The sequence below is a fragment of the Dermochelys coriacea genome, chromosome 11 (genome assembly GCF_009764565.3).
Source record: "Dermochelys coriacea isolate rDerCor1 chromosome 11, rDerCor1.pri.v4, whole genome shotgun sequence".
Taxonomy (NCBI): domain Eukaryota; kingdom Metazoa; phylum Chordata; order Testudines; family Dermochelyidae; genus Dermochelys; species Dermochelys coriacea.
Genome location: NC_050078.2, coordinates 79,742,354 through 79,851,437, shown reverse-complemented (window position 1 = coordinate 79,851,437; position 109,084 = coordinate 79,742,354). Strand labels below are relative to the sequence as shown.

General features: G+C 49.2%; 4 protein-coding genes, 4 long non-coding RNA genes and 2 other non-coding genes across 12 annotated transcripts; 5 read left to right on the top strand and 5 right to left on the bottom strand.

Moving 5' to 3' along the window:
• Window positions 1-22,729: 22,729 nt before the first annotated feature.
• On the bottom strand, window positions 22,730-24,691 carry LOC122458236. Its single transcript, XR_006278156.1, has 4 exons — window positions 24,589-24,691; window positions 23,617-23,739; window positions 23,125-23,227; window positions 22,730-22,749 (listed from the first exon to the last, which is right to left on the bottom strand). It is a non-coding gene; the product is annotated as an uncharacterized LOC122458236 (long non-coding RNA).
• A 2,589-nt stretch (window positions 24,692-27,280) lies between these two features.
• On the bottom strand, window positions 27,281-33,084 carry LOC119863736 (maestro heat-like repeat family member 5). Its single transcript, XM_043504754.1, has 3 exons — window positions 32,572-33,084; window positions 28,897-29,046; window positions 27,281-27,439 (listed from the first exon to the last, which is right to left on the bottom strand). The coding sequence occupies exons 1-3, from the start codon at window positions 32,713-32,715 to the stop codon at window positions 27,281-27,283; spliced, it is 453 nt and encodes a 150-aa protein (XP_043360689.1). The 5' UTR covers window positions 32,716-33,084.
• A 3,021-nt stretch (window positions 33,085-36,105) lies between these two features.
• On the bottom strand, window positions 36,106-36,177 carry TRNAC-GCA. Its single transcript has one exon. It is a non-coding gene; the product is annotated as a tRNA-Cys (tRNA).
• A 17,937-nt stretch (window positions 36,178-54,114) lies between these two features.
• On the top strand, window positions 54,115-64,592 carry LOC119863651. Its single transcript, XR_006278157.1, has 4 exons — window positions 54,115-54,364; window positions 55,037-55,173; window positions 59,419-59,509; window positions 64,031-64,592. It is a non-coding gene; the product is annotated as an uncharacterized LOC119863651 (long non-coding RNA).
• Window positions 57,563-68,618, bottom strand: LOC119863649 (zinc finger protein RFP-like). Of its 2 annotated transcripts, XM_043505850.1 has the most exons (7): window positions 68,097-68,618; window positions 66,680-66,775; window positions 65,685-65,912; window positions 65,403-65,425; window positions 64,590-64,705; window positions 59,442-59,483; window positions 57,563-58,219 (listed from the first exon to the last, which is right to left on the bottom strand). In XM_043505850.1, the coding sequence occupies exons 1-7, from the start codon at window positions 68,616-68,618 to the stop codon at window positions 57,705-57,707; spliced, it is 1,542 nt and encodes a 513-aa protein (XP_043361785.1). In that variant the 3' UTR covers window positions 57,563-57,704. The 2 variants fall into 2 exon arrangements, with proteins under 2 accessions (XP_043361785.1, XP_043361786.1); XM_043505851.1 differs by lacking the exon at window positions 65,685-65,912.
• Window positions 68,619-69,611: 993 nt separating this feature from the next.
• LOC119863650 lies at window positions 69,612-76,285 on the top strand. Its single transcript, XR_005295690.2, has 3 exons — window positions 69,612-69,663; window positions 70,352-70,472; window positions 75,825-76,285. It is a non-coding gene; the product is annotated as an uncharacterized LOC119863650 (long non-coding RNA).
• A 4,507-nt stretch (window positions 76,286-80,792) lies between these two features.
• TRNAS-UGA lies at window positions 80,793-80,874 on the bottom strand. The gene has a single exon. It is a non-coding gene; the product is annotated as a tRNA-Ser (tRNA).
• Window positions 80,875-92,028: 11,154 nt separating this feature from the next.
• On the top strand, window positions 92,029-101,374 carry LOC122458232 (maestro heat-like repeat family member 5). The gene is made up of 8 exons (XM_043505853.1): window positions 92,029-92,237; window positions 93,727-93,876; window positions 95,132-95,286; window positions 96,837-96,963; window positions 98,266-98,455; window positions 100,407-100,544; window positions 100,692-100,809; window positions 101,342-101,374. The coding sequence occupies exons 1-5, from the start codon at window positions 92,229-92,231 to the stop codon at window positions 98,371-98,373; spliced, it is 549 nt and encodes a 182-aa protein (XP_043361788.1). The 5' UTR covers window positions 92,029-92,228; the 3' UTR covers window positions 98,374-98,455; window positions 100,407-100,544; window positions 100,692-100,809; window positions 101,342-101,374.
• Window positions 101,375-101,509: 135 nt separating this feature from the next.
• On the top strand, window positions 101,510-108,730 carry LOC122458235. Of its 2 annotated transcripts, XR_006278155.1 has the most exons (5): window positions 101,510-101,611; window positions 104,727-104,829; window positions 105,301-105,375; window positions 106,217-106,370; window positions 107,644-108,730. It is a non-coding gene; the product is annotated as an uncharacterized LOC122458235 (long non-coding RNA). The 2 variants fall into 2 exon arrangements; XR_006278154.1 differs by lacking the exon at window positions 101,510-101,611 and having other exon boundaries at window positions 104,615-104,829.
• On the top strand, window positions 101,801-104,507 carry LOC122458233 (maestro heat-like repeat family member 5). Its single transcript, XM_043505854.1, has 4 exons — window positions 101,801-101,923; window positions 102,051-102,292; window positions 103,010-103,165; window positions 104,233-104,507. The coding sequence occupies exons 1-4, from the start codon at window positions 101,863-101,865 to the stop codon at window positions 104,233-104,235; spliced, it is 462 nt and encodes a 153-aa protein (XP_043361789.1). The 5' UTR covers window positions 101,801-101,862; the 3' UTR covers window positions 104,236-104,507.
• Window positions 108,731-109,084: the final 354 nt, after the last annotated feature.

Below are 109,084 nucleotides of genomic sequence, written 5' to 3'. Positions count from 1 at the left end.
AGAGGGTGGTGAAACACTGGAATGCGTTACCTAGGGAGGTGGTAGAATCTCCTTCCTTAGAGGTTTTTAAGGTCAGGCTTGACAAAGCCCTGGCTGGGATGATTTAACTGGGACTTGGTCCTGCTTTGAGCAGGGGGTTGGACTAGATGACCTTCTGGGGTCCCTTCCAACCCTGATATTCTATGATTCTATGATTCTAAGGAGCAGAGGGGGCAGGCTGCAGCTGCCCCCTCCCGAGACGGGTTCTCTCGGGCAGCTGCTGCATGACTCTGAATGGCCACCCTCAAACAGTGTGAGAACCGGAAGCAGGGACCCTCTGCTCAGCCCGTGGTAGGGGCACTGCCCACGCCCCTCCCCCTGCTGAGGTGCCCGCGAGGGGGCTGGAGCTCCGAGCAGACATTGCGGTGCTATGAGTCTCCCTGGACTGAGCCCGGCCCAGGGGCATGTGATCCCTGCTCCTGTGGCCTAAGCCCCCCCAGGAACCAGCAGTGATGTTCCCTCTAACTTTTCCCATCCATGTGCGGAATGTATTTTGTTATGTGCACCAATATGGAGGTGAAGTGTGGCGGGGCTGGGGCCGAGGTATATGGGGTGTGGGAGGGGGCTCAGGGCTAGGGAGACTTTGGAGTGTTGGGGATGAGGGTTCTGACTGGGGTTGCAGGCTCTGGGGTGGGGTCAGGGATGAGGGGTTTGGGGTGTGGAAGGGGGCTCAGGGCTGGAGCAGCGGATTGGAGTGCAGGGATGAGGGTCTTGGCTGTGGGTGCGGGCTGTGGAGTGGGGCTGGGGACAAGGGCTTTGGGGTTCAGGTTTCCTTGGGGCTGCAACAGGGAGAGGACTTTCTCCAGCCCCCCTCCTCAGCAGTCCCCCCCCCCCCCCAGCAGCAGCTCTGGGACTGGGGAGAGGCGCCTCTTCCTGCCAGGGCAGCTCCGGGACTGGGGAGAGAGGCATGTCTCCTCACCACACCGCTGCTCCAGGGGTGGGAGATTCACCGCATCCCTGCATGCCCAAGCTCCCCCATCACCTCACCCCACTGCCATCTTCCAGGCCCTCCTGTGACCACACTCCCGAGTGCAGGGTGCACACCAGCACGACTCTCCCAATTAAGTGTGTGGCCCTTGGTGGGGTCCTACGTGGCCGTGGAGGTGCGCACCTTAGAGGGAACATAGGCTAGTGCGATTGCCTGCCTTGGCCAGGGACATGGGGCTGGAAGTTTCCACCCAGAGGCGACACGTGGGGCAGTCATATCCCCACCCTGACATTGTACCCCCCCCCGTATCAGCAGGTTTGAGTCATCTCTACTGGGAGGGGTAGCTTGTCCCCCACTGTAACATTAGGGGCGGGGGCTGACTCCATGCTGATGACCCCTCTCCCTTCCCGACCAGTGGAGGGAGGGGAAATCTTTTATCCCCTTCTCCAGCTTCCTCCTCCAGAGAAGGGTCAGCATGGTGGCCATCACGGTGCCCTTTGAGAATAGGATCCTAGCTTTCCACGGGGTCTGATCTCAGAAGGTGGAGATATACCAGCAATACCAGGACGCATGAATGAGAAAGCCGGCAAGGGACACAGTCAGGGAAATAACCCATTTTCTTCTGTGACAGACAGTATCTGTCCATAGAAGATCCACCAGACACCGACACAGTGAGGAACAAACTCCACCCATGTCCGTATCCCCTTTTCCGCTTGTGACTCTGTACACTGTATGGGTGGCGTACCCGAGATCACTTATTCCGTAGCACTTTTAAAAACTTACATGCCTTAATCTGGAACAATTCTTGTTATGTACCCTATGTATCTCATCAGCTTATAACCAAGACTTCTAATTTTTCATAACCCTATCCCCACAGTCCTTGTCTGCCCTGGGTCTGAGCAGGGTCAGATGTCACTGGGCCAGCAGCTGGTCCATACCACACGCCCACACCATGGCTGCACCTGTGGAGCTGTCTGGTCTATTAGATTGTAATGCACTCTTGAGAGCAGGGCTGGTTGCTCACTATTGGTGTGTATGGTGCCCGGCACAACGGAGTCCGCAACTTGGTTGGGGCATTTAGACACTGTAACGATGCTGCCTCTGGTGGGACACAACTGAGAGTACCAATTCAAGACAAATTGCTTAGAGCAGGACAGTTACAGCCCAAAGCTGGGGTTCCTATGCACACCAAGGCGAACCGAACCAAAGCAGTCAACCAGAGAGGACTTCGGTTTTACCCCACTGGCTATCCAGAAGTCATACAAGCAATTTCCTTACACTCCGGTTTCCCAATATCACCACCAGTGCCACTCATAGGGGTGAATGGTTATGAAAACCTATACTCCAATAAAAAAAAAAGAAGAGATTCTCCTGATCCCAAAGGACCAAGCCCCAGACTCAGGTCAATATACAAATCAGATCTTACCCACAAACCACGCGGTTGCCAATCTTTTAGGATTTAAAATTTAAAGGTTTATTCAGAAAAGGAAAAAGATATAGATGAGAATTAAAATTGGTTAAATGGAATCAATTACATACAGTAATGACAAAGTTCTTGGTTCAGGCTTGTAGTACTGATAGAATAAATTGCAGGCATAAATCAAGTCTCTGGAGTACATCCAGAGCTGGGATGGGTCAATCAGTTCTTGGTTCAGAGCTTCAGTTTGCAGCAAGGTTCCTCCAGAGGCAAGAAGCAGGATTGAAGACCAGATGGAGGGGTTTTCAGGCCTTTTATATTCTCTGCCTGTGGAAGGACCTCTCTTTGTTCTTACTGTGGAAAATCATAGCAGCAAGATGGAGCTTGGAGTCACATAGGCAAGTTACATGTCCATGCATGACTCAGTTTGCAGGCCAACGCCATTGTTTACATAGAATCATAGAATCATAGAATATCAGAGTTGGAAGGGACCTCAGGAGATCATCTAGTCCAACCCCCTGCTCAAAGCAGGACCAATCCCCAATTTTTTTTTGCCCCAGATCCCTAAATGGCCCCCTCAAGGATTGAACTTGCAACCCTGGGTTTAGCAGGCCAATGCTCAAACCACTGAGCTATCCCTCCCCCCCTTATTGTTAGTTTGAATGTTCCAGGTAAGCTTAGATGTGGATTGGCGTCTCCCAAAGTCCATTGTCAGTTAAGTGTTTCTGGCCTGGGCACTTACTGAGAATAGTCCTTTCTCAAGAAGCTAACCAAATGCTTCACTGAGACTACTTAGAATGAAAACACATTGAGATAGAAGTACATAGCCAATATTTATAACTTCTATTACAAAAATGATACATGCATACAAATAGCATCATCCTAACAGGCAAATCATAACCTTTCCATAGACACTTTACTGGACATCTTTTGTACAATATTTGCTGCAAATATATAACAGTGGTTGCAACAATGATCTATACAGTCCCAGTTCATATTAATAATGTCACAGACACTACTGTAGAATGGACATATTGAGGAAAACAAGCCAACGTGCAGAGGTGCTGGAACAGTTTTTATAGTGGGGGTGCAGAGCTATTGAACCAAACTGTAAACCATGTATATAATGGAAAGCACATCTCTCCCACCCTTAGTTCCAGAACTTATGCCAGCATGGTATGAATGGCCACTGATTGCTGTGGGAAAAAGTTGCTCCAACGCCTGACCACACTTGTCCCAGGTGAAGGATCTCTGGGATCTCCCACTGAGCAGATGAGTCCCTGGCCCTGGTGATTTTACATGTCAGTGACCCACCCTCATTGGCTCCAGCCTTGATGCAAAGGTCGGATGAATTCTGAACAGGGTCACCCCGGCTCTGTGCCTCCTGGGATCTGTAACATTTAAACCTCTCTCAGGGTGCATCTGCACTGCAGGTGGGAGCGAGCTTTCTGTGGGTCTAGACAGACACATGGTAGGTCTGCTCGAGCTAGTACACTAAAACTAGCAGTGTACCTGGGGTAACCCAGGCAGCAGCTCGGGTTACCTGCCTGAGAACAACCCCGCCTGGACACCCTTAGGTATGTACTTGGACAGCTAGCTTGAGCCACCGCCCACGCAATCCTCTGCTACACTGCTGTTTTTATTGCACTAGTGTTAGTCACTCAGGGCAGGCTGCACCCAGCCGTGCGGCTCCTGCCAGGCCGTGCAGTGGTCAGTGTGAACCAGACTGTGCCCGTGACTTTCCCTAGACTGGGACAGCCGCCAGCCAGTGTTGCCCACAGAGCGGCCAGCACTGGCCAGGAAGGGAGCCTGACCAAGGCTCCAGGGCACAAACTCACAACCTCCCCCGCATCCTGCACTTTGATTCCTATTGACAGAGCTCCGGGCGGAGATGAAGCACCCCCTGCCCTGTGAGACTGTGAAGTGTACAGAGACTAGAGAACAGGAATTAGAAATCCTTCAGCCCATGGTTCTGAGTTAGTGATAAAGCCAGTTACAAGACACTGCTGCCTCCATTGTGATCTGTGATCCTGGGCTGAGCAGCTGCTGCTCCCCGGTGTGGTTTGTGCCAAGAAAAGACCTTCATTAAAGCCCCTTCTGTGCCCAGCCTGGTGGGGAGGAGGGTTCCTGTGGCTGGAACTAGCCCCCTAGGGCAGCCCCGGGCTCTGTTGACACCAACCCCTGAACTGGAGGCTCTAAGTGATGAGAGAGACCTGGGGGAAAGTGCTGGGTCGGGCAGGAAAATGACTGCACAAAGGGCCCTGGGAGCCTTAGATCTTGCTGCCCCTGGGAATCTGCTCACTTATTGTTCATGCACCTGAGGAATTCTCTGAGCTGTGTGAACATCATGAAGCTGTTGCCCTAACCCAGCTCTGGCCAGGATCTGCCCCTGGGGGAGCTCCAGAGAGACCCAGGGAAGGGGAGGCCTGGAGGGAGCTGCCCACAGAAAGCAAGTCTCTGCCAGAAGGGATTGGAGAAGGTACCAGGCAGGAAGTACCTGCAAAGCTTTGAGGCAGGAAGAAGGAGGTGGTTTAAACACAGTCCCTGACTGCATCACTCAGGCTCCCTGGGCTGGGACCTACAGGAAAGGGTGGGCCTGGGTCCCCCTACCACCAGGGATGACGTGGGCAGAGACTGCTGAGATCCCTGACCGGGAGAGAACAGGAATAGTGAACTTTGCCTTTGTGTTCCTGCTGTAACTTACTTTATTCTGCTCTGTTGAAGAAAGAAGGGAAGAAACCTGTACAGCAATGGAAAAGGGATCAGGAGAGGCCCTGAGACAAAGGCCCCACTAAAGGGGCCGGCAGCACTTTCAGTGGGGCCAGACTCCTTTCAGACCCGAAAGCAAAGAGAACAAAGTAAGTCACCTGGAGGACTGGAGTTATAGACAAAGATTGACAGATCTAGGTTCCATCCCTGAACCAACTAAGGGAAACTGAGTCAGGGACAGACACAGTTCTGCTGCACACTGCCAGGGTAGCTACAGCGCTAAAGTCCCTCAGTTATAGGTGCCTGTTAATACAGATGAAATTTATGGTCATTAGGCATCTAGACACTTTTGAAAATCGCATGAGGCATCTACCTGCATCTTTAGGTGGCTACCTACTTTTAAATGTGGGGCCTTAATGACATGACTGTGAGGGGTAGTTAGTTTCATTCTGCCATTCAAACAGTTTTTTATTTCTTTTTAAAAAAGAAAAGGAGTACTTATGGCACCTTAGAGACCAACAAATTTATTTGAGCATAAACTTTTGTGAGCTACAGCTCACTTCATTGGATACACTCCAGTGAGCTGTAGCTCACGAAAGCTTATGCTCAAATAAATTTGTTAGTCTCTAAGGTGCCACAAGTCCTCCTTTTCTTTTTGCGAATACAGACTAACACGGCTGCTACTCTGAAACCTGTCATTATTTCTTTTTGTGACACTTATTCAACTACAAAAACCTGGGGGAAAAGATCTGCTTGTTCCAGATTCAGCCCCTCCATTTCCAATGAGAAACCTTCTGATATAAGTGGGGGTCCCCAACCAGCCCCAGAAGCAGCGGGGAAGACCAGGCTCCACTGCCTGGAGGCTGCTGGAGGGAAACAGACAAATGACAGAATGGTTCTTTTTTTCAGGATGGAAAAGCTTCAGGATCTTGTCAGGCCTCCCCTGTGCACCGAGAGACGCACAAAGGGGCTCAGCCCCCCGGTTATTCTCCCCTCTTTGGATCAGCTTCAGGAACGGCCAGTTTATAAATTACTGGACACGCGTTGTCACCTAGAGTTTTTGCCATTTTCTCTCACTCAGAAATAAAATCACCTCAGGTTTTGTCACTTGAACTATTGAAAAGAAAATTATCTCCCATTTTGCCTCTTTTTGTCTCTATCAAATATGGAGAAAAAATCCCCCTAGATTTCCCTTTTCTCTCACATTATTGAACACTTATCTGTGACCCCCTGCCCCCAATCAGGTTCTGCCCCATTTCCCCCCAACTCTCAAATATCCCCAAATGAAACTGCTCAGTCTTGGGTTGCCAATTCTCCCGGACCGGACAGACCAGATGCCATTTTGCAGCGACGGTGTCCCCGTTTGCGTCAGTGGTGTCCGGTCCACCCAGTCCAGGAGAATTGGCAACCCTAGTTCAGCCCCAGCCCCAGCCCCCCGTCCCAGTTGCTGCCCCCTCCCAGTCCAGCTCCCCCCTCCCCCAACCAACTGCCAGTTACCTGCCCCTCCCCCGCCGCTGTCCCCTCCCAACTGCCATGCAAAGCCCAGCTCCATGTAGCCCCGGCACAGTCTGGCGAGTGGGGGGTGCAGGGGCTTGACCTCCCGGGTCCCGCTGCCAGGCTGGGTCTCCCTGCTGAACTCCCCCCGCCCCCCATGGGTGAGCCGGCCTCTTTGCTACTCCAAGGGCGCTGGCTCCCGGGAGCTAATGGGGGCCACCCCCCCCACTGTGCTCACTGCCTAGATACGTGCCCAATTCTCACACTGCCCCACAGCCCCACTCAGCGGGACAGAAACCCAAGCAATGGCAGACATGCCTCGGGCACAGAGTCAGTGACACTAATACACACACCCGAGGGGGCTGGGGTTTGAACCGTCTCTGCGCGGCCACCCCCCCACCGAGGCTGCCGTAACCTCTTTGGTGTCTGTTTGCTCACTAACACGCCCCCGCAAAGTCTCCCTGCCCCAGCTGCTAAGCCAGCCCGGTAACACGTCAGGCCCCAGGCCAGTCCCTGCAGGTGGGGCGCTTGTGGCTGGCGGGGCGCTGTGCTCCGGGGTCTGTCTCGTCTGAGGGGGCTGGTGACCCACGGAGATGGCTGGGTCTGACGCAGCCTTTCCGCTCCCAGGGCTTCTCTGAATCCTCCTCACGCAGGGTCCCGAGCTTAGCTCTCGGCTTCAGCCCTGGCTGGGCCCCAGTAAACGTCACCGCCCCCCTTATGGTCAGGGGGTTACAGCCCTCCCGCCTTGGTAATGCGGCGTGGCCCCAGGCTCCCTGCTGCCCACGTCAATGGCAGGGCCTGGGGACACAGCAAGTCCCAGGTATTGACTGAGCGTGGATGGAAAGTTCCCTTGGATTTCACCCTTTTCTCTCTGATAACCCAATATTGACCAAACCCCCACAGATTTCCCCCATTTCCCATCGAATTCCCAAATTAGATGTAAAACACCCTTCACCTTGGCCCCCTTCTCTCTTGTTTCTGGTGACTGATATAAAATCTCCTCAGATTGTGTCACTTTTTGTCTAATTCTCAAATCATGATGGAAAATCCTCTCCGGCTGGGATTTTTTTCCCTCACATGTTTTAAGTGCAGCAACTTCTCCTTTTTTGGTGGGAAGCTGTTGCCCTGAGTCATTCTCCATGTTGAGGGGCTGCACGGGGTGGGGGTCAAACCCCCCAGTGACCAACTTTCTCTTCACGTCTCAGAATCAAATTGTTTCCCCCTTTATGCTCATTAAAATTGACCTGTTGGTGGTGACCATCAGAGCCAAGAGCCTCCCCCATTCGGGATATGGGGTCTCCCAGCTGCTAGTGGGACAGTTGGCCAGACCTGATCTGGTTTTAGTCCCAGATGCATCAGGATAAGGGGTCACTCCCCCACAAGGGTGGGTGCTCTGTGTGTGACTAGGTCCCTGCTCCCCACTGTTCAGCTCCCATAGAGTGGCTGAAAATCTGCACTTAACTCCCTCCATCCTACCATTGACATGGGAGGCAGGGAGCCGTGGGCAATGCTAGGGCGGGGAGCGAGATAGAGCAGGAAGCTCCTGTGGTGAGTTGGGGGAAGCAGCACTGGTGGAAGAGCAGGTGATTGGCAGCTGTTGGTTGTGGGGGACTGGGTTGGGTTAATTATTTGATAATTTGGGAGAAATGGGGTACAGGCTGCAGAGGATTTTATATCTGTATTTAATTAGTAGTTGGGAGTTTAAAGTGAGATAGGTTTCAGAGTAGCAGCCATGTTAGTCTGTATTCACAAAAAGAAAAGGAGGACTTGTGGCACCTTAGAGACTAACAAATTTATTTGAGCATAAGCTTTTGTGAGTTACAGCTCACTTCATCGGATGACTCCTCCACCCTCTGACAAGGCTAGGAATCAGCTAAGTGGGGTTTTGTGGATCACAGTCACTGACCTTTCCGTCTCTCCAGTTCAGATAGCAGAGTCTCCAGGGAAAGACAAGAGGGAGATGTGAGATTTCACCCTGTTGTGTTTATGACGGTAAGCCCCCAGCTAATGTAACTGGTCCAGACACTGACCTTTCTTTCTTTCTTTCTTTCTTTCTTTCTTTCTTTCTTTCTTTCTTTCTTTCTTTCTTTCTTTCTTTCCATCTCAGATCGCAGAGTCTCTGGGGGGAGAAAAGAGTGGAGTGATTCATAGATTCTAAGGCCAGAAGGGACCTGTGATGGATTGGATCACAGAAACCCCCTTGGGGACTGCCGCCCGATGTGCTGAGACTACTTCTAACCCATTTTGCCTGCCAGCTTTGGACTCCAGAACTTTACCAGTTTGTGCCAGCCATGCTAGCCTGCTACAAACACAGCCCCAGGTCTGAACCACGTCCCACACAAGCTGCAGGCTTAACTGAAAACAGCTTAAGAAGTTTTCCTGTCTTTAACACTCAGAGTCCCAACTCCCAATGGGGTCCAAACCCCAAATAAATCTGTTTTACCCTGTATAAAGCTTATACAGGGTAAAGTCATAAATTGTTCGCCCTCTATAGGGCACTGATAGAGAGAGATGCACAGCTGTTTGCCCCCTCCCCTCCAGGTATTAATACATACTCTGAGTTAATTAATAAGTAAAAAGTGATTTTATTAAATACAAAAAGTAGGATTTAAGTGGTTCCAAGTAACAACAGAACAAAGTAAATTACCAAACAAAATAAAATAAAACATGCAAGTCTAAACCTAATACAGTAAAAAAGTGATTGCAGATTAAATCTCACCCTCAGAGATGTTCCAGTAAGCTTCTTTTACAGACTAGTCTTCTTCTAGTCTGGGTCCAACAATCACTCACACTCTCGTGGTTACTGTCCTTTGTTCCAGCTTCTTTCAGGTATCCTTTGAGGGTGGACAGGCTATCTCTTAAGCCAGCTGAAGACAAAACGGAGGGGTTTCCCAGGGGCTTACATAGTCTCTCTCTCTTGTGGGTGGATACCTCTCCCTCCCCCTGTGTAGAATCCTAGCTACAAGATGAAGTTTTGGAGTCACATGGGCAAGTCACATGTCCATGCATGACTCACTTCCTTACAATTGGAAGCCATTGTTTACATGATACCTTGAATGTCTTCAGGTCGACGTCTCATGTGGATTGGAGTCTTCCAAAGCGCATTGTCCATTAATTGTTTCTTGATTGGGCACTTAACTTGTAAATTTCTTTCTAAAGAAGGTGACCAAATGCCTTAATAAGGCTACTTAAAATCAAACAAGTACACAGCCAATATTCATAAGTTTGAATACAAAAATGATATATGCATACAAACAGGATTAATATATACAGTAGATAATAACCTTTGCAGAGATATGTTACATGGCATATGTAGCATAAAACATATTCCATGTTATGATATATATACAGTCATAAGCATATTTCCATAAAGCATTATGGGGTGCAACATCACAGGACCATTGTGATCATCTAGTCTGAGCTCTGGCATAACAGAGGCCAGAGACCTGCCCCACAATAATTCCCACAGCAGTTCTGACAGAAAAAATAATCATGATTTAAAAACTGCCAGTGATGGAGAATTCACCATGACCCTTGGTAAATCGTTCCAGTACTTAGTTAATAATGGTGAGATTTCGCCCTGCTGTGCTTGAGATGACCCTACTATCAGGTAATGTAGTGGGCCCAGACACTTACGCAAGTTCTCTCTCTATATCAGATCACAGGGTCTCTAGGGGGAGAAAAAGGGGAGAGGTGAGATTTCACCCTGTTATGTTTACAGTGCAGTTCCTGCTATTCATTTAATTATGCAAGTGAGGCAGAGAGACAAACAGGACACACAGACAGATCTGTCTTGAAGTTCCTTCACTCAGCATCCCTACTGCCTGGGCCCCACTATCACCTCTAGGGGCTGCTCTGCGTGTCTCCCCAAGGAGCCACTCCCACTGTTTGGGCCTCTGTCACACCCTTGTCAGGTCTGACTGTTGTGGAGGAGAGAAGATTTTTGTTTATCTAATTCCTTGTCTGCTCCCCTCTGTGCCCATCCCCTGAATGGCCCCAAATCCCCCAGCTCCTCACTGTGTGGATGGGGGAGGGGAGTGAGTGATGGAAATGGGGCATTGACCTGGGCTGGATAAGGGACAGGATCTGGCTGGCTCCATCTTAGGCTGACTCCTGACCTTGTGGCTGGTGCCTGCCCCCTGGTCCTAGTGATACCTGGGAAACAGCTCCCCGTAGGGCTGGGGCAGATGGCGGGTGCTGTAGCTCAATGATTGGGCGGAGCTGCCTTTGTCTAGCAGGCTGCTCATGTCACCATGAGCCAATAAGGGACATGGGAAAATGCAACCTAGATGGAGCTACTATAAGGTGGGTGCATAACTGGTTGGATAACCGTTCCACTGAATGCATCCGATGAAGTGAGCTGTAGCTCACGAAAGCTTATGCTCAAATAAATTTGTTAGTCTCTAAGGTGCCACAAGTCCTCCTTTTCTTTTTGCATTCCTAGAGAGTAATTATCAATGGTGCACAGTCATGCTGGACGGGCATAACGAGTGGGGTTCCACAGGGATCAGTTCTGGGTCCAGTTCCTTTCGATGTCTTCATCAACGATTTAGATCATGGCATAGAGAGTACACTTATAAAGTGTGACAGGTTTCAGAGTAGCAGCCGTGTTAGTCTGTATTTGCAAAAAGAAAAGCAGTACTTGTGGCACCTTAGAGACTAACAAATTTATTAGAGCATAAACTTTCATGAGCTACAGCTCACTTCATCGGATGCATTTATAAAGTGTGCGGATGATACGAAGCTGGGAGGGTTTGAAGTGCTTTGGAGGACAGGAGGATGAAAATTCAAAATGATCTGGACAAACTGGAGAAATGGTCTGAGGTAAATAGGATGAAATTCAACAAAGACAAATGCAAAGTACTCCACTTAGGAAGGAACAATTAGATGCACACGTACAGAATGGGAAATGACGGCCTCGGAGGGAGTACTGCGGAAGGGGATCTGGGGATCATAGTGGACCACAAGCTAAATATGAATCAACAGCATAACACTGTTACAAAAAAAGCAAACATCATTCTGGGATGTATTAGTAGGAATGTTGTAAGCAAGACTAGAGAAGTAATTTATCCATTCTATTCCACTGTGCCACATTTCAGGAAAGATGTGGACAAATTGGAAAAAGTCCAGAGAAGAGCAACAAAAAGGAGGTCTAAAAAACATGACTTATGAGGGAAGATTGAAAGAATTGGGTTTGTTTAATCTGGAAAAGAGAAGACTGAGCCAGGATATGGTAACAGTTTTCAAGTACCTTAAATGTTGTTACAAGGAGGAGGAAGAAATATTATTCTCCTTAACCTCTGATGATAGGACAAGAAGCAATGGGCTGAAATTGTAGCAAGGGAGGTTTAGTTTGGACATTAGGAAAAACTTCCTGTCAGTGTGGTTAGGCACTGGAGTAAATTGCCTAGGGAGGTTGTGGAATCTCCATCACTGGAGATTTTTAAGAGCACGTTAGACAAACACCTGTCAGGGATGTTCTAGATGGTACTTGGTCCTGCCATGAGTGCAGGGGACTAGACTTGATGACCTCTTGAGGTCCCTTCCAGTCCTATGATTCTATGCAGATGGGCCCCTCCAGGCATTGCCTCTAAAATCAGCTCTTTCACACTTGGAGCTCATCCACTTGGGCTGTCAGCCCTTGGGTACCAACACTGCTGGAAATGAGAGAAACATTGTCATAGGCTGATTCCCCATTCTGGCACTTTGAGTGCAGAAGGTGGGGCCCCGCAAGGACTCCAAAGATTAATACTGGCTACTACAGGCTGGTAATGCTGCCAGCACCCAATTGTAGAACCCCTTTGAGAGTCCAGAAAGGCACACTTGGGAAATTCCTGCCTGTGGGGTACCCTCAAGCCTTTTCACCTCCCCCCCCCTTTGAGAAAGAGTTGAGAAAGAAAAAGAAAAAAAGAAATCGGCCGTTGCCATCAGCTAACTAAAAAACATGTGCACAACCCTCTTAAGACACAGAAATCCAAGCAGGTTCTAAAAAGGATAAATTTTATTAAAAAAACAAGAAAGGAAATACATCTGGAACTCAGGCTATTGCTAGGTTTAGAATTAAGCATCAAGAATAGCTTTCTTAGGGTTCAGCTTAAAGATTACAAGCAAACAAAACAAAAGAACCTGGGGTTAGCACAGGTAATCCACAGACCAAAACAAAAAGATCCCTGATCATCTGTCTAAGATTTCCTAATCTACTTACATATCTGGGATTCAAATGAGTAGTTTCTAGGTATGATATAGATTATTTCTCATACCTGGCTCCAGTTCCTTATAGTATACTTGCAGTCTGGTTTCTCTCTAAGAGAAAAGGAGTACTTGTGGCACCCACAAGTACTACTTAGAGACTAACAAATTTATTAGAGCATAAGCTTTCGTGAGCTACAGCTCACTTCATCGGATGCATTTGGTGGAAAAAACAGAGGAGAGATTTATATACACACACACAGAGAACATGAAACAATGGGTTTATCATACACACTGTAAGGAGAGTGATCACTTAAGATAAGCCATCACCAACAGCGGGGGGGGGGGGGGGGGAAGGAGGAAAACCTTTCATGGTGACAAGCAGGTAGGCTAATTCCAGCAGTTAACAAGAATATCAGAGGAACAGTGGGGGGTGGGGTGGGGGGGAGAAATACCATGGGGAAATAGTTTTACTTTGTGTAATGACTCATCCATTCCCAGTCTCTATTCAAGCCTAAGTTAATTGTATCCAGTTTGCAAATTAATTCCAATTCAGCAGTCTCTCGTTGGAGTCTGTTTTTGAAGCTTTTTTGTTGAAGTATAGCCACTCTTAGGTCTGTGATCGAGTGACCAGAGAGATTGAAGTGTTCTCCAACTGGTTTTTGAATGTTATAATTCTTGACGTCTGATTTGTGTCCATTCATTCTTTTACGTAGAGACTCTCATAAAGAACCAACCTTCCACACAAACTTCCTCGTGGCTGGACTTTACAAAAACTAGACAAGGCATTTACAAAACACACTTTGATTCTCTACAAAAGAAAAAGGACACTAAGCTATCTAAACTACTATATGCCACAAGGGGCCACAACAATGGTTCCCGTAACCCACCCAGCAATATTGTTAATCTATCCAACTATACTCTTAGCCCAGCGGAAGAATCTGTCCTATCTCGGGGCCTCTCCTTTTGCCCCTCCACCCCCACGAACATGATACAGTTCTGTGGTGACCTAGAATCCTATTTTCGACGTCTCAGACTCAAGGAATATTTCCAACACACCTCTGACCAACATATTAACCCACAGAGACCTTTCTGCCAACACTACAAAAAGAAGGATTCTGGGTGGACTCCTCCTGAAGGTCGAAACAGCAGCCTGGATTTCTACATAGACTGCTTCCGCCGACGTGCACGAGCTGAAATTGTGGAAAAGCAGCATCGCTTACCCCATAACCTCAGCCATGCAGTACACAGTGCCATCCACAGCCTCAGAAACAACTCTGACATCATAATCAAAAAGGCTGACAAAGGAGGTGCTGTCGTCATCATGAATAGGTCGGAGTATGAACAAGAGGCTACTAGGCAGCTCTCCAACACCACTTTCTAGAAGCCATTACCCTCTGATCCCACTGAGAGTTACAAGTGAGCTGTAGCTCACGAAAGCTTATGCTCTAATAAATTTGTTAGTCTCTAAGGTGCCACAAGTACTCCTTTTCTTTTTGCAAAAGAAACTACAGCATTTGCTCAAGAAACTCCCTGAAAAAGCACAAGAACAAATCCGCACAGACACACCCCTGGAGCCCCGACCTGGGGTATTCTATCTGCTACCCAAGATCCATAAACCTGGAAATCCTGGACGCCCCATCATCTCAGGCATTGGCACCCTGACAGCAGGATTGTCTGGCTATGTAGACTCCCTCCTCAGGCCCTTCGTTACCAGCACTCCCAGCTATCTTCGAGACACCACCGATTTCCTGAGGAAACTACAGTCCATTGGTGATCTTCCTAAAAACACCATCCTAGCCACTATGGATGTAGAAGCCTCTACACCAACATTCCACACAAAGATGGACTACAAGCCGTCAGGAACAGTATCCCCGATACTGTCACGGCTAACCTGGTGGCAGAACTTTGTGACTTTGTCCTGACCCATAACTATTTCACATTTGGTGACAATGTATACCTTCAAATCAGCGGCACTGCGATGGGTACCCGCATGGCCCCACAGTATGCCAACATTTTTATGGCTGACTTAGAACAACGCTTCCTCAGCTCTCGTCCCCTAATGCCCCTACTCTACTTGCGCTACATTGATGACATCTTCATCATCTGGACCCATGGAAAAGAAGCTCTTGAGGAATTCCACCATGATTTCAACAATTTCCATCCCACCATCAACCTCAGCCTGGACCAGTCCACACAAGAGATCCACTTCCTGGACACTACGTGCTAATAAGCGATGGTCACATAAACACCACCCTATATCGGAAACCTACTGACCGCTATTCCTACTACATGCCTCTAGCTTTCATCCAGATCATACCACTCGATCCATTGTCTACAGCCAAGCGCTACGATATAACCGCATTTGCTCCAACCCCTCAGACAGAGACAAACACCTACAAGATCTCTATCATGCATTCCTACAACTACAATACCCACCTGCTGAAGTGAAGAAACAGATTGACAGAGCCAGAAGAGTACCCAGAAGTCACCGACTACAGGACAGGCCCAACAAAGAAAACAACAGAACGCCACTAGCCATCCCCTTCAGCCCCCAACTAAAACCTCTCCAACGCATCATCAAGGATCTACAACCTATCCTGAAGGACGACCCATCACTCTCACAGATCTTGGGAGACAGACCAGTCCTTGCTTACAGACAGCCCCCCAATCTGAAGCAAATACTCACCAGCAACCACACACCACACAACAGAACCACTAACCCAGGAACCTATCCTTGCAACAAAGCCCGTTGCCAACTCTGTCCACATATCTATTCAGGGGATACCATCATAGGGCCTAATCACATCAGCCACACTATCAGAGGCTCGTTCACCTGCGCATCTACCAATGTGATCTATGCCATCATGTGCCAGCAATGCCCCTCTGCCATGTACATTGGCCAAACTGGACAGTCTCTACGTAAAAGAATGAATGGACACAAATCAGACGTCAAGAATTATAACATTCAAAAACCAGTTGGAGAACACTTCAATCTCTCTGGTCACTCGATCACAGATCTAAGAGTGGCTATACTTCAACAAAAAAGCTTCAAAAACAGACTCCAACGAGAGACTGCTGAATTGGAATTAATTTGCAAACTGGATACAATTAACTTAGGCTTGAATAGAGACTGGGAATGGATGAGTCATTACACAAAGTAAAACTATTTCCCCATGGTATTTCTCCCTCCCACCCCACCCCCCACTGTTCCTCAGATATTCTTGTTAACTGCTGGAATTAGCCTACCTGCTTGTCACCATGGAAGGTTTTCCTCCTTTCCCCCCCCTGCTGTGGGTGATGGCTTATCTTAAGTGATCACTCTCCTTACAGTGTGTATGATAAACCCATTGTTTCATGTTCTGTGTGTGTGTGTATATAAATCTCTCCTCTGTTTTTTCCACCAAATGCATCCGATGAAGTGAGCTGTAGCTCACGAAAGCTTATGCTCTAATAAATTTGTTAGTCTCTAAGGTGCCACAAGTACTCCTTTTCTTTTTGCGAATACAGACTAACACGGCTGCTACTCTGAAACCTGTGGTTTCTCTCTGCAACCCTGAGAACAAAGAAAAAAGACATCCAGCAGTTTTTCCCAGTTTGAAAAGGTACAGCTTTCCTATCGGCTCCCCTGGTCTGGTGCCAACCCATTTTAAGCTTACCTCTTAGCCCTTTACAGGAAGGCAGTTAGGGTACAGTTGCTAAGTCGGATTCTATAACTAACTGAATGGCTGGAGAGTTACACAAAGGTGGTATCCCCCCCCCCCCATTTATTACACCACTGGTTCCAGGGGAAAGCAGGACACCTACAGCACAGAGGTACCAAACCCAGGGGAGGTAGCAAGTAGCCCAGGGAAACTCGTATGCAGTTGGCTGGATACTAGGCCGGAGTTCATTGACTCACTCTTGCCCAACCCAGAGCCAGCAGACTGAGCTCTAAAGACGGCTCATTTCCCCACTAATTGATTGCAGTGCTAAGTGCTCTGCATGGCTTTCCTCAGGGCTAGACCCGGAGGGGCAGCCCCATAGGATTACAGAGGGATTTTATTTTGCAAGTCTGAGCTGGTTTGTATAGCGCAAGCTCAGCATTTGACTGTCGGCCAGGGGTTGGAAGGGTCTGTTGGTTACGCTGAACCTAAATACTTAGCGAAGAGAAGATGTTATTTGCGCTGTACTGCCCCTGTGCTCTGTTCCCAGAGCCTTCTGGGGGGGAGGGAGGGGCAGAGTGCTAGTGTATGTTGGGGTGTTGCTCATAAGTGCTGACTCTCTGGGCACACCGGGGCTGAAGCACCTACAGAAAAACATTAGTGGGTGCTCAGCTCCCACCAGGATAATCAGCTGTGGCAGCCACAAATCAGCCCTTGCGCATGCAGCGGGGCCCCCTCACCCTTTCCCGGAATGGCAGGATTAGCTATTTCCAGCCAATCAGCAATAGCATGCAGCCGCCTATCAGCTGTTTGGCAGGGAGCCAGCCATGGCCAGCAGGTATCAGAGGCAGGGGGAGGCTGAGCCTCTCCATACATCCAGGTGTGTCCTGCCCGCACTCTGCCCTCAGTCCCCCTCCTGCTTCCAGCTCTCCATGGCTTGCTGCCTGGCCTCCCCATGCTCTGGGCACTGGGGGTGTGCTGCCTGACCTCCCTGCGCTCTGGCCTGGGGCCACAATGCCTGGTGCTCTGGGACCTGGGACTCTAGCCTGGAGAAGGGGCCAGCAGCCTCAGTGGGGACTGGGCTCCAGGGGGCGTGGTGGGGCGGGGTCTTGGGTGGAAGGGGCAGGGGAGCTAGCCTCCCCATGCCAGCCATTCACCCACCGACCATGGAGCCAGCAGATGAGCTGGCAGATGGAAATGGAGATCTGCTGCAGCAGTGTGTGACTGTAATTCCTCACCCGGCTCCCCCAGCAGGTAAAGATGGTCCCTTTCCAGGGCAGAGGGAGCCGGGCACCATTTAGGAAGGGCAGAGGGGGCTTCTGCTCCTCCCTGAGTTTCCTAGCACAGCCAGAAAATGAACTGCTGCTCCCCGTCCCCACTGGCACCGAAGGATCCGGGAGCCCTTAGTTGCGAGAGGAGATAGAAGTTGCTTTGCTGATAGGGCTGTCCCCCAGAGCAGCAGCTGGGAGATGTAAATTCCCCCTTGAGCAGGCTGCTGCAGCTCTGTGGCTGGGAGCGGGAGGGACAGAGCTGTATCATTCTGTCCACTCCCATCCCTTCACACACAGAGGATCTTTAATGAGTTCTCAAATGCCCCCTCCAGCTGAGCGGCTGAGAGCCTGTGCCACTTAGAAACCCCCCTGCCAGCCCCCACAGCCAGCAACAGCACAAGCAGCCCGGGGACCAGAGGGGCACTCAAAGCACTGTCTGGGGGAAAGAGCTCCTTGTCACCCAGCTGATAGGATGAGTCAGGAAGGAGCAGGATCCGGCAAGCCTTGGCCGAGAGAAGGGATCTGATGATGCTGATCTCCTTAAGTTTCTCCCACAAAGCTGGTCTGTTTTATTGTCAGTGTAAGAGTCTATTTCAGTTATATTTAGTCTATAATAGTCTAATTCAGTCATATTTTGGTGAAATAGACATTTCAGTTGTTCCCGATAGAAATCTGAGGAAGTTATTGTACAGAGCTCTGCTTCTCAATCCCAAAATAACGTTTGCTTTCTTCAGTTGGTCTATGGATCCTGGGGATATCTGGCAAGTGGGATCTAGGGCACCCAGAGGTGAAGTGACTTTCTCAGGGCTAAGCAGGGAGTCTGTGGCAGAACAGATAACTAAACCCAGCATACCCGAGCCCCAGGCCTGTGCCTTAACCACTAGGCCATCCTTCCTACAATGAGGAGGAGAAACCTCCTGGGCCATTTTCAGTGCGGGAATGGAGGTGGGTGCTAGACAGAGCCACCAGGAGGTGGGGAGCACAGAAAGATGGAGTGGAGGTGGGGCCTCGGGCACAGAGTGGGGGCCTGGCCTCGGGGGAGGAGGCAGAGCCAGGGTGTGGCACCTGCCAGCAAAACCAAAAGTCAGTGCCTATGATGGGTTGTATATCGCCTCTGAGAACTCCTCCCTCTGTCCTCTACCAATTGAAGTGGGCATCAGCGCTGTAGGACCACCCTGAGAGGGGATTTGACCAAATAGGGGAAGTGCCATAGCGGAGTGACCTGCCCGCAAGAGAATCCAGTGGTCCCTCTAAGAAGTCCCCACACTGCCCTCTACCACTTCATAGAATATCAGGGTTGGAAGGGACTTCAGGAGGTCATCTAGTCCAAACCCCTGCTCAAAGCAGGACCAATCCCCAATTTTTGCCACAGATCCCTAAATGGCCTTCTCAAGGATTGAACTCACAACCCTGGGCTTAGCAGGCCAATGCTCAAACCACTGAGCTATCACTCCCCCCGGTTGGTGAGGGTTTCACTCCTGCCTGAGAAGGGAAACGTGTACCAATCAGAACAGGTATAGCCCGAAGGTCTAGGCCATGATTTCAACAAAACACATCCTTGGAACGAGACGGCCTCTTCCACACAGTGTTGTGTTGTGACTTCCAGGGTGATGCTGCCAGCCACACAAAGATGGAGCTCCAGAGATCGCCGACTTCTGGCCTAGATCTTCAGGCACTGCCTATTCTGATTGGTACGATTCTCTTCTGGGATGGACTATGGGGTGTGTGTGAAACCCTGACCAATTCGTAGAGGACGGTGGGGGGATTTCATGGAGGGGTGATGGGCCCCTCTTGGGAGCAGGTCACCCCACCATGGCACTTACCCTATTTGGTGAAATCCCCCCTCTGGTTGGTCCTATGGGGATGAGCCCCACCCCAACTGGGAGGAGTTCTCAGAGGGGTCACATGATCCACTTCTGGATGGGTCACTCTACACCAGAACTTTCCCCAATTGCTCAAATCCATTCCTGAGGCAGATCAATGGGAGATAAAACACCCCCAGATTGGTAGAGGAATGGGAAGAGCTCTTAGAAGAGTCACATGCCACTCCTTGCTTCTGCTCACATTTGCCTCTTGACCCCAGATGTCATACATCATGAGGTGGCCTAGAGACCAGAGTCTGTGCAGCCACCCTCTTCGTCGGGGCTGTGTGGCCCAACGACCAGAGTCAGTGCAGCCGCCCTCTCCGTCGGTGCTGTGTGGCCCAGCAACCAGAGTCCATGTGGCTGCCCTCTCCGACCGGGCTGTTTTGCTGAGAGTTCAGAGACAAGATGGTTGCCTCTCCTCTTGGGGCTGTGCAGATTTGTGGCACACTGGGGAGGTGGGCTGCCACCCACGGATTGATGGTTACTAGGGCAGGGGGACCAGGGGCCTCGCTACTCAACCGGGTCCTAACTCAGGGCCTTGTCCATGGCCAATGTGTTTGCTATTGAGTCAGTGGGGATCCAACCAGAACATGCTGATGTCACTCAGCATGACAATGGCTAGTTCACCCAGGTTACTTCCTACAAGATGTCTCTAGGCCATGGGCTGGGTGTCTCAGGGCTCCCAGCATGGGAAACTCCCAGAGACTCCGATCTCCCTTGCACGTCTGCAGGCACCTGGGGACTCGGCTGGGTCTCGGCGCCTTGGGGCTCTGCAGTCAGGGGCTTCAGCTGCTTCTGGACTGGAGCCTACAGAGTGCATCCTCCATTTTCAGCAGTCTGCCTAGCCTGAGCTGAGCTGCTCCCTTTCACATGGGTGCTCCAGTTGGAGCATGTCCGGAAGGGCTGGGAAGGGGCTTGGCTTCCTCCGCCTAGACTGTGGGATTATGTGGGGTCGGTACACCCCGGCACATGCTGCTCTGCCTCTTCTGTCTCCTCATTCCCATGCAACAGCTGCTTTGCCATCTCACAAGAGATGGGATCAGTGGTGGGCTCAATTGGCTCCTGTTTGCCTCTAGATGTCTGGAAGAGGGAGAAAGGGCAGGAACACAAATTAGAAAAACAAAACCTTCAAGCAGGGTAGTTTTCCATAGTACGAAATCACCCCACTTTGCTAATGTTCATTTGCAACTTCCCTGAGAGCTGGCATTTCTTAAAGAGAGCACCCAACCCCCCGCAACCTCCACTACCCTGGGGGCGAGCAATGCTTAAAGGGAGTCTGGGAGAATTTCTCCTCTCTCTGCCTGGCTCTGATGAGTGAGGGAATCACATGCGAGAAGCTGTGTGAATGTAGGGCTCTATGCAGAGGGATGAGATGTCCTACATGGAGCCCAAAGGTGGGGTTGTCCTGGCTCTGCAGTAACTTCATTATAGGGAGAGAGTGTCAGAGATCAGCTATAGGGTGCTGCCCTGTAACAGTGTGTGGGAATGGGGCAGAAGTGGGGAAATGATGGACTCATGAAAGGAGTCAAGCCTGATGAAGCCACATGCTGGGATGCATTTTCCTGTGTTAGGCTCCAGGCAATGCATAGGCCAGGAGTTGGTTTGGTGACCCTCAGAGCAGGCATAAGCACCACAGAGGAGAACCCGCACCTCAGTCCGCTCAGTGTTGTTTCCTGGTTTGGAACTCTCCTCTGTCTGACAGTGGTGACAGACTGCCCATGGTTCAGCCTGCTCCAGCCCTACTCCCCAGCCTATTCCAATCCTGCTCTTGACTTCTGACTCCAGCTCCAACCGCTCGACCTCCACCACTCTGACCAGTAGGCCCCACTGCCACTGCTCCAACCACTGGGCCCAACCATCTGTGCTTTGGTTTCTGACACCAGCGATATGTAGGAGTTGTTCACCTCACTGCTTTCCATGTGTATGGCCCTGTATTAGTCAGCACTGGTTTTCATCTGCCATTGTGCTGCCCAGTCACATGGCTTTATTAGATCCCTTTGAACTTCTTCAAAGTCTTCTCTAGGCCTGACTAACTTACATAATTTTGTGTCATCTGCCAATATCCACCTCACTGTTCAGCCCTGGTTCCATAGAGTTAATAAGGATCTGTTGTACGTACCATAGCAGGACAAAGAGGTCTTCTGTGTTGGTCCCAGTTCCCTAGTCGAATGCAGAACCCGACGTGAGATTTACAAGCTTCTGCAACCACTTGTAATATGTATTGAGGATGTACCATGTGATGTACCACCATGTCAGATTTCAAAGGCAATTCCTGAAAAGCTGAAACAGAGGAAACGGGTTGAAAACCCCATGGTGCTGATGTGACTGGTGCCTAGGAAATGTCCACTTCAGATGGCCATTGCCCCATGCTATTAGCAACCCAAGATTCTAAGGGCAAAAGAACAATAACACAGCTACTCCGAAAATAGCCCTGGACAGAGAGGAGACCCCATTCTTGCGTAACTTCCCCCTGTGCTGGCATACATTCGTACACACACCCATACACACAGATGGTTGGGGGCACTTTTTCTTTGGATGGAACAGGAAAGTGACAGCAGCAGCGGCATTAAACCATCAAACATTTAGGCCGAGATCCACAAAGGGATTTAGGCTCCTAATGTCTACTGAAATCCTTTGTGGCCCTGTGCCTTCATTCCTGAAGAGGTCACAGGGAAAAGCGTTTCCCATGTGCACTCATGGGATTTCCTATGAGATGACAACCAATCTCGGAGTGAAGTTCCCTGGCCTGCAATCACTCCATTACAGGGAGGGCAGATGAAGAATCTTTCCCTACAGAGGGTAAACATCATCATCCTTAATAACAACAGCCTTTTTCAATTCTGTCAGGCCTTCCTTTAGAGACTTTCTGACCTTGGTGAAGACAGTTTCCCCACACAGCTCTAAGGCTACGTCTATACCAGGAGCTAGGGATGGAATTCCCCTGCTCCTGTACACATATAGTAGTACCTCGATGAAAGCTCGCGTGACCACAGTTCTTTCTTAAACGCTGTCCTTAGACAGAGAGGGACCTGTGTCCACATTCGAACCTGTGTTCAGGCTCTGTGCTGCACCCCTATACTTCCCACAGAGGCACAAACACACAAAGGTATTTCCTTACTTTCATACAGGAGGCAGATGCCATGTTCATTCACTGTTTCAGACAACAAATTGCAGTAATGGCAGATAGTCTTTCCTAGACACACAATGAATGCAATGGATCTCATTACTTTTCAAATCCTTCGCTGAAAACTGCTAAAGATACAGCCATTCCCCCAGGACACCCTTCAGAAATTAGATACATTCCTTACATCTGTTCACAAAGCACATTAGATAAAGCATCAGACGCCCAGAAGTTACTGAGAGGCTGATTTCCAAAGGAGATTGAATTCACATCATGCTGGTTTCCTCTAGGTGCAGCCAAAAAGTTCTTGTGGGCAGGGGAAGTTGGTGTGGTATCCACACACACCGTTTTAGGATTCTGGCGCTGTCGGAGGGAACAGAGCAGCAGTCTAGAAAAGGGCTTTGAAGGAAATATTTAAAAAATATCAAGTGAATTTGCTCTGCTTACCAATGAACAAGGCTGCAGAATGTCTTATTGTTGTCTGTGAGCTTTCCAGCTACTCTAGGGCCTGGAACAGGAATTTGGGGATGTGGCTCTTGTTGTTCTGCATCTAGGAAGTAAGAAGGAAGAAATGCACAATATACAAATGACATGTTCTTCCCACAGCGAATAGTCCAGGAAAGCCAAAGCATATAGCCAGGGCATGGCAACTGCCAATATGAACCCATACATTGTAGCAGCACTTCTCTGAAGTTACTGTTGTGTTCTCCAGAACCTCAGCTTTCATTTTAAAAGACAAAAGTTTGGAGTTCTGACAGTTGTGGAGAAAAATTTCAAAAATGTGAACGGATTGTAACTCCTGCAGAAATGAACCAGCAGAGAGCCTGGAATCAAGTCCTGCCACCCAAGCAAAGCGGATGGGTATTCATGGTGTGGGGTTAGGAAGGTCTCCCTCAAGGTCACCATTCACCACTCTCAAGGTACAAAGAATTCACCTACCAAGACGTTCCAGACACACTTCGAGAGCTGTGAGTAGCCATCCCAGGCCATGCTGCGGAACAGCCTCTTCAAATGAGCCCAGCTGAGAAAGACTGCGCAGCGGAAGAGCGTCAGTTTACATCACTGCAAGGGAAGGTGAGACCAAGAGGGTTCTCAATGAGAGAGGGATAGTCTGGGGGACATCGAGCCTTCCCCGTCCCTTGTTCTCCTGCTTTTCATACTAGTGGAGATTCCTGTAATTTGTTCTCTACAGGACTGTGCTCAGGAGAGGAAACTGAGAATTGGCTGGAGAGAGCCAGAGCCATCCCGTCCTTTGGATGGTTTGGGGCAGTTACCCAGGGCCCCGCACTTCATGGGGAAGCAGGACCTGGGCCGTGCCAGGGCCAAATGCAATACTCCTGGCCCCGCTACGCTTTGCCTTCTGCTCAGTCCTTCTGCACAAAGAGACTGTATGAGAGTGTGAGTCAGCTTTGGGATCCCAAAGACTCTGACCAAAGGAGCCCCCAAATCAGGCTTCCCTCTACATCCCAGTTGGCCCAACCAAAGACGGCAACATCCGGTGAATGTTGGGAAGTTAGGACCTGGAGAAGTTCTCTCAGGAGCTCCAGAGAAGAAGACAGAGCAGCTGCACCCACTTTCCAGAAGGCTGTGGGCATATATCAGCTCCCTGAACCAAAGGGGCATGGACAGATCTTTGCTCCCTTTTCTTTTGCTGCCTCTTGTTGTGAATCTTTGGATGCAGCAGCCCAAAGGCCTGAGGCCTGTCTTTGCAATAGAGACTCAGGACTCTTTCCCAGAAGAAGGCTTTTCTTCCAAATTGTGCTGTGAGGATGGATGAGGCACTAGGCTCCAGCATGGAGTGAAGCAGGGAGGAGAAGACTCTGCTTGGACAAGGGGCTCTGGCGATGAATGGAGAGGGGGCCCCAGGGGATTCTGGCTCTTTGCTCTGGAAATAATGACCATGGCACTTACCAGAGTCACAATCTCATCCTGGTCTTCAAGATGCAGCAGCAGTGGGAGCAAGCAGTGGATGATTTCCTGCTCCACGAGGGGTTTGTCTGGGTCCTGCATCCTGCCCACCATGTTGCCAAGCAGTAAAATGGCAGCTGAGCGCACACTATCCCTCTCCTGGCAATGACACACAGGGGGTGAGGATGACCGGTTAAAGCCAGGCAGTATCAGAGCATAACGTGACAGAGTCATAATCTGCCCGCTGCTCCGGTTCCCCCTGTGTGAACTGACTTGGCTGGAGGGAGCAGGGAGGCCACCAGACCAGCGCCATAGACATCTGTACAGGGCCTGAGACACTGTGCAGGACACTTACCCAGCATCACCCTAACTATGGAATTTCCTTCCCATTGGCAGAACTGCCCCTCAGTGCCAAATTAATAACTCCACCTTCACAAGGGGCAGAGAGTCCAAGTCAATGCAGTTAGGTCAATGCAGTGTCAGTGTAGACACCGTGTTGTTTAGGTCAACTGTCCCTCAGGAGACTTCCAACAATGCCCCACCCTGACCGAATAATCGAGACAAGTGCTTCTGGTGAGGACGTGCACTGCTGACACCAGGGCTGGCTCCAGCTTTTTTGCTGCCCTAAGTGGAGAAGGAAAAAAAAAAAGAAAAACCCGATTGAGCTGCCACCAAAGTGCCGCTGAAGAGGAAGAGCGGGAATGAAGGACCCGCTGCCAAATTCCACCGAAGACCCGGACGTGCTGCCCCAACTTTCTATTGGTTGCCCCAGGCACCTGTTTCCTTTGCTGGCACCTGGAGCCGGCCCTGGCTGACACAAGCAGCGAAGTGCAGACCCACACAAGGGATGGAATTGCTGTGGCGGCTGTATGCCGAGGGAAGTTGGGTCAGCTGAATTGTGTAGTGGAGTTGTGGCCTGAAGCTCAGAAGGGGTGAAGCTCACACACACACACACACACAAAGATGCACCATCCTCCCTGCAGTGGTGGGTTCACAAAGCGACATCTCAAATCTCACTTACAGCCAGAGACACATTGCCGCTCTTCTCCTCCTGGCGTCTCTGCTGGAGGTTATCCAGCAGCTGCTGCAGCATCTCCCTGGTGAGCTGTGGTTCTTCACCCAAGGCCTTCCACAACTCAATGGCACATCTGCAGATTCAGAAACAGAAGTCAGACCCTTTTGCCCTCCCCAGGGAGAGGCTTGCAATGTAGGCAGGAAAGATGTCTCTCAGAGGAGACACTGATTGGTGCGGGGAGGCTGAGGCTGGGCAAGTCCCTTCAGAGAATGTTGCATTTATTCCTTTCCCCTAATGGGTTATTGTTCCTGAAGCCAGCATCACTGCTTCCAAACAGCGACCATGAACTGACCACAGAGTGACCAACAAACTGCAGACCGCAAAATTCTGCTCTGTTACGCTAGGATCAGTCCTGAGAAACTTGCCTGACCTCATTGGAGTTACTCTGGCTATTTGGGGGTGTAACTGAGACCCAGCATTTGGCCAAGTGTCTCTAAGCACCTCAATCCTACTGCAGTGTGGTGGACACTGAATCAGACACTGAATCAGAACATGCCCTGATAGGAGAGGATTCAGGAGCTTGGAAGAGAAGATTGTACTGCCCATTGTGACAGAGATGGAAGGAAACTAGTATTGAAATCCCTCTTCTCTCTTCTCTCCACTCTTGCTGATCTAAGTGCGGCTGGTCCCCGCAGGCATCTGTAGAGGAAGACTGCAGATGGATCCAAAAGACTTCTCATTTGACTTCCAAGTTTGGTGAGGAAGGTCGGACATGCTGGTCAAGCCCTGGGAACATTGAGAACTAGATTGGACAACTCAAGAGCAAATGGCCTGGAAGCAAGGTCTTCAGGAAGCTTGACTGAAATTCTGTGCCAATGCTGCCGAGTTTCTATAGCTTGTGAGCACAGCCCCTGGAAAGCACTGTGGCTGTTCCAAGGAATTCAACCCTGAAAGGTTTACAAATCAAACACTCAAAGAAATATGAAAACCAACACTGTATTCCTCTGGTAACTGGACCGGGTAAGAAATTCAATTTTTTTCATGCTGCTCTTCAATTTGCTCTCCCATGTGACACAGATTTCTCTATGGGCAGTGCAGAACTGCATTGCAGAAGATGCCAAGGAAAGCCAGAGTTTTGATCTCTGGCTAGGGTCCAAGTTGGCTTTCACGGCCCCTAGGAACATGGGGATTGTGTTATAAACACCTCAGATTGATGACTCTGCAAAGTGATCAGCAATAACCAGCAGGACTCAGAGTTTACAACATATTGAGATGAAAAGAGGCACTCACCCCTCTCAGAGCTATTATTGCTGGCTGTCTGCAGACTCAGGCAGGCTCCACTGCATTTATACTCTGGTCATGTGTGGATGTTGAGTGAGCCTCAAAGTCATTTATTGGCCCTGTACTGGATCTGAAAGGAAGTGGGGTGACCCATAGAAATCAGGACAATGCTGGAATTCTCCAGAAAAGTGGCACGTCTCCATCCCAGGGAGGGCAGGAGGAGGGGTTGGCTCCTCAGGGTCTGGGCCTGGCCATCTCCTTTGAGGAAGCATGGACAGCTCTCTGCACAGCAGCAAACTCTCTCCAACTGTGTGAGCCCCATGGACACTTCCCAGCCTGTGGCCTGCCAGTAGGAGCAGGAAGAGAAATAAGGGACTGAGGGGATAACAGAGCAGCTCCCTATCTGTGCGATGACAGCATGTGAGCCACACAGGTTAGAACCACGTCCTGGGGGTGGGAGCGAGCCAGCAAGGCCGTTGCCCTCAGCGCTGCTTTTCTGGCTCTGGGATCACAGACGTTGTCAAACCAGATTAAGATCCCTCCCACGACGTCTCCAACCTGGAAGAATGCCAAGAAGTTGAGGGATGGATTTATCAATGAGTGGGCTCCTTCCAGGAGACCCCTCCTGGCAGCCCTGCAAGCCGCCTCTGACCTCAGTTGCCCATTTTGGCTCCTCCATAATCTGAAGAAAAAGGCTTTGACAAGTCCAGGAACCCCAGCCTTCCTGAGGTCTGAAGCTCCCCTCTTCCCTGGGCTTCAGAGATCAAGTTCCAGCCCAAGCCCAGACAAGTTTGCATTGCTGTTTTGGCCCCACAATGCCAGCCCTGGGAGCCCAAGTCCATAGGCCCAGGGGACTTTAAGACTCCTGCTGCAGAGTTTGCAACACAGGGTAGACAGACCTGAAAGGTACAAGCCACCCCCTAGGGCTCTTTCATGAGGAATTGGTCATTGCTCTTGCCTCTCTCGAACAAGGAGCAGGAGCTACAACCCTGCGTGGAGGATTCTGTTGACCTGTTCTGCTAGCAGAAGTGAGAGTGCTGCACAAATCAATCTGCTGATTGAGGGGCCATTTGTTAACTTCCCGCTGGGACCTGTTGGAAACAAGGAACTCGGCCAGAGACAGGGATGACCTAGAGGAAACCCTAGGAACAGGCAGGCTGGGGAGGAAGTTCAGGTTGAGGATTCTGTTCGTTTATTAGTCTCAGAGTTTCCAGGAAAGCCAAAGCCCAGGAGGGGAATAAGTCTGCACTTACGCGCCACATGCAGGCGGTCTTTGGAGAAGGGAAGGAATGTCACCTATTTCCAGGCCGAGCGATTAAAGGCAACGTTTAAAGGACTGTAGGGAACGTGGACCCTATTCCTTTCTCAATAAGCTGCGCCAGCTTGGGCAATTCAAAGAGCTCTCTGGGCTTCAGATTCCCCAAGTGTCAAATGGGTAGAATTCCGACCTCCCAGGAGGGCGGTGGAGCGTCATTAATCAGGGGGAGTAAATGACACTGAGAGCCTCCTACCCAGGGGATGTAGAAATGACATCTTCCAGAAACCTCCATAGGCCAGTCTAATTCATGGAGCAGGCACTCAGATTCTGTGGGGATGGGCAATAGGATGAAAGCTTGAGAGAGACAGAGAGAGAAGTGCAAGGCCAAATTCTTCCTGATACTTCAGCTGGAAAACAAGGCCTTGCGGCATGTCTGAGGAAACCATGTCTGCTCCTGGAGCCTAATGTGGAGGCTTGTCAGTAGACTAGGTAAGTGCTGCCTTGCCAGGGCTGGGGCTGTCACACACCTTCAGTGCGGCTGGGTGGTCCTCAGGGAAGTGTCAGAGCTCCAGCGGGCAGAGAACACTTTAAAAACCTGACGCTGCGGATCCCCGCGGCCAAGCGATGAATGGCAAGGGGCTGAGCCAACCTTCAAAGCACCATGCTCGTGTGTCCCAGGAACGGTTTCCTAGGAGAGGCAATTCTCCATCCCCCTCTCTGCGCAGCATCCCCCTGCCCCACTGCGGGCGTCTCTTACTCTCTCCATCTTGTCTCCGTGGAGAGATACGATGGTCCTCAGCTCCTCCTCTGCGGCTCTAAATCTCTCCAGGGTGGGTGTTGTCAGACCCTGCACGGCTGTCAGCAGCAGGGCGTGGAGCGGGGCTGAGGAAGGCTGCTCCCCGCGGGTCTGCAATGAACAGGGACAAAGCCTCTTGGGACTGAGTATTTCCCTAGGGCAGCTGCCCTGGAACCGTCTGTCCCCGGGGGAGGCTGGCAGCGCCGCGGGAGCCTGGAGACTCCGGCTGAGCCCTTTTCTTAAAAAGCCTCCACAGGTGCCAAGGTTTCCTCAGCCTTTTGTCCGCTCTCTGGCCCCTTCTCCTGAGAAGAGACGGGAGCCTCTCGGGCAGTGCTGGGACCCCAAGGGTCACCCCATTTCCTCCCTCGCTCACCCCTCCTCCCAGGAAGCCCAGCTATTGCTGAGAAAGCCTCAATGTCCTGCAAAGCCCATTTGAGTTGCTCCTTGAGTATAGCTGAGGGGTCACTGGAGAACCTGCCCCATGTCCCATCCCACCCCGAGAGCCTGAGCAGATTGGCTCAGCAACTCTGGCAGCCCACAGTATCTGCGAGGAAAGGAATGAGAATAGGGCCCAAACAGAAACGGCCTCTCCCTTCCCCACCCCGCAGCGTGTGGTGCTGCCAGAAAACAGGCAGGAATCGCCGGCAGGAGAGAAAGTAGCTTAGACTGAAGGAGCGAGTTTGCCTGGCTGAAGAGAATCTCAAACCGTGGGCCTCTGGGGCCAGACCCCTGTGGGTCAGAACTCACTGGGCACAATGTTACTCTAGGGGCCTGGTTCCAGGGTCACCTAAACCCAGAGCCTTGGGTGCTGGAGGCCTTTTTCCTGGTGTCTCAGGGCACCCCCTGAGTATTACTGCAGCTGGCTTGTGTGGCGCTGGATTCGCAGCATCTGTCCTGGATGCCAGCAGCTGAGGACGCAGTAGAGCACACCGGAGTGGCAGACTCGCATACATACTCCAGCCCCCCGGCACGTCAGAAGCTCCCAGAGTTGCAGACTTTTGTATGTGCTGCAGGGTGCTCTGTCACTAACAGCAAGAGTTACAAAGGCCTCTAGGTGCCTTTGTAACTCCAACACAGCCCAGATGTTGGCACGTGGGATCGAACCTGGGACCTCAGGAGCTTAGTGCAGGAGCCTCTACCACAGGGGCGGGCAAACTTTTTGACCTGAGGGCCACATCGAGTTTCCAAAATTGTATGGAGGGCCAGTTAGGGGAGGCTGTGTCTCCCCAAACAGCCAGATGTGGCCTGGCCCCTGACCCCTATCTGACTCCTCCCACACTTCTCGCCCCCTGACGGCCCCCCCCGGGACTCCTGCCCCATCCACCACCCCCTGTTCCCTGTCCCCTGATCGCTCCCGGATCCCCTGCCTCTGACTGCCCCCCACCACCGCACCCAACCCCTCCTCTCATTCCTGACTGCTCCCGCAGGAGCCCTGCCCCATTCAACCCCCCCCATTTCCCGCCTTCTGACCGCCCCAACCCCTATCCACACCCCCGGCCCCTGCCCATCTCCTCAAACTCCCCTGCCCTTTATCCAACCCCCCCTGCTCCCTGCCCCGTTACCGCGCTGGAGCACCAGTGGCTGGCGGCACTACAGCTGGGTCATGCAGTACAGAGCCCCAGGTCAGGCAGTGGCTCTGCAACTGCGCTGCCCCAGGAGCTCGCAGCCCCCTGCCCAGACCATCGCATCGGCAGTGCAGTGAGCTGAGGTTGCAGGGGAGGGGGAACAGCAGGGGAGGGGCTGGGGGCGAGCCTCCCGGGTCAGGAGCTCAGGGGCCGGGCAGGAGGGTCTCGCAGGCTGGATGTGGCCCATGGGCCATAGTTTGCCCACCTCTGCTCTACCGCATGAACTAAAACCCAACTGACTATTAGCTGAGGCTATAGAGCAAATCATGGACCAGGTCCTCAAGGAATCAATTTTGAAACACTTTGAGGAGAGGAATGAGATCAGGAACAGTGAGCATGGATTCACCAAGGGCAAGGCATGCCTGACTAACCTAACTGCCTTCTATGATGAGATAACTGGCTCTGTGGATGAGGGGAAAACAGTGGACGTGTTATTTCTTGACTTTAGCAAAGTTTTTGATATTGTCTCCCCCAGTATTCTTGCCAGCAAGTTAAAGAAGTATGGGCTGGATGAATGGACTATAAGGTGAATAGAAATCTGGCTAGATCATCAGGCTCAACGGGTAGTGATCAATGGCTCCATGTCTAGTTGGCAGCCGGTATCAAGCGGACTGACCCAAGGGTCGGTCCTGGGGCCGGTTTTGTTCAATATCTTCATTAATGATCTGGAGGATGGTGTGGATTGCACCCTCAGCAAGTTTGCAGAGGACACTAAACTGGGAGAAGTGGTAGATACGCTGGAGGATAGGGAGAGGATACAGAGGGACCTAGACAAATTAGAGGATTGGGCCAAAAGAAATCTGATGAGCTTCAACAAGGACAAGTGCAGAGTCCTGCACTTAGGACAGAAGAATCCCATGCACCGCTACAGACTAGGGACTAAGTGGCTAGGCATTAGTTCTGTGGAAAAGGACCTAGGGGTTACAGTGGACGAGAAGCTGGACAGGAGTCAACAGTGTGCCCTTATTGCCAAGAAGGCTAACGGCATTTTGGGCTATATAAGTAGAAGCATTGCCAGCAGATTGAGGGACGTGACCATTCCCCTCTATTTGGCATTGGTGAGGCCTCATCTCCAGTATTGCATCCAGTTTTGGGCCCCATACTACAAGAAGGATGTGAAAAAATTGGAAAGAATCCAGCGGAGGGCAACAAAAATTATTAGGAGGCTGGAGCACATGACTTATGAGGAGAGGCTGAGAGAACTGGGATTATTTAGTCTGCAGAAGAGAAGAATGAGGGGGGATTTGATAGCTGCTTTCAACTACCTGAAAGGGGGTTCCAAAGAGGATGGATCTAAACTATTCTCAGTGGTAGCAGATGACAGAACAAGGAGTAATGGTCTCAAGATGCAGTGCGGAGGTTTAGGTTGGATATTAGGAAAAACTTTTTCACTAGGAGGGTGGTGAAGCACTGGAATGTATTACCTAGGGAGGTGGTGGAATCTCCTTCCTTAGAGGTTTTTAAGATCAGGCTTAACAAAGCCCTGGCTGGGATGATTTAGTTGGGGATTGGTCCTGCTTTGAGCAGGGGGTTGGATTAGATGACCTCCGGGGGCCCCTTCCAACCCTGATATTCTATGATTCTATGACTCACATTTTCCCTGTCTCTAAGTGGTCCTGGTGTCACTAAATGGGACAGAACACCACACCCAGGAGATATGTGGGTTACACCTACAAGCGCAGGGATGGGCCTTGTATGATTTTCAGCAGTGCCTGTGTCCCATGGAAAGTGCATCAGAATCAGGCACCTGAGTCTGGCACTTCTGCGAATCCCACTAAGCACCTCCGTACTTCTTTAGGTGCCTAAATCCCTTTGTCAATCTGGGCCTCATTCAAGCAACCCAGATAAACTTGTAAAGACTGGCTGGAGTTGATCACACTTCAAGAGTGTTTCTTTTCAGCTCCCTGAGCAAGGGGCAGGTAGTTCTCCTGTCAGAGATACCAGCACCAGGAGATATTAATACACACAGCAGGGGATGCTTTCCATTATCTCAGTCACAAAGCGTCATTACCATCGTCATATGGGAGCTGCTTGTTAATGTGGGGATGGGAGCGCGCTCTTCTTCCTGCTCTTCTGAGCTCCCTTTTTCCCACTTCCCCTTCGTCTCAGACGGCTCTTTCTTTGTCCCTGGAGCAGAAAGAAACATTCTTAACATTTTGCTTTTCCATGTCTTATCCCTGGTTTCCAGAGGATGGAAGTTGGGCACAGAGCCCTGAAGCGAATTGCCCCAGGTCAGACTGAAGGTTGTTGGCAGAGCTAAGCAGAGAACTCTGATCTCATGACTCTTAGCTGGAGGCTTTTACCACATGAGGCTTCCTCTTACCTAGGGCCTGGTTTCTTTTCAATGGTGTATTCTACTCTTCCCCTCCTCTTGCACTCCTTTCCTGTCAGTGATGGGCAACAGGCTTCATTTTGCATTTAACCCCCCAAGAAGTAATGACTCAGCTCTGGTACGGTTCCCAGCTCTGACCTTCTGAGACTTCTGGAGCATTTTACTGATGAAACGGACCCGATCCAGGAGAAAAGAAATTATTTCCTACAAAGTCCAGCCTCTCTGTTCCCCTTACAGCCTGGAGAAATGTTACTACTCCCCACCCCACAGTGCCAGACCCCAGAGGCGACCTGACATTGTCAGCTCTCCCCACCTCAGCAATAGTCCTCTGACATCCTATCCCAGAGGATCTGGCACTAAATGGATTCCAGAGTCTGAGGTACCCATCACTGTCCTATGAGACGGCCCTGATGTATAAAGCTTGTAGAGTGACTGGTGTGAATATTCCTCACATGCTCCTCGCAAACCATGTGGATTGAATCCTCACCTGTAAGATCCAGTTTGACTTTGTCTGTACTCTCCTGCAGCTTCACCTCCTATGCCTACACCTGGTTCTCAGCTGGTTCTCAGCTGCTTTCTTCTTCAGGGACATGGAATTGGCACCTGAAATTGCAAGCCCATTAGCAAGAATTTTTAATGAATCTGTAAACTCAGGAGTAGTACCGAATGATTGGAGAATTGCTAATATAGTTCCTATTTTTAAGAAAGGAAAAAAAAGTGATCCGGGTAACTACAGGCCAGTTAGTTTGACATCTGTAGTATGCAAGGTCCTGGAAAAAATTTTGAAGGAGAAATTAGTTAAGGACATTGAAGTCAATGATAAATGGGACAAAATACAACATGGTTTTACAAAAGGTAGATCGTGCCAAACCAACCTAATCTCCTTTTTTGAAAAAGTAACAGATTTTTTAGAGAAAGGAAATGCAGTGGATCTAATTTACCTAGATTTCAGTAAGGCATTTGATACCGTGCCACATGGGGAATTATTAGTTAAATTGGAGAAGATGGGGATCAATATGAACATCAAAAGGTGGATAAGGAATTGGTTAAAGGGGAGACTGCAACGGGTCCTACTGAAAGGCGAACTGTCAGGCTGGAGGGAGGTTACCAGTGGAGTTCCTCAGTGATCGGTTTTGGGACCAATCTTATTTAATCTTTTTATTACTGACCTTGGCACAAAAAGTGGGAGTGTGCTAATGAAGTTTGCAGATGATACAAAGCTGGGAGGTATTGCCAATTCAGAGAAGGATCGGGATATTATACAGGAGGATCTGGATTACCTTGTAAACTGGAGTAATAGTAATAGGATGAAATTTAATAGTGAGAAGTGTAAGGTTATGCATTTAGGGATTAATAACAAGAACTTTAGTTATAAGTTGGGGACGCATCAATTAGAAGTAATGGAAGAGGAGAAGGACCTTGGAGTATTGGTTGATCATAGGATGACTATGAGCTGTCAATGTGATATGGCTGTGAAAAAAGCTAATGCGGTTTTGGGATGCATCAGGAGAGGCATTTCCAGTAGGGATAAGGAAGTTTTAATACCATTATACAAGGCACTGGTGAGACCTCACCTAGAATACTGTGTGCAGTTCTGGTCTCCCACGTTTAAAAAGGATGAATTCAAACTGGAGCAGGTACAGAGAAGGGCTACTAGGATGATCCGAGGAATGGAAAACTTGTCTTATGAAAGGAGACTTAAGGAGCTTGGCTTGTTTAGCCTAACTAAAAGAAGGTTGAGGGGAGATACGATTGCTCTCTATAAATATATCAGAGGGATAAATACAGGAGAGGGAGAGGAATTATTTAAGCTCAGCGCCAATGTGGACACAAGAACAAATGGGTATAAACTGGCCACCAGGAAGTTTAGACTTGAAATCAGATGAAGGTTTTTAACCATCAGAGGAGTGAAATTTTGGAATAAACTTCCAAGGGAAGCAGTGGGGGCAAAAGATCTATCTGGCTTTAAGATTCTACTTGATAAGTTTATGGAGGAGATGGTATGATGGGATAATGGGATTTTGGTAAGTAATTGATCTTTAAATATTCAGGGTAAATCCCTGAGATGGGATATTAGATGGATGGGATCTGAGTTACTCAGGAAAGAATTTTTGTAGTATCTGGCTGGTGAATCTTGCCCATATGCTCAGGGTTCAGCTGATCGCCATATTTGGGGTCGGGAAGGAATTTTCCTCCAGGGCAGATTGGAGAGGCCCTGGAGGTTTTTCGCCTTCCTCTGTAGCATGGGGCATGGGTCACTTGAGGGAGGCTTCTCTGCTCCTTGAAGTCTTAAACCATGATTTAAGGATTTAAGCTCAGACATAGGTGAGGTTTTCATAGGAGTGGGTGGGTGAGATTCTGTGGCCTGCGCTGTGCAGGAGGTCGGACTAGATGATCAGAATGGTCCCTTCTGACCTTAGTATCTATGAATCTATGAATCTATGAACCTAAGTGCGTCCACCTTCTTGGAGAGGAAGCTGTTCTCTCCTTATCGCTATCAGCCATCGAGTTGTCAGGTTGGCCACACACACAGTCTTTTCATGCCTGACAGGATGGTCCATGAGCATTTGCTTCTCATAGGCTTCTCTGGCAAGGCCTGCTCTTGCTGGCTGAGGACAGAGCAGGCCTCAATTGCTGCAGGTTGGACGAGCACTTTGTGCACATGGATCTCTCTGTGCTCCCTAGAGGTGAGTCTCTGAAAAAGGAACGAAGTATGGAATAGAAAGAAGGAGGAAAGGGGTTTTCTGTCATTCTTTAAAGGAAGGGAATTAGTCTGCCCAGGATTCCCAGATCCAAGACAGTGGTCTTTTGAAGCCATCTGCTCCTCTAATAGCCAGGACTGGTTCATCCAACCAAGAACATAAGGAACAAAAGACTGGCCATACTGAGTCAAACCAAAGGTCCATCTAGGCCAGTATCCTGTCTTCTGTGCCAGGTGCCCCAGAGGGAATGAATAGGTAATCATCAAGTGATCCATTTCTGTTGCTCATTCCCGGCTCCTGGCAAACAGAGGCTAGGGACACCATCCATACCTTTCCTGGCTAATAGCCATTAATGGACCTCTTCTGCATGAATTAATCTAGTTCATTTTTGAACCCTGTTATAGTCTTGGCCTTCACAACATCCTCCGGCAAAGAATTCCCAGGTTAACTGTGCATTGTGTGGAAAAAAATATTTCCTTTTGTTTGGTTTAAATCTGGTGTTTATTAAGAAAAACAGCACTTGGATTTGAACCAAGGACCGTTTGATCTGCAGTCAAACACTCTACCACTGAGCTCTACCCTCATGACTTGACCCAGCCATAGGTGAAGATACATGGGACCACTGTGAAACAGGAATTCTTCTGGGGAAGTTCTAGGGCCTGTGTTATGCAGGAGGTCAGACTAGATGATCAGGGCTATCCGTTCTGGCCTTAGAGCCTTTGAAACTATGAATTTATGAATTTAAAATTGGCTTTAACTGCTAGTATGAAAGTTGCTGCTCCTGTCCAAGAGGAGATGCTTTGTCTGAGGTTTCCTTGGGGAGAGGCACCAGGATCCCGATTCCACCTTTGTCATAGCCTTTCTTGGACACAGCACATCACAGCTTCTCCCCTTTTGCTCTATAACAAGAAACCTTCATACACCAGATCTGTTATCCCGTCCTAGCACAGTCGCTGGCTACATTTCCTAGCCTGACTCTCACCCCATGGAGCTCATGCCTCCTCTGCCAATGGATAGACATGGAAACAGCAAAGATCAATTTCTATTTTCTTTGGTCATTGCTTGGGCCTAGTTGCAAAAATGCTTCATTAATAACCCCACTCCTTTGTGCACAGAATATTTGGACTCTGGGAACAGATAGGGCCAAGCTTAAAACCAATAAACCTCTGTTCCCAGAGAACCCAGGAAAAGGAAAAAAAGATTGTCATCTAGAAGGTTTGAGGGTCTGGAAGGATGGATTAGCAACTGCAAATATGTTGACTTATTCTCAACTATCTCAAAATCTGGAATGTATTAGCATAGGGAAAATAACCAGTAAATTTTAAATGAAGAATTTCCTATACTATTTATAACGTCCAATCAGAAGTTAGGCCACCAAAACAATAACAAAGAAATCACACCAAGCCCCATGACAAATTTAGTCTGCAGTTTATTTAAACTCCTTTCCCCTATTTAAAGCAGGGGTGGGAAGAGGTGGGGCTGGGACTTAGGGAAGAGGGTGAAGCAGGGGTGGGAAGACTTCAATGACTCCAAGATTTCTTTCTTGAGTGGCAACAGCTATTTTAGACTCTGTGATTTTATATATATAGTTGGGATTCTGTTTTCCAGTGTGCATTATTTTGCATTTATCAGCACTGAATTTCATCTGCCATTTTGTTGCCCAGTCAGTCACCCACTTTTGTGAGATCCCCTCTTTGTAGTCTGTTTTGGACTTAACTATCTTAGTTTGTATTTGTTTATATTTGTATTATCTGCAAATTTGGCTATCTCACTGTTTACCCAATTTTCCAGGTAATTTATGAATATGTTGAACAGTACTGGTCCCAGTACAGACCCCTGGGGGACACCACTATTTACCTCTCTCCATCCTAAAAACTGACCATTTATTCCTACCCTGGAATATCTCAGAAACAGTTACTGATCCATGAGACAACCTTCTCTTTTATTCCATGACAGCTTAAGATAGCAGAATAGGGTTTCCTTGGGAGGGGGATGAATTGAGAATATATCAGAAGGTTGTACAGATTTATTGTTCCATGAAAGTGAAAGTACATCTGAAACTCGGTCTTCACAGTGAGCAGGATTTAAACCTGCATAAGGGAAACCCCCAGTGGATTTCAAATCCAACACCTTAACCACTCAGCCATCACAGCTGTTGAGAAATAAAAGCTGCAATTCCAGATAAACTGATAAATAATCAGAATGCCCAGCACTGAAGTTATCTGAAATATGGAATTCAAACAGTAAACCCAGCCCCTGAAGCAGAGGGGAAATAGGGCCTTTTCTTTTTACTTAGTCATGTACAATAGCTCAGAGAGCATTTTTAAAAGTCTCCCCTCCCACAGCCTGGAAAAGGACAAGGATTCTCAGGTTCTAACTTGCTTTGAATGAGGATCACTGGACCATAGAACTATTCACTAGAGAAACCTGTGATGCACAGAACGAGGCTGAGAAAAATGCTTACTGGAAACAAGAATTGCTCCCCTGGAATAGCAGCTGTATTGGGCAGCTGGAAATCTCACAAGAGAAGCTAGAGCTTTGGAGGCTCTGTAGTAGAAGTCTTAGTTACTGCATGGGAGGTCTGCATTTGTTTTATGGACAATAGAGGTCTGAGGTCTATTGCTGCAAAATTTCAGTAGAAAAATTCAGACCCAAATTGTGTGTGGTGGGGAGATTGGTGGGGGTTTCTATGGTTTTGGTTTAGTGTGTTTTCTTTTTCTCATTATAAATGTCCTTGATCATTTTGATGGGAAAAAGATTTGTAGGACGCCAGGGAAAAGTAAGAAAAGTTAAAAATCTGCATTGGTGAGGGGGGTCTCTGAATTCCAGGGCAGCGGTGGAGGTTTTCATGGCGGGGTGGGGTGGTTAAGGGATAAATGAGAGGCTTTTGCTGGAACACAGGGAGAGGTTTTGCAGTTTAATTTTTCCAAAGAGAAACCTCCCCACTTCGTCTGTGCTGTTGCCCAGCTCAGACCCTATGACACCCCTGTGATGAAGTGGGATTTTTGAACGTTTTGTATGCATTTTGTGTGTACCTCAGTTTCCCCTATTTGTTAAACAATTATCTAGGTCAGAGGTCCCAATCTGTGGGGTTCACCCCCAAGTTGGCCTGGGGGAACATTCCTGGGGATGCAACTGGGGCTTAGGCCAGCCCCCACAGGAGGAGGGGGGGGAAGGAGGACCACCCTGCTCCACTCCTGGCAGACTGCAAAGAGTCCCAGGCAGACTGCAAAGAGTTACAAAAGGATCTCTCAAAACTGGGTGACTGGGCAACAAAATGGCAGATGAAATTTAATGTTGATAAATGCAAAGTAATGCACATTGGAAAACATAATCCTAACTACACATATAAAATGATGGGGTCTAAATTAGCTGTTACCACTCAAGAAAGAGATCTTGGAGTCACTGTGGATAGTTCTCTGAAATCATCCACTCAATGTGCAGCGGCAGTCAAAAAAGCAAACAGAATGTTGGGGATCATTAAGAAAGGGATAGATAATAAGTCAGAAAATATCATATTGTCTCTATAAATCCATGGTATGCCCACATCTTGAATACTGCATGTAAATGTGGTCACCCCATCTCAAAAAAGATATATTGGACTTGGAAAAGGTTCAGAAAAGGGCAACAAAATGATTACGGGCATGGAGCAGCTGCTGTATGAGGAGAGATTAATAAGACTAGGACTTTTCAGCTTGAAAAAGAGATAACTCAGGGGGGATTTAGTTGGTATCTGGCTGGTGAATCTTGCCCATATGCTAGGGTTTAGCTGATCGCCATATTTGGGGTCGGGAAGGATTTTTCCTCCAGGGCAGATTGGAGAGGCCCTGGAGGTTTTTCGCCTTCCTCTGTAGCATGGGGCATGGGTCACTTGAGGGAGGCTTCTCTGCTCCTTGAAGTCTTTAAACCATGATTTAAGGACTTCAATAGCTCAGACATAGGTGAGGTTTTTCGTAGGAGTGGGTGGGTGAGATTCTGTGGCCTGCGCTGTGCAGGAGGTCGGACTAGATGATCAGAATGGTCCCTTCTGACCTTAGTATCTATGAATCTATGAATCTATGGTGTTGGTCCTGCTTTGAGCAAGGGGTTGGACTAGATTACCTCCTGAGGTCTCTTCCAACCCTAATCTTCTATGATTCTATTATTCTATGATATGATAAAGGTCTTTAAAATCATGACGGGTGTGGGGAAAGTAAATAAGGAAGTGTTATTTACTCCTTCTCACAACACAAGAACTAGGGGCTACCAAATGAAATTAATAGGCAGCAGGCTTTTTTTGAAAAAAAGGAAAAGTTTTTTTCATGCAACGCACAGTGAACCTGTGGAACTCCTTGCCAGGGGATGTTGTGAAGGCCAAAACTATAGCGGGATTCAAAAAAGAACTAGATACATTCATGGAGAATAGGTCCATCAACAGCTATTAGCCAGGATGAGCAGGGATAGTGCCCCTTAACCTCTGATTGCCAGAACCTGGGAATGGGCGATGGGATGGATCACTTGATGATTACCTATTCTGTTCATTCCCTCTGGGGCACCTTGAACTGGCCACTGTTGGAAGACAGGATACTGGGCTAGATGGACCTTTGGTCTGATCCAGTATGGCCATTCTTATGTTCTATGTTCTTAATAAGGAGGATGTAAGCAACAATGTTTCTCCAGTGTACATGATGAAGAGGCAATGACTCCACTTCTCTTGCTGCTTTCTATTATAGAGGGTGAAGCAGAAGAGTAAGGGACAGGGGTGATGCAGAATTAAGAGGGCAACAGACAGCCATCTCATAGCAGGCCCTCTAGATTCACAACAATAATTACCTGCCTTTTCCTGTGTGAAACCCACAGCTGAGGTTCCTGTGTTTCACCATGTTCCCCTGCTACAAGCTGCTGCTGACTCTCCCCCAACTCTCTTGCTGACCTGGAATGAGGGAAAGAAAGAACAAGGTTATGCATCTCAACCACAATTTAGGGGTCCTCTCAATGGAATCCATTTATGGTTCTAAAAACATGCTTCAAAACGTTGTGTGACCTAAAAATAAAGAGTCAATGATTGAGGGTTTGAGTCCCATAGTTCTGCTTCCTTAGTTTTCACTTTGGCTGAAAACCCTTGGCCAAAGGCTCAGGCTCCAGGTGGGCCAGGGAAAGCAAAGACTGGCATGTGAGTCCTAGATAGTCTCAGTCTAGCCTCTGGGCTTCCAAGCATGCCAAAGAAAGTGGGTGGATGCCTGGGTTAGTGTGTAGAGAAGTCTCCCTCCTCCTAATCTGTGCCTGTCCCTGTGCTTCAGGGGGCTGATTAATTAGCACCTTTGGAGCCCTGGGTATTTCTCTGCTTCTCGCCAGTTGGTGAAAAGCTGCTTGGTGAAAAATCTCCTACCAAAATGAGCGTCTTGAGTGGGAACGGTAAGAGCCCGCACTAGGGGCTGGCCCTGCTTTCCTACAACATTCTGATGCTGGCCACAGAACGCCAGCAGACACCCCATGTGCTGGTCTGCGGTTGGCCTGCAGTGGGTATTTGAAGCGCCAGGAGGCGGGGAGCCGATCGGCCGGGTGTCTTTGTAGCTGTCTGCAGGCCACAATTAGGCATGGTCTCCCCTCCTCTTGCCCCACCTTCTGGAGCTCGATGGTGTTGAAGCCTCCCCTTAGAGCTGTCAGCCCCAGCCACCCCTGTTGTAGGTGCCCAGAGGAAGAAAGTGGTGCTGGACTCCAGCCCGTGACTCTTGCTCCTGGTTCTTTCCCCTGATTTTGAAGCCTGGCCATGGTGCTCCTTCTTTTAAGGATGAGGTGGGCAAGAGGAAAAGCGTGGAGACAAGTGCAATGGCAAAAGCCTGTCAGCATCAGGTGATGCAGAAAAAACCACAACCCGCAGAACTTCAGGTATCTCTATCAAGACACTCAAGTTGTGGGACCCCAAACTATTGCATGGGTCCATCCTGTCAAGCCAGCTGGATCAAAGACCTTCCTTGAGTGGGCATGAGGAACCCAGCAGTAGGAAAAAGACAAACTCTTGTGCAAACCAATGCAGTGCCAGGAAGTCCCACCAAGATTTAAATTGGAATTACAGGATTTGGAGTTCTGAGTGCCATTGGAGCATAGGACCAGCTGGCCTGGCCTTTTCTGGAGGATACCTGTGACCACCGACACTCAGATGTGTTGTATCCTTGGGGGCAACAGTTTTAGGAAGAAATCACTTGAGACACAGAGAGCTGTAAACCTGGAGAGCAGCCATTTATTGCCACACACTGAACTAACCAAAAACCAGCCAAAACTGGATGGGCTATCCCTAATAATCTGACTCAGTTGCCATAGCAACAACAAGATTCTATTACCACAACAACCAAATACACAACATATTCCTCCCCCCTTAATGAGAACATCCCCTAAATACAACAAAAACTAGAGAAAGAGGGTAGACTGCCTCCATTCCTGGCTAAACCCCTGGCTATTTTCCCCTGTAACCATGGGTTCACCCTAGGTAAAGCTCCAGCCATTGAGGAGGCCTTCTGTCTCTAGGTGGATTACAGCGGACTTCTGGTGTTGTTGCACCCGACAGTGTCCTGAGCACAGACCTGACAATGGGCTCAGGGTTCGTAGCACAAACGGGTGAGGATGTGGTATCAGCTTGTTCCAGGTAGGGATGTATCTCCACTGCAGGCAGTAATGGAGGGGAAAAGTCAGGAACAGGTGACTCTTCATTCGGTGTCTCACCGGAAGTGGTGAAGTCAGACAACTCAACTGAAGATGTGTCCTGAGGACTGGTATGACCTGGCAACAGCTGATCTACATGTTGCTGACAGGTGAGGTCCTCTGCAGTCCGGACAGTGTAGGAAACAGGTCCTGTTTGAGCAATGACTGTGGCAGGGACCCATTTAGCTCCAGAATTATAATTCCAAGCCAAAACAGGCTGTCCCGGGCTAAAGATTTGATCTTTTGCTCTGGGTGCACGCCTAATGACTTGATCTTGCTGCTGACATTGCACAATTTGTCGGGGTTCAGAAGGTTTCAGCAGATCAAAGCAAGTGTCGTCCCATCATTAGAAAGGCCGGGGATGCCTTGGTCATAGCATGAGATATGTTTCTGTAGGATAGTAAGAAGGTGTCCAGAAGATTTTGAATGGATAATTGTCCCCTTGCCAATTTCAAAACTTGTTTCATTGTCTGCACAAACCTTTCAGCTAATCCATTGGTAGATGGATGATATGGTGCTGAAGTGATGTGGTGTATCCCGTTTGCCTTCATAAAATTTTTAAACTCCTGAGAGATGAACTGCGGTCCGTTGTCACTCACAAGTTGTTCTGGCAGACCAAAACAACTAAAGAGTCCCCGTAGTTTTTGGATAGTACTCTCTGCAGTAGTGGACTGCATTAGAGAACTTCTAGCCATTTAGAATGGGCATTTACCACTACCAAGAACATGCTTCCTTCAAATGGGCCAGCGAAGTCAATGTGAATACGTTGCCACGGGTTGTCAGGCCAGTCCCATGGGTGTAGAGGTGCCACTGGGGTGCATTCCTCACATCCTGACATAACATACAAGCTCTTGCCTTCTCTTCAATAGCACTGTCCAATCCAGGCCACCAAAAATAGCTTAGTGAATTTTCTTCATGCGCACTATTCCACAGTGACTGGAATGTAGCTGTTCTAACATCTGTGATCTCAGTGGTGGTGGGATAATGACATGTCTTCCCCAAAACAAAAAAACAGACTGAATATAGAATAGAATATCAAGGTTGGAAGGGACCTCAGGAGGTCATCTAGTCCAACCCCCTGCTCAAAGCAGGATCAGTCCCCAATTTTTGCCCCAGATCCCTAAATGGCCCACTAAGGGATTGAGCTCACAACCCTGGGTTTAGCAGGCCAATGAGCCACTGAGCTATCCCTCCCCCTGGATTGATAACTCCATCCTCCTGGACGTGTAGGTAACAAGGTCAGGTGAGACCAGAGGGATGTTCCATGCATCACCAGGTCCGTAACCTGGGAGAATACTGGGTCAACGCGGGTTGCCTTCTTTACCTGAGTAAAGGTGATGGGTGTGTTATCTACCTGTTCAAAGTAAAAGATTTCCTTCTGGGCAATATCTTGACTTTAGACTGGCAAAGGCAGCCTTGGGAGACCATCCACATTGCCATGCAGAGTGGATTTCTGATATTTGATTTCATATGTGTGCGTGGAAAGCAACAATGCCCAATACTGCATACGAACACGACATACAAATACAACTAGCAGCTAATGGGGGAATGCCTGTGTGGGGTCCAAAAATTGAAGTCAGAGATTGATGGTCTGTGAGAAGAGTAAACTTCTGTCTGAACAGGTTCTGATGAAACTTCCGAATTCCGAAAACGATTTCCAAAACCTCACATTCGATTTGAACATAGTTAGTTTCTGCTTCGCTTAGTGTGTTAAGCAAAAGCAATATGTGTCTCTTTTCCCAAAGGCATAATGTGTGACACGACCGTTCCCACTCCATAAGGTGATTCATCGCAGGTCAACTGTAGGGGTAAGGATGGATCAAAGTACGTCAGAACTTCAGAATTCAGCAATGCACCCTTAGCTTTGTTAAATGCAACATCACAGGCTTCAGTCCACTTCCAGGCCTTGTTCTGTCCAAGGAGTCCGTGGAGTGGCTTTAGCAGTGTGGCAAACTGCGAGATGAACTTTCCATAATAGTTCAATAGTCCTAGAAATGAGCAAAGCTGGCTAACATTTTGAGGAGGGGAAGCCTCCACAATAGCCTTAACTTTTGCAGGGGCCTTACAAAGACCTATAGCATCAATGATGTGCCCCAAATATTCAAGAGAGGGCTGGAAGAATTCACACTTGTCTTTGCGGATTAGTAGGCTATACTCTTCCAGTCCTTGTAAGGTAGCCTCTACATTCTTTAGGTGATCCTCCTCATTCTTTCCAGTGACCAGGATGTCATCCAGATACCACTGGACTCTTGGCAAGCTACACAAGATCTGGTCCACAGCCCTCTGGAACAGGGCAGGAGCAGACATTATTCCGAAGGGTAGGTGACAGTATCAATAAAGCCCTTTATGCACCACAATAGTCAACAGCTCTTGGGATTTTTCATCAATGTGCATCTGTAAATACGCTTGACTCAGGTCAATCTTACTGAACTTCTGTCCCCCAGCCAGGCCTGCGAAGAGGTCATCGATGCGGGGAAGCAGATTTTGCTCTGCACACAACACCAGGTTGACAGTGACTTTAAAATCACTGCAAATCCAGAGGGAGCCATCTTTCTTCACTATTGGAACAATAGGAGTTGCCGATGGGCTATAGGTAACTGGTATTAGGATTCCACTTGTGGCCAGGCGCTCCAGGTCCACTTCAACTTTCGGCCTGATGGCATATGGCACAGTTCTGGCTTTCAGATATTCTGGCTGACTGTCAAGTTTAATGTTCAGTGTCAAAGTGATTCCCTTCATACTTCCCAGATCCTCTCCAAAAACAGCAGCATGTTTCCTTAGTACGGTCAGACCGGTTTCTTCTTTAGTCATTCAGTGCACTTCTGCCCAGTTCAGCTGGATCTTCCTAAGCCAAGACCTACCCATTAAGGCTGGATAATTATCTCTCATCACAAACAGTGGCAATTTAGCAGCCTGACCATTGAGCTCCACCTTAACATCAGTAGTGCCCAACATGGGCACAGCTTCTCCCATATAAGTCTTCAGATCAGTGTTCGTTGCCTGAAGTGGAATATGCTCTAGCTTTTTGTTATACACAGTCTCAGAGACCAGCGAGATGGCTGCACCGGTGTCCAGCTCCATGCGTATTGGTTTGCCGTCCAACAACGGGGTTACCCAGTGTTCATATGAGCCCACGGCCAAAGACACAATGTGGAGTGGCACTTCTTCTTGTGATGAGGTGTCTCCTTGGTCATCCTGGGTCTGCTCTAGGGTGTGCAGGTTCCCTTTTTTGGTCGGCCAGACCACAGGCCTCTTTTTCTTTTGTTTACAGGCAAACTCAGTGTGTTCGTTTTTGCCACAGTGTCAACACACCAGGTCCTGACACCAGCATTCTGAGGCCTGGTGACCTGGCTTACCACAATGGCAACATTCCTGACTCCCCACAGTTTTGTGGGTAGGTTCTTGTGACACCCGAGGGGATGCACCTCCTGTATTGCGCCCCCTTTGTAGCCAGTTACATGGAGACTGCAATATCCACAGCTGTCGCTGTTAGCAGGCTGGCTTGCAGCACAACTGAGACAGTTGCTGGTAAAAGCATTTTATTTCTGATTATACAGTCATATATATACGATAGTTGTTTATCCTTTTTACAATTCATTATCCAATGTTCTTATCTTAGTGTTTCATTATTCTGCTGTGCTGGAAACTAGAAGTCGCTTCTCATGCTATTAGCTTTGTAGTGTAGCCAAATTCCCAACCTGTATAATCTTGTTTACTTCGTTTCTCATGACCCGTGGGGTAGCTTTATGTTCTGCCAAATTCTGATATCTTCCATTGACAAATTCTTCCTTAGAACATTTGATAGTCTCCATCTCCCACACCTCCCCCTTCTTGTTTTTTAAAGGCAGCAGACACCATGCGAGATATAGCCCAACGCATACATTGGATTATACAAGGACCACATAAGGAAAAAATACAAATACAAAATCCCATTATTATTATAATATGCAACAACGAAGTTAGCCAGCCGGGCCATCCAAATGTAGACAACCAATCCGATAAGGGATTGGTTTCCTTTGTTAATTTATGAAAATTTTGTTCTAACCGTGCTAGTAATTCATGGATGGAATGAGAATGGTCAGACAAATTAAAACAGCACATACCTTCAAAATCCTCACATCCATGCCCATGGGCTAACAGCAAAAAATCAATTGCAGCACGATTTTGTAATACCGCATGACGAATACTATCTACATCCATTAATAAAGCAGTCAATATTTCTGAAGTTAAATTAAATTGCTTAATACTCCAACAAGCCAATTTCTCTAAATCAACTAAACTCTTTACACTAGCGACACCAGGGACAAGAAATGCCACAAATATTTTTGAAGGAGTATCCCAAAAGGTTATTGTATCCTTACAATCAGGAGTAAAGTCCTCCAATGCTCGCTTAGGGCGATTGTTTTGGTGTTTAATCATATTACGGTTAGGTGCATACAGTGTCAAGTGGCCTAAATAACATGGCCCTCCCATGGGAAAACTAGGGATACCCTGCCACGCGTGATTTCCGCAAATAAGAAAGGTCCCTGGTGGTAATGCCTTTGCTGATCCATTATTCCATATACCCTTTTGCGGCAATTGTAAGCCTAGGTTGGTCCCTCCTTGCTGACAATAATTTCCCGCCACAAAGGAGGCAATTGGCGTAATATTTTGCATATTAGAAAACATAGAAGCATTCATTTTCCACCCATATTGAGAATACAATACATGGAATTGTCCACCTAATTCAATGCACCCCATTGAATGATTATGAGTATCGTTTATTGTTGCAGGTAAGGATCCTAATAATGTGAGTTCTTGGGGTGGGTTAAGCAGTGATTGATTTAATAAATTTATTAGCGTTCCTTGCAATAAACTCCAAGCAACCCCCGGGCACTGTTGCCCTGGTGTCCCATTATATAATCGATAACAAGTATTATTAATATTAGTATCATTAAAATCACTTGAGCGAAGAACACTATCATTGCTAAAGTACCCTCGATATCCATTTAAATCTATACTCGGATAACCTATAAGGCATGTACTAAAAGGGTCCGCGGGTGTTGCCATAGATAAACAAAATGAAGATTGCCCTTTCTGATTCGCCCAGTTGACCCATACATTCTGACGGGGATCAATGCGTGTAAGCAGAGAAGAGACTAGCCATAGCGGCCATAGGATTATCCATAGAAGCAGTAGTTTCATCCTTCGTTGATTCTGTAATACAGGGCCGGACCCACTTTGCGGGTATCCACCGAGGACCTGCGTCAAGGGAGACACAAGCATAACCCCAACCCCAGGTTAATAACGGTACCGGTCCTTTCCACTGTTGAGAGGCATAATCAAACCACTTTACCTTTGGTTTTTCTTGCTCCTTTTCCATCCCTGTTCCCCCTAAATGCTTTTGTATTGGAACATTATTACTGTTATCAACAGTGTTAATAGGTTGGAGCCAGTTCAATACATATATAGCCTTCGCTAGTCGCCCAGCGGGAGTCTGCAGTATAGCATCCTCCCCACATCATGATTGCTTATCTAACATTCCTTTTAAAGTAGCATGAGTGCGCTCAACAATGGCCTGGCCTGTAGAGTTCCCCGGCACCCCTGTTTTATGGTTTACTCCCCACAATTGCAAAAAGACTTGCGTACGCCTAGCAATATACCCAGCTCCATTGTCTGTTTTTATTGTTTTTGGCACACCTAGCGCTGCAAAACATGCCTGCCAATGTTTGATTACATCCTTACTACTGGTGGAAGCATGGGGCGTGGCCCAAATAGCCCCAGAGAAAGTATCTATAGATACATGAACATATTTCTGTTTTCCAAACGGATTATATTGAGTAACATTTGATTGCCATAATATTAATGCTTCTAAGCCTCGGGGATTGACCCCAATAGGAAAAGCAGGGGCTAGTTTATTGCATTCTGAGCATGAGGCCACAATACTCCGGGTCTGAGATATGGGTAGGGAAAATTGTCGAGTAAGAGCTCTTGCCGACTGATGGAAGAACTCATGAGATAGACGGGCTTGCTCAAATTGATTCGGTACCACCACGGATCCTACTAGAGTGTCTGCTTGCTCATTCCCTATACTTAAGTATCCCGGTAGGCCCGTGTGGCTTCTTAAATGCCCCACAAAATATCTGTCCCTTCTCCCATCAAGTCGATGCCAAAGACGCAAAAGTATTTGTTGTAATCTAGGGTTGTGAATTCTTCCAAGCATCGCTCTCTCCAACTTATTCACCAAGCCCACAGCATACTTGGAATCACTTATAACATTGAGTGGTTCTTTGCTCCAATTTTCAAAGGCCATAAATATGGCCAAAAGTTCTAGTATCTGCACTGATCCTTCACTAATAATCTTTTTATGGGCCCAAACACATCCATCCCACCATACCATCCCCGCAGTTCCCGTTCGTCCAGCCGCATCAATGAACACCGTTATTCCTTTTACCGGTCTTTCCTGCTTCATAAGGTGTCTTTCTAGTTGCAGAGGGGAGGAAAAGAGACGGTGGGGCGGGTAGTGACAGCTCAATTGGCCTTGATAATCAGCTAAGGCAATGGCGAACATAGTATCATGCATCAACAACTGTGTAATAACCATTTTGGAAAAGGGTAACAAAATCTGGTGCGGATCAGTCCCTGTCATGGTAGTTACTCTTTTTCGTGCTTGCATTATTAACATAGCTATAGCTTCAACTCTGGAAGTCACCGTCCGTATATTTTTACAGGGTGGAAATATCCATTCTAACCCTATTAACGAATCTCTATCCTTTTTATCCCATTGAAATAACAATGCTTCCAATACTGAATCCAAACTAAAAACTGCTACCACAAAGGGCAGATTTTCTTTGTATCTGCCCGAATAACCATTTCCAACCTTTTGACCAATTCGTTGTAATGCCTCCCGCTGTTGTGCTGATAATTGTCGTTTATCCCAGGGACCTCTCCCCCCTTGTAATAGAGGAAGGAGAGGGGCTATATCATGATTTGTGATACCACAAAGTGAGCGAAGCCACTGAAGTTTACCCAGTAATTTCTGAGCATCATATAGTGTCTGAACATGAGGTGAAAATGTCAAATGTTGAGGACGTACTGTACGATCAGTAACCCGAAGGCCCAAATATAAAAAGGGAGGTTGGGTTTGAACCTTTTCCGGGGCCACTACAAGACCTGCTTGTGCTAATTGGGAAGTAATCAATGCATTAACAGAGGGTTCAAAGGCTGTAGGAGCCGCAAACAAAAGATCATCCGTATAATGATATATTTTCCAGTGGGGATACCTTGTTCGAATAGGGTGAATAGCCCATGCAACAAAAAGTTGACAGATTGTGGTTGAATTTTTCATTCCTTGAGGCAAAACCTTCCATTGGTATCGAAGGGCAGGAGCCTCATGGTTTACTGTCGGGACAGAGAAGGCAAAGCGTTCTCTGTCCTTTGGGTGCAAAGGAATGGTAAAATAACAATCCTTTAAGTCAATAATAAGTAACGGCCATTCAGATGGGAGCCTACACGGGGCAGGTAGGCCAGGTTGTAAGGAGCCCATATCGACTATGATGGCGTTAATGGCACGTAAGTCCTGCAATAAACGCCATTTCCCTGATTTTTTAAGAATAGTGAATACAGGTGTATTCCATGGACTAACGGAGGGTTCCAGATGGCCGAGATTTACTTGTTCAGCCACCAATTCCGTTAACGCGGCAAGCTTAATTGTTGGCAGCGGCCACTGAGCAACCCAGATCGGCTCATCAGAACGCCAGGATAATGCAAGGGTTGGCCACTCCTCAGTGGCCGCTACTAGAAAGGCGGAGAGCTAATCGTGACTCCCCACTGACTTAAACAATCTCTCCCCAATAACCAAATAGTTGTATCAACAAGATAAGGGCGAACCGACCCCATCAATGTATGGTCAGTGACATCAGTAATGTTAATAAAGAATTCACTCAACATGGGATTACGTTGCCCACCGATACCCTGAAGGGGTGTGGTTACTGGCTGCAGTGGCCATGTCGATGGCCATGCATGCAGGGGCAACACCGTAACATCCGCTCCTGTATCAATAAGAACTCGGTGCTCAAAAGAAAAGCCATCTTGGCCTCTGAATTGAACTACACGCGTAGGACGGTCCCTTCCAATTGATAGAACAAATGCTGTCATCAGTGGCGTAGAGTCTGAGGACCCAAACCCACTGGTCCCTCTCACCTGAGGTAATGCAGAGGGAACAGTCGTACAGAAAGGTATTAGCTGTGCAATTTTCGTTCCGGCCATAATCGTAATGGGCGGGCAAAGTGCCCGTACCATAATTCCTATGTTCCCCGTGTAATCAGCATCAATCAGCCCAGGAAGCACAAAGAGCCCCCTAAGAGAAGAAGATGATCTGCCAATCAATAACGCACTTAGCCCATGCCCCAGCGGTCCAGAGGCCACGGAAGGGACAAGTTTTACCTCATCATTCTCTAATGTAAAGTCGGTGGCTGTGGCCAAATCAACTCCGGCACTGCCGGCGGTTGCCCCGCGGAGGCCATCCAAGCAGCCGGAGTATTGTTTGTCCTCACGCCCTGCCGGTTGGCGCTCCGCGAGGCGTTTCCCGTCCCCTGCAATGGGGTTCCATCCTTCTTAAACCGAGAGCGGCATTCCGGGGCCCTGTGGCCGAATTTTTCACATCGAGTACAGGTCCCAGGAAAAGGGGCAGGGGGTGAGCCGCTTTGCATTTGTGCCCTTCTCTTTGGGCAGTTTCGTTTTAAATGACCCATCATACCACACTGATAACACGCCCCCTCCCTTCCCTTTCGCCAATTCGGCTTGGAGGTGTTCAAGGCTACCACCAAGGCGTGTGCATGAATCTTTGCCTTATCCTCCTCCTCCACCAAGGGGGCACGAGTGCAGGCTTCAATCATATCGACTAGGGAGGCTGATTTTGGCAAAGTCACCAAAATCTTCTTACACGTGGGATTAGCATTTTGAAGTGTTAAATCTAATCCTAGCGCCGATCGGGCTTCTGGTGTTAAATTAGGGGCCCTATCCAATGCCGTTCTTAGACGATCCAAGAAGAAGGCAAAGGATTCACCCATACCCTGCGTGATTTTTAAATATGGGGGTGAAGGGGTGCCAATATCAGGGAGCTCCTTAAATGCCTCCAATGCTAGAAGTTGAGACTGTTGTAATATTTGGGGTACCAATCGCGCCTGTACCTGAGGATCTTCAAATCGCCCCTCTCCCAACAGCATGTCTAATGTTGCTGCCTGGAGAGGGTCGCCCTGGGGTTTATCTAAATTAGTCACTACCGCATGCTCAGCCTTCTTTTTCCACGAATCTTTCCATAATAATTTCTGTGTGGGTGTTAATAGCATGTCAGCAAATTTTTGTGCATCAAAAGGACACATAGCCTGCCCCGAAAACATTTGCTCCAATAATGCTTGTATATAAGGATTTTTTAGCCCATATGCCATAATAGCCTTTTGGGCTTCCCTCATTAGTTTCCAATCTAATGGTACCCATGTTCTAGCCCCGGTCTGTGATACTGAAACTGGGAACGTAGCTGGCATAGCATCCAAGAATTCCCCTTCAATAATAGCATCCTTTATCAACCCATGCCACCTCTTAATCGGATCAGGGGATCCTTCTCTCCTCTCTCCCTCTGTTCTCCAAATCACCCCTCTCCCTCTGTCCCCTTGTTCTCGTTTGACCGGAGAGTACTCAGGCGGCAGAGGCTTTGCCTTTGGTCAGACCGGTCGCGTAATAGGATTCAAAAGTTTACGGTAGTCTTCCTCTGCTGTTGTCATCAAGGCTCCTTCCGATGTGAGATGTTCCGTACAGTCATAATATCCGCATAATTTGCAAACATGAGGCCACTGCGAAGGATCTGGTATGCCTTGATCCCGTAGCTGTTTCAATAACTGTGACTGTGATGATCCCGCTGGTCTACCCTCCTTTTGATCCAGTTCATCCATTATCTGCTGAGCCTTACTGCCCTCCTTGTACAAACGGTGAATTATTTGTTCCTGCGTCAGGTCACCAAATTCTCCCCCTTCAGGCAAATCAGTAATCCGAACCGGTGCAACAGGGGCCGACGGTAAAACCAAAGGATGCTCCACCGAAGGATATAGCCCGGATCTCTCAGGCACAGAAACAACCTTGCCCTGTGGAGATTGTCCCTCCGAAACCGATTGATCCACTGCCATTGGTTCTTCATTACCAGAGCAATCGGCATCTCCAGGTAGTGGCACTTCACCAGCCTCTGGGGGTGCCAAGGGGATCATGGGTGTTGTTTTCCCAAAAAAGTCTCACACCCCGGCCGGGAACACCCCTTTAGGGGGCGACCCAAGCGCCTCACGTAGCGCGGTACGGGCTCCAGCCTGAGCCGCCTCACTTGTAACGGCTCGATGAACTATTCGCCAGGTAGGGCTTAACGCAATAGCCTCTTTATTCCCAACACCCACTGAATCCCACATGTCCTCCCCCAATGCCTTCCATACCATAAAATCAAATACATTCTTTGCAGTAACCAAAAAACCCCGTCGCCTTCCCCACCGAAGCAGTTTTTGAAGAGCTTCCGGGGAAAATTTTTCTTCCTGGTTACTGAGCAGATTGCTTAAGACCTTGAATACGGCCTGCTCATCTGCAGATGCTGCGACTCCCATTATGAGAGATGTCCCCTGCCGCTCACCTTTAATAGTGGGGAGCTCCCTCGCCTCAATTGGGCGTCCCGGTTCCTCCGTTAAATTGAGGACACCGGCAGCGGCGGTCCCTGCTGTTTCTTACTCCGGACGTGGTGCCGAACTCACGGAATTCCTATCAAGTCGGGGTCACCATTTGTCGCTGGCTGGCTTGCAGCACAACTGAGACAGTTGCTGGTAAAAGCATTTTATTTCTGATTATACAGTCATATATATAAGATAGTTGTTTACCCTTTTTACAATTCATTATCCAATGTTCTTATCTTAGTGTTTCATTATTCTGCTGTGCTGGAAACTAGAAGTCGCTTCTCATGCTATTAGCTTTGTAGTGTAGCCAAATTCCCAACCTGTATAATCTTGTTTACTTCGTTTCTCATGACCCGTGGGGTAGCTTTATGTTCTGCCAAATTCTGATATCTTCCATTGACAAATTCTTCCTTAGAACATTTGATAGTCTCCATCTCCCACACACAGCCTTCTGTAAGGTAAGCTGAGCCTCTGTCAATAGCACTTCTGTATGGCTTCCCTGTGCAAGCCACACGCTAAGCTGTCACGCAGGGCATCATTTAATATCTCCTTAAATTCACAGTGCTCCTCAAGCTTTTTCAAAGTTGCTACAAATTGCATAACTGTTTCGTCCTCTTTTTGGTCTCTTTTGTGGAACTTATATCTTTCAGCAATTACCAATGGTTTTGGAGAAAAATGGGACCCCAGGATTTCCACAATGTCACTGTAAGATTTGGTCTCAGACTTAACAGGGTCTAGTAAGCTGCGCATCAGGGAATAGGTCTTAGCCCCTACAACACTTAAGAATATTGGCACCTTCTCTTCTGTAATGTCATTTGCAATAACAAAAAGCTCAAAACATTCAGTATATATGTGCCATTGCACCACAGTCTCCTCTAAAGGTTCCAGCGGCCCGTAAGTGTAGCCATGGTTTTAGTTTCAGTTTGCACCATCAGTGCAAACAAGCTAGTTCTCACCCCCTTCCGACAGTTTTGTGTATGTATGTGTGTGTGTGTGTGGGGGGGGTTGGTTGTACTTGACTTCTACTTTCTTCTCTTGCTGGGGAAGCACAGGAATCCCATCCTTGTCGCCACGTTGTTGTATCCTTGGGGGCAACAAGTTTTAGGAAGAAATCACTTGAGACACAGAGAGCTGTAAACCTTAAAAGGCATCCATTTATTGCCACACACTGAACTAACCAAAAACCAGCCAAAACCGGCTGTGCTGTCCCTAATAATCTAATTCAGTTGCCATAGCAACAACAAGATTCTATTACCATGACAACCAAATACACAACACCCCACTATCTCAGTATTTGTCTGTAGCCAGCCTTGAGTGCTGGGACAGGGGAGGGGAAGGCAAGGAAAGTTTTGATGAGCCTTGGCAGCTGTGTGAGCTGATGGCTTTGTCTAACCAGTTGGGAAAGGCAAGGTTAGTGGAAGATGAATGTCCCTGTACCTTACCTGTTACATGTGTGGAGGATTGTGACAGTGAAGGGAATGTTCCTGTCTCTGTTAGGGGTAAATGTACATTAAGTAAATGTCAGACTTGCCCATGGAGGGAGCTACCCCAGTCTAAAAGCAGGTGTCTGAGAACAGCCATGTGTGCTGGGAAAAGGGAAATAATATCCCAAGCTGTGTGTCTGTTAAAGGGGAAGGTTTCTCCAGCTCTTTTTTGTCTGTGGAGCAGACAGAAGGTGCCCCTCAGCCTATGATGGTTGAGGGTAGTGCAGTTGTCTCAGACTTGGTTCTGGTTACAACCAATGCCCAGAAAGGAAATGGTCCTAAATTTCTGTCTGCTAGGGAGAGTGACACTGTAACTAGGTTGCATCCAGCTAGTGTCCTAACAAAATCCCAGAGACCAAATGACTCTGGTACTGTTGCTTTGCCTGTTGCTGGGAAAGGGTGCAGCAACGTTGTCTAATCAAATTGATGCCCTAGCCAGGGCACAAGGAAAGCATAAAGGTGATTTGATTGTGTTGCCCACTGACAGTGTGGAAACATGTAACCAGAAGGAAATGATTCCTGAACTTGTGTGTGTTGAGACTGACAACTTGTATGTTGCCTAGTCAAGGCACTGAGAGAATTTCTCTCCTGAGTGGAGGAGTCTCTGATGTTCAATATGACTCCTCAATATGGTGTTAGTTACAACTGAAGTATTCTCCAGGCTAAGAACATCTGAGAGGGCTCTTCCCTGTATGGACTTGCTGATGCTTGATGCCATGTGAGCATGAAATGCAGGTACCCCTTCAAGCTCTTTCTTGTGTAAATTATCCAATGGGAAATAATGTGTGAGCTCAGCCTGAAGCTTTTCCTGCAGTTATTGAAGCTTTTCCCGCATTCCAAGTATTTATGGATTATGTGTGGATTCTCTTGTGTGGTTTGTCTGTTATGAAGTAAGGTTTGATCTTCAATGAAACTTTTTCCAGGCAAGGCATTTATAGATACAATGCTATGTGGATTCTGAAATGTTTAGGAAGGTATGAAATGGAACTGAAGCTTTTCCCATCATCCAAGCATTTATGTGGTCTCTCTCGTGTGTGCATTGTCTGATGTATATTAAGATTTGAACTCTCATGGAGGCTTTTCCACAGTGCAGGGTGGGCAGAAAAGTTTTGCTACACTGAAACATGGTCACAGCGGCTACATTTCAAGTCAGAATCTGGGATAAGGTTGGTTTGACTCAGGTCTACATGTTGCAGTGTGGACACCAGAGCCCAGATTTGACCCTAGGATAGAAATGTCTTTATGTAGGGTTAAGAAACAGTATAGATGCTCAAGCCCAGGGTTCTCCAACATGGGCCAACGGACTCCAGACCCAATAACCCTGGGCTTACATTGCATTGTAGACAATCCCAGAGTGACATACATGCATATCCTCATTAGTGTTCGGTGACACAACCAGTTCAGAAGAAAAAAAATTCCACGACTATCTTCAAAAATCTCAGCTGGAAAATGAAAGGGAAATAAACAAGGAAACATTTTTATATGCTTTATTTACATTCAGTAAACATCAGGCTTAAAGGGAACTGGGAGGGAACTTTCATAACCAGACCATGTGGCCAACGTTAAAGCGCTGCCACTTTTGCTCCCCCGCATCGGCAACCCTGCCTGTAGGGTCCGGCAAGGCCCCTGATGGGGGGACCAAAAGGGGCAGCTGCCTTGGGTGGCCCTTCAACTCACAGTGGTGGCAATGAAGGGCTGCCTGGGGGAGCCTGATCCCCAGCCCCGCCCCTTCCACATGAGGCCCCGCCCCTTCCGGTGGCCAGAGCCACCCCCCCCACACCTTGCCCAGGAGGGATCCGGGGTACCAGTAAGTCCCTCTGCTTACTTTCACCCCGTTAATGAGTTACAGTCACACATTCAGAAAGATTTTATAGATCTCCCTCTCATGTTTTCTTTCCTTCTGCCTTTTGTTTTATTTCACCAGTTTTTCACATCATTTTAGCTAGCACTTGTTTTCCATCCATTTATTTCTCTGTCTGCCCCTAAATCTCTTTTATTTCCTATCACAAATCATTCCAACACAGGTTCCCATTTTTCTCCCCAAACTCTTCCCTTCCTCTCCTCTGCCTCAAGCTTTTCTGGTTTCAGGATTGTTTTGCTTTCACTCTTTTCACATTAGTTCCCTACCCCCCACGCCTTTCCCCAGGTTTCTCTATTTACTCTTGTTTTACTTTATTCCTCCCCCCTTTGATTTCTTCTCTCCCTTCTGATTAAACCTGCTCTGTACCTGCCTCTCTCCTCCCTGCAGCCAGCTCACCTTCATCCGAATGACATCCCCCCGCCCCTCCTCCTCACCACAGCATCCCTTCCCCAGTGTCCCGGAGGTCACACTTCCCAGTCCCTGGGACTGGGTCTCTATCTCCCAGGCTCCCTGCTGGTGCAGAGGATCCACCTTCTCCCCAAACCTCCCAGATCACAGTTAATTCAGTGTCCTTGCCACCCCCACATCTGCTGTCCCCCAGACCCGCTAGTAGTTACAGCCGCAACCCCCACATCACTTCTGTCCCTGACCCTCCAACAGTTCTCATCCTGCCGCCCCCACAGGTGCCCTTCAAGGCTCCTATGCTCCTCCTGCAGCCCCAGAGTTATTCACACACCCTCCTTCCCATCCCCGGGGCGGGGCTGCAGGCAGGGAGGGGGAGTGTCATAGAGATTAGATATTGGAGTTGGGTAGGCAGGTGCCCTCCAAGGTCATAAAGATGAGCCACAGGCTAGGTAGATGAGCGTCCTCCAGTATCATAGAGACTAGGATGACTGTGATTAGAGACTCCCATTTTTTCATGCCCATTGAGCTGTTCCCACCATGTCTCAGTAGCACCGTCTGTGCCAGAATTCCCAGAGTCCTCCTGCGCCATAGAGGACAGTGCCATACGGGCGGCAAAAGCCTTGGGTCGAGGAGATTGGAGGAGGCAGAGAAGCTGCCCCCTGCTTTCTATGCTTTGACAGGTCCGACACCTATCAGGGCATCCAGGGTCATAGAGATTGGATGGCAGAAAGTCTGAAGGAAGACAGGAGACTTCCAATGTCACAAAGACAAGGGGGCGTGAGACTAGAGAGGGTCTCCAGAGTCGTATCCAGGGCCGGCTCCAGGCACCAGCTTTCCAAGCAGGTGCTTGGGGCGGCAGTCCATGTCCCGCGGCGGCAATTTGGCGGCAGCTCTGCCGCTCTTCCCGCCGCGGTGGCTTTCAGGGGCGGCAGCAATTCCATGGCAACTGCTTGGGGCGGCAAAATTGGTAGAGCCGCCCCGGTGATATCCCCCCCATGTCTCAGCAATACTGTCTGAGCTGGGATCCTGTCCAGACCCAGAACCAGGAACGAATTCGCTGCCCGGTGAAAGAGGCTGGCGGGAAAGTGAAGATCGGGGCCTCGTTATCAGCGTCAAAAAATGTCACCTGCCCCCATTCACAGTCCAGAGAAACCCGGATCCTTCTGGGGACCCGGCTCAGGGGAAGGGGGGTCTCAGGGAAGGTGAGAGCCTGGAACTGATGCCCCCACCACTGCACAGCCCAGATCCCCCCCTCAGGGTTATGACTGATCCAGCCTTTCCTCCTCACAGACTCTCTGGCCACCCCCGCAGCCCAGCGCCTCCCATCCCCCAGCTCCACCTCCCAGCAATGTCTCCCCCAGGTGAATCCCTCACAGCCCAGCACACAGAGCTCAGTGTCAAATCGCTCAGGATTGTCAGGCAGATCCTGCCGGGTGTATCCCCATCTCACACTTTTCCGATCCTCAGATAGGATGAGCTGGGGATGAGCCGTGTCTGGATCCAGAGTCACAGTCACTAGGGAGAGAGAATCAGAGTGTGAGGGCAGGGCTCGGTCCTGGGGGAGGCTGGGACTATTTCTCACACTCCCCAGCAGCCCTGCTCTGGCTGGGACAGGCCTGGATGCCAGGGAACTGCCTCTGTCCTGGGCACCTGACACTGAGCAGAGATGTCACTGCAGTTCTCAGCCTGGGTAATGGGACCCACTTTTGTACGTTCTCATTTGGTTACAGAGGCTGCAGCTCCCTGTTCCCCAGCTGGCTCTAGCTCAGATGGCAAAGAGTCTGGAGGGGAAAAGGGTCACAGAGATGAGAGCACCTGGTCTCGGATTAACAAAGCCAGCCTGGGGAGCTGCTTCTCTGCCCTGAGTGCCTGAGACCCAGCACAGATGCCCTGGCAGCTCCTCCCCATGGCTGCTGGGACCTGCTGTGGGGGCTGCAGAAACTGCCTCTCTCCCCCCTTCCCTGCTGCAACTCCCTGCTGGGGCTGCTCCTTTGAGGGTTAGAGAGGAAGAACCGGACGTTGTGCAGAGAGGAGTGAGAGGAGGGAGGCACCAGATATAAACCCAGGGGGAAGCTGTTCACTGAGCCCATCAGCACTTGACCTCCTGAGCATTTCATGTTTGTATTTTTATTTCTTGGGGAAGGGGGGTGTCACAGTCGGTGTTGGTTTGGTTTGTGTCTTTAGCTACTTGTTTATAAAACTGTTTTCATGCATTTTTTCTCTGAAGTGAAAGTTAATCTCTCCTGAAATCTCTCACCTGGTCTGTATGAGCTTAGGGATTTCCTTCTTTTTGTCTGAATTTCAGAGCACAATTCATGAAGCAGTGAATAGCTCTAGTGGGAGAGCCCAGCCCTGACCTAAGGAAAGGTCGGATGTTGGAGAAAAGCTATGCAGGAGACCCTCTCTTCCAGGGTAAAGGAGAGGGATGTGTCTGCCCTAAGGGGAGAGTGCTCTCTACACATTCCTCTCAATTTAATATTGGAAGGGCCTATGAATGTCTATGAAAACCCCAGGGTCAGAGTTAAGGGTGTTTGGATGTTGGTCAGTATCTGTTTCTATTCACTGGTGTGGACATGAACTGAGCACTAAGATTGGTGTCAGGATTGTTTGTGTGACTTCCCCTTGGGATTTCCGTAGCAGTGAATATTTTCTTTTTAAGTCTGGTCGGTGTTGATTTGGAAATGTTTTCATGGGAATTTTCTCCTTTTTTAAAGATAACCTGCACCTGCAATCTTACCCTGTCTGTGTGCTCCTGTCTCCAGTTCAGATAGCAGAGTGTCTGGAGATGGAAAGGATAAAAGAGAGGTGAGATTTCATGTTGTCATATTTCATAGAATCATAGAATCATAGAATATCAGGGTTGGAAGGGACCCCAGAAGGTCATCTAGTCCAACCCCCTGCTCAAAGCAGGACCAAGTCCCAGTTAAATCATCCCAGCCAGGGCTTTGTCAAGCCTGACCTTAAAAACCTCTAAGGAAGGAGATTCTACCACCTCCCTAGGTAACGCATTCCAGTGTTTCACCACCCTCTTAGTGAAAAAGTTTTTCCTAATATCCAATCTAAACCTCCCCCATTGCAACTTGAGACCATTACTCCTCGTTCTGTCATCTGCTACCATTGAGAACAGTCTAGAGCCATCCTCTTTGAAACCCCCTTTCAGGTAGTTGAAAGCAGCTATCAAATCCCCCCTCATTCTTCTCTTCTGCAGACTAAACAATCCCAGCTCCCTCAGCCTCTCCTCATAAGTCATGTGCTCTAGACCCCTAATCATTTTTGTTGCCCTTCGTTGTACTCTTTCCAATTTATCCACATCCTTCCTGTAGTGTGGGGCCCAAAACTGGACACAGTACTCCAGATGAGGCCTCACCAGTGTCGAATAGAGGGGAACGATCACGTCCCTCGATCTGCTCGCTATGCCCCTACTTATACAACCCAAAATGCCATTGGCCTTCTTGGCAACAAGGGCACACTGCTGACTCATATCCAGCTTCTCGTCCACTGTCACCCCTAGGTCCTTTTCCGCAGAACTGCTGCCGAGCCATTCGGTCCCTAGTCTGTAGCGGTGCATTGGATTCTTCCATCCTAAGTGCAGGACCCTGCATTTATCCTTATTGAACCTCATTAGATTTCTTTTGGCCCAATCCTCCAATTTGTCTAGGTCCTTCTGTATCCTATCCCTCCCCTCCAGCGTATCTACCACTCCTCCCAGTTTAGTATCATCCGCAAATTTGCTGAGAGTGCAATCCACACCATCCTCCAGATCATTTATGAAGATATTGAACAAAACGGGCCCCAGGACCGACCCCTGGGGCACTCCACTTGACACCGGCTGCCAACTAGACATGGAGCCATTGATCACTACCCGTTGAGCCCGACAATCTAGCCAGCTTTCTACCCACCTTATAGTGCATTCATCCAGCCCATACTTCCTTAACTTGCTGACAAGAATGCTGTGGGAGACCGTGTCAAAAGCTTTGCTAAAGTCAAGAAACAATACATCCACTGCTTTCCCTTCATCCACAGAACCAGTAATCTCATCATAAAAGGCGATTAGATTAGTCAGGCATGACCTTCCCTTGGTGAATCCATGCTGACTGTTCCTGATCACTTTCCTCTCCTCTAAGTGCTTCAGGATTGATTCTTTGAGGACCTGCTCCATGATTTTTCCAGGGACTGAGGTGAGGCTGACCGGCCTGTAGTTCCCAGGATCCTCCTTCTTCCCTTTTTTAAAGATGGGCACTACATTAGCCTTTTTCCAGTCATCCGGGACTTCCCCCGTTCGCCACGAGTTTTCAAAGATAATGGCCAAGGGCTCTGCAATCACAGCCGCCAATTCCTTCAGCACTCTCGGATGCAATTCGTCCGGCCCCATGGACTTGTGCACGTCCAGCTTTTCTAAATAGTCCCTAACCACCTCTATCTCTACAGAGGGCTGGCCATCTCTTCCCCATTTTGTGTTGCCCAGCACAGCAGTCTGGGAGCTGACCTTGTTAGTGAAAACAGAGGCAAAAAAAGCATTGAGTACATTAGCTTTTTCCACATCCTCTGTCACTAGCTTGCCTCCCTCATTCAGTAAGGGGCCCACACTTTCCTTGGCTTTCTTCTTGTTGCCAACATACCTGAAGAAACCCTTCTTGTTACTCTTGACATCTCTTGCTAGCTGCAGCTCCAGGTGCGATTTGGCCCTCCTGATATCTTTCCTACATGCCCGAGCAATATTTTTATACTCTTCCCTGGTCATATGTCCAACCTTCCACTTCTTGTAAGCTTCTTTTTTATGTTTAAGATCCGCTAGGATTTCACCATTAAGCCAAGCTGGTCGCCTGCCATATTTACTATTCTTTCGACTCATCGGGATGGTTTGTCCCTGTAACCTCAACAGGGATTCCTTGAAATACAGCCAGCTCTCCTGGACTCCCTTCCCTTTCATGTTAGTCCCCCAGGGGATCCTGGCCATCTGTTCCCTGAGGGAGTCAAAGTCTGCTTTCCTGAAGTCCAGGGTCCGTATCCTGCTGCTTACCTTTCTTCCCTGCGTCAGGATCCTGAACTCAACCAACTCATGGTCACTGCCTCCCAGATTCCCATCCACTTTTGCTTCCCCCACTAATTCTACCCGGTTTGTGAGCAGCAGGTCAAGAAAAGCGCTCCCCCTAGTTGGCTCCCCTAGCACTTGCACCAGGAAATTGTCCCCTACGCTTTCCAAAAACTTCCTGGATTGTCTATGCACCGCTGTATTGCTCTCCCAGCAGATATCAGGAAAATTAAAGTCACCCATGAGAATCAGGGCATGCGATCTAGTAGCTTCCGTGAGTTGCCGGAAGAAAGCCTCATCCACCTCATCCCCCTGGTCCGGTGGTCTATAGCAGACTCCCACCATGACATCACTCTTGTTGCACACACTTCTAAACTTAATCCAGAGACACTCAGGTTTTTCCACAGTTTCGTACCGGAGCTCTGAGCAGTCATACTGCTCCCTTACATACAGTGCTACTCCCCCACCTTTTCTGCCCTGCCTGTCCTTCCTGAACAGTTTATAACCATCCATGACTGTACTCCAGTCATGTGAGTTATCCCACCAAGTCTCTGTTATTCCAATCACGTCATAATTCCTTGACATCACCAGGACCTCCAGTTCTCCCTGCTTGTTTCCAAGGCTTTGTGCATTTGTATATAAGCACTTGAGATAACCTGTTGATCGCCCCTCATTCCCAGTATGAGGCAGGAGCCCTCCCCTCTACAGACATTCCTGCCTGTGCTTCCTCCCGGTATCCCGCTTTCCCACTTACCTCAGGGCTTTGGTCTCCTTCCCCCGGTGAACCTAGTTTAAAGCCCTCCTCACTAGGTTAGCCAGCCTGCTGGCAAAGATGTTCTTCCCTCTCTTCGTAAGATGGAGCCCGTCTCTGCCCAGCACTCCTCCTTCATGGAACACCATCCCATGGTCAAAGAATCCAAAGCCTTCACTCCGACACCACCTGCGTAGCCATTCGTTGACCTCCACGATTCGACGGTCCCTACCCAGGCCTTTTCCTTCCACGGGGAGGATGGACGAGAACACCACTTGCGCCTCCAACTCCTTTATCCTTCTTCCCAGAGCCACGTAGTCCGCAGTGATCCGCTCAAGGTCATTCTTGGCAGTATCATTGGTGCCCACGTGGAGAAGCAGGAAGGGGTAGCGATCCGAGGGCTTGATGAGTCTCGGCAGTCTCTCCGTCACATCACGAATCTTAGCCCCTGGCAAGCAGCAGACTTCTCGGTTTTCCCGGTCAGGGCGGCAGATAGATGACTCAGTCCCCCGGAGGAGAGAGTCCCCGACCACCACCACCCGCCTTCTCCTCTTGGGAGTGGTGGTCGTGGAACCCCCAACCTCAGGACATCGCATCTCATGCCTCCCAACCAGCGGAGTCTCCTTCTGCTTTCTCCCCCCAGACCTATCATCTGGTCCACTCTCCGCATTGGTACCTGTGGAGAGAACATGAAAGCGGTTAGTTACCTGTGTCTGTGTTACTGGAACCCGGACATTCCGCTTACCTCTTCTGGAGGTCACATGTTGCCAAGCTTCTTCACTGGCCTCTTGGCTCCTCTGTGCAACCTGCTCTACATCTTTAGAGCTTTGTGCCCCTAGAAGGCTATCCTGAGTTTGGTCCAGAAAATCCTCAGTCTCTCGTATACAACGCAGGGTCGTTACCTGTTGCTCCAGACCTTCAATCTTCTCTTCCAATATGGAGACCAGCTTGCACTTTGTACAGACAAAGTCGCTTCTGTCCTGTGGAAGAAAGACAAACATGGCACATCCAGTGCAGGTCACAACAGCTGAACCCCCCCCTTCCATATCACCTACCTACTATGAGCTTCCTCAGAGACGTTGGCAAGATGTAAGCCTCACTGGGCTCACTCCAGGCGAACTCCCAGGCAAACTCCTGCTGTGAGCTGCTCTGCTGTCCCCGCTGCTCAGCGGGTTCGCTGCCGCTCAGCTGGTTCGCGAGGCTCTGGCTATTTTTAAACAGCCAGGCTTCCCTGACGCAAACACACAGACACCCTAATGCCCGCCCCCTGCAGGCTAGCAGCCAATCAGACACTCACTCAGGCTCCCTCCCAGCAAACACACGCTCGGATACTTCCTCAGCAAGCAAACACACACACGCGGATACTTACCAGTCCCAGGCAAACTCCTGCTGTGAGCTGCTCTGCTGTCCCCGCTGCTCCGCTGGTTCGCTGCCGCTTTATAACATCCCCACTCTTAACTGACATAATTATGTCTTAATAATGAGAGAAACAGAGACATACCCACCTCTTTAATAATAACTAAACTGAAACCTTATATTTCAGGGGTCAGCAACAGTTGGCACGCAGCCCGTCAGGGTAATTCGCTGGCGGGCTGTGAGACATTTTGTTAACGTTGAGCGTCCACAGGCATGGCCCCCTGCAGCTCCCAGCTGCTGTGGATTACACACAAGAGACTCCTGTGCTGGAGAGGCTCATCAGGATTTATGCCTTCCCTTTTGGCCCACAGCGCTGCCATATGGGCCAGAGCACAATGATGGGCTGGGTCCACATTTCAAGAGTGGCCTGAAATGTTGGGTTCTAAACTGCTCTCGAGCACATGCCCTGTGCTCGAGTTGTGTAGTTGGGAGAGAAAAACTGAAGTATCCCAATTTTTGCTATATTTTTATACCTTAATGATTTTGCCAAGGCTCTCTAATTGAATCAATGAATGTGAGACATCCTGGTGCCTGGGCCCCTGCTACATCGGCTCAATTTGGTGACTCTCCATTTTTTATTAAATAGATACATAACCTAATTATTAACCAATTGGCCAGAGTCTAATTCCTCCCACAGTCTCAGAGACACACCGTGATTTCCCCTCCTAGATCCCAACTCTCGGTATCTTTGAATTTCCTCACAGACTCCATTAAAGCAATATTTTCTTGGGAGAAATCACTGAGTCTCTTCTCTAGCTCTGGAGAAATCTCCACTGACTGCTGGAACTTCCCCTTCTCACACCTGGAGAAAGAGAATTTCATTATTACATTTCAGTCACTAACTCACCATCATCCCTTGCTAGGGGAAGTCGCTGCTCTACCGGGCCTGCAGCACAGACCATGGCTGTGCAACCTTCCCCCAAAAGCCCAATTCATGCTCTTCCACTCTGGCCTGGACAGAGCAGATCTGAGGATAAAAGAGGAGTTGAGTCTCCAGGGCCAATTCTCTCGTTGGCTTCTATGCACCAATACTGGTATGCTCCATGTTTCTTGTGTGCATCATGTTATGAGATCTTTCTTTCAGGTAGTAGACTGAGACCTCAGCTGCATCAAACCAGCTCATTCCACACAGGTCTCCAAACAGACTTCCAGTGGAAAAGACCCTTGATCCCTGCTGAGCAGGGTCTGATTATTACCAGTACGCTAGGGGTGAATGGCCCGTATTGCATCTCCAGAACCCTGAGGCAGCCAGTCCCTCAGGATGTCATATCTCCAGGAAATACTTTAGGTCAGTCTCTCCCACTGAATAGATATTCCAGAGTATTCTATAAAAGGCAGAGACCCCTCAGGATTAAGTTGATCAGAGAAATTTTTATCCAAGAAGTGACCCTGCCCCACGCATTTTGCTGTAGAGCCCTGTGGAGATGTGCTGTTAATGTTCTTTCCAAGCCCTTTCACAGCATCATGAAGTACAAGGGGGGTGAGAAAGAGCCATGTACCTGCTTAAGGTGCTTCTGAAATCCTAGAAAGGAAACAGACAGAAAAATAACCTTAGTTTCACATGCCATGACGCCACCCACTGGGGATCCCAGGGAAGGGATTTTGCAAATATGAGGAAAAGCAGCTTGGCCCGGGGCCCAGGCCATGGATCTGCTGACTCAATGTCACTTTTATATCTATGAGTGACACTGAGATCTCTGACTTCTGGATCCCGGTGCCCAGGATTCAGGAGCTGTCCTGTCCCTGTGGTGGGATGTGGAATGTTTCTAACTCAATCTTACCTGCAGGAATTCACTCGCTGGCTTTTGACCCTTCCCCTCCAGCTCACTGATCAGCTCACTGAGATGGGAAATCTCAGAAAGTTTACTGACATTGTCATTCTGTATCTTTACAACCGTCCTGTCCAGCTTCTCCAGTCGGGCCAGCAGGAGTCGCTCTTGTTCCTCCAGGAACTGCCGCAGTTGCTGAAATTCAGACACAATCTTCTGCCTCTCGGCCTGTGTCTGGATCTATTAAAACAAATGGCAAGCCAGGGACATAGAATCTAGGGTCCGTTCATGGAGTGCCGAATGTGCAGGAGACACAATTTCTTTGCAAACTCTAAGATGTCTGAGACTTGACTTTACCCCGTGGTTAATAGGGAGAGGATTTTCTAACACATTCCCACTAGGGTGACCAGATAGCAAGTGTGAAAATTTGGGGCAGGGGACGGGGGGGTAATAGGAGCCTATACAAGACAAAGTCCCAAATATCAGGACTGTCCCTATAAAATCAGGACATCTGGTCACCCTAATTCTCACCAGCCCTAATATCTCTCAATGAGAAGTTTCTATGACTAACATGGGCAGGACACTATGTTATCAGAGGTCTATGTTAATCCAGACCCAGAACAAAAGGAGGCAGGACTCAGCACTACATTGACAGAGACGCCAGGGGAGAAAAAAGAATGGAACTATTAAACAAGGCAAGAAATGCCTGCAGACCGAGGCAGACAGCGCTGCCTGGGATATAGGTCAGTTCCCTTGGGAGGAGTTTTGTGAAAGCCACAAGGGCTAGAAATGAACTGGAATGAAAGTTGAGATTCTGCAGAATATGATGTTGTCCTGATCCAGCCAGAGGAGTTTGCTGGGCCAGTGTATGTGTGTGTGCAAACATGAATCTAACATAGCAGGTTACCAGCAGAATCTCCTGGTCATGGAGAAACACACACAAGCCGACTTTCTCCAAGGCCACGGAGGAATCTGTTCTCTGCAGGTTAATAACATTGGGTACCTACCAGATATTCCCGGGTTTTCCCTGCTCCAGTCACTTTAAATCCCAGCAGCTTTTCTCTCTCTTCCTGCAGAGTCTCCAAATGGGCCTGAATCTTTCTCTGGAGAAACAGAAATGATTTGAGGGAGTTTATTTTGAGGGTTCAGAGTGTGTTTGTGAAAAGGGGTGTTTTTCCATTGCAACCCAAGATTTTGTAGGTGACTGTCAGCCCTACAGGGTCCATGACATCAGGAACCACAAGGAAATAAAACCTCATCAACAGAGACTAGGATTGTTTTATATGCAGACAGTTTAGAATTATTTGTCCTCTTTCTCCATTGAGTTAAACTGGCAAGAAACTGGAGTCACATGGTGGTGAATCAATAAGTCTACATCTGACAAGTTTTCGCTAACAACTTTGGCTGGTGCTTGGCCACATACACAATAACACAGTACAGACACTTGCAACCCAGTCTAATCCCAATGCTATCTGATTTGGACCTGAGCTGTCTGGGGCCCTTCTGTGTTTCAGGGATTCAAGGTGCTGAGGATCCACACAGAGTTTGGTTCAGTGACCTCCCCTAGTGCTGGTCAACCTCCGAACATTAACCCCTCATGGAGCAATATGGGAATTCAGAGCCCCAGTGGGAAACCTCATCTCCCTGCTGGGCCTGGGATTGTCATCAAGGCCTTGGCCTTGAAGCGGCCACACTTCATCACACGCAGGTGCTGTTGGGGCGGCAGCTTGGCCCAGCAGTTGGAGCTTTGGCCTAGGCCTTAGAAGACCTGGTTTCTGCTCCCAGCCACTCATTTTCTGGGCACGTCAAAGCCCCCTCTATGGTTCAGTTTTCCCCTCCCACCCTTTGTGTCTCTTGTCTATTTAGACTGTAAACTCCTCAGGACAGGGATTGTCTCTTTGTGTTTTGTGGGGGCCCTGCAGAATCCACGTCAGATCTCATCTGGGATTTGTAGTGGTTACTGGGATGAAAATATTATATTATTATTAATCATAATTAATAATAAATTTAGTAATAGCAACAGCTTGTAACTCCCCCTTCTCCAGTCTGAAGACAGCACTCTCACATAAATCAGCCAGCAGCTCTAGTAATTTAAACCTCACTCATCATTTAGCAGCTTCAGTTGGGCTGTAAGATCCCTTATCACTTATCTCACTAGTGGGAACTAGATTTGAAATGGCTTCAGCTGCCCAGAGAAATGTTTCCCACATCCATCATTAAAGTCTTCATTTTCATCTCATTAGCCACCTTACCCTGTACATTTCTTTTCATATCATTTTTCATACTGTGAAGGCTTTAGGGAGCTGAATGATGCAGTTACATCCACAGCTGTAGGAGGGAGAAATTAAGCCTGACAGGTGAGTCATTGACAAAGTTAACCTGTAATTAACATAGAATGAATCAGACAGTACAGTGATTCCCTACCTTGTACTCCTGGGCAGCATCCTCGATGGGAACCACTGTGTGAGCTCGGTGCGCCCAGGATCTGTCACACACCATGCAGATGGGAGTTTGATCCTCCTCACAGAACAGGTTGAGAGACTCCTGGTGATCCCCACACACCCCCTTCCCTTCTGCTCTCTTTGCTGCCTGGAAACTCAGACCTTTGGCTATTTCTAGGACATTTGCCAGCTGCCTGTTCAGTCTGAGGTTTCTCTGCTGAGCTGTTTCTCTGCACTTGGGGCAGGTGAAATTCGCATCCGATCCTTCCCAGCACTGGGTGATGCAGACTTGGCAGAAACTGTGCCCACAGTCTATAACCACTGGATTTTTAAAAAGCTCCTGACAGATGGGACAAGCAGCTTCATTCTGGAGACTTTCCAAGGGGCTCTCTGCAGCCATGGCTCCCTCTGGGCAGTGGAACTGGGTTAGTTTCACTTTCCTTAGCTCAGTGGAATTGACCCCCGCAATAATAACAGGGCGTTTCCCTTCCTGGCACTGACTCATGCTGGTTGCTCAGCTGGAACCAGCACCCTGGCAACATTCCACCCCGGAGGCTTTTATGGAAGATGCACTAATAAGGCTCTGGTCCCGCAATCAGCCCCCTGTGTCTCTAAGGGGTGATATTAAATTCACAAGCTGAGAAGTTGGTTAAAGGGAATCGGTGTTTGAAAGGCCTGTTTGCCATTGGCACCAAGGCTGCTAGGACTCAGTGTCAAGGGGCCCCAGTGTCACCAACTCTCATGGTTTTATCATGAGTTGAGGCCATTTAATGGCGCTTTAACACCTAGCTCCTGGAAGCATGGTGACTAGCTGAGAATCTTGCCTGCCAGTTTCTAAAATGCGGAAGTTTCTAGCCCTCGTAGCTAAAGGAAAAATCTTGAAATTATTTCCCAAGCTTCAGATTTATGACATTGTGACGCACTCTATATGATTTTATGGAAATATGCTTATGACCGTATATATGACATAACTGGAATATGTTTTATGCTACATATGCTATGTAACATATCTCTGAAAAGGTTATGATCTACTGAATTTCTTCATCCTATTTGTATACGTGTCATTGTTGTATTCGAAGTTATGAATATTGGCTGTATACTTGTCTGATTCTAAGTAGGTTTTAGTGAAGCAGTTGGTCAGCTTCCCAAGAAAAGACTATTCTCAGTAAGTGCCCAGTCAAGAAGCCCTTAAGTCAACAATGAACTTGGAGACACCAATCCACAGCTGGGCTTTCCCAGGAACGTGTCTTGGCTGGTAAGGAACTCAGTCACACATGGACATGTGACTTGCCCACTTGACTCCAAACTCCATTTTGTAGCTGGGCTTTATATAGGAGAGAGGAGGGGGTCTCCACCCACAAGAGAAAGTCTATTTAAACCCCTGGGAGACCTCTCCATTTTGTCTTCAGCTGGCTAAAGAGAGAGCTTCTCCACCCCCAAAGATACCTGAAAGAAACTGGAACAAAGGACAGTAACTACAAGGGGTGTGAATGATTGCTGGACCCAGACAAGAAGGAGATTAGTCTGTAAAAGAAAGCTTACTGGAACTGGTGAGGTTTTTATCTGTATTCAGTTTTCTTAAATATAGACTTGCATGTTCTATTTTATTTTGCTTGGTAATTCACTTTGTTCTGTCTGTTACTACTTGGAACCACTTAAATCCTACTTTCTGTATTTAACAAAATCACTCATTAATAACCCAGAGTATATATTAATACCTGGAAGAGGGGGGGGGTAGAAACAGCTGTGCATATCTCTCTATCAATGTTATAGAAGGCAAACAATTTATGAGTTTACCCTGTATAAGCTTTAAATTGATTTATTAGGGTTTGGACCCCTTTGGGTGTTGGGCATCTGAGTATCAAGGACAGGAACACTTCCTAAGTTGCTTTTAATTAAGCCTCCAGCTGCTAGGGGACGTGGTTCAGACCTGGGTCTGGGTTTGCAGCAGGCTCGTGGGCCTGGCTCAAACCAAGCAGGGCACTGAAGTCCTAAGCTGACAGGGCAGGAAAGTAGAAGTAGTCTTGGAACATCAGGTGGCAGCTCCCAGGGGGCTTCTGTGATCCAAACTGTCACAGAGATTTAAAACAAAACAAACAAAACCTACATTTTCCTTTATTCGACTGACATTTTAGTTTTGTTTGTTAGCTTTTGGGTGTCACTCTGGTTTCATTCTCAAGATTTTCTGCTAGACTAGATTTTTTTTTAGTGAAAACTGCTCTTCTCATCTAAGCACAGGACGCCAAGAGCTGGGGCATTTAGAAAAGAACTGAAAGAACTGGGATAAAATCGTAAGAGCCAGGGACAACACTGATGTGAGATGTTTGCTGATGAGGAAAGGGCTGCACTGCTGACTAAGGTAGGTAGAAAGCCTCTGTTCTCATAGTATCTGAGCACGTACTTCACAGCACCTGCATGAGGCAGAGAAGGCTTTTATCCCCTTTTTTATACAGATGAGGACAGTGAGGCACGGAGTGAATAAGGATTTGCTTAAAGTCCACAGAAAAATGTTGACAGAGCAAGGAATAGAACCTGGGTTTGCTGTCTTCTTTCACTACCCCCTTAATTCCCCCACCCCGACAGTCATTGCACTGTCCCTCTCCACAATCATGAGGCCAGACGTATGCACACTGGGGGGAAATAGTGGACAAGAATTGATTACATGAAGTAAAAAACTTATGAATTTTCAGGGCTGTTCTAAAATATTCAGGATATCTCTGAATGCCTGTCACTGCCTCTACTCAGCCCTCTGGTCCACATCTGTTCTCCTCTCCTGTTCTGACTGCATCCACAGATCAGCTTCTCCTTGGGGCGCCGCTGTTTCTAGAGATGAGAAAGAGAAACAGAGATTCAAACATCTCTCTCTCATCCACAAAGAAAGGGGAAGAACAGGTTAAAGAATATCTAGATAAGTTCAATGTATTCAAGTCAGAAGAGCCTGATGTAATTCATCCTAGGGTGCTTAAGCAATTTTGGAATCATTAACAATTATCTTTGAGAACTCCAGGAGAATGGTTGAGGTCCGGGAGGACAGGAAAAGGGCACACGGAGCACCTATATTTTAAAAGGGAACCAAAGAGGCGGCCCCTGGGTATCATAGACCAGTCAGCCTGACATCGATACCTGAAAAAATACTGGAACAAATTATTATTAAATTATTGTGAGCACCTAGAGGATAAAAGCACGATAAATAATAGGTCACCTGGATTTGTAAAAAGAAAAACAAAACATGCCAAAGCAAGCTAATGTACAAACGATTCAGTGTCACAGAGCTGCATCCGTCTGGGCTTCTCTCTTTGGGCTCCCCTCTGGGTCAGACACTCATGTGTCCCCCAAATAGGGAAGGTGACCCTGGTCCAGCTATGGGCTCAGCTATGACAGACTCTTCACTGGCCAGCAAAATCCCCCTCCCCCCCTTCACTCAGGTTGGTCTTCCTTCCAGCTACAGAGTCCCTGGGGTCTGTTCCCATCGCAGCGGTCACCAGGACCCCAACTTCCACCTTTGGGGTACATGTCTCTGTGCACCCCAGGGCAGGACCCATCCCCTGCCGACCTGCAACTTCCTGGCAGCCAGCAGCTGGGACAGCCTCGGTGGGATACTCCTCATTTCCAGAGAGATGACAGGACAGGAGCTGGCTTTATCCAGCCCCTTCCGCAGGGACTTGCCTTGAGCCCCAGGGCTACCGGAACTGCTTTCGACCACCCCTTCCCTCAAAGCTGCATTTTCCACTGTTACAGAGGAATTAAAAAAAGAAAAGGAGTACTTGTGGCACCTTTGAGACTAACAAATTTATTTGAGAATAAGCTTTTGTGAGCTACAGCTCACTTCATCGGATGCATTTGGAGGAATTAAAGCGACACTCCCTTATTTCCCCAGCAGAACATGTGGCTTTACCCACCCCTCTGGAGCTTTCAGCACAAGATTCCTTCTTGCTGCTAACAAACGCTAGGACAGATTCTGCCACATCAAAGAAATCATTCCCCAGTAGAAATGGTGCAAAATTGCATGCCTCTGTTGCAACAGTCAGTTCAGCCTGCAAATCACCAGTTTCCATGTGCATCATAGCTAAAGGTGCAAGGACTTTGTAACCTCCCACCAGTTCTAATTCTGCCATTTTCCCTGGCAACAAATCCTTCTCCTGGATCAGATCCCTCCTGACCAGAGAAATCTCTGCAACCTTGTCTCTTAAATCGTGGAGTACTTTGCCATTAAGTTTAACAGCATGCATGTGCACACTGCTTGGTTGTGTAGAAGCAACCTTTACAAATCCTGTGTGGAAAGAAGCAGTAGCCTGGCTCTGAGAAGCAGCAGCTTTGTGCGTTACTTGCTGTCTGTTCTCACTCAGCGAGGGACATTTATTCCTCAGGGGCTCAGTGGACTTACAATGAGAGCACCTTTGGGCTCCTCTGCTTGCACAGGAAATTTGGGAGGGGTAACAGGGGAATGGGGAGGTGAACGCCCAGCTTCTTTTTTCCCGGGGTAAAACGGTGATTCTGCTTTCCCTCAATCCTGTACCCCTCTGCCAGTGGTTTATGTTTAATTGCAGCTTGTGACTGCTCAAAAGAGTCTGCAAACTCAGCCAATCCACCCACTGCATTCACCTTTTTGTCCCACAAATACTGTTTTATGTCATCACTGCACATATTCAGGAACTGTTCCTGAGTAACCAAATCACATGTTCCTTCAAAGCTCGTAATGCCTTTTCCCCTCACCCACTTGTCTAACAAATCTTTCATTTCATTTACATAGGCCACATTACTTAATCCAGATCCCCTCTTAAAATTCCTGAATTTAACCCTTTAAGTTTCAGGTGTAATCTGAAACTGTTTTAAAATCAGTTCCTTAAATTTACCATAGTTTGAAGCATCATCAATAGGCATCTTATTGAATATATCCAGAGCTTTTCCAATCAATTTTGCCATCAGTGTAGTCATTTTTTGATCATCAGGGATTGCATGGAGGGTGCACAGTCTCTCAAAGGTGATGAAATATTTGGCAATATCACTGGACTCACCACACTGCTGATATAATCATTCCCATTTGTGGATTTTGGGGGAAGTGGAGCCAGCTGCTGGAGGGCTTTGTCTCTTCCACTCCATAACAGTCAGTTCATGCTTCTGGGCCTCCCTCTGGGCCTGTATTTCTCTGTCTTTTAACTCCATGGCTAGCTGCTTCGCTCGCTCCTTCTCCTGCCTTTTTTGGTCAGCCTCCAGCTGCCTGAGTTTCATGGCTCTTTTGTGAGCAGCTTCCTCCCTGGCTGCCTCTGCTTCTTTGAGCTTCAATTGAAACTTGCGGTCATTTGCCTTCTCTTCTGCTTCCAGTCTGGCCACCTCTAGTTTTGTAGCTGCCTCGCTGGTAGTCATTTTCCTGCTTTCTTGTTCTTATTTCCCTCACCCTAAATAAACAAACAGAGAATAACAAACCAGTAACCACTTCATCTTTTCTCCAGCCACCCGAAACTCACTTAAAATCACTACCAGTGTCTCAAAGCAATCAGCTGTGCACAGATCCTGCTTGACTACACCCCTGTGATGGGTTGGGTCACAGAAACCCTTTTGGGAATGCCACTTGATGTGTTGAGACTATCTCTAAGCCTGTTTTCCCTGGCAGTTTGGGACTTCAGTACAACCTGGTTGTGCCAGACATGCTAGCTTGCTACAAACACAGACCCAGGTCTGAACCATGTCCCCCAAAAGCTGTAGGCTTAACTGAAAACTGCATAAGAAGTGTTCCTGTCTCCAACACCCAGCTACCCAGTTCCCAATGGGATCCAAACCCCAAATAAATCAGTTTTACTCTGTATAAAACATATATAGGGTAAACTCATAAATTGTTCGCCCTCTGTAACACTGATAGAGAGATATGCACAACTGTTTGCCCCCGCAAGTATTAATACTTGCTCTGGATTAATTAATAAGTAAAAAGTGATTTTATTAAATATAAAAAGTAGGATTTAAGTGGTTCCAAGTAATAACAGACACAACAAAGTAAATTACCAAACAAAATAAAAGAAAACACACAAGTCTAAGCCTAATACAGAAAGAAACTAAATGCAGGGAAAGCTCACCCTCAGAGATGTTCCAATAAGCTTCTTTGACAGACTAGCCTCCTTCCTCATCTGGGTTCAGCAATCACTCCCACCCCTGTAGTTACTGTCCTTTGTTCCAGTTTCTTTCAGGCATCTCTTTGGGGTGGAGAGGCTATCATTTGAGCCAGCTGAAGACTAAATGGAGGGGTTTCCAGGGTCTTATATAGTCTTTCTCTTGTAAGTGGAAACCCCTCTGATCTCCTGTGTAAAATCCCCTCAACAAGATGGAGTTTTGCAGTCACCTGGGCAAGTCACATGTCTATGAATGATTCAGCTTTTGGCAGGCCAATGCCATTGTTTACAGGTTAGTTTGAACGTTCCCAGGAAAGCTCAGATGTGGATTGGTGTCTCCCAAAGTCCATTGTTGGATAAGCGCTCCCAATTATGTGAATAACCCCTTGACACTATGTTGACCGAATCTGCCCAATGTGCTTCCTACAGCAAACACTGTAAATACAAGCACAGAGCCAATGCTCATAACTTCAGACAGAAAAATGATCCATGCATACGAATAGGAGGAATACATTCAGTAGAACAGAACCTTTGCAAAGACAGGTTACATGGCGTATCTAGCATAAAACATATTCCAGTTATGTCACATGTACACTCATAAGCACACCTTCATAAAGCATTATGGGGGGCACCATCCCAACAGGAATGAAATTTAGCCTGGGAAAGGTGTGGTGGGGGACGAAGATGAGCAGCCTCTTTTATAATGTTTGTTGAAGTGGTTAGACGCTCTCACCCAGAAAGAGGGTGTTTGAGTTTCAGGCTAAAAGCACCTTTTTTTTCTGTGCTCCACCAATGGCACCTTATGATGGTATGCTCTAGTCACCACTGTCTGGTGCCATCTCCTGACTATCATGAGGATGAGCTGTGTGTAGCCGATGCTTCTTCTTGCGGTTGCATGCTGCATCTTTGCCTGTCAGTCTCAGTCTGCAGCCCCTCTCTCACTCCAGGAGCTGCTACTGCCTCTTCGTGACCTGGCCCTTTGCCCAGGTCACTATATATGTTTTCCCCTTCTGGGGCAGAGTCCTTCAAAATCTCTTCCATTCAAGAGGTATCCTGTGCCCTGATCCTTTAACTTCTGCAGTTACCCAGGCAGTCTTCCAGTTCATTTTCCCAGTGGTGGGAGTGGAACTCAGGCCTGCCCTGTACCCCAGGGTCCAGCCCGGGATCTAGAACACACAGCCGAGGTCTGTTCAGTCTCCAGGGTGTGAAGGATTCACAGTGCCTGCAGGGGTGCTGGGAGGATCCCTGCTGAATAGAGCACTTGGGAAAAGGGAGCAGGTTACAGGTACAGCAATGGCTGCACAGAATGCACTTGATAGTGAGAAGCAAGGCTGTCAGTCATCAGGACCCCTGTAAAGTGGAATTTGAAAGTCTGTTGTGGTGCTGGCAGACTACGTGCCAGCTCATGCCAAGGCCCCTAGGTGTCAGCTGAACATTGCCAATCACAGAGCTGGAACCCATCTGGCACACCAGTCTGTTAGTATTGTTAAAACAGGGATTAGAATTATAAGAATGTCTTTAGTGTTTGGATTTACGAAAAGCTTGTAAGCTTCTGCATGTGTTAGTCTCACTCGTAATATCTGTGTCCTGTGTTATACGGTGATATTTAGGTGGTTGCTCTGTAACTCTAAATCACCCACAAAGAAGGCCCATTGACACCAGACAAACCATTCTGGAACATCAGGGGACAAAAGACTGTTGATTGCTCCGCCCACCATGAAGAGGAGATGTTCAAGTGAATTCCTCCCAACAGTGAATTTGTGATTCAAAGCAGAAGGGGGAATGGAATAAAAAGCCCTGACAAGGAGGAACTTTATCTCTTATGTTGCTGGGACTCCGAGAGGCAAGGATTACTAAGCGTAAAGCAAAAGGTCCCCAGTACTTGGACTGGACTAGCCCTAAAGGACATCTAGAGTGTGCTTATTGTAGAAGCGTCTTTTACTTTTTGAGATTTAAGATTGGAACTCATTTGTGTGTACCTCTGTTCACCTGCTTTAACCTTGCATATAACTCTCTTATTTCCTTTCCCTAGTTAATAAATCTTTAGATAGTTTATTATAAGATTGGCTATAAGCATTGTCTTTGGTGTAAGATCTAAGGTGCAATTGATCTGGGGTAAATGACTGGTCCCTTGGGACTGGGCGTAACCTGAATATTGCTGTGATAGGTGGTTTAAGGGACCATCTTTCACAAAGGCATGCTTACCTGGGTGGCAGGATAGACTGGGTCATTCAAGGGGACCGCCTATGATTCCAGGCTAAGGCTGTTGTAATGTTTGAGGAGGTTACATTTGATAATTGGTTGGTGAAATCTGAGTATAGAACTTCCCGCCAATGTGGGGTATTTGCCCTGCTGACTAACAGTCTGCCTGAAGGTTGATACACATGGCTTGGAGCGTACAGACAGAGACATGCACAAATAGGCTGACATCAGGCTAACTTTCTCATGTAGACCAGGCCACAGCCCCAGAGACCCAAGATCTTGCTGAATCACAGCCAGAAGAACCACCAGACGGAAACCCGAATGTGAGAGGGGACCACTTCCATTATGTATTGCGTGATACATTATGACACAACTTCAACAGGGGGATTTAAATAACTGAGTTCTGGGTCCTGGCAGGGTGCTGTCATGTTGATCTAACCTCTCTCCACCTTTTGCTCTTTTCATCCTGGCCATGTTGGTGGAAGCTCTCTCTGCCCCGCGGGCTTTTAACCCACCCATCCATGCTCACAGCTGCATTCCTGCCAGGGAGGTACAAAAAATGACGCAACAACCAACCACAGCTTCAGCTTCCTGTCTTCCCCCTTCCCACAGCCACTCTATCTGTCACTGGCTATTCTAATCCCCTGAGCGTACCCGCTCCTGGCCAAAACAAAACAAAAAGGTGGAAAATTCACCAGGCAGAAAATAACTTTATTTTAAACTGATTCATAGGAAATGTGCAGGATTTGAATACCTCAAGAGGGATCATTTAATAATCAGAACAGAAACCAGGAACAACATTTGTACAAAGCATTTTTTCAAGGTACTGAAATGGCTACATTTCTCCTCAACTAAAGCATTAAAATGATGAATTCTTTAAATAACAAATTACACCATCAGTTTCAATGGAATCTACAAATCTCACAGTCAAGCAGTTCCTCAAAGGATTTTAGGTGCCTGACTCCCATTGATCTCTAAGGGAGTTAGGTGCCTAAATATGTCTGATCATCGGGGCCTTTTCCTTTTCACTTCTATTCATTTTGTTCCATTCAATTCCCAGATTCCCCACTCCAGCCCCACTGTCTTCTATCCACTAGTGCCTCAGAGTTCAAAACGCTGAGCCAAGCCACCAACAATCATGAGATTGGCCTAAAATTCAGGAGAATTTTAAGATATACATATTTTTAAAAATTCTGGATTGGGGTTGAATGTTTGATTTTTTTGAACTGTTGCTTCCCTTGTCAAATGTTCCAGAGATAATTTCAAGTTGAAAATATAAAATATAAATTCTCATATTAAAGAAATTAATATAATAAATACAAATACATAATGTAATCAATAAAATAAATATCTTTGGCCCATCATATATAAATATTTATAATTATCACAGAAATTAATTATCATTAATTCAATACCCCATGAAATAATCCTCCCCCAATATTCCCTGCTCTCCCCTCTCTCTTCTGAGACCAGCTTTCTGAGATCTCCCTTCATCTCTCTCCCACTTCTCCCAGCCCCCTTTCCCCACATAGTCCTGCTTCCTGACAGCTGTCTCTAGCCTTCTCCCTCCAGAGCCCTGCTCTCTGAAAACCTCTTCCCCTGCCCCCAGCCCCGCATGGAGGAATCGGCCTGGCTGGATGGTGGTGGAGTAGAGCAGAGGTTACATGAGGACTGACTGGAGCAGCACTGACTCCGCAGCAGAGAGCAGCTGGACCAGTGACCGCAGAGCAGAACTGACTTCACAGCGCCCCAGCCCAGCCAGCTGGGAAAGCTGAGCTGAAATTACAGACCTGGACCAGGTAGCTCCTCATTGGGGTGGGACAAGGTGGAGCAGTGCTGCTACCAGGACTGGTGCAGACCAGCCGAGCAGAGACGCCTCTGGGTGCCCCTAAGCTACCACGGAGACTGACTCCATGTGTGAGAGAGGATTTGGTGTGTGGGGTTTGTGGTGAATTCTGGGCTTTCCATCAGCTGCACAGCTATTTGAAGGTGGGAGGGGCTGACCGAACTCCTCATGTTTTTATTTGGGTTGCTCAAATTCTTATCTGCAAATACATATATTGGGGCTTTCGTGTTTCTTTTGACTCTTTTCTTCCTCACCCCCAACAAAGATTCCCATGTTCCATGTTGCCAAAGAGCACGTTCCACTAGCTCTTGGCTGCCCGGGGCTGTGTTTGTCTTTGTTCACCAGATTTCATTAGCGCTGTCTCCTCCTGGACTGTGCTGTGGTCATTGTGCCCTGTGCTGGTGAACGTGTTAGAGCCTCTTTCTCTGCCCAGGCTATAGAGGGGGAGCCTGCTACAGCCTCAGCTCAGGAGTTGGACCTCTGGAGCAGTGCCGGCTCTAGCTCTAGTGTTGGCTGGGTCAGTCCCCGGTGTACTGGCTACGGTGGCGCCAACACACTTATAAGTGGAAAAAACCTTCTGCAAAGTTAAGCGAGGTTTTGTCTTTATTTCCCACTGCTCTGTGTGGAGGTTCAGTGGACTCCTAACACATTGACCCAGCCTTGTTTGCTCCCACAGGCACCTGGCTTCACAATGAACTGAGCGACCCACTGAGATAATTTACTCTCAGGATCATAGAGGCTAGGAGCTGAGGGGATAGAAGAGGTTTCTGCTAGAGTGATAGATGGGAGTCTTCCCAGGTCATAGTGAGGTGGACACCAGAGACTACAGAAGACCAGCTGATAGTCCCCCATGGGATATTCCCCTGTTGTCTCAGGACACAGTCTGAGCTGGGATACTTTGCCCAGCCCAGAGCCAGGGGCAGATTCTCTCTCCATTGAAAGAGGCTGTTGGGAAAGTGAAGATCGGAGCCTTGTTATCAGCATCAAAAAATTCCACATTCCCCCTTCATAGTCCAGAGAAACCCAGATCTTCCCATGGAGCCAGGGCAGGAGCAGGAGGGTGAGAGGGGAGGTGAGGGCCTGGTACTAGTCCCAGTTACACTCCTCAGGGAAATGTCTGATCCATTCCTTCCTCCGCACAGACTCTCTGCCCCCTGCTACCCCCACAGCCGAGCACTCCCCATCCATCACATCCACCTCCCAGTAACCTCTCCCCAAGGTGAACCCCTCACAGCCCAGCACACAGGCCCTAGAGTCAAATCTCTCTGGCTTGTTGGGCAGATTCGGACAGGTGTGTCCCCATTTAACACTTTTCCAATCCTCAGACAGGCTGATTTGGGGAGGATCCTTGTCTGGATCCAGAGTCACAGTCAGGTCACTTCATGCATCCGATGAAGTCAGCTGTAGCTCACAAAAGCTTATGCTCAAATAAATTTGTTAGTCTCTAAGGTGCCACAAGTCCTCCTTTTCTTTTTAAGAATATTCTCTGTACACCTTGTCTAACTCTGGGCCTGATTCTCTTCTGCATTGACGACCCTTTCCCTGTTTCCGGCCGTGTCTGGAGGGCTTTATGCCCCTGTCGAGCCCCTTCACACTGCCATGAAGGTAAAGGGGTTATGTAATCTTAGCCCAAACATAAACCAGGCCCTGTGTCATCCTGGGTTTCAGATGAGCCCGAGAAGTTGGGGGGCCACCGGTGCCTAGAACATGGCCCTGCCATAGAGGCCCCGCCCCCAGTCATCCTCTTCCCCCGAGGCCACTGTTCACTCCTCTGGCCCCCGAGGTCCCCCTACCTGCCCCTCACTCCTCTCCGACCCTTCCCCCAAGACTCCACTCACTCCCTGCTTGCTCCTCTCTGCCCCTTTCCCCTAAGGGGCCATGGGGCCAGGCACCCATCCCTTTTTTCTGTCTTAGGTGAGCGGGGGGCAGTGGGGTCCTTGGTGGAGGAGGGACAGGAAGAGGCACGAGAAGATGGGACCTCGGGGAGAAAAGGCCGAGGGGGGGCGGGGGCACAGGTTTTGGGGGAAGAGGCGGAAGGGGGATGGGAAGAGGCAGAGCAAGAGCAGGGCATCAGGTTAAGAGGCAGATGGGAGCAGGGTGCAGGAGGGGCCCCCACTTCTCTGGAGCTTCACTTCCAGCACTCGAAAGATGACCACGGGCCCACGTGCCTCCGGAGGGGTGACCCGCCCCATATCCCCAGCGTTTTCCTCCCGCATAGACGACCTTTTGGGGGAGGCTCAGCCTCCCCTGGCCTCTTATACGTGCTCCCCATGCTCAGTTCCTTCCACACTCTGGAGAGGAGCAGCACCCAGGGGTAGGGCTGAGCCAGGGGTGCTGGGTGAGGGGCAGAGGCCTCGGGAGCTGAGAGTTTGCCTGAGACCTCAGGGACACAGCGTGAGGCACCATCCCAGGCACCTCTATGCAAGGAGCAGAAAAGGGTTTACTTGGGGTGGGGAGTGTATTGAGAGCGTCTCAGGGGTCTGTAGAGATGTCTTGCCCTGGTGAGCAAGCGTGGCTAAAACACAGGCCTTGCTGTGAGCAGGATTTGAACCTACGCAGGGAAACCCTATTGGATTTCAAGTCCAACGCCTTAACCGCTCGGCCATCACAGCTGTGAGTGAAATGACCCCCTAAGGCCCCAGAAAGTGGTAAATAGTCTCTAAGGTGCCACAAGTACTCCTTTTCTGTTTGAATTCTGTGTTTCAGATGACTTCAGGCCTGGGCATTGTGATTAACAAATTTATTAGAGCATAAGCTTTCGTGAGGAAAGCTACAGCTCAAGAAAGCTTATGCTCTAATAAATTTGTTAGTCTCTAAGGTGCCACAAGTCCTCCTTTTCTTTTTTGCGAATACAGACTAACACGGCTGCAACTCTGAAAAGAATTCAAACAGGAAACCTGGCTCCCAAAGCACAGGGGGATTTGGAGTCCTCATTGCTTAGCCATGTGGTAAACATCAAACCAACCCCCTCTTGTGGGGTCTGTAATTGTTGCTATCCCCACTGTAAAGGGAGACAGGGAGAGGTTACCTGACCTGACCAAGGCCACGCAGGGAGTTAGAGCCCAGCTCTGCCCCTCCCTGCTTTATCCTCCACTGTCCTGACTGTCTCGCTGTATTCAACAGTTTTTATTGTCTCTTTTCTCTATTTATAAACAGGACTAAGCCATGACTGGACTGTCAGACTGGAGAATGGGACACGGCTCCCTTCACCTGGAGCCTGGATTTCTCATTACTTCAGAGAAACTTCTTAGTGGAAAAGTGAATCACATTCAAACGACGACAGATTATGAACCGTTTGTTATTTTTGTTGCCTTGGAACACTGCTTCCTGCCCCAGCCTTTTCCGCTGAGTCAGGAATTATGGTTTATTGGTTCACTCTGATTTGTTTCAGTTTTATGTTCGCATCTATTGCAACTAATTGATCAGAACCTGTCACTTCCGAAAGTTCCAGACGCGTGTCTCAGTTTCCCCACCTACCTCCCTTCTTGGTACCTTTGATTTTTCTCAGAGTCTCCTTCAGAGCGCTGGCTTGTTGGCACCAATAACCAGGTCTGATTTTCAGGTCAGGAGACGTGTCCTCCAGTTGCTGGAACTTTCCTTTTTCACATCAAGAAAGAAACAGTTTTTTTCCCAATAATCATGATTTATTTTATTTTTGTATTTTACTATGAATTTCTTGCCACTGAAAAATGCTGAATTGAGGGACCTGGAGAATGAATCTCTGTGGAATCAGCCACAGAATAGCTACAGCCCCAGCAATGGCTGGGCAAGCTTCCCCGAGGTGTCCCGTCAATGTGCTTCAGTCCTGATTTACTGAGACCAGCTCTGGGGACAGGACGGGAGTTCAGTCCCCGTGGGCAATTCACTCCTCGGCCTCCATGCTTCAGCGACCAATAGATTCCAATGTTCCTGCTGGTCTTTGTTCTGTGGACATCTGACCACCTGCAACTGGACCGAGATCAACTCCTCTCAAACCAGCTCATTCCTCACCGGTTTCTGAATGGTCATCACGTCATAAGGACTTTTGTTCATTCCTGCCCTGGGCAGAAGAGAACCCCAGTGCCCTGGAGGTGACAGGCCCATACTGTGTGTGTCCCTAGAGTCCCGGGGCATCGTCCCTGCCCTAAGGCTGTGGCTGCACTGGGGAGTTTACAGTGGCAGTCTCTAGTGGAGCTGCTGGAAGCCGACGAGAGAGAACTCTCCACTCTCAACAAGCAGAAGCTCTCCCAGCAACATAGCACTGTCCACACTGGCGCTTAGGTCAGTGTAACTTGTGTCACTCGGGGGGTGGCTTATTCACACCCCTGAGCGACATACTTTCTACTGACACAAGGGGGAGTGTAGACGCAGCCTTCACAGAGAAGCAATTAAGAAAACCGCTTTAGTTTTGTAGGAAATGCAGGAACCCCAGGTTTGTAATAAATCAAAGGAGATTCCGACCCCACGAGTCACCTTCACCACTTTGCAGTTGTGCCCTGGGATAGTTGTTTTGTCTCAGCCTGTGGCCAGAATAATGAGGTGTGAAGGGGAAGGAGCCACGCACCTGTCTATGGTCCTTCTGACCTCCTAGAGGGGAGAAAGGAGAAAAGATGCTCAGTCCCCCATGTTTCAGAGTAGCAGCCGTGTTAGTCTGTATTCGCAAAAAGAAAAGGAGTACCCGTGGCACCTTAGAGACTAACAAATTTATTAGAGCATAAGCTTTCGTGAGCTACAGCTCACTTCATCGGATGCATCGGATGCAGTCCCCCATGCCACTCACACAGGGAGTGGGAACTTTGGTGGTAATTTAAAGAGAATCAAGGGGCTCAAAGGTTTCAGAGTAGCAGCCGTGTTAGTCTGTATTCACAAAAAGAAAAGGAGTACTTGTGGCACCTTAGAGACTAACAAATTTATTAGAGCATAAGCTTTCGTGAGCTACAGCTCACTTCATCGGCATCCGATGAAGTGAGCTGTAGCTCACGAAAGCTTATGCTCTAATAAATTTGTTAAGGGGCTCAAAGAGAGACAAAGGTGTTAACGTGACCCTGTCACTGTCCAACATTAAACAGGTGAACAAGTCTTGCAGTTTGGTATTTAGAGACTTCAGCCTGCTTCGTCCCATGGCAAACACCCCTCTAAAATCCTTCTTAGTCTTTTATTAAAATACAGAGAAAAAAAGAGAAAGAGTTAAAGCAATAGAAATGGAAAATATTCAATAAGACTTTTCTTTTTACAGAATACCTTGTGCTCTTTCTCTTTAGCTGGGAGAGTTTTTAGAAGGAAAGTTCCTTATGTGACAGTCTCTTAGATGGTATTTAAGATGGTAACAGCTGTCCTTCTGGGGAAATAGAAGAGGTTAGAGGAGATGGGCTGGAGCTGTTATTGTTGTGGTGTTTCTTGTTAAAGTCCAATCCTATTTCCTAGGTGGCAAGATAAGGCAAACACACACCACAAATGGGGAAAGAAAAGCACAGCAAAGATAGAAGATGCAGCTTCTGGCTCTGGTGTTGACTTTCTCTTGCAGCTTCACTGCCAGAGAAACAGAAGCCTAGCACAAGGCCTTGCCAGCCACTCCGAGACCTAGCAAACTTGTTCCACCATCAGGCTGCTTGGGGCGTGGCAGTTAGCTGTCATTCTGGTCACAGGCTTACAGCAGTGTTGCAAAATATGCAGTCTTGGCCAGCTAAGTCAAATTTTGATTGAACAGAAGCAGAAGCAGAAGGAGAGGGATAGGAGAAAGAAAAAGAGATACGGAAGGGAAAAGACAGGGAGGGGAGGTGCATTACTTAGGCCTGGCTACACTGGAAAATGAGGTCGACATAACTACATCATTCAAGGGTGAAATCCACCCCCTTGCGCAGCCTAGCTGAGCCAACAGAAGTCCCTCCTCCTCCCTCCCCGACCCGGAGACAGGGCTAGGTCAAGGAAAGAATTCTTCCATCCCCCAGCTCTCAGCAGTCGGAGATGGCATTCCGTTGGCACGGGGGTGTCTACATGGAAGCACCACAGCTGTGCTACAGTAGTGTTTTCAGTGTAGAGAAGCCCTTAGCCCTGGTCTACACTACGAGTTTTGGTCAAATTTAGCAGCGTTAGATCAATTTAACCCTACACCTGTCCACACAAAGAAGCCATTTTTGTTGACTTAATGGGCTCTTAAAATCAACTTCTGTACTCCTGCCCGACGAGGGGATTAGCGCTGAAATCGACATCGCCGGGTCGAATTTGGGTTAGTGTGGACACAATTCTATGGTATTGGCCTCCGGAAGCTATCCCACAGTGCTCCATTGTGACTGCTCTGGACAGCCCTCTCAACTCGGATGCACTGGGCAGGTAGACAGCAAAAGCCCCGCAAACTTTTGAATTTCATTTCCTGTTTGGCCAGCGTGGCAGGCTGATCAGCACAGGTGACTGTGGAGATCTCATCAGCAGAGGTGACCATGGAGTCCCACAATCGCAAAAGAGCTTCAGCATAGACCGAACAGGAGGTACTGGATCTGATTGCTGTATGGAGAGATGAATCCATGCTATTAGAACTTCTTTCCAAAAGACAGAATGTCAAAATATTTGAAAAAAATCTCCACGGACAAAGCCTATCACAGGGACCCGCAGCAGTGCTGTGTGAAACTTAAGGAGCTCAGCCAAGCCTACCAAAAAACCCAAGAGGCAAACGCCCACTCAGGGTCAGAGCCCCAGACATGCCGCTTCTATGATGAGCTGCATGCAGTTCTAGGGGGTGCGTCTACAATTGCCCCACCCCTGTATATGGACTCCTGCAAGGGAGTCTCACGCAACAGGGATGAGGATTTTGGGGACGAGAAAGATGATCAGGAGCGGGAGGTTGAAGATAGCACACACCAGGCAAGTGGAGAAACCATTCTCCCCGACAGCCAGGATCTGTTCATCACCCTGGAGACAGTACCCTCCTAACTGGAGGTCCAGGACCTTGAAGGCGGAGAAGGTACCTCTGGTGAGTGTACCTTTGTAAATATAATACACGGTTTAAAAGCAAGCGTGTTTAATGATTAATTTGCCCTGAAGACTGTGGATGCATTTGCGGCCACTACAGCCACTGGAAAAGTCTGTTAACGTGTCTGGGGATGGAGTGGAAATCCTCCAGGGACATCTCAATGAAGCTGTCCTGGAGGTACTCCCAAAGCCTTTGCAAAAGATTTCTGGGGAGGGCAGCCTTATTGCGTCCTCCATGGTAGGACACTTTCCCACAGCAGGCCAGTAGCACGTAGTCTGGAATCATTGCATAAGAAAGCCTGGCAGCGTGTGGTCCCGGTGTTTGCTGGCATTCAAGCAACATCCATTCTTTATCTCTCTGTGTTATCCTCAGGAGAGTGATATCATTCATGGTCACCTGGTTGAAATCGGGGAATTTTGTTAAGGGAACATTCAGAGGTGGCTGTTCCTGCTGGGCTGTTTGCCTGTGGCTGAAAAGAAATCATCCTGGCTGTTAGCCACAAGGTGGGGGGAGGGGAGAAGCGATCATCCCAGAGAATTGGGTGTGTGTGTGTTGGGGGGGGCGGTTAGTTGGTTTGTGCTGCACATTAACCTGAAAACATCAGCCCCTCCTTTTAAATGGCCAATGTGTCTTTTTCAGTTTTACTCTCCTTTTTTTGCCTCCCGCAGCTGCAAATGTTTCAACGCTGCCACTAGCATCTCTGTCCCAGGGGCTAGCACAAACAAGAAGATGAAAAAACCACACTCACCAAGAACTGTTCTCTGAGCTCATACAGTCCACCCAAACTGAAAGAGCCCAGCAGAATGCGTGGAGGCAGACAATGGCAGAGCCCAGGAAAGCACAAAATGAACACGAGCATAGGAGGGACGCGCGAGAGGACAAGTGGCGGGAGCAACAAGAGAGGTGGTGGGCTCAAGAGGAAAGGTGGCAGCAGCATGATGAGAAGAGGCAGGATGCAATGTGGAGGCTACTGGAGGATCAAGCTGATATGCTCCGGCATATGGTTGAGGTGAAGGAAAGGCACAGATCGCCACTGCAGCCCCTGTGTAACCAACTGCCCTCCTCCCCAAGCCCCATAGCCTCCTCACCCAGATGCCCAAGAACACGGGGGGCAGGGCTCCGGGCACCCAGCTACTCCACCCCAGAAGATTACCCAAGCAACAGACGGCTGGCATTCAAGACGTTTCGAAGTGCAGTGTGGCCTTGTCTTTCCCTCCTCCTCTACCCCACCCGGTGCTTCCCTCCTCCCCCACCCCACCCAGACTACCTTGGCCGTTCTCCCTCTATTTGTGTGATGAATTAATAAAGAATGCATGAATTTGAAACATTGACTTTATATCCTCAGCAAGCGGTGATCAAAGGTGGGAGGGGAGGGCGGTTGGCTTACAGGAAAGTAGAGTGAACCAAGGGGGTGGGTTTTCATCAAGGGGAAACAAACAGAACTTTCACACCGTAGCCTGGCCAGCCATGAAACTGATTTTCAAAGCTTCTCTGATGCGCACCGCACCCTTCTGTGCTCTTCTAACCGCCCTGGTGTCTGGCTGTGCGTAACCAGCAGCCAGGCGATTTGCCTCAACTACCCACCCCGCCATAAACATCTCCCCCTTACTCTCACAGAGATTGTGGCGCACACAGCAAGCAGTAATAACAGTGGGAATACTGGGCCCTGGGAGGGTGCGAGAGGAGTTGGTCAGCGGGAGATGCTCTGGGGGAGGGCAGTGGGTGCTAAGCACCCACTAATTTTTCCCCATGGGTGCTCCAGCCCCAGGGCACCCATGCAGTCAGTGCCGATGATCCCCTCCCCCAAATCAAAAGTCCTAGAGATTTTGGGTGCATCTCTCCGTGTTGTAAATGTTACCAGCTTCTGTGTGTGCGTGTCTCTCTGGGTGGGGTGTGTGTGTTTATGCTTAAGCTGATTGTGAGGTCACGGATGCCAACAGCACAGAGTGTTGGGCCTCAGCATTCTTGCCCTGCCTTCAGTCTGCCAGCTGGCTTGGTTGACAACAGCTGGTGAACCAAGGAGCTGCTGAGAGACGCGGACGATCCCTCTGTCAACAACTTCTTGAATCAGCTATTTCCACAGGTTTTCGACAAAAGATGAGTTTTTACAGAAGGTAATTCCCAGATTCTTTTCCTGCTCATTTGATCGCACATGACAGGTTGGTGCCTCCTTCCCCGTGGGCAGGGGTGGCCAACGTGGGGCTCTTCAGAGGTTAATATGCGGCTCCTTGCACAGGCACTGACTCCGGGGCTGGAGCTACAGATGCCAACTTTCCAATACGCTGTGGGGTGCTCACTGCTCAACCCCCTGCTCTGCCCCAGGTCCCGCCACCACTCCACCCCCTCCCGCAAGGCCCCTGCCCCTTCCCCCGAGCCTGCCATGCCCTCACTCCTCCCCCTTCCCCACCAGAGCCTCCTGCGCACTGCAGAACCGTGATTGTGGCGGGCGGGAGGAGTGGGGAGGGAGGGGGAGGCGCTGATTGGAGGAGCTGCCGGTGGGCGGGAGGTGCTGGGGCTGCAGCAGGGTCGTGGATGGGGGGCTGCTGGCGTGTTACTGGGGCTCTTTGGCAATGTTCATTGGTCAATCCTGGCTCTTCTCAGGCTCAGGTTGGCCCCCCCAGTGCAGGGACGGGTGGGGGCTCGTGTTGCAACAGTCAGGTCTCAGCGTTCCGTTGTGATTTGAATGTGGGCATCTCTCAGTTCTCCGTCTGCTTCAGCCTTTCACGGTCTTTGGAGCCAGATTTCGATGATTTTATCTTTCAGCAGGCTAACAGGGGTGAATTTCCGTGGATATAACCTAAAGGGAAGATAAAAAAACTGGTGTAGAATTTAGATTGATATCTCCATAAATAGTATTTCCCTTGGAGTTGCCCCTAATGCAGTCCGTGCCTTCAAGTAGTGAATATAAACCATTTGTCTCATGTAATGATTGTCGAATGTATGTGTATTGAGACAATATCGATCTCAGAATTTACATGATTGAAACACACATAAATGAGCTCAAATATGCAGAAGAAATAAATCTGAAGCTATTGAAAGTGATACAGTGATCCACTCCCATCCCCTGGCTGTCATGTTGGTAGTTCTCTCAGAAATAATCTCATGGAGATAGACTTCAAAACGCTTCAAAATAGACATGTCAATTCCCCCCTGCAATTCCTTTCCAGGAAAGGGGTTTAAATAAACTGCAGCCTAAATTTGTTATGGGTCTCGGTGTGATTTCTTTGTTATTGTTTTGGTGGCCTATTGTTCTGATTGGACATTATAAATAGTATGGGAAATTCTTCAGTTAAAGTTTACTGGTTATTTTCCCTATGCTAATACATTCCAGATTTTGAAATAGGTGAGAATAAATCAATATATTTGCAGCTGCTAATCCATCCTTCCAGACCCTCAAACCTCCTAGATGACAATCCTTTGTTCTTTTTCCTGGGTTCTCTGGGAACAGAGGTTTATTGGTTTTCAGCTTGGCCCTATCTGTTCCCAGAGTCCCAACATTCTGTGCACAAAGGAGTGGGGTTAAAAATGAAGCATTTTTGCAACTGGGCCCAGGCAATGACCTAAGAAAATAGAAATTGACCTTGGCTGTTTCCATGTCTGTACATTGGCAAAGGAGGAGTGAGATCCATGGGGTGAGAGTCAGGCTAGGAACTGTAGCCAGTGACTGTGCTAGGACGGGATGAATTACAAATCTGGTTCGTGGAGGTTTCTTGTTATAGAGCAAAAGGGAGAACCTGTGATGTGCTGTGTCCAAGAAAGGCTATGACAAAGGTGGATCGGGGATCCTGGTGCCTCTCCCCAAGGAAATCTCAAAGCATCTCCTCTTGGACAGGAGCAGCAACTTTCATACTAGCAGTTAAAGGCAACTTTAGGTTTATAAATTCAGAGTTTCAAAGGATCTCAGGCCAGCCCTGACCATCTAGTCTGACCTCCTGCATAACATGGGCCCTGGAACTTCCCCAGAAGAATTCCTGTTTCACCATGGTCTCATGTATCTTCAACTGGGGCGGGGTCTAGTCATGGGGGTAGAGCTCAGTGACAGAGTGTTTGACTGCACATTAAGTGGTCCTTGGTTCAACTCTAAGTGTCCCCTTTGAAGCCTTTGTTAATAAGCAGCAAATTTCAAACAAACAAAAGGAAGTATTCTTTCCATACAATGCACAATTAATCTGTGGATCTCTTTGCCGGAGGATGTTGTGAAGGCCAAGAATATAAGAGGATTCAAAAATGAACTAGATAAATTCATGGAGGACAGGTCCATCAGTGGCTATTTGCCAAGATGGGAAGGGATGGTGTCCCTAGCCTCTGTTTCCCAGAAGCCAGGAGTGAGCGACAGGAATGGATCACTTGATGATTATCTGTTCATTCCCTCTGGGGCACCTGGCACTGGCCACTGTCGGAAGAGAGGATACAGGGCTAGATGGACCTTTGGTTTGACCCAGTATGGCTAGTCTTTTGTTCCTTATGTTCTTGGTTGGATGAACCAGTCCTGGCTATTAGAGGAGCAGATGATTTCAAAAGACCACTGTCTTGGATCTGGGAATCCTGGGCAGACTAATTCCCTTCCTTTAGAGTATGACAGAAAAACCCATTTCCTCCTTCTTTCTATTCCAGGCTTCGTTCCTTTTTTCAGAGACTCGCCTCTAGGGAGCACAGAGAGATCCATGTGCACAAAGTGCTCGTCCAACCTGTAGCAGTGGAGGCCTGCTCTGGCCTCAGCCAGCAAGAACAGGCCTTGCCAGAGAAGCCCAAGAGAAGCAAATGCTCGTGGAAGATTCTGTCAGGCATGAAAAGACTCTGTGTTTGTAGCCAATCTGACAACTCGATGGCAGATATCGATGAGGAGAGAACAGTTTCCTCTCCAAGAAGGTGGATGTGTTTTTCCCTGAAGAAGGAGAAGAAGAAGAAGAAGAAGAAGAAGAAGAAAGCAGCCCAGAACCAGGTGGAGTCAGAGGAGGAGAAACTGCAGGAGAAGCAAGACAATGTTGAACTGGATCTTACAGGCGAGGATACAATCCACGTGGTTAGCAAGGAACATGTGAGGAATACTCACACCAGTCACTCTACAAGCCTTATGTAAGCAGGGGAACGGTCCCGCTATTGTGGGGAACTTTCCTGGCTTCTGCACTACCCCGGTGAAGTGGGCTAGCGAAAGGATCTGAGTCCTCACTTCCACTTCCTTTACCCCGGGGCCTCCCTGCCCTTGAGGATTCCCCTTCCACTCTCCTGTCTGGCAGAGTCCTCGTAACCCCCAACAAGGCTGGGCCCAGGATTCCTGGGGGGCTCGACCCCCAACCTTCCTCTGGCCACCTAGGACAGGGGCTAGGGTGTCCCAACTCCGGAGTACTCTCTGCACTGGGCGCTTCCCTGATCCACTGATCATTACATACGATTTAAAGCAAATACAGTTTATTTAATCAGCAATTAATTTAAAAAAGAATAAGGAAAAATGGGAAAGGTGAAAGGAAAACACATCACCCCGCTCTGTGGCAGGGAACATCACAAACAGTGTCTCTGGAACGTCAGGGCAGTTCACAGTTGGTTCCTTGTAGGTCCCAGGCCCCTTCTCATGCCCTGGCTGTGCTGCAGGGATGCTGCGGGTCGGACACTTGCTCTGGTGGTGACCACACATCTCCGGGCTTTGGGTGGTGGGACCCTCCTTCCCAGTGTCAGCCCCCCGTCGGATTCAGATCCCCCTCCCAGTCTGGCCTGCAAGGACCCTTGGCTGGGGGTGTCTCTCTGCACTGAGTGCTTTGCCAGGGTCCCCTCTTGGCTGGCCACAGTTGCTTTCCACACCAAGCTCCAGACTGCTCCAGCTCCAGCCTCAGACCCACTGTTCTAGCTCCGGCTCCACCCTGCCTCAGCACTGATGCTGCTGCTCTGCCTCCAGCCCCCGGGGCTGCTTCTCCGGCCCCGCTGGCTCTGTGGCTGCAGCCCTGCTCCCAGCACAGGGTCTGCTCTCCCTACGCTGTGTCTCTGCCCCACTGGCTGGCCTTGCTCTGCTCCCCAGCTCAGCTCGGGCTCCTGCTCTCTCTTTAGCTCGGCCCCACTCCGTCTGACCCAGGCAATTCCAGCTCACATGGAGGACGGGGCCTTTCTGACCCCCTGACTCTGTCATTAGCCTGCCCGCCCTGTCAATCAGGCTGACCTGGAGCATTGGCCTCTCCCCATGGCCCCTGAGGACTGTCAGTATCAGAGTCCTGGTTTCCCATCGACCCTTCCCCTTCCTTTTGGTACTGGGACCTAGCCAACCAAAAACCCCACTGAATTTGAGTAAGGGGCCAACAGTCCTCTTACATTTCTACATCAGGGCCGTCTCATGGGACAGTGATGGGTACCTCAGACTCTGGAATCCATTTAGTGCCGGATCCTCTTGGAGAGGGTGGCAGAGGTCCATCGCTGAGATGGGGAGAGCTGACAATGTCAGGTCACCCCCCTCTGGGGGTCTGGCACTGTGGGGTGGGGAGTACTAACATTGTTCCAGGCTGTAAGGAGAACAGAGAGGCTGGACGTTGTAGGAAATCATTTCTTTTCTCCAGGATCGGGTCCGTTTCATCAGTAAAATGCTCCCGAGGTCTCAGCAGGTCATAGCTGGGAACCGTACCAGAGCTGAGTCATTGCTTCTTGGGGAGTTAAATGCAAAATGAAGCCTGTTGCCCGTCACTGATGGGAAAGATGTGCAAGGGGAGGGGAAGAGTAGACGACATCATTGACAAGAAACCGGCCCCTAGGTAAGAAGAAGCCTTGTTTGGTAAAAGCCCTGAGATCAGAGTTCTCTGCCCAGCTCTACCAACAACCTTCAGTCTGACCCGGGGCAATTCGCTTCAGGGCTCTGTGCCCAACTTCCACCCTCTGGAAACCAGGGAGAAGACATGGAAAAGCAAAATGTTAAGAATGTTTCTTTCTGCTCCAGGGATGAAGAAGGATCCGTGGGAGAGGAAGGAGAAGTAGGAAAAAGGGAGCCCAGAAGAGCAGGAAGAAGACCACGCTCCCATCTCCTCATTAACGAGCATCTTCCATATGACAATAGTAATGATGCTTTGTGACTGTGCTAATGGCAAGCACCCCTTGCTGTGTGTGTTAATATCTCCCGGAGCTGGTATCTCTGACAGGAGAACTACCTGCCCCTTGCACAGGGAGCTGAAAAGAAACACTCTTGAAGTGTGATCAACTCCAGCCAGTCTTTCCGAGTTTCTCTGGGTTGCTTGAATGAGGCCCAGTTTGACAAGGGGGTTTAGGCACCTAAAGAAGTACAGAGATGCTTCGTGGGATTCGCAGACGTGCCTGACTCAGGTGCCTGATCCTGATGCACTTCCCATGGGACACAGGCACTGCTGAAAATCATACCAGGCCCATCCCTGCACTTGTAGGGGTAACCCACATATCTCCTGGGTGTGGTGTTCTGGCCCATCTCGTGGCACCAGGACCACTAACAAACAGAACAGATGAGTCTGCTCTATAGCCTTAGCTAACAGCCGCTTGGGTTTTAGCTCATGTGGTAGAGGCTCCTGCACTGAGATCCCAAGTTCCATTCCTTCTACCAACATCTGGGCTGTGTCGGAGTTACAAAGGCACCTAGAGGCCTTTGTAACTCTTGCTGTTTGTGACAGAGCACCCTGCAGCGCATACAAAAGTCTGCAATTCCGGGAGCTTCTGACGTGCCGGGGGGCTGGAGTATGTATGCGAGTCTGCCACTCCGGTGTGCTCTACTGCGTCCTCAGCTGCTGGCATCCAGGACAGATGCTGCGAATCCAGCGCCACACAAGCCAGCTGCAGTAATACTCAGGGGGTGCCCTGAGACACCAGGAAAAAGGCCTCCAGCACCCAAGGCCCTGGGTTTAGGTGACCCTGGAACCAGGCCCCCAGAGTAACATTGTGCCCAGTGAGTTCTGACCCACAGGGGTCTGGCCCCAGAGGCCCACGGTTTGAGATTCTCTTCAGCCAGGCAAACTCGCTCCTTCAGTCTAAGCTACTTTCTCTCCTGCCGGCGATTCCTGCCTGTTTTCTGGCAGCACCACACGCTGCGGGGTGGGGAAGGGAGAGGCCGTTTCTGTTTGGGCCCTATTCTCATTCCTTTCCTCGCAGATACTGTGGGCTGCCAGAGTTGCTGAGCCAATCTGCTCAGGCTCTCGGGGTGGGATGGGACATGGGGCAGGTTCTCCAGTGACCCCTCAGCTACACTCAAGGAGCAACTCAAATGGGCTTTGCAGGACATTGAGGCTTTCTCAGCAATAGCTGGGCTTCCTGGGAGGAGGGGTGAGCGAGGGAGGAAATGGGGTGACCCTTGGGGTCCCAGCACTGCCCGAGAGGCTCCCGTCTCTTCTCAGGAGAAGGGGCCAGAGAGCGGACAAAAGGCTGAGGAAACCTTGGCACCTGTGGAGGCTTTTTAAGAAAAGGGCTCAGCCGGAGTCTCCAGGCTCCCGCGGCGCTGCCAGCCTCCCCCGGGGACAGACGGTTCCAGGGCAGCTGCCCTAGGGAAATACTCAGTCCCAAGAGGCTTTGTCCCTGTTCATTGCAGACCCGCGGGGAGCAGCCTTCCTCAGCCCCGCTCCACGCCCTGCTGCTGACAGCCATGCAGGGTCTGACAACACCCACCCTGGAGAGATTTAGAGCCGCAGAGGAGGAGCTGAGGACCATCGTATCTCTCCACGGAGACAAGATGGAGAGAGTAAGAGACGCCCGCAGTGGGGCAGGGGGATGCTGCGCAGAGAGGGGGATGGAGAATTGCCTCTCCTAGGAAACCGTTCCTGGGACACACGAGCATGGTGCTTTGAAGGTTGGCTCAGCCCCTTGCCATTCATCGCTTGGCCGCGGGGATCCGCAGCGTCAGGTTTTTAAAGTGTTCTCTGCCCGCTGGAGCTCTGACACTTCCCTGAGGACCACCCAGCCGCACTGAAGGTGTGTGACAGCCCCAGCCCTGGCAAGGCAGCACCTAGCAGAACAGGTCAACAGAATCCTCCACGCAGGGTTGTAGCTCCTGCTCCTTGTTCGAGAGAGGCAAGAGCAATGACCAATTCCTCATGAAAGAGCCCTAGGGGGTGGCTTGTCCCTTTCAGGTCTGTCTACCCTGTGTTGCAAACTCTGCAGCAGGAGTCTTAAAGTCTCCTGGGCCTATGGACTTGGGCTCCCAGGGCTGGCACTGTGGGGCCAAAACAGCAATGCAGACTTTTCTGGTCTTGGGCTGGAACTTGATCTCTTAAGCCCAGGGAGGAGGGGAGCTTCAGAGCCTGGGCTCCAACCCAAGTCACCATGTCTACACTGCTGTTCTTAGTGCCATAGCCTGAGCCCGAGGTTAGAGAGCTGGCTTTAAGATTTGTTACGGCAGGTTTTACAATTCCGCAGTACAGAGGTTCTCCTTTGGGCTGGGGCCTGGAGCTGGCTCGCCCCATCCAACTAGCCCGGCCTGCCATCTCTAGGGTAGGCTCTGGGGTCTGGAGCAGTGGTTCTCAACCTGCGGCCCAATCTGCACAGAGCTGTGCCCCATGGGACATCCTCAGGGCCAAACAGGTAGGATTGGATGTGGCCCACAATGGAAACTAGGTTGAGAACCCCGGTCTGGATGAACTGATTGTGCTAGAAAGAGCAACAGGAAGATGCAGAGACTTAGGAAAGGCTCCTGCAGGGAAGCCTTTGAGAGCAGGGCTGAGGGCAGGGAAGGCCCTGGGACATCAGGGGAGTTTGGGCTGTGCCCACTGTAAGGTTTTGGGGAAGGTTTTGTTTATGTTTCTGAGCTTTAAGGTGCTAAACCAGACCTCAGGAAGACTGGGGTTCCTGGACTTGTCAAAGCCGCTTTCTTTAGATTATGGAGGAGCCAAGATGGGCAACTGAGGTCAGAGGCGGCTTGCAGGGCTGCCAGGAGGGGTCCCCTGGAAGGAGCCCACTCATTGATAAATCCATCCCTCAACTTCCTGGCATTCTTCCAGGTTGGAGACGTCGTGGGAGGGATCTTAATCTGGTTCGACAACGTCTGTGATCCCAGAGCCAGAAAAGCAGCGCTGAGGGCAACGGCCTTGCTGGCTCGCTCCCACCCCCAGGACGTGGTTCTAACCTGTGTGGCTCACACGCTGTCATCGCACAGGTAGGGAGCTGCTCTGTTATCCCCTCAGTCCCTTATTTCTCTTCCTGCTCCTACTGACAGGCCACAGGCTGGGAAGGGTCCATGGGGCTCACACAGTTGGAGAGAGTTTGCTGCTGTGCAGAGAGCTGTCCATGCTTCCTCAAAGGAGATGGCCAGGCCCAGACCCTGAGGAGCCAACCCCTCCTCCTGCCCTCCCTGGGATGGAGACGTGCCACTTTTCTGGAGAATTCCAGCATTGTCCTGATTTCTATGGGTCACCCCACTTCCTTTCAGATCCAGTACAGGGCCAATAAATGACTTTGAGGCTCACTCAACATCCACACATGACCAGAGTATAAATGCAGTGGAGCCTGCCTGAGTCTGCAGACAGCCAGCAATAATAGCTCTGAGAGGAGTGAGTGCCTCTTTTCATCTCAATATGTTGTAAACTCTGAGTCCTGCTGGTTATTGCTGATCACTTTGCAGAGTCATCAATCTGAGGTGTTTATAACACAATCCCCATGTTCCTAGGGGCCGTGAAAGCCAACTTGGACCCTAGCCAGAGATCAAAACTCTGGCTTTCCTTGGCATCTTCTGCAATGCAGTTCTGCACTGCCCATAGAGAAATCTGTGTCACATGGGAGAGCAAATTGAAGAGCAGCATGAAAAAAATTGAATTTCTACCCGGTCCAGTTACCAGAGGAATACAGTGTTGGTTTTCATATTTCTTTGAGTGTTTGATTTGTAAACCTTTCAGGGTTGAATTCCTTGGAACAGCCACAGTGCTTTCCAGGGGCTGTGCTCACAAGCTATAGAAACTCGGCAGCATTGGCACAGAATTTCAGTCAAGCTTCCTGAAGACCTTGCTTCCAGGCCATTTGCTCTTGAGTTGTCCAATCTAGTTCTCAATGTTCCCAGTGCTTGACCAGCATGTCCGACCTTCCTCACCAAACTTGGAAGTCAAATGAGAAGTCTTTTGGATCCATCTGCAGTCTTCCTCTACAGATGCCTGCGGGGACCAGCAGCACTTAGATCAGCAAGAGTGGAGAGAAGAGAGAAGAGGGATTTCAATACTAGTTTCCTTCCATCTCTGTCACAATGGGCAGTACAATCTTCTCTTCCAAGCTCCTGAATCCTCTCCTATCAGGGCATGTTCTGATTCAGTGTCTGATTCAGTGTCCACCACACTGCAGTAGGATTGAGGTGCTTAGAGACACTTGGCCAAATGCTGGGTCTCAGTTACACCCCCAAATAGCCAGAGTAACTCCAATGAGGTCAGGCAAGTTTCTCAGGACTGATCCTAGCGTAACAGAGCAGAATTTTGCGGTCTGCAGTTTGTTGGTCACTCTGTGGTCAGTTCATGGTCGCTGTTTGGAAGCAGTGATGCTGGCTTCAGGAACAATAACCCATTAGGGGAAAGGAATAAATGCAACGTTCTCTGTAGGGTCTTGCCCAGCCTCAGCCTCCCCGCACCAATCAGTGTCTCCTCTGAGAGACACCTTTCCTGCCTACATTGCAAGCCTCTCCCTGGGGAGGGCAAAAGGGTCTGACTTCTGTTTCTGAATCTGCAGATGTGCCATTGAGTTGTGGAAGGCCTTGGGTGAAGAACCACAGCTCACCAGGGAGATGCTGCAGCAGCTGCTGGATAACCTCCAGCAGAGACGCCGGGAGGAGAAGAGCGGCAATGTGTCTCTGGCTGTAAGTGAGATTTGAGATGTCACTTTGTGAACCCGCCACTGCAGGGAGGATGGTGCATCTTTGTGTGTGTGTGTGTGTGAGCTTCACCCCTTTTGAGCTTCAGGCCACAGCTCCACTACACAATTCAACTGACCCAACTTCCCTCGGCATACAGCCGCCACAGCAATTCCATCCCTTGTGTGGGTCTGCACTTCGCTGCTTGTGTCAGCCAGGGCCGGCTCCAGGTGCTAGCAAAGGAAACAGGTGCCTGGGACAACCAATAGAAAGTTGGGGCAGCACGTCCGGGTCTTCGGCGGAATTTGGCAGCGGGTCCTTCATTCCCGCTCTTCCTCTTCAGCGGCACTTTGGTGGCAGCTCAATCGGGTTTTTCTTTTTTTTTTTTTCCTTCTCCGCTTGGGGCAGCAAAAAAGCTGGAGCCAGCCCTGGTGTCAGCAGTGCACGTCCTCACCAGAAGCACTTGTCTCGATTATTCGGTCAGGGTGGGGCATTGTTGGAAGGCTCCTGAGAGTCAGTTGACCTAAACAACACGGTGTCTACACTGACACTGCATTGACCTAACTGCATTGACTTGGACTCTCTGCCCCTTGTGGAGGTGGAGTTATTAATTTGGCACTGAGGGGCAGTTCTGCCAATGAGAAGGAAATTCCATAGTTAGGGTGATGCTGCATGAGTGGCCTTGTGTTGACCTAACTCTGTCGTGTAGAACAGACCTTAGTGTGTCCTGGCCACCTCCAATCAAACCAAAGAGGTGTAAATAAAGTTTCCCCCAGGTAAAAGTTACAGATCTTAAGTGGTTTATCTGTTGGTACCCTGGCTCAGTTGTCTTCTGCTTTAGATGGTCCGTTAGTGAACAGGTGCAGTTTGGGAGTCTCTTGGAAGTATCCAGGTTTCTGGCTTTGTAAACTGTGACTAGAAATCTTCCCAGCATGGGATCTTGAGATGTCCAGTACTTTTGACTGGGCTAGAAACACTGGGCCTATGAGAACGCATCTCCTCAGGATGGTTTCAGCCCGTCCAGTCGCGGCTGGAAAGCCAAAGCACAGGGTCTGCACCATTAAGAGAAATAACGGGGAATAACGTCATCCAGACTCTTCTGATCTTTCCATAAGGTTCCATCCTGCTTCCATTCCAGGAATGGGGGAAGGTTCAGGAGCTTCCAAATGTCTCCTCCCCTCTCAGGAGCCAATCCTCCTTTGTAACACGCTGGAGAGGAAATAAGACATGACAAAAGGACAACAGTGAATGGCAATGGGGTCAGGGGGCAGATTGGGATAGTTGAGTGAAATTCTTTCCCCACTCCAGGCAATGAAGACCATTTACGAGGTCCTTTCCTATGGGGATACCGAGAAGCCATCCTGGAAATGTATCCCCAGCTGCTCATCCTCTGTATCAGGCAAGTGCAGTATGTGATGGATCTGCACTTGCCAGGGACCTACACGGCCAGCGAGACATCCAGCCCCGAGGAGGGATCCAGCTGCCTCAGTCCCCTAAGGTAATAACTGAAAGGAAAAGGAAGAACAGATTTGTTCTGCTAGACACATGGGGTCTGTTCATGGCCATCAGTTGTTCGGGTGCTGTCGTTAGCCCAGGCTCAGTTCGGTGCAGGTCTCTCTTGAGGGAAAAGGGTTGAGAGCCGTGTGTTCTTGTGAGTCACACTCGCTCATCTGACTCCATCCACAGGCCCGCTGCTTTCCCTACACATTCCGGCAACAGTCATGTTTGTGCATCCGACCACATGTGCCACCCGCCAAAGTGTCAGTGCTTTTATCACTGCCTGCTGAGCAAATCTGTGGGCCTCTGTCCACAAACGCGGACAGAGCCACACCAGCAGCACATGGGGCCAGGCCCTGCAGGATGTCAGCATCACAGACAGACAGGAGGAAGAGGGACCAGTTCAACTGGTTCTGTGGGCACAGTTAGGGGCTTCCCTATACATTCCCTTTCCATTATACAGGGAAAACCAGAGCACCAGAAGACACCTCAAGTGGTGTAAACTGACATAGCTTTGCTCGCTTACACTAACTAAGGATCTGACCCCACATGCCTGCTTGAGTCCTGTTACCTGTTGCAATAAAGAATCAAATATTCAGCCGCAGTGAGTGATGACACCAACCATCTTAAGAAGCCACAGTGTCACAAGATCTCTATCATGCATTCCTACAACTACAATACCCACCTGCTGAAGTGAAGAAACAGATTGACAGAGCCAGAAGAGTACCCAGAAATTACCTACTACAGGACAGGCCCAACAAAGAAAATAACAGAACGCCACTAGCCATCACCTTCAGCCCCCAACTAAAACCTCTCCAACGCATCCTCAAGGATCTACAACCTATCCTGAAGGACGACCCATCACTCTCACAGATCTTGGGAGACAGGCCAGTCCTTGCTTACAGACAGCCCCCCAATCTGAAGCAAATACTCACCAGCAACCACACACCACACAACAGAACCACTAACCCAGGAAGCTTTCCTTGCAACAAAGCCCATTGCCAACTCTGTCCACATATCTATTCAGGGGACACCATTATAGGGCTTAATCACATCAGCCACACTATCAGAGGCTCGTTCACCTGCGCATCTACCAATGTGATATATGCCATCATGTGCCAGCAATGCCCCTCTGCCATGTACATTGGTCAAACTGGACAGTCTCTACGTAAAAGAATAAATGGACACAAATCAGACGTCAAGAATTATAACATTCAAAAACCAGTTGGAGAACACTTCAATCTCTCTGGTCATTCGATCACAGACCTAAGAGTGGCTATACTTCAACAAAAAAGCTTCAAAAACAGACTCCAACAAGAGACTGCTGAATTGGAATTAATTTGCAAACTGGATACAATTAACTTAGGCTTGAATAGAGACTGGGAATGGATGAGTCATTACACAAAGTAAAACTATTTCCCCATGTTATTTCTCCCTTCCCCCACCCCACCCCCCACTGTTCCTCAGATATTCTTGTTAACTGCTGGAAATAGCCTACCTTGCTTGTCACCATGAAAGGTTTTCCTCCTTCCCCCCCCCCCCCCCCCCCGCTGCTGGTGATGGCTCATCTTAAGTGATCACTCTCCTTACAGTGTGTATGATAAACCCATTGTTTCATGTTCTCTGTGTGTGTATATCAATCTCCCCTCTGTTTTTTCCACCAAATGCATCCGATGAAGTGAGCTGTAGCTCACAAAAGCTTATGCTCTAATAAATTTGTTAGTCTCTAAAGTGCCACAAGTACTCCTTTTCTTTTTACTAATTGGTTAGAAACTCAATGAAACTGCAGTGTAGACAGGGCCCATTGGGGAGGGAAGCACCATGATATCACACTGGATCTATCCTCGGGGAGGCTAGCTTCTGCTAACCATGCTGTGTGTCCCAGGGCTTGTGCAGATTTGCCATGCCGGGGCTGATCTCGTTGCCTGACACTGGTATTTTTTTCTCTTTAGCACGTCAGTGGAGGCTGTGAAGACTCTTTTCTCCATGTCCGGCTACTAGAAGGAATTTGCCATCATCCAGTTTCAGCAGGGTTGGGACATGATAGCCTCCCGATATTACTACTCACAGGGTGTTGGCCTGATTGCAAGGTAGGAGCCCAAAGTTTCCTCCTCACTGGGTCTCTTTTGGGAATGGGATTTCCATGGGAAATATTCCTCTGTTCCAGGCTGCCAGCTCAGCCCAGCAACTAGAGAAGAACTTGAAAATCACAAGGGTCTTTCTGTTCCATGTTCCAGAGCCATGATCGAGTTTGAGATCCCTCAGCTCCCTGCAGTTTTCAGAGAGGCAATCACCATCGTCCAGAGTGAGAGGGAGGAGGAGCAGAGAACGATCGCCATGGCTTTCTGCACTGAGGTGAGATTCCTTAGTTGACAAGCACAAGGGGGTTTTCTGGAGAGCAGCTCAGGCCAGTAAGCTCTGGGCACATTGTCAGCAGCTCAGCAGCCTTACCACCAGCTAGCTCCTCTCCGCACATGGATGGTTGTGGGGCATGGCAAAGAGAGGGAGGGAGAGACAGGGTGAGATTGCTCCTGGCTGGATGTGCCTCGATGGGATTATATGACAAGAGGGGATGTTTCTCCAGTGCCCCAAGGCCTTGCTTCTCTCCTCACCTTTTCCTGGGGTTCTGCTTTTCTTCTGTCCCAGGGGTCTCTACATGGCACTCAATGAGGCCTGGAGACACCTCTTTCCCTAGGGGTTGATTTGTGACTTGTGCATTAGTCCAACTTTTGGGAATGAACCACCTGAAACAGCAGCAACTGGCTCCCTACACACCAGAGACTTTGCATGGGAGTAAGTGGCCATTTGGTAAAGACGACTGCCCAGGGAACAGACCCCACAGGAAAACCTCTGCTCCTCAACCTGATGTTGATTTGGCTCTTTCCAGTTTCTCCAGAGTCCTTCCATTGACACAGTACTGTACAGTACAGTATTTCCACCAAATGCATCCCGATGAAGTGAGCTGTAGCTCACGAAAGCTTATGCTCTAATAAATTTGTTAGTCTCTAAGGTGCCACAAGTACTCCTTTTCTTTTTGACAGTGCTGACAAAATCAGAGCTCCGGGCGCAGCTCATGGAATGGACCAAAGACACAAATCCCGTCATACAGAGGCTCAGTCTGTGAGGCCTTGGCAGTATTGTGCTCCAGCCAGAAAAGGTGAGAGGCGTGGATTGCCCAGGGGATCGATGTCTCTCAAATAGCTCGGACATGAGAGCGAGATCCCCACACAAACCTTGTTGTTTAACACACAATACTACATGTTGGAGGTGCTTTACTGAGCAAATCAAGGCATGACATGCTCCCTTCTCCCGTGAGCTGACCCCTGATTGCAGATGTGATGTAATGTGGGAGGTGGGGAGACCAAAGACAAAGGTTACAGTGAGCAGCTGGCACAGAGTGACAGGAGAATGACTTTCTGCCCCGTTGGGGGGCTGTGCCATCCGTGGTTTCTCCTAGGTGGGATTCAGAGTAGCAGCCGTGTTAGTCTGTATTCGCAAAAAGAAAAGGAGGACTTGTGGCACCTTAGAGACTAACAAATTTATTAGAGCATAAGCTTTCGTGAGCTACAGCTCACTTCATCGGATGCATTTGGGAGTGGTCCAGCATGTGCTCCAGGCTGTCACCCCGGATAGCAATGAGTTGCCTTCTTCATTCCTGCAGGTGAGATTGTTACGGGCCCAGCTGCCAGGAACTGTGGCCATGTTTTATGACCGGGATGGAGGGTGTGTCAAGGAGGCCATGCATAAAGCTGGAGACATCATCTACCTCCTCAAGAGGGAGGGGCTTGGCTCCATCTCCCAGGACATTGCAGTCAGCCTTCGCCCCTTCATTGATGATGTAAGGCTTGGAACCCCAGGATAAGCCCATTCCCCCCCTCCACCTGTCTCTGATGCCCTTGTCTCTCTCTCCCCATCCGCTTCCTCCCGCCCCTCAAGCCTTCCATGGAGCCTCCAAGGAGTGCCCCCGCCAATCTCCTGCTGAGCCACCTCCCTGTCAGAGCTCTTCTTGGCAAAGCTCAGCCTCAGCGACAGGCTCCCAGCCCCTTCTGCAGCCTGGCCTGGGGGAGAGGGGGCCTGGCACTGGGCAGATGACCAGCTGTCTGGAGAACATAGGACCCCAAAGAGGTGGAGATTCTCTGCAGGAAAGAAGTGAGTCAGGAATGGCCCGGTTCTCGGGGGCACCGAAGAGCAAAAGAAATGCTGTGTTTTGTAGCTGCGAATCCCTGCAAGGCTCCAGCAGCTGCTTCTCTCCTTCCCCAGACCAGTCTCCAGCAGACTTCCCTCCCTCTCCCCTAATCTTCTAGGGTTCTGGGGTTCTGTGCTCTCCAGACAGAAACTGCCTCTGGGACACCCTGGGGCTGCACTGTCCTGCACAGTGTCTCAGGCCCTGTAGAGATGTCTATGGCGCTGGCCCGGTGGCCTCCCTGCTCCCGCCAGCCAAGTCCATTCACACAGGGGGAGCCGGAGCAGCGGGCAGATTATGACTCTGTCGCGTTATGCTCTGATACTGCCTGGCTTTAACCGGGCGTCCCCACCCCCTGTGTGTCATTGCCAGGAGAGGGACAGTGTGTGCTCAGCTGCCATTTTACTGCTTGGCAACATGGTGAGCAGGGTGCAGGACCCAGACAAACCCCTCGTGCAGCAGGAAATCATCCACTGCTTGCTCCCACTGCTGCTGCATCTTGAAGACCAGGATGAGATTGTGACACTGGTAAGTGCCACAGTCATTATTTCCTTAAGAGCAAAGAGCCAGAATCCCCTGGGACCCGCTCTCCATTCATCGCCAGAGCCCCTTGCCCAAGCAGAGTCTTCTCCTCCCTGCTTCACTCCATGCTGGAGCCTAGTGCCTCATCCATCCTCACAGCACAATTTGGAAGAAAAGCCTTCTTCTGGGAAAGAGTCCTGAGTCTCTATTGCAAAGACAGGCCTCAGGCCTTTGGGCTGCTGCATCCAAAGATTCACAACAAGAGGCAGCAAAAGAAAAGGGAGCAAAGATCTGTCCATGCCCCTTCCGTTCAGGGAGCTGATATATGCCCACAGCCTTCTGGAAAGTGGGTGCAGCTGCCCTGTCTTCTTCCCTGGAGCTCCTGAGAGAACTTCTCCAGGTCCTAGCTTCCCAACATTCACCGGATGTTGCCTCTTTTGTTGGGCCAACTGGGATGTAGAGGGAAGCCTGATCTGGGGGCTCCTTTGGTCAGACTCTTTGGGATCCCAAAGCTGACTCACACTCTCATACAGTCTCTTTGTGCAGAAGGACTGAGCTGTGGAGATCTCTTATGACTCTTTCCAGGGGGGTCCATCGAGGGGCGCTGGGCCCGGGACAACCCCCACATTCTGCCCCAGGCCCCACCCCCCACCCCACCTCTTTCTGCCCCTGCTCTGCCCCCGCCTCACCCTCATTCCTCCCATTCCCCCAAATTCCCACCCCCTCCTCTGCCGAGCTATGCTGTGAGTCAGCAAGGTGGGGCATAGTGTAGCGGGGCCAGGAGTACTGCTGCTGGCCCCGGCATGGCCCAGGTCCTGCGTCCCCCTGAAGTGTGGAGCCCCCCAAAATGCGGGGCCCTGGGCAACCGCTCCAAACCATCCAAAGGACGGGACGGCTCTGGCTCTCTCCAGCCAATTCTCAGTTTCCTCTCCTGAGCACAGTCCTGTAGCGAACAAATTACAGGAATCTCCACTAGTATGAAAAGCAGGAGAACAAGGGACGGGGAAGGCTCGATGTCCCCCAGACTATCCCTCTCTCAGTGAGAACCCTCTTGGTCCCCCCTTCCCTTGCAGTGATGTAAACTGACGCTCTTCCGCTGCGCAGTGTTTCTCGGCTGGGCTCATTTGAAGAGGCTGTTCTGCAGCATGGCCTGGGATGGCTCCTCACAGCTCTCGAAGTGTGTCTGGAAGTGCTTGTGCCTTGAGAGTGGTGAATGGGGACTTGAGGGAGACCTTTCTAACCCCACACCATGAATACCCATCCGCTTCGGTCGGGTTGCAAGACTCTATTCCAGGCTCTCTGCTGGTTCATTTCTGCAGGAGTTACAATCCGTTCACATTGTTGACATTTTTCCCCCAACTGTCAGACCTCCAAACTTTTGTCTTTTAAAATGAAAGCTGAGGTTCTGGAGAACACAAGAGTAACGTTAGAGAGGTGCTGCTATGATGTATGGGTTTATATTGGCGGTTGCCATGCCCTGGCTATATGCTTTGGCTTTCCTGGACTATTCGCTGTGGGAAGAACATGTCATTTGTATATTGTGCATTTCTTCCTTCTTACTTCCTAGATGCAGAACAACAAGAGCCACATCCCCAAATTCCTGTTCCAGGCCCTAGAGTAGCTGGAAAGCTCACAGACAACAATAAGACATTCTGCAGCCTTGTTCATTGGTAAGCAGAGCAAATTCACTTGAGCTTTTTTAAATGTTTCCTTCAAAGCCCTTTTCTAGACTCCTGCTCTGTTCCCTCTGACAGCGCCAGAATCCTAAAACGGGGTGTGTGTGTGTGTGTGTGTGTGTGTGTGTGTGTGAAAGAGAGAGAGAGAATTAACATGTATTCCAAGATGAAGGGAGCAACTTAGCTGTATCGACTGCACCAACTTCCCCTGCCCACAACAACTCTTTGGCTGCGCCTAAGGGACATTGAATTTACATCATGCTGGTTTGATGTGAATTCAATCTCCTTTGGAAATCAGCTTCTCAGTAACTTCTGGGCAGCTGATGCTTTATCTAATGTGCTTTGTGAACAGAAGTGAGGAATGTATTTAATTTCCGAAGGGCTGTCTTGGGGGAATGGCTGCATCTTTAGCAGTTTTCAGCGAAGGATTTGTAATGAGATCCATTGTATTCATTGTATGTCTAGGAAATACTATCCGCCATTACTGCAATTTGTTGTCTGAAACAGTGAATGAAGATGACATCTCCCTCCTGTATGACGGTAAGGAAATACCGCTGTGTGTTTGTGCCTCTGTAGGAAGTCCAGGGGTGCAGCACAGGGCCCAAACACAGGTTTGAATGTGGACACAGGTCCCTCTCTGTCTAAGGACAGCGTTTAAGGAAGAAGGATGGTCATGCGAGCCTCATTGAGGTACCACAGTATGTGTATGGGAGCAGGGGAATTCCATCCCTAGCCCCTAGTATAGACGTAGCCTTAGAGCTGCGTGGGGAAACTCTCTTCATCAAGGTCAGAAAGTCTCTAAAGGAAGGCCTGACGGAATTGAAAAGAACCATTGTTATTAAGGATGATGATGAGGACGATTACCCTCTATAGGGAAAGATTCATCACCTGCCCTCCCTGTAATGGAGTGATTGCAGGCCAGGGAACTTCACTCCCAGATTGGTTATCAGCTCATAGGAAATCCCATGAGTGCATATGGGAAACGCTTTTCCCTGTGACCTCTTCAGGAATGAAGGCACAGGGCAACAAAGGATTTCAGTAGACATTAGGAGCCTAATTCCCTTTCCCTCTCGGCCTAAATGTTTGATGGTTTAATGCCACTGCTGCTGTCACTTTCCTGTTCCATCGAAAGAACAAGTGCCCCCAACCATCTGTGTGTACGGGTGTGTGTACGAGTGTATGCCAGCACAGGGGGAAGTTACACAAGAATGGGGTCTCCTCTCTGTCCAGGGCTATTTTCGGAGTAGCTGTGTTATTGTTCTTGTGCCCTTAGAATCTTGGGTTGCTAATAGCATGGGGCAATGGCCATCTGAAGGGGAGGTTTCCTAGGCATCAGTCACATCAGCACCATGGGGTTTTCAACCCGTTTCCTCTGTTTCAGCTTTTCAGGAAGTGCCTTTGAAATCAGACAGGACCACGTGGTACATCCTCAGCAGACATTATAAATGGTTGCAGAAGCTTGTAAATCTCATGTCGGGTTCTGCATTCGACTAGGGAACCGGGACCGACACAGAAGACCTTTTTGTCCTGCTATGGTACGTACACCAGACGCTTATCAACTTTTTGGTGTCCCTATCGTCTGTTTGCAGGAAACTGGAGTTAGGCAACAGGGCATGGATCACTGGATGATTCCTGTCCGTTCATTCCCTCTGGGGCACTTGGCATTGGCCACTGTCAGTAGGCAGGATACTGAGCTAGATGGACCTTTGCTCTGACCCAGTCTGGCCTTTCTTATGTTCTTATGTTTGGAACCGGGGCTGAGCAACGAGGTGGATATTGGCAGATGACACAAAATTATGCAGATTAATCAGCCTAGAGAAGACTTTGAAGAAGTTCTAATCAAGCCATGTGACTGGGCAGCACAATGGCAGATGAAAACCAGCGCTGACCAAGGCAGGGCCATACACATGGAAAGCAGTGAGGTGAACGACCCCTACATATCGCTGGTGTCAGAAACCAAAGCACAGATGGTTGGGCCCAGTGGTTGGAGCAGTGTTGGTGGGGTCTAGTGGTCAGAGAGGTGGAGGTCGAGCCGAGGGGAGCCAAGAGTTGGAGCCGGAGTCATGAGTCAAGAGCAGGAGTGGAACAGGCTGGGGAGTAGGGCCAGGGCTGGATTAACAATTCAACAATTCCTGGCCAATGGGAACTGCGGGGGGGGGGGGTGCAAAGCCCTATAGGCAAGAGCAGCCCCCAGGGCAGAGGTTCCCAGTACGGTGCTCGTCGCGGCGACGTGGCTGGGGGACGGACAGGAAGAGCAGCGCGCAGAGCTGCCTCGCCCCTACCCCAGCCAGGCAGAGATGACCCGGCTGGAACGCAGCACACAGGGGTTTAGTCACTGCAGCATGGGGGCCCCCTTAGCCCTCCTCCTGTCATGAGTCCATCATTTCCCCACTTCTGCCCCATTCCCACACACTGTTACAGGGCAGCACTCTGGAGCTGATCTCTGACACTCTCTCCCTATAATGAAGTTATTGCAGAGTCAGGACAACCCCACCTTTGGGCTCCATGTAGGACATCTCATTCCTCTGCATAGAGCCCTACATTCACACAGCTTCTCGCATGTGATTCCCTCACTCATCAGAGCCAGGCAGAGAGAGGAGAAATTCTCCCAGACTCCCTTTAAGCATTGCTCGCCCCCAGGGTAGTGGAGGTTGCGGGGGGTTGGGTGCTCTCTTTAAGAAATGCCAGCTCTCAGGGAAGTTGCAAATGAACATTAGCAAAGTGGGGTGCTTTTGTACTATGGAAAACTACCCTGCTTGAAGGTTTTGTTTTTCTAATTTGTGTTCCTGCCCTTTCTCCCTCTTCCAGACATCTAGAGGCGAACAGGAGCCAATTGAGCCCACCACTGATCCCATCTCTTGTGAGATGGCAAAGCAGCTGTTGCATGGGAATGAGGAGACAGAAGAGGCAGAGCAGCATGTGCCAGGGTGTACCAACCCCACATAACCCCACAGTCTAGGCGGAGGAAGCCAAGCCCCTCCCCAGCCCTGCCGGACATGCTCCAACTGGAGCACCCGTGTGAAAGGGAGCAGCTCAGCTCAGGCTAGGCAGACTGCTGAAAATGGAGGATGCACTCTGTAGGCTCCAGTCCAGAAGCAGCTGAAGCCCCTGACTGCAGAGCCCCAAGGCGTCGAGACCCAGCCGAGTCCCCAGGTGCCTGCAGACGTGCAAGGGAGATCGGAGTCTCTGGGAGTTTCCCATGCTGGGAGCCCTGAGACACCCAGCCCATGGCCTAGAGACATCTTGTAGGAAGTAACCTGGGTGAACTAGCCATTGTCATGCTGAGTGACATCAGCATGTTCTGGTTGGATCCCCACTGACTCAATAGCAAACACATTGGCCATGGACAAGGCCCTGGGCTAGGGCAAGGGGGAGTAAGGAGAGTCTGGGTCCCCCTGCCCTGGCTGCCATCCATCCGTGAGTGGCCGCCCACCTCCCCAGTGTGCCACTAGACTGCACAGCCCCAAGAGGAGGGGCAACCATCTTGTCTCTGAACTCTCAGCCAAACAGCCCGGCACTGAAGGATGGCTGCACGGACTCTGGCCATTGGGCCACACAGCCCCGATCGAGAGGGCAGCCGCAAGGACTCTGGTTGTTGGGCCACACAGCCGTGACGGAGAGGACAGCTACACGGACTCTGGCCATTGGGCCACACAGCCCCGGTGAAGAGGATGGCCACACGGACTCTGGCTGTTGGGCCACAGAGCCCCGCCATAGAGGACAGCCACACGGACTCTTTTCTTTGGGCCGTACAGCCCCAACGGAGAGGACTGCTGCACTGACTCTGGGTGTTGGTCCACACAGCCCTGAGTGGGAGGGCAGCCATTTTGACTCTGGCCATAAGGCCATACCACCCTGAGGCTAAGGGCAGTTATTTAGTTTCAGCCATGGGACCTCGCCCATTTTCAGCTTGGAAAAGAGATGCCTAACGGGGAAGATGACAGAGCTCTATAAAATCTTGCCTGGTGTGGAGGAAGTGAATAAGGAAATGTTATTTACACCTTCACATAGCACAAGAACTAGGGGTCACCAAATGAAATTAACAGGCAGCAGGTTTAAAACAAACAAAAGGAAGTATTTCTTCACACAACACACAAACTCTGGAACCTTTTTGCTGAGGGATGTTGTGAAGGCCAAAGCTATAACAGGGGTTCAAAAAAGAACTAGATAAGTTTGTTGGGGTTAGGTTCTTCAATGGCTATTAGCCAGGATGGGCAGGGATGCAAGGCCATGCTCTAAGTGTCCCTAG

What these genes read in the sequence shown, in the direction of transcription:
- LOC122458232 (XM_043505853.1), top strand. An exon ending in CACACGCTGTCATCGCACAG is followed by an intron (nt 95,287 to 96,836) that starts GTAGGGAGCTGC and finishes CTGAATCTGCAG; the next exon opens with ATGTGCCATTGAGTTGTGGA. An exon ending in GCGGCAATGTGTCTCTGGCT is followed by an intron (nt 96,964 to 98,265) that starts GTAAGTGAGATT and finishes TCCCCACTCCAG; the next exon opens with GCAATGAAGACCATTTACGA.
- LOC119863649 (XM_043505850.1), bottom strand. Translation starts at nt 68,618, where the DNA reads ATGAGTCAGTGCCAGGAAGGGAAACGCCCTGTTATTATTGCGGGGGTC. An exon ending in TTCAGAAGCACCTTAAGCAG is followed by an intron (nt 64,706 to 65,402) that starts GTACATGGCTCT and finishes CTCTTTCTCCAG; the next exon opens with GTGTGAGAAGGGGAAGTTCC. An exon ending in GTCTGTGAGGAAATTCAAAG is followed by an intron (nt 59,484 to 64,589) that starts ATACCGAGAGTT and finishes TTCCATCTCCAG; the next exon opens with ACACTCTGCTATCTGAACTG.
- LOC119863736 (XM_043504754.1), bottom strand. Translation starts at nt 32,715, where the DNA reads ATGTTAAGAATGTTTCTTTCTGCTCCAGGGACAAAGAAAGAGCCGTCT. An exon ending in GCAGCTCCCATATGACGATG is followed by an intron (nt 29,047 to 32,571) that starts GTAATGACGCTT and finishes TGTTCATTGCAG; the next exon opens with ACCCGCGGGGAGCAGCCTTC. An exon ending in ACGGAGACAAGATGGAGAGA is followed by an intron (nt 27,440 to 28,896) that starts GTAAGAGACGCC and finishes GCATTCTTCCAG; the next exon opens with GTTGGAGACGTCGTGGGAGG.
- LOC122458233 (XM_043505854.1), top strand. Translation starts at nt 101,863, where the DNA reads ATGACTTTCTGCCCCGTTGGGGGGCTGTGCCATCCGTGGTTTCTCCTA. An exon ending in TCTCCTAGGTGGGATTCAGA is followed by an intron (nt 101,924 to 102,050) that starts GTAGCAGCCGTG and finishes TGCATTTGGGAG; the next exon opens with TGGTCCAGCATGTGCTCCAG. An exon ending in TTCGCCCCTTCATTGATGAT is followed by an intron (nt 102,293 to 103,009) that starts GTAAGGCTTGGA and finishes TGTCATTGCCAG; the next exon opens with GAGAGGGACAGTGTGTGCTC.